At 33.8% G+C, this 144,179-nt stretch overlaps 1 protein-coding gene across 1 annotated transcript; it reads left to right on the top strand.

Annotated features, from left to right (window-relative positions):
* Window positions 1-17,229: 17,229 nt before the first annotated feature.
* LOC149567489 (syntaxin-124-like) lies at window positions 17,230-18,299 on the top strand. Its single transcript, XM_089817491.1, has one exon. It carries the CDS (start codon window positions 17,397-17,399, stop codon window positions 18,072-18,074), a length of 678 nt encoding a protein of 225 aa, XP_089673617.1. The 5' UTR covers window positions 17,230-17,396; the 3' UTR covers window positions 18,075-18,299.
* The last annotated feature ends 125,880 nt before the right edge of the window (window positions 18,300-144,179 follow it).

Raw genomic sequence — 144,179 nt, 5'->3', positions numbered from 1 at the left:
GTTCAGAAATCTCTCCCTCTTTCATTATGCATCTCTTCCGCTTGTATATCTCATCCTCTTACATAATTCTCTCCCTCTGAGGTTTGTCTCTCCACTTATCTAATGTATCTTCTCCCTCTTTGTTAATCCTCTCCCTCTTTGACAACAATTCCAAAGGCACTAGGTTTCTTGACCTCATTCACTTCATACATCTTGATCATGTAGATATTTTCATAGGTAATTAAATTGTGTCATATGTTTATGATTGATCTATTATGGTGTTCTTCTTATTGATCTTGACTACCTTAGGCATCTCCTAAAGTAGAACTATCTGTATCCATGTGTATGATATTCTGATTAGCACATTTGATGCAATGCACCATTTCTCCTTAAGTTTCTTTGCTTAGGGACATCACCCCTAATTTACCTCTAAGATACTCATGAGAATCTTTAGGTATGGAATATGTCAGAAATTTGTTCTTTGGTGTGTACATATTCTAACTTCACTTCTTTGTCTTTAACTAGTTCTCTCAAGTAGTGATGCTTGATAGAAATGTGCTTAATTTTAGTGTGCATCACTAGTTTCTTTGATATGTTAATAGCACTTATACTATCACAACAAATAACCGCTTGATCTATAATTTCTTCTTTCATTCCCTTTAGTAATTGCTTGATCCACATAATGTTTGAAAAATTCACTACAATAGCCACATGCTTAACTTCAGCTATTTATTGGGAAATATAGTTTTGTTTCTTGCTTGTCCATGACACCAATCTCTTTCTTAGAAAGAATGCACCACCACTAGTTCTTTTTCTATCATCAATATTTCATGCCCAATCAAAGTCAATGAATGCCTTCAATTTAAACCTATCACACTTTTTGTAATACAATCCATAATCTTATATACCTTTTAGATATATCAATATCCTTTTCACTTCCATCATGTGATTCTCCTTAGGATTTTTTGAAAATCTAGCAACTATCCCAACTGCTAATGCAATATTAGGTCTACTATGAACAACATATTGTAGTTTCCCAATCATTGATATGTATAGTGTTTGGTTCACATCACCAGATTCATCATTTTTAGATAGCTTATGTCTTGTGGACATAGGTGTGTTCACTAGTATTGACTCTTCTATTCCAAAAGTTTTTAGTATTGACTATTAAATGTGATCAAGTTAGAGGATTTAATCACCCTTTTAGGAGTGGCCTTGTCAAAGAACTTTAGACAACATTCCAATAGAATGTCACCTTGCTAAAGGATTTACATAGATTGTCAAGTCCTTCAATGACTATTAGGTCAACCTTTGATTAAAAAGATTTCAATGCAAACTATTTACAATGATTAGAAAGAAAATAGTAGGGTTTGATTTGTATGATTTACAACTCACTTTGTAGTTTCAGATCTCTATTTAGCTCATGTGTTGATTCTCTGATAAGCCTTCCTTGTCACCTCTATCCTTGATTTTCTTGGCAACCCTTTAAGCAATAATCCTTCTCTTTACATCAAGCTTAAGCCTTTTGTTTAGATTCACTAATCCACCTCAACATCTTTGTTCCATCTCACTAAAAACATGTATATAGTTTTTGTTTAGTCTCCTTGCATCTTACACTTCATGCTTACATCACCTTCTTCATGTTCTTTTCTACACACTCTATTCTTGTGCATTCACCCTCGTACACTTCAGCTCTCTCCACACTCTAAATTTTGGCTCTACACCTCCTTAAATAGGTAATTCTAGTCCTTTATCATTTTCCATGATCATCGTAGATCTTAGGGTTTGTGATCTGATTTATCAAGTTCATTGTATCTTCCATCTTCCTTCTTTTCTAAAAACATCTGATGCAAGAGCATCCTAGGTGTAAGAGCAATTTTGCATCACCCAAAAATATTTTATTTTTAGTCTTTTCTATTTAATAAGGACTAGTAGATAGGGTGGTTACTATTTATGGGAACTTGCTATTTTTAGTAAGTTTTTCATATGAGCTCAGAATGTTCTCATTTTCTATAGGAAGGTTCATTTTAGAGTTGTAAGCCTACCATAAAAATCTCATTGCTCAAGCATAAGTATCAGAGAAGTTATTGCAGATTTTTGGTGGAAAATTTTGTAGAAAAACCTTTAGGCTCACCATTGGAGGCCTTAGAGTGCCTAGATGACGTCTGAAAATTGACAGAAGGGCACTTGTGCAGCTCCAAGCCTATAGATCACAAGCTAGCATTTCTGAATAGTGGTTATAATAGCCAATTGGAGCAACGGTTCATGAGTTATGGCCTTTCAATGCTGGGCTACTCAAAATATCTAAAATGATTGTCAAAGATGTATTTAGCCGACTTTATATGTATTGTTAGGGTCTGTCAGCCCTAGGTATTAAGTTTCAATGTCTAAAACCTTCTTAGGAGGCATAAAATTGTCTATTTAAGAAAGGCCTAAACATTGTCTAGGGCAACTCTAGGTAATAGTTCACAATTTGTCTTGTATATTATTGTAATGAAGGTGCCCGTGTGGGTTAGCATATTGTACTTGTGAATTTTGTACTTCCACATTTGTGGCAAAAATAAGAAGTCCATATTTGTCCTCACATTTGTTGTTGTTTCTTTGTTTCTATTAGTATACTTAATTAATTATTATTACACTTTACTCAAGTTTACTTAGGTTAATGCATTATTTTATTATTTATTAGTTAGACACCTAGGAGTATGTGTACTCATATGAGTTGTCTTGTTGACAATACAATTTTTTGCACTCTAATTAAGCACATGGTGTCTAAAACATCTTTTTATGTGACACACCTATGTAAGATTATCCTCTCATCATCACACCAACTTCTGTGCTCAATGGAGGATAATCCACTATTGGTGGACATGTGCTTAGTTGTGAGGCTTATCATTTCGTTAACTCCTAGTCATTCTAGAGGCCTTTATATTCAGGCATTCCTAATGTGTATGTACACAATGATATTCTAATTATTGTTATTCTGATCATACTTTATTGGTTGATATTGTGTTAGTGCTTGAGCTTCTTGATCTTGGTGTGATTTTTACCTAAGGAAAATTCTTACATGGTACCAGAGCTATACCAAATTCTTACATGGTATCAAAGCCATAGGAGTGTCATTTCATAGCCATTGGAGACCATTTTTGCTTCACCTCTCAGAGGGCCACCGATTCAAATCTAGCGAATCTATAGTGATTGGGAGCATCTAGAGCCAAAGAGAATCTCACCATTGCATCTAAAGCGTCAATTCATGAATTTTAACTATAAATTTGCCTATGTTGGGCAATAGTCAAAATTGAGGCAAATTTTTTTTGTAAACCAGAACCTAAAGGCCTGATTTGCAAAATTAGTATGATCATTTTTAGATATGTGTAATTCATTTTCAGATCTGCATTTTTTGGATGTGCATTTTGTTCAAATTTTTTTTGGCCTACTAGGCCTATAGAGAGCATATTTTTTGTAGGACACTAAGTGGTCAATTCCTGGTGCCCACATTAGGTAGATTTCTCTACAATTCTGGCATATTACATTTACATATTCTGGCGGATACATCCTTTAACAAATGATCATAATTATTCTGGCGATGACACAACATAAAACAACATTTCACATTTGACAACCTCTAAGCCATTGAACATATTGTGGCTTCATGTTTTTATAAACTAAATACTCCCATAGTAGGGTGAATGTGGGACTAAAGTCCCACACCCACCTATCGGAGACATAATCTCCCCAACGCTAAATGTTTTACGGTGCCCCTTTCAACTTCTGCCATCACCATCTAGCTTGACCACATCTATTGCTATGTCTACTTCATCTATCTACCACAAGTACAATTAGCACTGACATGAGCAATGACTCACCCTATGGACACGTCACACCCTGCCACGATGTTAATGACTCATCATGACACGTCGATAGTTGTACAACCTATTGACTCAACTTGCCATGCATGTGTCCACATTAGCACTTCTATACAAGCCACATCATCATCCATACCACTGGCATCACCTATTGATGTCATCATTTGTACTACAATGTGACCTAGGGGCCCTTTTTCACTAACTTCAACTTTTCACGAACCTAAATTTGGCAATCATTTGACCATCATTAGTAGGCAAAATTGCACTGCCATGATGACCATTTGGGTGCCAATTTTAACATAGTATTTTGCTAAGAAAACCCCTCTTCATATGTAGTTTTGATTTGGTAATCCAAATTCGGGAGGCCATATCCCAGTCACCCAAACTCTAAATTAGGTGCAATTTTTTAAATTTTGGCTAGAATTTCCTAAATTTTTTAGTGGTGTAATTACTTTATGGTTTTGGTGCACAAATTTGTAAAAAAATTTAATTTTTGGCAACTGTACCTATCTAATCCTACATTTTGCAACTTCAAATGCTCTGTACGGGCTCATCTAGACACATTTTTAGGTTTCATTTTTTTTTTAAATGAATAATTTTTTGTCTACTTTCCAAATTTGCAATCAAATTATAGGCTTGTGTGGACAAAAATACCACTTTCAGATATAGGTCCTTTTTTGCATTGTATTGCTTTGATTAAACTTCAAATTGTTGAATATCTGAGCTACATTACTTAGTTTCAAATTTGAACTCCAAAAGGAGGATGTAAATAGCAAAATTAGAAGCCCACTTTTGTCCATTTTTGACAAGTGGCCCATTGTAAACACACTACATATAAAGTACCAAAAGCATCATTTTTGGGGGGTTTCTTTGATTGAGTGAATAGGGAGTGTGTGTCTTGTGTTCTTATGTCTCTCTTTCTCTCTTGTGCTCTTTTAATTGTTTTCATCATGGGTTCACCTAAAACTCCACTTTTAACTTCACACAATTATACTACATGGAAAGATATTGTATGGAGTAGACCAATGGAAAAAGGTTTAAATCTATATGTTGATGGAACGATTGTAAAACCCACTAATGCTAATGCACAAGTTGATTGGCAAGTTAAAGACAACCAAGCTTTAGGAATTATTAGGAGTTATGCTCATAGAGATCTCTTCTTCCACATTTTAGCTTTAAGGATGCCAAGGGTGCTTGAGAGAAACTTGAAAGTTTGTATGGTAGGGTGGATGAGGAAAAGGGATTCCAAATTGAGGATGATCTACTTCTATTGGATCCTAAGAATTTTGACACAATTCAAGACTATGTCAACAAATCCAATGAATTAAGAGCACTACTTAAGGATTGTGGTAATCCCATGAAGGATGATAGATTGATTCGTAACATCTTGAAGAGGCTACCTTCAGAGTATGCATCTTTTGTTTTGTGTTACAACACTCATAGGTTGGCCATGGGAAGTGCCTTCACTAAGCCTTCATTTGATGCATTTGCAAAAATGTTGATGTTGGAACAATCCAAGCTGACAGACATGGGAATTCTCAAGTCATCCAAGTCTACAACTTTGGTGACTAGTAATGAGAACCAAACAAATCAAGGTGGAAAAAGTTTTACCAACAACAACCAAAAAAAGTGGAAGCAAAAATCACAATAAGAGACACAACAATCTTCCTCCTCACAACAAGGCAAATTTTCTTCCAACAAGAAGGGAAACAACAAGAAAAAGGATAAACTATTTTGTGCATATTGCAAGAAACTAAATCATGATGAGTATCATTGCAAGACTAAGATAATAGATGAGTTAGAAAAATTACTTAGGAAGAATAAAGTCAATGTGCCAAATGCTTCCAAGGATTCAAATCCATCCACTTCAAAGGGAAAAGGGCAAGCACTTATGGCAAGTTTGATTTCTTCAAGGGAATGGATTCTTGATTTACATCACATGGGTTCTTCAAAAGGACACTTTTCTTCATTGAAGTAGTCTAAGGTACCTCACATCTTTGTAGGGAATGATACACAAGTGGAAGTTGAAGGGGAAGGACAAGTTAAGATGGAAAATGGAGAGTTCAAAGATGGTCTCTACGTTCCTAACCTTAGCACTAATCTCCTTTCAATTTACCAAATCACTCACTATGGAGGTGGCAATAAAGTTGAGTTCCTATTTTAGTAATGGTGCAAAATCTTAAGGATGATTAATTGGTTGCAGTGGGTAAAGTTAATCATGACACAAGGCTTTATTATTTGTCCCACTTAGTTCCTAAGTCTTCTTTGCATGCCTTGTTGATGCATTCACAATCACAAACTAAATTATGGCATGAGCGGTATGGACATCTTGCCTTCAACTATGTTCATCAACTTAGCTCAAGAAATATGGTCAAAGGTCTACCTATAATCAAATTTTCTAAGGGTGAATGTTCAACTTGTTCAATGGATATGCATCTTGAAGAGAAGTTTGACAAAGGGAAATCTTAGAGAGCATCAATTATTCTTGAGTTGGTTCACATAGTTCTAGCAGACCCTTTTTTAGTGACATTAGTTAGCAAGGGTCTCTATGTCCTCACTTTCATTGATGACTTTTCATGCTACACATGGGTCTACTTTCTTGATCACAAGAATGAAGTGTTTGTTAAGTTTCTAGCCTTCAAGTGTCATGTTGAGAAGCAATCAAGTAAAGCCATCAAGGTTCTTCATATGGACAATGGAAGTAGTTATGTGAACTCAAGACTTAGAGACTTTAGTGAACTTGAGGGCATTGATCTTCAGAATCCTATAGCATTTAGTCCACAAAAAGACAAGTGTTGCAACAATGAGGATTGGAACTCTTAAATCAATGGCAAGTTGTATGATTCAAGCTAAGTGTCTTGATCCATCACTTGAGATAGAAGCTATAAGTAGTGCCAATCAGATCCTTAATAGGTCTTCTCATAATTTCTTAGATGGAATGACTCCTTTTGAGGCATGGTGCAGAAGAAAACCAATTCTGAAACACTTCAAAGTTTTTGGTTTTCTAGCATAGGCACACATATCTTCAAGGGAATGCAAGACACAACCACCATGACCTTGTACTTTCATTGGATATGAAGAAAGTGTTAAGGCATATAGACTTATGGATCCTGTGACTCATGTGATATTCATAAAGAAGAATGTTAACTTTGAGGAAAGTTCACCAAGCTTATCTTCTAATCCTCTCCATACTTCATACATTGTGGAAACTGATAGTTACAATAGTGATAGTGATTCAATAGGTTCACTTGTGGGGGATCCTATTAACAGATGTAGGACGAGGTCGCAACATCAAAAAATTCCATATGCATACATTTCTACAGTGATAGGTCCATGTAATTCAGTATAGTTGGGTATACCTTGTCTTTGAGTTCCAACATTAGGGGATGACTACATAACAACTATTTTAGGTTTGTTTGTGGAGTCCTACATAGCAGATCTGAGAGACATTATTGATGATATACATCTTCTCTTTGATAGTCATTTTTGCATTTACTTTATTGTACTAATACTGATAAAGATGCAAATGTTTCCAAGATATGGATTTGAAATTAGGTTCGCAGTCTCTAGCCTCTAAGAGTATTATGAGCTTTGATATAAATAGTTTCTTAAATGTTCTTCTAGAGGGGTGTATTTATAAGTGCATTGTTAGTAGTATTGTGTAATCATTTATGTGTTCCATTTATTTGATGAGCTAGTTTTTTTGGTACTAAAAGACTTGTCATAATTTATGTGGTCTTATGTTTATGTTGAAATATAATCCTATTGTAAACTCATCAAAATTCCCACCACAAGCCTACAATCTACAAGAGAACCAATAACACATTTGGAGCTCTAAATAAAGTGCATGATCTTTAAACAAATAATAACTTCATACTCATGATAAGCTTGACTTCATTGTCCTTCAATCCCTTAAAACCTTGTAGATAATAGTGTTTTCTCTTGATATTATATGTATTAATTAGGTTCCTCTATGTGTTCGCTAAACTTTGGGATGGTGCTTGGTATCGAGGCAACCTTTTATATAAAATTTTTCTTACATCATCAAGTCACAATTTCTTTTTACAAATTCATAATCTTCTTGTGTGAATGCTTCATGCCTTGCATGCATCCTTTTTTATTTTTGTGTTTTACTTCATTACTTTTAATTTGTGTTTATGCTCCATACATGCTTTGTGCATTAGCTTCATGTCATGTATAATATAAGATTATAGATTGCTGGGACATCATGGCCAAGGCTCATTCTATTCCATTTATTCAAACTCCTTAACCTTGATTGGGATCTTTACTTTACCATGGGTATGAGAATAAGATTATACCCCTACTAAAGTTGGGGTTAAATATAGCATTGCATATTATTGTCACTCACATTTTCATGATAGGTTTAACACTCATCTTGGTCTGTGCCTAATAATGACTAAATATCCATGTTTTGGATCTTTTTGAAAAACAAAATTGGACAAATTCCTAAATTTTAGACTCTTTGAAGTGAGAATTTATTAGGACATGACTTATTGATGCTAGTATCCCCAACAAAAGGCACCGAAGTCAATATTCAAATGTGGACCTTATGATATGGTTGAACACAACCTTCTTGTTGGCTTGGCCCCAAAAGGTTATTTTAGAAAGATGTCTATTGAATATGAATATGAATCCCTTTTCCATTACAAAGTTTAAATAAGAAACATTGGGGAGTGGAATTATCATCTAGAGAAATTATCAAGCACATTATGATCAATAATTAAAGTGAAGTTATAATGACATATTATTTCTTATTTATTGTTGTTATCATGTTATGTACTAATTCCTATAGAATTTCAAAGAATATTATATCCCCACCTTATGTTGGATTCAAGCAAGGACTTCACATGAAGGTAACTTTGTAATTACAATATTTATCTGATTTATTTTGAATTTTCATCATTTTTGTGGAGATAAAAACACTAACATGAGGGTTTACTAAGGCAAGCCCTTGTACAAAAAAAATTTTTCCCCTCTTTCATGGGTATATGAATAAGTTCAAAATACTTTGAACTTATTGTTGTTGTCCTACCACTTTTGCCTCAAATTTCAACGATATATGTTCAAAACTTTTTTGATTTTTTAATCAATCTTATATGTTATTTGTCACAAATTAGTAACACTAGTGCCTTGTTTTAGTGTCTTCTCTACCTAGCCCCAATTTAAGGCTCTAGGTCTATCCCTGCATCCCTTTCTCATATATACTCTTTATTATCTATATTACATGAAAGTTTTCCATATTTATTATTATTTTCATAGTTCATCAAAAACACAAATGAAAATTCCCCAACTACTAATGGAAAAGGGAAATTGCATCCAAGAAATTTGATTATTTTGTGTGGAAGTAGCCAAGCTTGTTCACACTCTCCAAAGTTGTATGGAAGAAGGATTGACATAGGTTAACACTTTGACTAGTGCAAGATTTTTTCAATCCAAATAACAAGAATTTATGAGAAGAAGCATATGTTGTACATAAGACTTTCTTTTTTTGAAAAATATAACCATAAAAATATGTTTAAAATAGTTCTAAATATGGTAGAAAATTCATTCATCAATCTTCCAAAAACTCAATTTTGAATTTACTAATGTAGATTACGATGTAAACATAGTCATTTCAACTAGGAGAGAAGGAAATCCTTATTATTTGAGTTGCTTTGAATATTTTAGAGATTGTTTCTCAATAAAATAATTTTTCAAAGGAGTAGGTCGAGGATAATGATAGCTTGAACTCTTCTTATGGGCAATTTTGTGTTACATTGATGGGAAGTTCATTGTATTTTATGAAAAATTGAAGGTTAATATATTTCAATTAGCTAGTGAACTGGAACCCTTAACAAGAAGAAAGAGTATAATAATTCCCTTGATAAAACCAAAGAGCCACATCCTAAAATTGGTGAAATTTACAATAAGACTTCTCAAGTTGATAAAACAATAGAGGTGAAAGTGGTGAATACTAAGTATGGTATCCATTGCACTATTCAAGTACTACATTGTTGATAAGAAACCATTTTTTACAAGAAACAATTATTTTCATGAAAAGGAAATTTAGTGTTCTAGAGGTATATGTAAACACCATGATAAATTTGAACAAATAATGCAAAAAGAAAGAAATAAATGCCAATCCAAGAAAGTTAATCTAGTGGAGTACAAGAAACACCATTTAAGATTGAAACTATTGGGAAACCCAAATATATTTGATATTTTAGGAGCATAAAATAGTTTATTAAATTTTGTTTTTTATATGTTTATTTTTCCTTTACTATTTTTCACTACTTTTGAAGTTATTTTTGAGGATTCCCTTGACAACATCCTATTTTTTCTATGCCTCTTGGATTTTCTAAAATTAGGGTCCCTTTTTAATCCTCTTAAAACAAAATTAAAATTAAACTAAGCAAATAAAAATGGCAAAAGGAGTCATATGTTTAAGGCTTAGATGTATCACTACTCAATATCGTCTATAATAGTGAAAAGAAAACAAATAAGTAAATGAGATCAATATTAAATTATAAAATAATTGATTTAAATTTTGAGCAATTAGGACTATGATCCAAACTTTTTGCTATGATTTCAAGGAGATTATAGTATCCATTTACATATAGAGTACTAATCGAAGTGTGTAGACTGAACGCTTTCTCTTTTTCTTCTATGATTTGAATGTATGCATTGAATTTCTTTTAAGATGATAAAATCGATATTACATAAGTTTTTTTTTGGTGAGCCCTAGACAAGATAAATAAAGGTGGTAGAAAGTCAATCAAGTTATTTTGAAATTTAAATCAAAGCAAGATCTGTTTACAACTATGAGGATGATCTTCAATTACAACTAGTTTCAACACAAAAAAGAGTGTAAATCTTATTAGACATATACCATGTGCATTAAAATAAGTGTATATGTAAGAGTAAAAAAAATGAATGATGGAAAATATATAAGTATGTGTAAATATTATTAGAAAACAAGTAATAGGTATATATAAGGGTGCATAATGAATAAATCTTTGATAATATAATCCCAACTCTAAATTGAACATAAAAACATTATCCAATTAGATGAATGACATATCCCAACTTGTTAAAATATATATTTACACTTTCACTTATATTAATATATAGATAGATAAAAACCTATATAGTAGACTAGTGCTTCCACCGAAACAAGGTGTAAGTGTATGGTCAATAGGTGTGGTGGTTTGGACTTGATTTTTGAGAGTGTCTAGAGAAGCTCACAAAGAACTTTTCTATTGTAGAAAATTGCGCTTCTCAATACAAAAAATTGAGTATCTTGCCATTGTAGACTAGATTTACTCTTTTTTTCATTATGAATTATTCCAATTGTTTTGACAAGATATTCCACTGTAGACTAGAGAATTTTGCAACAGCCACTCAAGAATACACTAAATCTATATTTTTTTTGTCTTTGTCATGGTCAAATCATATAGAGAACTAAAGATAGAGAAATATATAGAGATAACGTTGAAAAAAATGAGGCATGTTAAAGCTAAATTTGAAGAGCTAAAGAGGGTTAATTTGGAGAACCACATTGTGGGGGGCTCTAAGGAATGGAGTTTCATAGATAGAAGTCAAATGGCCACAACCAATAGACTTAGAAAATCTTTAGAGAAATTGATATCAAAACTTGAGATTCCAAGAAATGTTATGAGCACTGGGTTTTTCTTTGATGTAGTTCATAAGATGTATGATGGAGTTCATAAGAGGTTTTGGTATAGTACAATCTTCTCTGATGTTTGAAATTACCAAGTCTAAATCCTTGATGTAAGCTTCTTTAAAAACTCTTCTATAGAGAAGTTTGATGGAAAATTTATCTAGGTCTACCTAAGGAGTTGATGCTATAAACATGGCCAAACTGAGTTTGCCCTATATTTTTCATAGTTATGAATAAACTCAACCAAAGTCATATAGACAACTCTAACCACCAAAAAATGAGTATAAATCATGATATTACTAAGCCTACAATCATAAATAGGGACATCAAAAGAAATTGTGAGGATCATGGCCCCTTAGATTAGTAGGGGTCATCATGATAAAAAAGAAGAAGTAAGTGACAGCCACACACAGATTGCAAAAGGGTCATGTTTAGCTTTAAAAAGCATAATCTTGAGAATACAAGAAGACAAAAGATGGTGTGGAAAGAAAAAGGCAAAGATGATTCATCTAACAAAGAAGAAAGATAGATCTAATTAGAAAAGGCTCATACTAAAAAGGAAAAGCTAAAGGAAAACAACATAAGGAGCCAAAAGGTAAGAGACAAACCTATGAAAAAACTAACCTATACTAATCCTCTCTCCTTCTACCCCTCGATTGGGTAATTGATCAATAACTCAATTACCTTATCTATAAATTTGATTAGGTACATAACTCTTCATTTATTTTTATAAATAAATTTTTATATTGTAGGAGATTTTCCAATTTCCAATTTAGAGTAGATCCCTTCCTTGTGGCATTAATAATAAGTGACAAGTCCCCTTCAATCTCAAATTTTTCAATACCAAGTCATTCGTATTCTTTCAAGCCTTCAATGAGGGCTCAGAATTCAACAAGATTGTTGGTCATAACTCCTATAGGCTTAGTGATGGATGTAATAATAGAACCTTCCCAATTGTGAATACAACATCCTATACCTGTTTGGCCCAAATTTCTTCTAGAAGCCCCATAAAAATTTAGCTTATACCATCCTACCTCTAGGGCTTTCCATACACATTCCTTTCTCTCATTCATCGATACTGATTTAGCTGGTTCCTTTATATTAGAAATCACTAAACCTTCCCATTCATTGCACATTTTGTCATGCCAAGGGGTAAATCAAAATGACCCATTCTACATTTGAGGAATCTATTTACAACTTCCACATTGCCTACTTCCAATTTGATCAAGAAATGTGGCAACTCTTTTGATTTGTCTTTAAAAATACATCAATTCCTTTCCTTCCAAATTTTCCAAATGAGGAGAGATGGAAAAGAAGACCAAAGACTACCATGAGATTCTTTGAGGTGGAGTTTGGGCCAACTTGAGAAGAGATCTACTAACTGTTGGGGAGGGTAGAATGTCAACCTACTTATTCACAAACTAGATCCAACATTGATTGGAGTATTTATAATTTAACCAAATATTATCAAGGGTCTCAGAATATTTTTAAAAAGGAACACATCTTGAAGGACCTTTGTTGTCCAACCTCACAAATTTTCCTATTAAGGATTTTGTGATGGAAAACCAAGAAAAAACCCCATCATTAAGAAGACAATTTTTATCCCCACATAAATCTAAGGGGATATTATAGCAGGGGAAGGTGTTGAGTTTATATAAAATCTCATATCCTAATTCAGTAGAGTATTTCCCTAAAGGGGAGATACTCCAAATAATTTTGTCAGGCCTATTATTAAGAACTACCATCCTAGATGTCTGAATCTCCCTTAGTCTAGAACTGAACTCTGTTGGAATGTCCAAAATCAAATCTAATTTCCACTAGAAGACCATAAGGTTAGAAGAGGGAAATGTAATCATATAATCTACTAAATACACTCCAATTTTATCTTTCATAATATGGATAGGCCTTTTATCCTAAAAATAGTTGGTGAGAATTGGGAGGCCTTCCTACAAGTCATACCAAAATAAAGCTCTTTGCCCATTCCCCATAATCCATAATAGATTGGCGGTAATTAGTGGCCTACATTTTAAGAAAAATTTCCAAAGGGGGTATCCCTTAGGAGGGTTAGCATGCCTAAAGAGAATATTTGAGCATCTCCCCTCTAGGTATTTACTTCTTAGAATTCAGACCCATTTTAGATAATGTTCAAAAATTGTCCCCTAGATAAGCTTAGCATGGAGAGCCTTGTTTTTTTCCTCGAATCTCTTTAGACTGACCCCTCCATGTTCCTTGGGTTTGCAGATCTTATCCCAAGCTAGAAAGGAGATTTTTCTTTTATCATTGGACCCACACTAAAAGAATGATCTCAATTTCTTTGTTAATTGATTCAAGGCTTCCCCTTGAGGTTCTAAATAGGCCATCTGGTAAATAGGAATAACCACCAATACTAATATAAGCATAGTAGTTATGCCACCTAAGGATATCCTTTTTCATTTCTAGGAGGTAATATTAAGATCCACCTTCTTAATTGTATCATTTCAAACACCACCCTCTTTGGATCTAGGATTAACGGAGATGCCTAGATATTTATTTACAAGGTGACATTTACTACATCCCAAGACATCAAGGATCTCCTATTCTAAGGTAGCAGGAGTGTTGAAGAAGAAAACCTCTATTTTTTCTTATGAATAAGTTGACCCAAAACTTAAGTATAACCTGATAGAACTCTATCAAACCCTCTAGCTTCCACAACCAAAGCTTCCCCATATAACATGGTCTAATCAAAAAGAAAATTGGCAAGTGGTGGGGTCCTCTTAAGAAGTGATCCTAATGCCTTTAATGTTATTGTCAATCCTATCTTGATGGATAGATCTACCTAGTGCTTCTTCCATGATGATAAAAAGAAAGGGTGAAAGGGGATCTCTCTAACCAAGTCCTCTTAAAATTTCAAAGCATCCTTCTAGCATATTATGTATAAGGATCAAAATTTAAGGTGTCGAGATGCACTCAAAAACTAGATTTAATCATTTCTTTGCAAAGCCAAAGGCATAAAGACACTTACATAAGAAGGACTAAGCAACCTTGTCATAAGATTTTTTAATGTCTAGTTTAATTAGCATAGATTTATCTTTATTATGTTGGACTGAGTGAATGGATTATTTATCTGTAATAACTCCATCTAAAATAGATCTACCTAGAAAAAAGCATGTCTTCTCTTCTAAAATAAAATTGACAAATTTGGATTTCAATCAATTTTATAATACTTTGATAGATAATTTGTATATAGTATTACAAAGTACTATTATTCTAAAATCATTTAAAGCTGAGGCATTCTTCTTTTTTGGGATAATTGCTAGAAAAGTATGGCTTAATTCTATTAATAATTTTCCAAAGTTTTGAATATTATCCAAAACTTCTATTATTTCATCTCATAGGAAATGCTAGCATTTTTGGTAGAAGAGGGAAAGAAACCCATCAAGGCCTAGTGCTTTATTGGGGTTAAATTGGTTTAAACCCTCAACAACCTCTTCCTTTGATATTTTGTTCAATAAAACTTTGTTTTGATTGGCAAATATAAGTTTTGGGATGTTGTTTAAAATCCTATTATTCAGAAGATAGATATCTCTATCATTGTTCAATAAGTTCTTAAAAATGGTATCGATTTTGAGGCTATTTCCTCTGGCTTATCAATTATTATTCTGTTGAAACATGTTAGAGATCTAATTATGTTGATTGTCTTCTAATTCTTGTGTTGTTATGAAATTTATTGGTAGCTCTCAAGGTTTCTACCTCTAGAAAATTTGTTCTTTTTCTAGTGGCATTGAATACTTGTTCAAAAGCTCCTTGGTTCATACCATTAGCAATAAACTCTTTATTCAAATAAGCCAAACCTTCCTCTATTTCTATTTTCTTATTAAAAAAAATCCTAGGGAAATTAACATTCCCCTTTTAAAGTCTCATTTTAATGACTTTGAATTTAGTCATAAATATAAAAGCCTTGGATCCTTCGAAGGATACTTCTTCCTACCTAATTTCTATAAGATCAACTAGGGTTGGATCCATGAGCGATATTTTTTCAAAATGGAAGAGAGTTATATTAGGATTAGCATTGCCCACATTTTCCAAAATGATCAGATAATGATTTGAACCAAAGAATGACATGATTTGGAAATTTAGCTCAAATTGAAATTTTGGAAGTTACCTCTAAAGAAGAACCTATATAATTTTTCTTTAATATTATTAAAACCCATCCTTTGACTAGTCCATGTAAAGGTTTTGTTAGAAGTGGGAATTTCTTCTAAATTACTTCTTCAAACCCATTCATTGAAAGCAAACTTTGTTTGGGAGGCTCTACCTAGGCCTCCTTCCTTTTCCTCACTTAGAAGAATTGCATTGAAATCCCCCCCCGCCTCCCACAATTATGAAGTTTTGCCTTGGGAGGGAGGCCAAGAAGGCATCAATTTTTGCTCAAACTTTCATCTTATCATGTGGAAAGGAGGGACCATAGATGTTGATAGCACCTATGTTTAGGTTGTTGTTGAAGTTATAAAGTCTACCTCATAACTAGAATCTACCTTTATCAAGAACTTCCTAGTAAACTTTGTGTGTGTTCTATATAAACTGTAATCTTGTCGAGGTCCCCCTGGCAGGTTCTCCTACAATATCCCAACCCCCTACTTTTTTTTCCCTCCAACCTTCTAAACTTTCCTAATCTAATTTAGTTTCCTAAATGGAAAAAAAAATGTTAGCCACATTTTTCTTTAGAGAATGCTTTATAAGGCGTACTTTGCTAGGGGCATTTATATGCCTAACATTCCATGATAAGAACTTCATGTCTCCTTGGGAAGGCTCTTCCCCTTTCCAACATATAGAGACAAATTTTGACATGTCTTGAGGCTTCAACATCCTTTTGCCTTAATTTTGACAAGGGTTTCCTCCCTCTTTTCTTAGCTCTTTTTTAATAATGAAAAGAAAACAAACAAATAAACAAGATCATCTTAAATTATAAAGTAATTAATATAAATGTTGGGTGATTGGGACTATGATCCAAACTTTTTGTTGTGATTTTAAGATGATTATGGTTTGCATTTATATATAGAGTGTTAATTGAAGCGTGTAGATTGAATGCTTTCTCTTTTTCTTCTATGATTTGAATGTATGCATTGCATTTATTTTAAGATAATAACATCCATATTCCATAAGTTTTTGCTTAGTGAGCACTGGACAAGATAAACATGGGAGAAAGTCAATCAAGTTTGATTTAGAAATTTAAATCAAAGCAAGATGAGTTTACAATTGTGGGGATGATCTTCAACTACAAACTAGTTCCAAGACAAAAAAAAAAGGTGTAAATATCATTAAACAGATACCGTGTGCATAAAAATGAGTGTGTAGATAATACTAACAAATATACAGATGAAGGTAAATATATAAGAATGTGTAAGAAAATAAGTAGTAGATCTACAAAAAGATGCATAATGTAAGAACTCTTAGATAATATAATCTCAACTCTAAATTGAATTTTTTTTTATCCAATTAAATGAATAACATATCCCAACTTGTTAAATTATATATTTACACTTTCACTCATATCTATTTATTAATAGATAAAGCCTACATAGATTAGAATCTGCTCAACTACTCCAAAATGCTACTTTTACCAAAACAAAGAACAAAAAAACAAAAAATTAAAGTCATGAAGTAGACCAAACCAAACATATTTCGCTCTATTAGTTGGCCAATTCACCAACGAGCACATGTTCTACATTTGGTTTTAGCTAACTCTCAATATCTCTTGCATCCATTCCCTTCATCGACTTCTGTAAATTTCCTCTCTGGGTTGTCTTTCAAGTCCTGAAGCAATGAATGACTTGTTATAGAGATTCTTCTCATATGATGAGGAAGATGAGAAGCTTGAATCCCCAGAGATAGAGATGGGCTCAGCTGAGACAGAAAAAAACCTTGCACAATATTTCTCAGAGGTGGCCCTCATCAAAGCAGAGGTGAAGCAGATTGAACTGCTTTTACTCAAACTTAAAGGCAGGAGCGAAGAGGGGAAAATAATGCACAGAGAACAAGAGATGGAGAAAGATATAGAGCAAATGCTGAACAATACGAGGCGTGTTAAAGCTAAATTTGAAGAGCTGAAGAGGGCAAATTTGGAGAACCGCATTGTGGGGGGGTTCGAGGAAGGGAGTTCCAGTGATAGAAGTCGAATGGCCACCACCAACGGACTCAGAAAATCTTTGGAGACATTGATATCGGAATTTGAGATGCTGAGAAATGTTATGGGCACTGGGTATTTCTCTGAAGTAGTTCATGAGAGCTGTGATGGAGCTCAGCAGTTTGGTAAAAAGCTTACAGAATTGCATGGATTGTTCGTTGAAATGTATGTTTTGATGCTCTCTCATGGAGACCACTTGGATGACCTTGAGGCCCATTTCATGGCTGCCACTTCCTTTGTTAAAAGAGACGCGGAAGATCTTCCACGGGCTACAAGTATTCGGGCAAACACTAGCAACTGGACATGCATAGCCATGATCGTACTTGTTCTCTTACTTGTTATACTTGTTGCAGTGATGATCAGCAGATTCCTACACTCTTTCACCTGATGCTCAATTGGGTTTTTTCTGGTTGTAAAGACCATTTTGGGATTTAAGAAGAGAACATGGGAGGAAAGGTACGAGTTTTTGGGTGGGAGGAATAGAATATTCCCTAATAATTTAGTTAATTAAACTAATTAGTTTCATGTTTAGAAATGTATATGATTTGAAATTAAAATAGGAATAAGATGAATAAAACTAATAGCATTTTAATGTTGGAGATTAGTTGGTTTATTTGAGTGTGTTAGAAGATTAATTTGGCGCATTTGAAATTAATTCTAAAATGAATAGATTCAAATGGATCGCACTTTCTTTTATTCTAATGATAGATCACAGAGTGTGATATGAAATGTTGATGCTAAAAACTCTAAAACAATCAAACCGAGAAACTTACATATACATTCTAAAGCATTATGGAAATCATTACATCAATAGATTCAAATAGTTGTGTTAAATAACATTTAAGGTTGTGAGTAATTCTATGTCAATAATATGTGTTCATCTTTGAATTAAAATAGACATTAAATCATTTGAACTAAATAAAAAAATTTATTAGAGAGGAGATTAATTTGAGTGTCATAGATAACAATTTCTTAATCTTAATTTGAAATTGAATCTAAAATGAAAAGATTAATGTGTTTGTGTTCTATGAATTTTGTGATTATTTAGATCACTTATGCCTCTTCATCTTTGATCCTTTTATTTATAAATTTGATCCAATTGGTACAACCTTCTATAACACTTCTTTGTGGCCCTAACTTTGGGATGTATAAAACTTTAATACCTTAAAAAAATGGCACTAAACTTGGAGTCTATAAAAATTTGATACATTTAATAAATTTTGCATTGTGTACATTACAAAGGGAGATTAGGTGGTGCTAAGAATATTGATGAGCTTATTAAGCTAAGGTATGGTAGTGTACTAGCTTCTCATTTGTGCCTTTGTCAAAGCTCATTAGTTGATTCAAACTTTTTGATAAAAGTAAAGTTTGAAGACATATCAAGTGACAAATATGTAAATAGTTAGCAATAATGTGATTTTGATGCTAGCAACTCGAGTGTAGGTGCAAGAGTAAAGTGTAATAATTACAAGAATGATTTAGAGAAAGAAATAAAATTTTATATTATTGATGCAAAAGTTAATATTGAAATTCCTAATGTAAAAAGGGCTATGAAGAATATATCAGTGGCTCTTAGTATCTTAATGCATAAGATAGAGGGGTGATCCCTAGTTGTTGATGATTAAAATGACCTGGAGGTAGTATCATTTTATTTATATGTCCCAAACACACCATTTGACATTTTGGTATGGGATGAAAAAAAACTATACTCTACATGGAATTTAGTCAAACTAGATCCATTATTAATTTTGGAATTTTTTTAAAAATGAACCAAAGCTACACCTAGAGTCCAAACTTGGGTCAAATGTTCACACATATGCCTTGAATTTATTCAATTGCCAATTCAGTATTCTTCTACATTGAATAGTATTTAGAATGATTTGTAAATCACCTTCAATTTGGATTCTCCTAAAATAAAGTTGTTTGTTTGTTTAGTTTTAACAGGCATCCATGCTACCTAATTTTTGTTGCAATGTTTATTTTGTTTGCAACCATCTTGCCACCAAACCTAGAATATTCTTATTTTGGTCTCTCAAAACACACTTATATTCAAGGACCTTGGGTTACTCTAAAAAACCCCTCAAAATTCACCTTCACACATCCCTCACCTAACAAGCACTATTTCACACCTTATTTAGGATTAACCCACACATTAGCTTGCCTTATCCATGAAGAAGAAAACTTAATGATTGTTATATACTTTATATATAAATCATACTTCTTTAATAATTAATAATCTACTAAATCATTAGATTGTTAATTGCTCATTAAGAGTATTCTGAATATGTAATACTTCTTTAAATATTGTGTCACCCCTTTTCTAATATTTGAGCAACTTCTCCCTTATAGAAAGGTAACTAAATTTGAAAATCAATAATGAGCTATATTATTAAGCATCATAGGCATAATTGGTCATGTAGAATTGAGAATTGCTACACTTAGAATCTATCTATATTATGATAGATGATTATATAAATATCTTGTAATGGGATGGTACTTTGCAAATTTTTAATTTGAGTTACAAATTCATGTTACATATAGTCTCGAACATGGTGTTAAACTATATAATCAAATAAGATATTCTTTACTTTGCAACTCTCGTTTGATTTATTTGAGTTACATTTTTTATTTGTAGATTTTTTATTTGAGCTAATCATACTCATAGAAGATATATTTCTTGGATAAATTAATTGTGACTTATATAACATATCTATGAGAATACATCTTGTTTTCCTTTTGTATTATTTTAAATCAATTTATTGTTTTATTTTTTAACTTTTAAAATAAGCTTACTTAATAATTTATTACATATTAAATAAGCCCATAATGGTTATCTCTAAAAGTTAATTTTTTTCATAATAATTCATGTTACATATAATCTAGATGATGTTGTTAAACTATATAATGTTGATGCTCTAAATCTACTTAAATTCATAACAAAGACAAAAATGATAGCTCACTAAATATTATTGGCTTATGAAGATCACTCAAGATTGCCAACACCATTATAAACAACTATGTGTTTAAATTTGTCAAAATCACATAAGGAGACATGGTGTGATTTCAATATATTAAATTCTTTTTGTTAGGCAAAAACACTAGACATTAACTTTAGCTCATTTGAAACCAAATTTGTATTAACATCACTTAGAATTTTTCATAGTTTTTTATTCAAAATCCCTTTACACCTCCTAAATATTAGGATGGTATCATCTTCATTAAGTGAAAACTATTCGTAGTGGTTTCCATGATCCACACAAATAGATATTTATTAAAAATTCTAATTGCTATGTGAAGTTTTTAAAAAAATTACTATAAAGAATTTATGATTTTTCTTTAAGAAAAAGTCAATAATCTGTCCTTAAAAAATACATGTATACCATTTTTATGTATTTTTAATTTTAAAAATAGAATAAAATTGTCTTCCATCAAGAGAGTTCTATTGATCAATGTGTAAATATTATTTTTCAGTTTCAAATAATCTATTTTGTTGATGTCCAAAGAAATAGAATGCATTCTCTATAATTTGGTGGAGGGACTCCCTAATAATGTGAAACATGTATGCACACACATACACTTATTTCTCTTATATTACTTATATGTGAAAAAATGTGACTAATCATATTGAAAGTGTTGTATGGTTGTAGATGATGTTCAAACATTTATATGTAGATCAAATGCATCATATCAAGTCACAAGTGACCTTCCAAATAGCTTCTTGAAATTATACTTTCTAAAGTTACATTATTTAGTTACAATAAATGTTTGTTAAAAATTATATCATTGAGTTATTTAACAATTAGACACCCTCATTTCAATTTGAGTATCACAATTATAACTATATATTTTAATTCCCCACTTTCCAGGCTAAAGTCAATTAGAAGAAAAATAAAAAGCAAAAATATGTTACACAAGTGTTATTTTTGTCAATTTTGATTATTGATATTTTAATTGTTATTCACACTTTAAGACATCGATGAGAATTACATTTCCTTAATAATCTAAGATTTCAAAATTGATTCTTAATAAGAAAATAGTGACACCTTTCAACCACATCCATCTAAAACAAAACTCACCAACAAAAACTAAAAACTAGATAGTTAACATAATTATAAATTGTATTTTTTGTTTTTTAATCATGGCTTGCAACCTAGTCTTGTTTTATGAATTGATTTAATATTTTTATTTACTTCGTCAAGATTTTTTATATAAGTGGACCAACATGTTTTCACTTTACATTTTTTGTCAAAGTGAAGGTGTGAATGTTCTAGATTACGGTAAAAACAGGTTTTGAAGGGACCCCGAAACCCTTTCACATCCTCAAAAAAGGAAAAAACAAGCCATCCAACAGGAAAGAGCCCATAAACCTACTAAAAAGTAGCATCAAAATTAGGTTTTACAGGGACCTGAAACCACTAAAAAAGTCTAGATAAAAAACCTAGGTTTTACAAGGACCTGGAACTGACAGTACAAGTTAAAAACTAAAATCCAGAAAACAAGACCAAACACAAGAACCAGAAGAACCAGCCAGCAAACAAGACCTGCACAAGAACCCAACCAGAGAAGAAGACCTAGGAAACTATTACAATTCTGTAATCATCTTCACAACCTCCTTACCAATCTTAGCCATGTCTTGGATGGAGTTAGCAATCAAAGAAGCAACAATAATAAAAGCCTTTTTCCTTGAACTCTATCTTGTCCTCTTGCTTGGGCCCTCCAAAGATATGGTTCCTTCATTAACTCTTTTACCCAAAGTCATCGCAGCTGCACAGATGCTAGAGGTAACTTGCTCCATTTTTGTTCCACTTTCCCTAATGAGCAGTCTAAGATTCTGTTCATAATCCTTTAGTTTTTTTGGGATACCTCCCATTTGCACCTCCATGCGTTGAATAATAGCCTGGTTAGCCTCTTGGTTATATTGCAAGGTATCCATTTTCTTCTTCAACCCCATTTTTTCATTATATAACCAGAAATCGACCTGAAGGAAGGAGTCAGCCTTTTGTTTAGCAAAGTGAAGGAAGGAGAGTTTGGTTTCCCTCATTGGGGAGTCACCCGCATCATCAGCAGTGGTGTGTGGAACAGGGCCATCTTTATCAATATGAATCCCCCCATCCAACAGCTCCACCTCACCAAGCTCCACATGAATATGGTGGCTCTAGCCCTCCTTAGCATGTCCCTTAGGAGCTAAATCGTCATTTTCTTTCTCTTTATCACCTCCCCCAGACATAATATGAGTGTCCTCATTTTCAGACTTGCTTTATTCCGAATTCACCTCCGTAGTATGTTCCTCTCTCCCATCCTCATTATAGTCTTTCAAATCTGGGTAACTATCCAGGTTAGAGCTAAAATCCCCAGCATTCGTCCCCTCCTCTTCCTCAGGGGCATCCTTATCTAAGCCATCAGTGCTCTCCACCTTAGTTTCCTCTTCCTCAATTTGTCTTTGAGAACTGGAGGGATTCAGTTTAGCCTTTATTTTCTTTTTAACACTCTCATCCATTTTTCCTTTAATAGGATTAGGACTCTTATGCTTGCCAGTGGACGGGGACGAAGCAATGGACTTATTTTTACAAAAACCCTCAATGAGTAAAATCAGACCTTCATGTAATATGGGTCGAGACTATTTCTTTTTATGGGCATTCAAACTTTGGAGCAAAGAAAACTGCAAATAAAAAGGGAAGGAAAATTTGTCCTTGTACCTAAAATGGTTAAGGAAGACAAATTAGAATTTGTGCACCCTTTTATTTCTTCCATCAAGGATGAAATATTTGTGAATACAACCAAGCACATCATGCCAATTAATACCTTTTATCTGTTGCACATCAAAGAAGTCACCATTCTTTTCCAATTGCAGCTCCTCTTCTTCCGTCTTCAAGAATTTTTTGTAGGTCACATTGGAAATACTGGTCTACTTCGAAAAATTGATACCTTTCATGGGTAGACCAGTGATTTCAACAATGAATTCCTCAGTCAGCTTAACAGACACACCATGTAGAGTAACTTTGTTATCCACCCAATTTTTGAAGAAGGCAGTGGTGACATGGGGTTTGAATCCATGCAACCGCTCCAGGTAGCTAACCACCTTCCCTTTCTAGAGAATCTTCCAAACATCCTGCCTAGCCTTCCAATCATCACATTTTTTGGGTTCCTGCTTCCTCTGTTCACCTCCCATATTGCAGAGCGAACAAAAAACCGGAGACACCTAGATATCAATAGCAGAGAGGTAGAAGTGAGACCAATTTTTTGTGACAAGATATCAAGGATGCCTTTTTGAGGATATGTGCAGAGAGCACATAGCCTTCACATGAATGTACCTCCTTGGGAATGCTAAACTGACAATCATAAGGCCACTCTCGCAAATCATTAAATTTCTAATTTGAGAAAATCTTTCCCACTATGGAATGAATAACATCATAATTAATAATTTCTTTAAGATCCACATGATTGTGTAAGTCATCGAGCCACCTCATCTTTTGCCCCATTTGTACTGCGTGATTAGCAATCCAATCAGCAACCCCGTTGGCTTCTCTATAAGTATGGGAAATGACCACTTTCTCAAAATTTTGAAATAGGGTTTTGATTTTCATAACCGTTGCCTCTATAGACCAAGAGGTAGTATTTTTATTATTAAGAATATTTATAATATTCAGATAATCACCTTCCAACCATAATTTGGAGTACCCCAAATCAACAACTAAAATAGTAGTGTAAAGGGCAGCAGTAGCTTCAGCAATATGACTATTCGAGTGACCAATAAGGATAGAAACAACATCAAGTGAAGGTGTGAATGTTACTGTAGGGGTAAAATACTTTTATTGAATCATAACTAAAGATTTTATAGATTTTTAATTGTAGTGAAGGCACATTTTTTTGTCATAGAGATATATTGTCTAGTGAACATCATAAAGAATAAAGCTTAGATAATTGTTATGATCACACTCTAAAACCTGAAAATTGAGAAAGGGAAGAGTCATTCAAGAAAAAAAGATATCCAAAGTGTTGAACTAAGAGATATGTTGTCATTGAGGTCAACATAGTTCTCTATTTAGACAATGTTGTAGAGATAGTTTACAAATAATTATAGTGAAAATAATGGATCGCTATGGCTACTATATTTATAGTTATCTGGTGTAAAGGTACAAATATGTTGAGAGTTATGTGTAGTTGATATATGTCAAATCACAAAGGATTGATTGAAGGTCTAAGAGAGTTATAATGGATTTATTAGAGGCCAGTATTTTATGTTTAGGAAGAGCTTAGGAAAAATTAGAGTGTGATGAAGGAGCATCTTGCATCATAAAAACACAAAAAGAAAATGTTGAGGAGAGAGAAAGTGACAAAAATGCAAGAGGAAAAAAGTAAAAAATAAATATTAAAAAGGGTCATTTAATTTGTCAAGGTGCATTGATGACATTTTAGACATTTTCGGATAGTTTCTTAAAACTATTAAGGCATTTATTAAATTACATCATGCATTTAATAATTGTAGCATGGTAGCTACATCTACATTTTATCCCACTTTGGTTTTAGTTGTAATATATTGGGTGGTAAGTATATAAGAAAGGCATATGATAATTTGTAAGCAAGATATTAGTTTGTAATCTCTCACATTTTAAGCTCTCATATTGGGAGCTCTCTCGTGTTATAATAAGTTGAAGTTATTTTCACCATGAAGAGTTTGTAATATCTCTTCTTGAAGAAGTTATAGAACTGATATCATCTTGTTGATGTTGTAATGAATTTCAAGAATTATGAATGTATATTTTGTGAAGCATTTTTTCTTGTCTTTATCTCCATTTTGCTATGTCTTGGTTATGAGTTAGTAAGGGTGGTGTAGCCTTTCATTAGTGATATCAAAGAAGGAGTTCTTGAGTGTTTAGATAGCTCACTAACTGTGAGGTAGTTTGCACTAGGTGTTTGGGTTGGGTGAAGTTTTCCTTATGAGGACTTGAGTATTAAAAAGAGAAAGATGAATATGACCTTTGTGATTGGTTGGTTTCCTAGGATATATAGACTTGAAAAAATCAGAGAGAGAGAAAGAAAGAATAAACAAGAGTTGGAATGCTAGATTTGTGGAAACAAGTGAATGGAATAGAAGAAGAGTTACAATAGAGAAGATCCCTTCATCATAAAAGAGATTAAAGAAATCCTTTGAATGAATGAAAGAAAGAAGATATAGTGGAGTGTCATGAATGTGGTATAAAAGAAGAGGAATATGATGAATACAATGATATTTGTGAACCTTTGGTTTGTTAATGAAGATTGTAGAAGTAGAGGAAGAGGAAGAGTGAAATGCTTTGGTTGGAGGTCAAAGAATTGAAGTAGTTACATGTCTTTTTGAAGAAATGAAAGAAGTGGACAAAGTGATGTAATAACCCAAAAATGGTCATCTAGACTATGAGCCCCCTTTCTACCATTTTTGCTTAATTTATCCATTTCTTATTCTTTTTTGGATTATCATAAAAGGATGTTTTGAGAGGACCTGAAACCTCATACAAAAAGCCAAAATTAGTTCATAACCAGCAAAATAAAAGTCCAACTAGGTTTTACGGGGACCTAGAACCTACATTTATGACAATAAACCAAAAAGTTCTAGGTTTTATAAGGACCTATAACCTAAGTACAAACAAGAAAAGAACTATAGGGTGGGATATAAAACTAATAAAAGAACAACAACAAAATCCAAAACCAAAACCACGACCAACAAGTAGGACCAGTAAAAAAAGGAGACACCCTACCAGCTCCTTTATTACATTGGAAATATCTTTTCCAATGTTAGATGCCTCCTGAATAAGATCTTTCACAGTCGACCCATGAGCGGCTTCAATGGCCCTTTTTGTATCCATTACTTACTCTTGATCATATCATCACTTTTCTATTTATTTGATAATAATGTATGGTCTGACCACCTTATCCTAAGTCCTTTATTTAATTGAAATAACTTGCTCCCTTTTAATTAAATAAAGTCCCCAAAATCTCACTTATCCTAAGTGTGCACATGAAAAGCATTATTCCTATTTTAAAAATAAAATAGAAGGTATTTTTATCTCACATGAGGCATACACTTTCTAAGGTTGGTGGAATATTTAGTCTCCTCCAGACATATTTTTCCTCTTTAACCCCACCATTGATCTTTATTAGGTAATATTATTATGCACTTGGATCACTCAAGGCTCATTCTCCACCCTTGATTTTGCCTCTTAATCTATATTGTCCAATTCTCTTTAAAAGGAGGCTCTCTCCTCACTCTCTCATCTCTTACACACTTATACTATTGTTATGTTGTAGGTTTTCTTATAGATTTTGGAGTACTTAGATCACTTGGAGAACTCAATTTTCACTTATCTTGCACCATCATTCTCTTATTTTAATTTGGCTTAGTTTTCCTTTATGCATAGCTTATCTCACATAGTTTAAATAGGTGGTCTTGTAACTCTTTTCTAGATTACTCTTTCATTTCATTTATCTTTACTTCCATTTGTGTTGCACTCATCTTGATTCTTAGATGCTGGCATTCTTGCCTATACTCTTTGAATCTTCCATTCTATGGTTCATCTTGTAAGGGTTGGTTAATCCGGGTTCATTTGAGAACCAAAATCTCAAAGCTCTTTCAAATCATAGATAAGAAGCTCTAAGTTATCATTCAAGGATCCTAATCTATTGGATCCCTTGGATTGAATTTCTTAGAGAAGTGTGACACATTTTTATACACATTTTTGGTACCCACGGGGCTTGACATTCATTTTTAGCTTCATTTTGTTTATTTTTGTCACTTTTTGCACTTTATAGGTTTGGGTTTTATTTTTGTAGCTGGATAAAAGCATAGATATGTGTCACCGTTTAGGATACCAAAACATGTTTTGGCCAAATCTCATTTCTCTATCAAAACTCATTTTTTTTCAAAAACTAAAGATACCCTTTAATAGATCTCAGATTCAATATCATCATTATATCATTTTTTGAGTGTTTTGATTAGTTATAATATGTTGTAATTTTGAAATATTATAAGTCGATATTTCAACATTTCAGAAGATGCTCCCTCAAAAATGAGGAAAAAGTAGTAAATCATAACAAAACAATTAAAAAATAATATTTATCTCTAGAGGAGAGATTACTCTTCATGAATATGTAATTTTTTTTCAAAAAGGTGTAGATTTGATAGGGAAGTTTTGACAGGAGGAAAAAAATTTTGGATTCTAATAAGGTCAAGCTTGAGTACTTATAACAAAGACAATATACATAAAAAATAATTATTTCTTTATTTTTTCCCTAGCTATACATGTCATATGTAAGATATTTTCAAATCAGAACAAAAAAAGATGATTTTCATATACTTGTTTGATGGAAACTACACCCTATATTTTTTACAGTTAAAAAGGGGACTTCAAAATAAAAGAAAATGAATAAATTCTTAATTAAAAAAATTATAAAATTTATAGGCATAAAATCCATCCAATTTTACACATTTCATTAGTTTACATCATCTTCAAATTCTAAATACAAATACCATTTTTTGACATTAATGTTGAATTGTTGCATTTTGATATCCCATTTCTTTATAAAAGGTGACATAGGTTTTTTCTTTTACTCAACTAGAACTATAGTACAATACTTTCTATAGTAGTGTATGATACTTTATACACCAGGATATGATACATGGGCAATTTTTCTATTATACTGGTGTTCTATAGTCTATCATATTGTCTTCTGAGAAGTATCGTACTATAGTGATATACAGTGTTGTACTGGGTTAAAGTATCACCCTGCTACATTGGGAAGTATCATATGATACTAAATATGCCAAAAGTGTCATTTTGTCTATTTTATTTGATAACCTAGCTTTCTAATTTTATTTTTCACTTCCAAGTTTTCCTTTTGGGTTTTATAATTATCTAATAGGTTTCCAATAGTGGTTTTGCATGGTTGTTTTCAGCTCTCATTTCTTATTTTGATGCCCTTACCTTTTTTTTTAAGGAACCTATCACTATCTTGTTTTTCAAGGGAAATTTGCAAAAAAAAAGGGCTACTAACATTTGTTGCAGGGCTGCCCCAACAAACAAAAAAAAAAACTTTATATGTATCTTTCATCTCAAGTGTTTTCATCTACTAGTTGCTTTCATTTTCATAGTCACATTAAAACCCATTAGTAAGGTTCCATTTTTCATAGGAGAGTATTTTCTTCACCTTTTTGATGAATGAGAAATCTTGACTCATCATTGGTTCAAGAAAATGGGTGGCATATTCCACTCTTTAGTGGTCTTAATTAATCTACTTGGCATGTTTGGGGGAGGCATTGGGGAATAGCAGAGTATCCTCTTCACCTCTTGGTGAATTACAAATCTTGACCTCCTTAGTGTGGATTCATTTTGTTCAATCTCCTAGTAATATTTTACCTTTAGAGGTCTTCGTTTTAGTGGAAAGATACCAATAGGAATGACCCAAAGTGGGAACAAGAAAAACCCAACTAATCCAACCTACTATGATCAAAACGTTTTGATAAAGCTGAAATTCTTTTAGGCATAACACTTGACTTCACTTAGTGAGATTACTTGTAGGATTGTGAGTATGAGGAAATCACTAGGTGGGTATGCTCAAGGTAGTCTTGTGGTCATAAGGCTTTTGTCTTGTATTGGGGGGTGTTATGAACATAACCCTTACTAGAAACCTTAGAATTTAGAGGCCACTCTATTTTTCTCCTTGATATCTTGGTGCAAGGATCACTCCTTTTGGACTACTTGGATCACACCAAGATTTGAATCACCATTTTTGTTCCTTTAGATGTGAGTAACCACTCTTTGACAAAGCCAATATCTATTGTAGGCAACCATTTTGTGTGAGGCAAGGGAGCATTAAGTTTTGGACCAAGGTATTGAGTAATGAATCATGTCCTTTAGGTAGATATTTCTTCAATGTGTCTTTGAATGTGCTAGACCCATGGAAATCATTTGGACATACACAAATTAGTAATCTCATAGGGTTATTATTTTTTAAACTTCTCAAGTGTTTATATTGGAAATTTTGATTTGTCCCTTGTATAATTTCTTAAAGACGTGTTTGTATCACTATTGCTTTCAAATTTTGCCAATTTTCTATCAAAACTAAAACTAAAATCTGCTCTCACAGTCACATTGTCAAATTTGGCCAAAATTTTTAGTCAAACTTAAGTCTTTTAGGCACAAAATTGTCTCTATTGGTCAACTATCATACTAAGTCTATGATAAATATCATATGATACTTTTGGTCTCTACATGTTATTGTAATTCTTTTCAAAGTGTGTATTGCTATATGTATTGGTGTTTTACTACCATTAAGAAATTGTCATACCACCTTAAATTATTGTATTGCTTCCTGGGAACTATTGTACAAAACTCCTAGTTGTCATGCTATCATTATCCTTGCCAAATTTTGTTGTTGTGTCTTCGCACCTACTAAATTTCACTTTTATTTCATTCTTGGCTAATTTAGGGGTGTCTATCCTTGATCATTGTGCATCTCTGGACTAAAATCTACATGTTTAGGTCTATTTTAGGCTGAAAATGATTGCCTTGGCTCCTTGGTTACATACTTGATTTGAAAGGTTGTTCACTTGTCATCTCGCTTTCTCCATCTACTTGGTTATTTGGCTTCTTTGCTAGCTCTTGAATTGGGTTTTGTTTGTTATAAGTTTCTTGGACATGTTTCTTGACAAGTCAATATCTCATTGCCATCTCTCTTTAACAAGTGAATATCTTTCTTTTCTAAGTTGGACTCCAAGTGCTTTGTGGTATCCTATTGAGCTTAAAACTATCTCTTACATGCTAGTTACAACTAGGTTCCAACTTGGTCAAGGAACTCATCCTTCTTTATCTTTGAAGAAATACCCTCTCCAACTAGGTTTCTACATAAGAAACATTATGAGGTTGAACCTATTTTTGACAAAGTAGAGAAAAAAAAAATCCACCACTTGTTAGTCACTTTGGAAGTTCCTATGATACTCCACTTGATACCTCTAGGGCTGAAAATGGTGTGTCTTTCACCATGAATTGGGAAGAGAGAAAATAACACTTAGAATTTTTTTTTTGTATATAGATAAGAAAAAATAGAAAGAGAGAAGAAATCTTACCAAGAAGAAAAAGAAAGACTCAAACAAGAAATACTTGAACAAAAAAGACAAGTGGCTACTAGGATGAATTATCATGTATTTGGGGATGACAATTGTCACAATTGTAATGCTCATGGCTTTAGAAATCATCACACTAATATCTTTGGAGACTAACATAATAATGATAATTAGAGCAATTCATTCATGAACTTTGGAAACAATGGCAACAACACCCCTCCTAGGACTCCAAGGTCTCATCTTGAGGATTATGTGTGTCCACCTAGACATTCCCACCATGGAAAACCTTCACATAGGTCACACCATGGGAGTGAGGTAGATAATGAAGTTACTATCAAGGACCTCATGAAATTCAAGCAAGATGGATACCTTCAAAGGATTATGCTTAAGGCTTTGGCACAAAATGGGGATCAATGTTTCACATATTTAACTTCTAGAGGATGGAAAATACACCATTACTTTGATGTTTAGGGTCATTCAAAAGAAAGAACCTAATGAAACTAATATCTTGAGGAAACAAGTCCAAGGCTTACAAAACAAGTTTGTATGCATGGAAAAGGAAAAGGAAAAGGAAAAGCCTAAATCAAACAAAAGCAATGCAAACCTTTTGTTGATTTCTACACCTAAGTTGCTTATTAGCGTCCAAACACTTAGTCATTTACAAGGTAAGGTTGACTAATCATCACTGTGACCAAGTCATCTATTAAAGTTTGAGTACATAAGGACTTGTTTATCTTGTGTCATATGCCAAGAAATTCAAAGGAAGTTGAGTGATCCAATTTAGACCAAGTGCACATATAAGTTGAGCAAACATAGTTGAGATCAAGAAAATTGAAAGACAATTTTTGCCAAGTAAACAAAATAGATCGAGTGTGTAGAAATTGAGAGACAACATGAATGTTAGTTATGCCCAAGTGTATGACCATTCGAATATCGAGTAAACTAGTTTTGTCATATGAGTTTGTAATTGTACAAACACCTATGTAAATTGTTTTAGCAAAATTCTATAGAACATTTAATGATTGTAGAGATAGTTAAGATGGATTTTATGCATCTTTATAGAAGGAATTGATCCTAAGTAAAGAAGATAAACCAATCATAAAATCATAAGGGAAATCAAAAAATGGATGAATTGTGAACCATTGATTATGATCCAAAACTTTCAAAGATTATTTATTTAAAAGAGGGTTCTAACCCTAGGATCATGTTATGGTTTCACAATGTATGCCCCATTTCTCTAAGAAATGGGGACCCCCTAGTAATTTTTTTGCTTTCCCAAACCCCTAGTCTGGGTTCTAAGTCATTTTTGGGACTCTACCTAGAGCCTGGGTCTTGCCTAGTACCCTGCTTCAAAAACCCAATTGTCAGATTTGAGAAATTTAGACTAGAAAGGTGATTAAGAGGTTAAGGTGTGCACTAATGCACCTAGCCCACATGTGCACCTATCATGGGTGCACAAGTGTGCTAGATGTGCAAGTGCACATGGGCACCATTTGGAGTTGTACACCTGTGCAGGTGCACACATCCCAAAAGTGTGCATGGTCCCAGGTCTATAAATACCCAGGACCACCCCTCCCCTAATTCATTATTTTTCTTCAAGCATCCACAAGTGTACCTGTACACATACATAGGTGTACCAAATACCATGCACACACCAAAAAACCAAGTTAACAAAAAGAAAGGTGCATAAGTGCACACCTTTATTTGCATCTTTAAAAAACTTTTAAAATGCTAACACTCCTAAGGGAAAGGTGCACACATGTGCACCTATCCAAGGTGTGGATGTGTGCACCTTTCATCAAAACCTAACTAAAGAACCTAAGTAATGGTGTGCATATGTGCACCTTGTTAAGGCATGAATGTGCATATGCGCACCATTTCTGACCCTTCAAACAAGAAAATAAGGGTGTGCACATGTGTAACCCATTAAGATGTGTAGGTACGCACCCTTAACACTAAAAACCTTTTACTTATCTCAAAGCACATATTGTAAAATGTGTAGTAGTGCACATGTGTATGTGTGCACTCCACAAGGGTGATCACCTACATAGGTGTTCCATTGTGCACTTAATAGCCTCCAAAGGTTAAATTAGCACACCTAGCACACCCATCAAGGTGTGCAAGGTGAACTAAATTGCATAAATAGAGCTCAAGAGGGATTTAACTAGTTTTGTGAGGGTTTTGGGGTTCTAGGTCTAGTTTTTTAGCAATTAGGGTTTTGTTAGGGTTTTAATTTTCACCCCTCTAGACTAATGTGTTTATGTTTTGTGTAGATAAAATAGCTTCCTCATCATCCTCACTTATAGAGAAGATGGCTCCAAAACTAGTTATTTTCAAGTTTCAAGAGGCACCTAAGAAATCATGTTTTCAGGATGCACATTCAAAGGTTAGATATATTGAGTTGGGACACAGAGATTGGAGCATGTTCCTAGTACTTTTCAACAAGCCTAAGGAGAGGTTCCCAATGGTCTCAAACACTTTTGATATTAGGCTTGGTTAATAAGGAAGGGTCGACCTAGAATCTAGATGGGACATTCAACAATGGAATAGTAAACCAAAAAAAAAAAAAAACATAAAAGAATGCTGCCTCAATGACATTGAGCGCTCATACCTAGTCTAAATGTAGGAAAGGCTTATGGGAAAGAGGTAGGAAAAGGACCCACCTACCCATATTTTCCTTCACGCCTCCCAAGCTCATAAAGGAGTTGAAGCGCTGCCCAAGAAGCTTAAGTCAGCGCATCTAATTTTACAATTTGGTCAGCAAAGGTAATGATGCCCATAGAGATAGTTAAGTCTTAGAAAATTGAGACATGGAATTAAGTGCTAAGGGAAGCAAAAAGACCTTTAAAAAAAAAAAGAGGTAAACAAAAGTAGGCGCTAATGGATGAAAATGCAGATTTTGTTTGTTTAGAGATGACTAAGTGATATGTTGCTAGGGTGGCCAGTTAGTGGGTTAGGAAAGTTTGTGTATTTAAGTTGTTTTGTTTGATTAAAAACATAAACAATCCTATCTCTTTCACTTGCTAGCATACCTTTTTCCTTGGTTCACATGCAATTTGGGGCGGGGGGGGAGAAAGTAATGGCGGCAGACATTTTTAATGTTGTTTGAAATAAAGGAGGGGGGAGGTGACTTGTTTAAATTTTGAGTGGACAAGGGTCTTTAACCCTCCTATCCCCCTCCATGTGTTTTTGTTTTGTTTTTTGAAAACACTTTTGTTTACTTTGGGACCATGTACAGCCCCACTTGGACATGCACTTGGAATTGTGCCCAAGTCTAGGGAAGGTGGGAGTGGGGAAAGGGGTTAAGGGATGTAGGGAGTAGTTAGGAGTTATGTTGATGTTTTATTATAATAATAATAATAATAATAATTATTATTTTTTTTGTTAGTTTAGTAAGTTTTGTTTTATTTGTTGTAGTTTTAAAAATATTAGTTAGTTTTATTTTGGGTTAAAATATTTTATAAAGTAGCATTAGTAAGGATTATTTGGGGTTTTGTGTTAGAAGTAAAGAAAGTTAGATTTTTAAATAATTTTGGCAAGTAAAATTAGTCGTTAATTGTTGATGTTAGAATTTAGTAAAGGATAATTATTGGTTGATGTTAGTACTTTAGCATGTTTTAGTTACAATATCTTAGTGATTAGATTTATAATTAATTCTTAATTATAGAAGTATAACTTCAGGTGGCTAGTTACACATAATACGATGGGTCAAATTATGATAGAAGATGAGTTAGACATTGCAAAGAGTTTAATAATAAATGTATTTTGGAACTTGATTTTGTATCTTTATGATTTGAACAAGTGAGTTAGTTAGGAACACTCAAGAAATCTTAGTTAACCTATGAGTAGTAGAACCCTAATCGTAGGGCAGTGTCAATAAAGTTAACTACATAGTTAGTACATGGGATTAATCAGAGTTTAAGCGGCATGGTCGTTAGACCTCCCTCTCATTTCTATTCTAATGCTTGCAATGTATCTAGAAGACTTGAGCTTCCTCATTTTTCTCAGTGACCCTGGTACGACCACATTATGTCAGTAATGTAAATTTTGTGAGTAATTAGATTTATTTCCTTATTTGTTTGATTTTAGATTTTGGTATTTTAATGTTCTTCCTTTTTGGCAATAATATGATGTGGGGCTGTTTAGCCAACCATATTATTGATTATTCTATTTTGCCTCTTGGTTATGTCTTTATTCCTTGAGTGAAATTTTACTTTTGTGGCCACTCTTTATTTCTTTACTTCTTTTGTTTCATACTTTTGCGTTGGATGTTTCATCCTTGATGTTGAATTTAAATTTTGAGGCACTTTCTTCTAAATGTTGTTGGCAAAAGTGACATATAATGGGCCTACCAGAGGGATTTATGAAAATTAAGTGGATGTGTAACACTAGGGTATGGGGTTATCAGTAAGAGTAGTCATGCCCCACCCTTTCCCAAGACTTCGAGATTAAGTGCTATGAATTTTTGTTAACTATTATGAGTGATAGATTGCACCTCAACATTAATATGGTTAAAGGTTATAAGTGAACTAAATGAACTTCTAGATGAAAAGGTGCAGGTGTAGTGATGGGTTGTTTAGTATCCTATCGAGAAATCAGTATGTTGTGGAAACTCTAAAGTAACAATGTTTAACCTTGAATAAAGGGACAAGTTGCTTATTATGAAACCTCGTTTGAGGGAATCTCATACAACTGTTACTCTATGAGTGGGTATGTGGAATTCAAAATACCTTGTTTTTGTTATTATTATTAGAGACTTCATAAGTATTTTATAAGATATTAAAATGTTGTTTATATATGATCGATATGTTTTAAGGAATAATTGACCCTAGAAAATGTAACCACATCAAAATTTTGGATTGAACTTCTCTTTTAACATGGTAATCAGACAAATATGTTACCTCCCTGTATATGTATGTTAATTAGTAATCATTCTTTTAATAAGAGTAAATCTTGGAATAAGTCTAGATAAGGGCTAGCATAGAATGAACATTTTAGTTGTGCGACTTTCGGAAGGAAGTCAAAGGCTAGTGGGGGAGGATGTAAGGTCCCTCTTCGAATGTACTTATTAAATATGAAATTCTCTATCAAATCTATTGTAGGAGATTTGAATGGATATGAAGTGATGTTGTAGGCTTTTAGATGTCCTATGAAAATTGAGAACAATAGATACATCCATGCTTCAATACTGAAAGATTAGAGAATGACTATGTTGTCTCGACTGTTTAAACATTAATTTGCACTAACAATAATACAAGGTGTTTCACTTAATGATGATGTTTTTGTTTTTGTTACCTCAATGATTAGGATTCTATGCATTTAGATAGTTCAATATTCACTATTGGTGATGTTATGATGTTTAGGTATATGCATGCCTAACAATGATTATTCTTGTACTTAATTTGAATTAATGAATAAGTTATATGTCATATTGATTATGTAATTACTAATGAGTAAATGTGAGTAGAAATGAATTAAATAGTTAAGTAATTGAAGCATTATGTTTTGAGTTATGTGATTTCCCTGATAAGTTATATATATATGCACGAGATTTTCTTGAGCTACTGATGTGTGCAATGAGTGTGTAGGATATTTATTAGTTGAGGAATCTAACGGAGAAATAGAATTGATCCCTATGTGCTAATTGTGGAAACCTCATTGTTCATAACTAAATTAATTGTGAGATGTATGTATGTATTTTTCTATGATCAGTAAATGTTAATGTTCGTAACTATGTTCTTATAGTGTCACTTGACACTCGTGAATTTTCTTAAGCATTTTGGCAAGCTAGTTAGGGTGAGCTGTGTAACCTTTGGACCTACTTTAGATTAAGTTAGTGTCTTTTGGCTAATTTGGTTCTTAATCGAGTTTAGTCACCCTTAATTTGGATTAGTGCTTAATCTGCATTTTTAGAGTTGTTAGGTGGTCCTAAATATTTCCTAGCTTTTGTTTGATTCCAAATCTATTCCTAAGGCTTTAAAACATGAAATATTTATACCCAAGGGGCATGGGTATGGGTTGGGGGCATTTTCCAACCCTTGAGCCCCTTTTATTGACTTTTGAGGTCACTCAAAAAGTCTATTTTTGCTTTTGTGCGAAAATTGAATATGGCTACCATGAGTTACATCACCTCAACTCCACTTAGTGGTTAACCTTAATATGGGTTAAGTTAGGAACTTCTAGATTTGTAGGTGGGTGGGAGAAGTCATTTCCTTTTTTGGTGGTTGAGTTTGAGACTTTTTAGAGGTCCTTCTTAGAGTAGTTTAGGTTGTTACCCAATCTCTACTTTTAGAGAGGAGTCTTGGAAGATTGAAGGCAAGGAAGGAAAAGCTCTTCTCAAATTGTTCATTTACCATAACCTCTTTGTGAAGGTAGGAGTTCTTCATCTTTTTTGCTCATATTTTCATGCTTGTTTCATGCTTATGCTATGGTGTTGTTATTGGTATGCTCATATGTATGTTGGGTATGTTTTGGGAAGGATTGAAACCATGTTTTCTTGAATGCTTTCCTTTCATGTTTTGGTTTGAATTTTGAAGTTTTCTTCTATGGGTGTTTTGGCATTACTCACCCTTGGAGAGGGCAGAAGTGGCCAATTTTGGGAAATGTCTTTTTAGTTGGACTCCAATAGTGTAGAGTCTCTTCTCAGGATGAGAAGAGGGAGAGAAGGTAGGGTGTAATGAGCCCCTACCTATCAACACAAACCACGTATGAGTTTTGGCATGTAAGAATGGAAGAACAGAAGTTCTTGAGTTATAGCCTTGATTGGGCACTTGTTTTGGTGTTGTGTCTAACATCTCCTGTTGGAAAAATCCACCTTTCCCTAGTTTTGATTCAATATTGAATCCAGTTGTGAAAACCCAGTATGGAAATGAATGTTTGATTTTGTTCCTTGTTATGTTTGTTTGTCACTTGGCTAGTTTTTGTTTCCTCCATAATCTCAACGATGCATTGTAGAAAATGAAAGGGATACCTTGGTAAGGGCCATGATGGAAATGTATATTTATTGTTGAAATTCAATTACGTTCGAGATTAGAATCCTGTGTAGAAATGTATTTTAAACTTTTGTTGAAGTGGCAACGAAGCCAAGTTTTCTTACTGGTTCTTTCTCGGCAAAGCCTTTGAACTAGGTAGTTTAATAGAAAAAAAAGAGATTGAGTAAATATGCTTGCATTGAGTCTTATAGCTTTGTCTTCAATTTTGCTTATTTAATTTGAAAATTAGATGTGATGGTGTTACCTTACTACATGTTTTTATGATTGGTAATCGCATTCGTTTAAATTAGAGTAATCAGATAACATGTTGATATATACTTAGCTATGCAATTTTAAGTTTAAAATATGTTAAGAAAATTTTGCATTTGAGTTGTGCTTAAATTTTATAATTATACATGTACATGAGGAAGTTAAGTGAATTTATTTGAATACTTGTTTATTAGATTTAATCCTATTATCACTTTTAAATATTAAAACAAAACTTGTTGGTGTTTTTGGGCATGACAAGGTCCCCAATGGTCTCAACACTTTTGATATTAGGCTTGGTTAATATGGCCTCACATCCCACATCAGTGCAATCCTCAAAGCTATTCATGGCCTTGGCATAGAATTATGTGTCAGAAGAAAGAGTTGTGAAAAGTATAACAGGGAGGATAGTCTTAGACTTAAGACTGAGCAACATTGAGAAAGTCTTCCATCTCCCAAGAGTGGATCAATATGTTAATATTACCTATCATCAAGCATAAATATGGTATAGGGAAAATGAAAATGAAGCTAAAGAGATCATAAAATTGTCATTCTTGATTGATAGAACACTAGTGGGACAAAGACCAAGCAAGGTAGATATGACTAGAGCATACATAAAGGATGATATTAGATACTCCATTGTGCTTCTTAGTAGGATTATGGGTTAACTGAAAACTAGGCACATGAATATCTAGATAGTATATTTCATTGAGACCATCAAAACAACTAAAATACTAATTGATTGGGCCACAATACTAACTAAAAACTTACATGAGTAGTTGGTAGGAGTTAAAGTCAACCCCAAGTTTTACATGACATCATATTTAGTGTATTTACTAGCAACAAGGACAACTAACTATCTAGAAGGAGACATTAAGGTTGGAGGGAACAACAAAGCCAGGAAAGAAGACAACATCAAAAGAAGACAGGAGGCTATTTGGTCTTTTCCCCCTGAGAACTGGCATAAAGCCAATTTCGATGGGGCAGCCAAGGGGAATCCAGGGCCAGTTGGATGTAGGGGAATCATAAGAAATAGCTCAAGAGATGGCATTGCTGCTATCTCTTCCCCTATTGGCCACCAAACCAATCATCTAGCTGAAGCCAGTACTGCTAGGTTTATTGTTAAGTTGGCCCTGGCCTCAAGGATTGAGCAGCTGTGGCTTGAAGGTGACTCCTTAAATATAATAAATTGCATTCTAGGAACCACTAAACCCTCTTGGACCATTGAAAGCATTATTGAGGACCTAAAATTGGACCTAAGGAAATTAAAAAACTTCCACGTCAGCCACGTTTATCTTGAAGCAAACACGGTCGCTGACTGGTTCGCCAATGAAGCAGTTGTAAGTAACTCGGTGATGACGTGGGGAAGCAATAATGTTTTTCTGGCGGTGGTGACTGAGCTAATTTAAAAGGAGAAAATCCATGGCACCAACATAACATCTCTTTAATGATGATAGGATTTGCTAAATCGTACTTTAAAAAGGGAATTATTTGGAGTTATACGGAACCCCCTCCATTTCATAATCATGTGTATAGAAGACACGAGCGTAAGGAAGCCAGAAATAAACCCATTAACTAGTGTAAAATCATTTCCACTCTCAGCACCTTCTGCTACTCTGAATTTGGCAAAACTGCTAGTGGATTAGGGTTAGTTGAGCTGAAATTAGCAATGGTGGGAGAAAGGATTAGAAGAGAGCCATGGGGCGAAGTGGAGAGGTGGAAAGAGAAGAGGAAGGTTTGGAGAAAGCTCTAGAAGGGTGGTATAACTAAATATATGGAGAAGCTTCATGGTTTTGATGTGGGGGTCACTAAAGCTATGGTTGATTCTTGGCAAAATGGCAGGGTCAAAATTGATGGAGTTTCCCACCAAATCACTAAAGGTCTTATTGCAGAGGTTACTGGCCTTTCTTAGGATGGCTTGAACTTCTATAGTGACAAGAAGATGTCTGCCAACACTGTCAACAACTTTGTCAAGGATGATAAGGAGAAAAGCAAACTGGTCAAGATTGACACCTTCTACAACATTGAGTCCATCAAAAAGTTCTAGAGGTATGTTCTCAAGATTATCATTGAATATGTCACTCTTGACCCCAGGTTTGATAGAATTAGGACTCGTTATTTTGTTTTGTTAAATCATTTTAGACACAAAGTGAAAATTTCTCTTCTATTTTACATTTTCACCTCCATGGCCAAGAATATAGAGGGGTTCAAGAAATGCCCTATTGAAAACCTTGCCCTCCATGAGGGTCTCCTGCTTCTGGTTTATGAGTTCTTGAAAACCCTCACTATTGGTAAAACCATTGGAGTTTTGGGCAATGCTTCAGAGGACACTACCAGTTCTAATTTTGGGGATGAGCTTGAAGTGAAATCAGAGAAAATTGACATCCCATGCAAAGTTACCCCTGCTACCCATGATACCCGCATCCCTAGCAGGAAGAGCCCCAGATGTCTTCCCCCTATCCCCCCTCTCCTCATCTCAAGGAGGTGAAAGAGGCCAGTGATGATGAAGTGGAGTCTGATATGGAGTCTGAGGAGGAGGATTTAGAGATGAGGAAGGATATTGAGATGGAAGAAGATAAGGGGAGAGAAAATGACAACAAGGCAGTGACCCCTATGGACCCCAAGGATAACCCCAATAAAAGACAAGTAAACTAGGTCCTGCTCCAGAAACATCCCAGCGACCTTGTTGATGTGCCCCCTAGCCCCACCTAGCCTAATTCACCTCTAGAGGTTCCAATTTCACCCCTGGAGGAGATGATTGAAATCATGGTTGAAAAAGGGGGTCAAGTTATCAGAAAGAATAAGAGGAGGGCCTAGAGGAACTTCTATGAGGACAAAGTCAGTTTGGGTATTGTTAGAGAACCTGCCAAAATCCAAGTGCTGGAGGACCTTGACAAAAGCACCCATTACGATGAGCTCATTGACCCTGCTCTTTTGGTTCTCTCTGACAATGTGCGTGAAACTGGCTTCAATTTCTTGAACAATGCAAAGAACAGTCTGACTGACAACTTTTGGTCCATCAAGTGGCTTTTTTAGGAAATTGAGGCTCTAAAGGATAGGAGCAACCAACCCAACAACCAGGGAACTAACAAGGACCAGGATACCATAAGAAGAAATGACCAAGTGGGTAGCCAAGAGAAAGACAGAGATCAGGTCTCTAGAGACCATCACGATGACAGGCTCACCCAGCTTGAGCAGAAGGTCCAAAGGCTGGATTCTATCCACCAAATAATCACCAAATAGATAGTGGACACCCTTCACACCTTGAATGAGAACATTGTTAATCTGGGGGACTATCTGACTACCACTAGCCTTAAAAGGGATGTGGAGTAGAACACAGAGCAAGGATTCAACTGGGATGTTCTTCAGAAAGAGGCCAGCGACCAGGTGAATTAGGGGAACTAGATGAACACTCCTACCAAGATTCAAGAGGGCATGGCTAGTCAGAAGGACAATGATGCTACGAAAATCTTGCAGGCCATGGACACAGATGACCGCTAGCCTGCTTGCCTATCCTTTCCTCTCTAGCCTTTGGTCACTGGCTTTGGGCATTATTTTGTCTTTGGCCTTTTAAGGTAGTTTTTTGTTTTTAGACTATTTTTTTAAGCTCTTTTCGCTATAAAACTTTGGGTTTCAGGATCCCTGTAAAACTTGTTTTACCTAATCAAAAACTATCTAGGATCATATAAGAAGGGAAGCATACAAGATGCTAACTCCTAGCCTTATGTGGTATATCCCTAACTGGTAAAGAAGAAGCTCTCAAATCAGGGCAAAGAATGTAAAGCAGTGAATGATGCTTTCTTTTTTGCAATCATCTGATTCATTGAGGGTGATTATGCTAAGAGGATGTCAGTAGAGGCAATAGAAAGGATTGCAGAGTTGGGTGCCTATTACATCCAATTTAAGACATCTACCTACCTAAGGGTAGCAAGTACAAATGTGAGTCTAAAAAAACTCCCGAGATACCCATCAGATCAATTTATTTTACTGGAGATTGCAAGACAACTCACATTTGCATATGACAAAGTGAGGAAGCAACATAAGAAGACCTAGGTATGGCCCATCATTATACGTCCATTTGAAGTTGAGAAAAAATAGGATATCATGACCTTTGATGTATAATGGGATGAACATCTCTTGGAAGATTACAACTCCCCTTGTTCGTTATTTGACAATATTGGCAGAGTTCAATTTTTGGCAAGAAAACAATTTGTTCATGAAGATGCAGTAGAAGATCATTCGATGAATACAATAGATAACTATGATACCTAGATTAGGGATTATTGCAATATGACTCTATATCTAATAAAGTGCCTTGAAGATAAAGATCACACTAAAGGTTGCCCAACATGAACTCAAGAGGCCTTAGATCCCTTGTACAATCATGACAAGATATTTGATAGACCAATTATGAATGTAGAGGTTGACAAGGAAGAGAATTTTGATATCAATAATAGCGTGAGACATGTAATTTAATTGATAAGGGATTTGATCAAGAAGCCTTTTAAGCTGGACCTAGTTCCTCAAACCATCAACTTCTAGGCCATAGCATGCCTAGTTAAGGGTAAAGGTGCAAAAGTAACAGTACCAACTTTCCCAGCACAATCTCCAATCAAGCCAAAAATGGTATATGATCATGATAGGAAAATTGGATATTTCAGAGATGACAAAGGGAAGAATACGAGGAAAAGAGCTTCTCCAAAGCAAGTTGAATCTATAGCTGAAGTACCTCAATAAGAAGAGGTGACTCAACCTCAAGAGGTAGCTCAAGCACCCAAGAACCAAGAGCCTCAAAATGAATAAACCACTTAAGGTTAGGATATTCCACAAGTGCCACCACCAAAACAAGAACATGAATGAGCACAAGAACAAGAACATGAAGTATAGGAGGTGTCACCACTTGTGTAAGAGGAAGAAGCCTCTCCCTAAGTTACTAAGAAAGATAGGGTCAAACCTATGGCCAGGAGGTGTAGGAGGTAGTAGATAATAAGAAGGGTGATACCTATTCCTCTAGTCCCAAAAACCATCCCTAAAGAAGTTTAAGAAGATAAAGAAGAGAATCTCCCATTGAATCAAAGGACATTCTTAGCAAGGGTTTCCTAGGAAGAGAGAACAAGAAGCTCCACCATTATGCCACCATCTATTCCCAGACAACATATTGAGGTTACAAATTCAAAGGATGAGAAAAAGTAGTGGATGGATGAGCAAGAGGGGAAGTGAACAAATGTTTTCAAGATGTTTGATTTTGAATTTATGCCAATATGGACTGAAATGGTGAGTGATAAAATACATGGTACAATGACAAACCAACCTTTAGGAGAGGATTAGAATCAAATGTTGCCTCTACCACAAGGATCTTTGGGTACCTCACCACCATCATATCAAGATCTTTCATTTTTGGACAAAGGGGAAGCCACTCCCCTCTCTCCTATCACTAAATAAGAGAGAGGTGTATCAAGAGGAGACAAAAAAAAGGCTAGTCAACAAAGTATTAGAGGAAAGATAGATGTATAAAGAACCTCAGCAAACTTCTTAGGATATAGAGGTTAGGAATTTTGATACTACAGATGCAGTAACACCAAATTTAGATATATCTCTAAAGGAAAAGATTCTAGAAAGGAGGGATAAGGGAAAAGGGCCTACAAGGTAGTCCTCCTTTTTAGCCAAATATATGTCTCCTATGGGCACTATACTAGGTTGGTTGAAATAATAAGTGATGGTTTGACAAAAGTCACAGCTAAACCTAAATGAATAGGAGAGTATTGATGCGCTAGTAGAAGCTATCAAGAGGCCTAAGCCACTTATAGGTGATACACAATGATTGACCTTCATAATGAAGAATAGAAATCAGTACCTACTTGCTTACACAACCATTCCTCCTCCACATGTTGAGACCAAATATTTGACTCCTAAGGAGTTTTAGATTACAAAATTCCTATTAGGAAAGCCCATAGTTGATGCAACTAAAGTAATGATCACTATGGGTGTCAGGGAGGTGTTCATGCATTTTGATGATAATGGGAATGAATTGATAAGGTTGCACAAAGCAAATGAGCTACTAAGAGGATATCTACATGGAATTGTAGGTCGATTAGATCAAGAACACCCAGAGATTACTCTCGTTGTGGCACTGGAAAGGAGAGATAAGGGGAGTATCCAAGTTGGTTCATTTTTGGTAGCATGTCAGCAATGATGTGAGAATTTTGAGCAGAAAGGTGTAGATATAATACAAGCTAATTTGAACCTATTGCATAATGTTCATTCTAAAGTAGAGAAACCGGTATCTATAGTAGACTAAGATTTTGGGCTTATGGATGAGGCACATACTTGGGGAAAAGACCTTCAAGCACTCCAAATAATAAAAGGTCAACGGTATTGTACACTCATGGAAGTGTATACAATAGATGAGATTGATAAACTTGAGGATTGGATTGAGAAGATAGCTACCAAAAATAAGGTCATGGAAGGACTTCATGGAAATATTCAGAAGTTAAAAGGCTAGTCTCAAGAACAAATTTTGGATGCAGATAGGTATTATGATGCTATTTCCTTTGAAATTTTTAAAGATGAGACAAAGAAAAAGCTCAATTTAGTACAAGTAATGGTTGAACAATTTCGAAGAACTTTTGAGGATGTTTTGTCTGATGAAGATATTAGGCAAGCATTCAAGACTGGAGAGGTTCTATTGAAACTTGATAGTAGACTTGACGATTTTGTGGATACTTGAATGGATATCAGTAATTATTAACAAAAAGTCAAGCATAAATGTGAGGCTTTAGATTTTTTTGAAGCTTCCTAAGTGATGGAGATTATAAATAAATTCAAGATAAAACATCCAGACATCACTCTACTATAAAGGGGAAGAAAATCCAGAAGCTAGAAATTTAGTGTTGACACTTGGGAAAATTTTGGATTTTTTGAACCTGCTGCCCAGGTGCATAGGTATGCTACTTTAGAGGTGCACTATTCCAAAGGTGCATTGGAAATTTTGAAGAAGTCAGAGGTGCACTGACAGTTAACTACCAATTACAAATTTAAGTTGTCCATGCATCAAAAATGCATTCTGGTGGCAGTTTACCTCTAAGAAACATTTAACAAAGGCTAAGCTTCTATTTTTAGAGCTTCTAGTGACTCCTAGATCCTCTTACAACTTCCTTCTTCTTATCTACTCCTTCTTTCTTTATTTCAAGACATGTAAAGGCTCATGCACCCGTTAATTGATATATACAAGGGTGGAGTCCTACTTAGCTTAGAGAGTCAATTTCTACACAAATAGATTTATTTATTTATTTTACTAGCATATGTTTTGATGGGGACACAACCCAAGCACAGAATGGACACAACAGGAAAAGGGGAAATTGTATTAACTGTGAAAATAAGCTAGCACATTCAATACAGAGAAAATAGACTTCAAAACATGGCCTAAGGGCTTACAATAACATAAATCTAGAGATAATTTCTCTTTTCAGTACCTCCTCTCAAACTTCACTCCGAACTGCCTTTTACAATGCCAAAAATGTCCTTAAATAGACCTCGGAGGGTTAAGGACTAGGAATACATTCTAGAAAGTGCTAGTAGGAATCCACCAACCAAGTAGAAGGCTCCAGAAGCCGTGTTAGAAGTTGGTGCAAATCTAGAAGAATCCAAAAATGGTAACCGAACTTTTGGGAGGCATAACTTTTGAACTGTAGCTTTGATTGATGAACTATTTACATTTCTGGAAAGCTCTCAAAGCGCTCTATAGCCCTATGGACTAGCTTCACTTGTCCTCCATTTTTCAGCCCTTTTTGAGGCCATTTAATGCCCCTAACCTAACTTTGAAGCATTCTTAGGTGGTCTCCAAAACCCAAAAAACTGCGATAACTTTCAAACCGTAGGGCCTTTTGACCTGATTCTTTTCTGGAATGCTCTAAATTACAATTACATTCATCTAGCCAATTTACACCTCATAGTTCACCAAAATGATGGCTCAATTACATACTTCTATTTTTTTGGCATTTACATGTATCCCAAGGTGTTCAAATACTCTATCCTAGAACACTGATAGTGGAACTGTGAGAGTTGGAACCTTTATTTGACCCAAATGGGTATCCAGAAATGAAAACACATAAAACAGAAACTAAGTCTAAGTACATTTTTTTTGGGTGACACATGATTGCCCTTATACCTCTGGATGCTCCTACATCATGTTTGCAGAAAGTGATCTCTCACTCTCAACACAAATTGAGGAGATGGTTTCTTATAAATTCAAGAATGTAATATGTATTTCAGGCCATTATTTTGATGCAATAACATATGCTTTTGGTTCTATCATTCTAAGTGTAGTTATTCTTGTTGGAGTGTGTTATTTTTGTGGATTCTTATTCATGATAATAATGGATCCAATCATTTTTTTGTATATTTGATTGTGTTATATTTTAGTTCTGGTGTTTTCCACATGTTGACAAATTCCATTTACATACAAAGTTGGAGAAGAGATCACCCTTTTGTTTCTACATAGCTTCTCCTCTCACATGAGTGGAATTTTTGTGGCCTTGTGATTTGATAAGAAGTGAAACATCTTTCAATTTTACTAGATTCCCATCGATGATTGCATCAGTGGATTTGAGGAAGCGTTGTTCCTACTTTCATTGGTTTCCTAGTTGATTTTTTTAATGATTTAACTCACAAACATGTTGTTACCATTGTTTATGTCCATTAGGAATTTCCCTTTCATGTTATTTACTTTTATCTCTTGTTACCTTATCTTTGTTATTTGCTTTGCTAACCCTTGGTTAAATTAAGAATTCATATAGTTGCATTATTAGATTGCATTCATTTATAAAATGAAAATATCAAAAACATATCTCTTTTTGTGGTTAATTTTGAAATAGAAAGTAGATTGATCATCTTATCCAAAATTGGTATGAACCAACAAAGGCCTCTTTGTGAACAAATACATATATCTTCAATTGAGCATATTTTAGTAGGTTGCAAGATTGCCTAGAACCTTGGAGTTGATCCTAGATTAGATTTTCAAGAGTGGTATTCAAAAGGATTCCTATAATTAAGCATCATGAAAAACAACACCTCAACAAAAGTGGTGCTAGAAGGAGGGCCTGTTATGATTTGGAATAGAAAAAATAATTGAAAATTGAAAATTCTACATTTTTTACAACCTCAGAAAAATTTTCGTCTATCACAGTTCATAGGTGTGTTGGTGTGCCATATTTTTGACAAAGTGTACTTCTACAAAGGTGCACTTTTTATAGAATTGGAGAAAATTGGAAGATCTTGATCCAGTGTCCCTATTTTAGTGAGCTTTAATATCTTTAGATAGTGAGCTAGAGTTCTTAGAACTCACTCATTTATGTAAGCCTCATAGTAACAAAGAATTTCCAAGAATTACAAAGGATTTCCATTCAACATTTTGTCATCTTCCTTAGTTCCACCTCCAAACCAACCACCTATCATTCCACAAAATCCTCCACCAATGGCCTTTTTTGCAAATTTTGGAGACTCACCAATCAACTTGATAGGAGTACTTAACAACCTTCCTAAGAATCTTGAGAAATTTTGCCCAAGGTTCATCTATGGAGAGATAAGAATAGTTGAAGATCACATCAAGGTATTCAAAGAAATTTGCAACCAAAAGTAGATTACTAATTAGAATGTGATTCTTCATTTAATTCCATACTCATTGGGAGAAGTTTCCTTTAATTGGTACATCAATTTACCACTAGGATGTGTCAGAGACTAGACACTTTCAAAAAATTGTTCTTGGAATAGTTCAAAACTTTCATCAACCCATCTGTATACCTCAACAATTCATATCAATCAAAAGGGAGCTAGCTAAAATGGTTTCACGCTTCAATCATTGCTTTCATATGGCATAATTTAAGCTAAAAAAACCATATACTATACCAATTGAAGCCACAATTCATATTTACTTGAATTCTATGGACCATCTTATGGCTATTTTCCTAAGAAGACTTCTTGCTACAAATATCAGCACATTGGACAAAGTCTTCTCAAAAGCAATTACTTTCACTAAATAAGCCAATCCTGATGGATGAGGATTGATGCCCCCAACTCAAGCTATTATCAATATACCAACATATCTTGTTGGAGCACCAGTGACACCTAGCCAATTCATACCATTGAATCTGACTCCACTACAGTAGGATCCCACTCCACAAGTTCCATTTTTAATATACTCAGGATATGAACCTCCAAAAGATTCTTTCTTTGAGTAAAAGGTAGCAACACCTACTAAAATAAAGAACAATGTTGCATCTGAGCTTGTCCAAATGAAGAAGACCATGTCTCAAATTACCAATGAGATGACCCATTTGAGGTTGTCACAAGGATAGAATAACAACTTTCAGAGAAAAACCCTAGTCCCTACAACAACAATAATTACGGTAAGAACTACAATAGGAATTTTAGGGAAAACAACAATGCAAGAAACAAAAATATAGGAAAAAATACTAGAGGAAATAACTCCAATCCCCCTAATTGCAAAAATGGTTTCCAAATACAAAACTAACAATGGAATACTCATCCAAACAATGGAATCATTCCTATAGATAATAACAACAACAATGCCTAGTATGTGGACATCAATCAATATGACAATAATCAAAATGTACTAAATGATGATGGCTCATATTACAATGGAAATCAGCAAGTAAATCAAAATCCAATGGGAAATAGTAATGAGTGTCCTATGCAATTCAATTCCATGATGCTTGAAACCAATGATTCTTCACAGAACGTGGGAATGGAACAACCAACCAATGAAGATTCTCTTTTCTATTCAATTAGGAACTAGATACTCAGCCTAAAGAAATGTTTTCCTTCTGGAATGATAATTGAAATACCTACAGTTTGCAAAATCAAAAGGAACCCATGACCAATGGTATTCCTCCCGCATTACAGCCAATTCCTCTAGATTAGAGAGCAACTGACAATCTAGTACCTATCAGACCCCTGTATGGAGGACAACAAAATTAGAATCAAGGAAATGTGCCTACAATCTTGAAAAATACTGCATGGTCTACTAAAAAGTACAGTGCATTAGAATATTTGAAATGAAAAAAGGTCAACATGTCCATGTTCAACATGCTACAAAACTATCTTCATTAGCGAGAAGCACTGATGAAAACTCTTGATCATACAAAGGGACCCCATAATATGAATATTGTTCCTCAAAAAATAGTATCTCAATAGGTCAATGCTTTAGAGGCCATGCCAACTATGTTTAAAGACAAGGTTGAGGTGCGTCCCTTTTTTTTAACATCAAAATATATGAAAAGAATCTTGACAATTCCTAGTTGATTCAAAAGCTTCTTGTAATGTTATGCCACTTTTGATAGCACAAAGGTTGGGAGTCACTCCTTAGCCATCTAATCGAATAGTGATACAACTCAACAAAATGGAAGTAAAGGTTATTGGTGTGTTGAAAGATGCTTGGATACAATTGATAGTTGATCCCTAAATTTAAGACATCCTAGATATACATGTGGTTGAAATTCTTGAAACATATGGATTATTACTAAGTAGAGAGTAGACAAAATGCTTAAGAGGATGGTTTTCAATGGATTTTACTCAACAATGGTTACCTTGGAAAGGGTTGAATAATTAGATCAAGATTGATGTAGAGCCAAAATTAAAAATTATGATTACAAAATACAATGCACCAAATGAGGTGGAATTTATACAATCTGATTTAGGTGCTTACAATGTTTGATAAAACTTCACTTAAAGCATTAGATGATCAAAATGGAAGATCCATGATTCCAATCCCAAAAGAAGAGATTTTAATATAGTTCATAGCTAGCATGGTGGCCAATTTACAATGTTTAGGCGAAGAAGTGAACCCAAATGTGTTGCTCCTTCCTTGATTTTATAGATTGCATAAAGTTAGTCATTTAGAGTTTGAATGTTCACATTTGGGTATTAACTTAGATAATGGAAATAAAGAGCGGCCACATTCTAAAAGAAGTACCTATAGAAAAACCAATCCACATATGTATTTGAAGTCATAGGGAAGGATGAAGAACACGTAGAAGATATCAATGCATCATACAATGATACCTCTTGAAATGGTGGAAGTTTGTCTTCTCCTCCACTAGGAATGATTAAGATCCAAAAATGGAGACATTTTATAAAAGGCCAAGGTTGGACTTCAACAATCATTCATCCTATGCCTAAAGTTGACAAAATTATAGAATTGATTGGGGAAATTCAAGATCAGCAAGAGAAACATGCATTCCCCATACCAAGGATAAACAATGAAAATCCATCAAGCCTATTGTAGGAGAGATTACAATGGATCCCAAAGAAGCAATCCTTTATGGTTCAAGTAAAAGAAAAGAAATGGATAAACAAGCATAAGTCCAAGATGCCCAAAGAAGATCCAAATATGGACACTTTGGTTGACAACTCTAAGTGCAAATTAGGAGTCAGTGTCGATATTGAATTAATCAAACCAAAAGGTAGGTCTTTCTATGTAGCATATTGAAGGAGACTCCCAGTTGGTGACTCGACAAGTGAAATCAATTTATTCTTTCAATGATAGGATATTACTTGCTTATCAAAAGAGAGTATGGGATATAATGGATGACTTTTAAGCTTTGAACATAAGGTCCATCCTTGGAAGGAGAAACATGGTAGAAAATGCCTTAGCATTTTTAGCTAGTGCATTACAACCTATCAAGAGAGAAAAATTGAAAAGATTTTCAGTAGAATTGGTTGTTTCCCCCTCCATCTTAGACAAAATTATGAACTTCTAAGTATTCCAAGATAACCAACACATACTTTAGTTTATCATGTACAACAACCATTTTAAGGGGCAAGAGATTGATGACACTCTGGATGACAAACTTGAGGAGGAAGAACTTGAAGATGAAGATAGGATTCTCAATTTGAAAACCAACACTATTCCTAAGGTAATGGTTGAGTTGGAGTGTATTTTTTATCATGATGAATCAACACTTAGTAGAAGAATGGTCAAAGAAATAGGGAATGAAGAATGTGATTCATATAATCTTGGTACTAATGAAGATCCTAGAATGGTAAGGGTTGGAAAAGCATGCAATTCTTAGGAAAGGGTAGATATAGTCCAATTACTTAATGACTACAAAGATGTCATTGCTTGGGGCTATGAAGTGCTCAAAACATATGATCTTGATATCATCACACATGACATTCCACTAAAACCAAATGCCAAACCTTTTTGACAAAGGCAAAGACCTATCAATCCCATCATTGAACCATTGATAATGAAGGAAGTTAAGAAGTTTTTCAATGCCAAGATTATCTTCCCCATACACCATTCCATATGGGTGGCTAAATTGGTTCTGGTGAGGAAAAAGACTGGAAAGATTCACCTCTACATCAATTTTCACAATTTAAACCTAGCATCCCAGAAGGATAACTAACCTTTTCCTTCACTTATTGAAGTATTACAAATTGTTAATGGAGGAAGCTTTCAAGGGACTAACAAAAAAATATATAGTTATCTACATCAATGAATTAACTATCTTTTCAAAGGATCAAAGCACTCACATTGCTAATTTAAGACAAGTGTTCAAAATATGTTAGAAATATGGCATATCACTTAATCCCAAGAAGTGTTCATTTGGGGTTAGTAAAGGAAATCTCCTAGGTCATATTATCTTTGAATCCAAAATCTTCATTGATCTTGAGAGAATTGAAGCCATTTTAAATTTGTCACCTCCACACAGTCGTAAAGAACTCAAATCATTCTTTGGGAAGATCAATTTTGTGTAGAAGTTTATAAGTGGATTTGTTGAGATAGTGCACCCTCTTAATGACCTACTCAAGAAAGGAGTGAAAATAGACTAGGTTCTAGAAATCAAGAAATAATTTGAAGACATCAAAGTGGCTATTTCCATAGCTCTGTACTTGTTAGTCTAGATTATGAGCTACCATTTAAAATATAATCGTTTGCTTCAGAACACTCATGTGTTGTAATTCTTACACAAAAGAAAGATAAAGAGGATGAAAGGCCTATTCCTTTCATGAGTTGTCCTCTAAATAATACTGTGTTGAACTATTATAATCTTGATAAATAGTCCTTTTCTCTAATAAATGGAATCAAGAAATTATGCCATTATATACTAAGAAGTAAGGTGTATGCAATTGTGCTTGATCCTACAGTTAAGACATTACTAATGTAAAAAGAATTGGGTAAAAGACAAGGAAAATGGATGGCGATATTGCAAGAGTTTGATCTAGAGATTCAACCAATGATGTTAGAGAGAGGATAGGGATTGAAAAATATGATAACAAATAATGAGATGAAAAATGAGAATCAATTTAGGTTTGACAATGAAATCAACACAGAAGATCAACAAAAAAAGATTATAATATCTCAAGTTGATATTGATCAAGGTATAATAACAGATGTTTGGTATCAGGATATTGTTTACTATCTTTTACAAAATCAATACCCCAATTGGATGAATGGTTCCCAACATAGAGGTCTCAAGATGAAGTGTGAATCTTACATGCTACAAAATAGGAAACAATATAAAAGGAATTACAAAGGGATTTACCTAAAGTATTTGGGATGAGAAGAAGTAAAAGAGGTTTTGGAGTAGTTTCATGATAAGTATGGTAGAGGCCATGGATCAACAGAAGCTATGACCCATATGATTTTAAGATCTGGCTATTTTTGGCCTACAATCTTCAAGGATACTTTTGAACATGTGCATACTTGCGGCATTTGTCAAACTAGTGCAAAAAGAGAAAGACATCTATCAATGCCATTACAACTAGTGTTCAAGGTACACCCTTTTTCAAAGTGGAGGTTGGACTTTATTGGTCTAGTAAACCTATCATCATTGACATGACATACATTTGTTCTCATAGCTATAGATTATTGCACACATTGGACAAAAGCCGAGACTTTAAGAAATTGCATGGCAAAGGTGGTTATAGACTTCTTGGAAGACTATATTGTTACTAGATGTGGGATGCCATTCTTTCTAGTTTGTGATAACAGATCAACCTTTGCATTAATATTCCTTACCTAGTGGGCAATAGATAATCAGGTTATAATCAAGTTCTCTTCAAATTACTATCTCCAGGGAAATGGTGTGTCTGAATCTACAAATAAGAACTTGATCATAGTGATAAGAAATTTGTTGAAGGAAAATCCCAATGATTGGCATACTCAACTCAAATATGTGTTATGGATAGACCGACTGAAGGTCAAGAATGCCTTGGGAACATTTCCATACCTACTCGTCAATGGACAATAGCTAGTGTTCCCACTTAACCTCAGAATTCCTATTTTGAAATTCATGAGTGGCTACATTGAAGATGCTGACAGGGTTTAGATTATACTAATGAATCTCTTGGAGATGGATGAGAAACAGATAGTTTCTTTAGAGCATATGGAAAAACATTAGGTTTTTGTTAAAAGATTTGACAAGCAGGCCACAATAAAATCTTTCAAAATATCTAACCTTATTCTTCTATGGGATAAGGAAAAAGAAAATTTGGGCAGCCACACTAAGTTTCAATGCTTGTCGATTGGGCCTTATCAAATTGCAGAAATTTTGGGAGAATATACTTTTAGGTTGAGTTCCTTACAAGGGGAATTGGTTCCATTTCCAGTCAATGGGAAGAAACATTAGTTTGAGGCCTAAAAGAGGAAAACAAAACAAAAAACATAAAAACAAATTAATTTTTTGCATGTGTGTTTATTTATGCAAGCGTGTTTACTTTCAGTTGTGTATTTTCTTTCAAAGTTGTGTCAATCTAGGGATAAGGTGCAATCAAGATTTTTATCTTGACACATTTCATAAACCATTTTCTTTAGGTTTTGACTTTTGGGAAGAGGTATTTCTTTGTCAAAACATTTAGATGATTTTTTTCTTGTACCAACTGAAGAACAAATGTTACTTATAGTAATAGAGGACTTCAATCTTGAATTCAAAATTGTACATCAATAGTTATAAACACTTTGCAAATTTAAGATTCTACTACCTTAGTGTTTTCAAAACAAGGTCTATGGTAGAAAGGGATAGTCCAAACCCTACTAGTTCAAATAAAAGGTCTTTTCAAAGGAATTTCATAGGTCATTATTTGGCATGAGAGTTTTCATAAAGTTCTTAAAAGAGGCCCACACAAGGGATATCAACTAAAGAATGAATCTAAGAAAGGGCACCAATGCCTTGGCTAAATAGTCTAAGTGTGGTCAGGGTACAGAAAGAAAATAAAAAAGGGAAAGGTGGTGTTAAGAATGAAAGCTTCCAAATAAGTCTAATTTTGATAATAGGAATATGCACTCCAAAATGGCTATCCAGTATCTAAAATAGTTGCTTCATGGAAGAATCAAATGGTGACATGTGAGCTACATGAAGAAAAATTTAGAAGATTACCCAAAACCTCAAATGAAAAATGATAGTCCATTAAGAGCCCTTAGAATAGATTCTCTCATCTAGTTAGATAAGTAATTGATAAACATATTTTGCACGAATGACTAGTAGGATGGAAGATTGTCTCCAAGTTATTAGAAGCTCATAATATATTTCATTCTAAGATGTCAAAGAAAATGAATGCACTAAACACACGTTGAACTTGGAGATTTGATATTCTAAGTTTTGACTATGAAGCAACTTGAAATATGCTTGGAGTATTTAGGATTCAATTTGTATTTGACACATGTTAAAAGAATGTTTGTAGATGAAGTAATGCCTTTGTCATTTCTTTCATTTTTGGTTGGGGCTATTTATTGTGCTTTCACAATGCATGCCTAATTTCTCCTAGAAATGGGGACCCCATAGTAAATTTTATGCTTTCCTTGACCCCTAGTCTAGGGTCTAAGTCATTTTTGGGACTGTACATAGAGTCTAGGTCTTGTTAGATTTGAGAAATTTAGACTAGAAAGGTGATTACGAGGTTAATGTGTGCACTAGTGTACCTAGTACACATGTGCACCTATCATGGGTGTGCAAGTGCACATACACACACTTTGGAGGTGCGCACTTGTGCACCTACATAAGTGCACACATCCCAAAGGTGTGCATGGTCTTGCATCTATAAATACCTGGCATTGCCCCTTCCCTCATTCACTATTTTTCTTCAAGCATCTGTGAGCACACATCCACGCCTACAGAGCTGTACCAAATATCCTGCACACACCAAAACACTAAGTTAGCAAAAAGAAAGGTGCACACTTGCACCCCTATCCCAGGTGCATAAGTGTGCACCTTTATTTGCATCTTTAAAAAAAAATTAAAATTCTAACACTCCTAAGGTAAAGGTGAACACATGTGCACCTATCCAAGGTGTGCATGTGCATACCTTTCATCAAGAACTAACTAAAGAACCTAAGTAATGGTGTACATATGTGTACCATTTCTAACCCTTCAAACTAGAACACAAGTAATGGTGTGCACATGTGCACTCCATTAAGGTGTGTAGGTGCTCACCCTTAACACCACAAACCATTCACTTACCTCAAAGTATATATTGCAATATGTGTAGTAGTGCATATGTGCATGTGCGCACTCCACAAGGGTTTGCACTTGTGCAAGTGCAACACTACGTACTTAATAGCATTTAAAGGTTAAATTAGTGCACCTAGCACACCCATCAAGGTGTGCAAGGTGTGCTAAACTACATAAATCAAGCTCAAGAGGGATTTAACTAGTTTTGCAAGGGCTTTGGGGTTCTGGGTCTAGTTTTTTAGCAATTAGGGTTTTGTTAGAAATTAATGTGTTTATGTTTTGTGTAGATAAAATGGCTTTCTCATCATCCTCACTTGCAAAGAAGATGGCTCCAAAACTAGTTGTTTTCAAGTTTCAAGGGGCACCTAAGAAATCATGCTTTTAGGATGGACATTTAGAGGTTAGAGATATTGAGTTGGGACACATAAACTAGAGCATGTTCTTGGTACTTTGAAATAAGCCTAAGGAGAGGTCCCCAATGGTCTCAACACTTTTGAGATCATGCTTGGTTAATGGGGCCTCACATCGCACATCAGTGCAATCTTCAAAGCTAGTCATGGCCTTGGTAGAGAATTATTTATCAGAAGAAAGAGTTGTGAAAAGTATAAGAGGAGAGATAGTCCTAAACTTAAGACCAAGGAACATTGAGAAAGTCTTCCATCTCCCAAGAGTAGATCAATATGTTAAGATTATGTATCATCAAGAAAAAATTTGGTATAGGGAAAATGAAAAGGAAGCTAAAGAGATCATACAGTCATCATTCTTGATTGATAGAACATCAATGGGAAGAAGACTAGGCAAGGTAGATATGACCAGTGGATACATGAAGGATGATATTGAATACTCAATTGTACTTCTTAGTAGGATTATGGGTTTATCAGCAACCAAGAACCTAAATATCTGGATGGTACATTTCATTGAGACCATCCAAACAACTAAAATGCCAATTGATTTGGCCACAATACTAAGTGAAAACTTAGATGGGCAGTTGGTAGGAGTCAAAGTTGACCCCAAGTTTTACATGACATCATATTTAGTGTATTTACTAGTGGCAAGGACAATTGACTATCCAATATTGCATAAGAAGGAAAGCATGCAAGATTATAATGCTTGGCCTTATGTGGTATATCCCCAACTAGTAAAGAAGCACTCAAATCAGAGCAAAGAATATAGAATAGTGGATGATGCTTTCATTTTTGAAATCATCTAGATCATTGAGGGTGATTATGCTAAGAGGATGTTAGTAGAGGCAGTAGCAATGATTGCAGAGTTGGGTGCCTATTACATCCAATTCAAGAAATTCACCAACTTAAGGGTAGCAGGTACAATTGTGAATCTAAAGAAACTCTAGAGATACCCATCAGATAGGCTCATTTTATTGGAGATTGGAAGACAACTCACATATGCATATGAAAGAGTGAGGAAGCAACATAAGATGACCTAGGTATGGCCCATCCCTATAGGTCGATTTGAAATTGAGAAAAAATGGGATATCATGACCTTTGATGTAGAATGGGATGAATATCCCTTAGAAGATTACAACTCCCCTTGTACACTCTTTGAAAATATTGGCAAAGTTCAACTTTTGGTAAGAAAATAATTTGTGCATGAAGATGTACTAGAAGATCATTGGATGAACGTGATACATGACTATGATATTTAGATTAGGGTTTATTATAGGATGACTCTATATCTGGCATGAAGTGCCTTAAAGATAAAGATCCCACTAAAGGTTGTCCAACAAGACACTCAAGAGGTCTTAGATCCCTTGTACAATCATGACAAGATATTTGATAGACCAATTATGAATGTAGAGGTTAATAGGGAAGAGAATGCAAATATCAATAATAGGGCAAGACATGTAATTCAATTGAAAATGGATTGGGTCAAGAAGCCCTTTTAAGCTAGACCTAGTTCCTCAGGCCATCACCTTCTAGGCCACAACATACCTAATTAAGGTAAAGGTTCAAAAGTAACAATACCAACTTTCTCTGTGCCATCTCAAATTAGGTCAAAAATGGTATATAAGCATGACTGGGAAGTTGGTTACTTCAAAGCTAACAATGGGAAGAATAAAAGAAAAAGAGATTCTCCAAAGCAAGCTAAACCCAAGTCTAAAGTACCTCAACAAGAAGAGGTGACTCAACCTCAAGAGGCAACTCAAGCACCTAATAACCAAGAGCCTCAAAATGAAGAAGCCACTCAAGCTCATGATATTCTATAAGTGCCCCCACCAAAACAAGAACATAAAGCATAGGAGGTGTCACCACCTATACAGGAGGAAGAAGCCTCTCCCTCGGCTATTAAGAAAGATAGGGATAAGCCTATGGCCAAGAGGACTAGGAGGAAAAAGATACAAAGAAGGGTGATGCATATTCCTCTAGTCTTAGAAATCATCCCTAAAGAGGATGAAGAAGAAAATCTCACATTCAATCAAAGGACATGCTTGGCAAGGGCTACCTAGGAAGAGAGAAGGAGAAGCTCCACAATTAGGCCACCATCTATTCCCAAACAACATATTGAGGTTACAACTTCATAGGATGAGCAACAATAGTGGATGGATGAGCAAGAGGGGTAGGGAAATTTTTTTTTTTAAGATGTTTGATTTTGACTTTATGCCAGTAGGGATTGAAATGGTGGGTGATAAAATACATGATACACCCATGAACCAACCTTTAGGAGAGGATTAGAATCAAATGTCTCCTCTACCAAAGGATCTCTAGGTACCTCATCACCATCATTTTAGGATCTATCATTTTTTGATAAATGGTCAGCCACTCCCTTCCCTCCTATCACTAAAGAAGAGAGAGAGAGAGAGATGTATCAAGAGGAGCCAAAACAAAGGCTAGTTGATGAAGTATCATATGAAGGATAGATACTTGAAGAACCTTACCAAACTTCTTAGGATATAGAGGTGAGGACTTTCGATACTATATATGCAGTAACACCAAATTTAGATATCTCTCTAAAAGAGAAGACTCTAGAAAGTAGGGATAATGAAAAAGGGCCTATAGAGTAGTACTCCTTTTTAGCCAAATCTATGTCTCTTGTGGGCATTATACCAGAATAGTTGAAAAATGAAGTGATGGTTCAAAAAAAGTGATAGCTGAACCTAAATGAAGACAAGAGTATAGATGCACTAGTAGAATCTATCAAGAGGCCTCAGCCACCTATTGGTGATGTAAAACAATTGACCCTCATAATGAAGAATAGAGATTAGGACCTACTTGCTCACATGGTCATTCCTCCTCCACATGCTAAGACTAAAGATTTGACTCCTAAGGACTATCAAATTATAGAATTCCTATTAGGAAAGCCCACAATTGATGCAACTAAAGTAATGATCACTACGAGTGTCAAGGAGGTGTCCAGGCATTTTGATGATAATGAGAGTGAATTGATAAAGTTGCACAAATAAAATGAGTTACTAAGAGGATATTTGCATGGAATTTTAGGTCCATTAGATCAAGACCACGTAGAGGTTACTCTCATTGTGACACTATAAAGGAAATATAAGGGGAGTGTCCAAGTTTATTCATTTTTGAGAGCATGTTAGTAATGACATTATAATTTTGAGTAGAAAGGTGTAGCCTACTTTGAACCTATTGCATAATGTTCATTCTAATGCGAAGAAACTAATATCTATAGTAGACTAGGATTTTGGGCTTATGGATGAGGTACATACCTAGGGAAAAGACCTTCAAGCACTCCAAACAATAAAAGGTCAAAAGTATCTTACACTCATAGAAGTGTATACAATAGATGAGATTGATAAAATTGAGGATTGGATTAAGAAGATAGCTACCAGAAATAAGTTCATGGAAGGACTTCATGGAGATATTCAAAAGTTAAAAGGCCCATCTCAAGAACAAACTTTGGATGTAGATAGGTATTATGATGCTATTTCCCTTGAAATTTTTGTAGATGAGACAAAGATGAAGCTAAAGTTAGTACAAGCAATGGTTTGACAATTCTGAAAAACTTTCAAGGATGTTTCCTCTGATGAAAATATTAGGCAAGCATTCAAGACTGAAGAGGTTTTATTGAAACTTGATAGTAGACTTGATGATTTTTTGGATACTCGAATAGATTTTAGTAATTATTGTCAAACATTCAGGCATATATATGAGGCTTTAGATTTGTTAGAAGCTTCCCAAGTGATGGAGATTATAGATAAATTCAAGAGCAAACATCCAAAAATTGCTCTAGTATGAAGGGGAAGAAAATCAAGAAGCTAGAAATTTAGTTTTAACACTTGGGAAAATTTTGGATTTTTTGAACCTTTTGCACAGGTGTGTTGCTTCAGAGGTGCACTATTCCAAAGGTGCACCAATTTTTTTGAAGAAGTCAGAGGTGCACTGACAGTTAACTACCAGTTCCAAATTTAGAGTTTTTCATGCATGAGAAATGCATTTTGATTGTAGTTTAATTCCTAGAAACATTCAAAGAAGGATAAGCTTCCATTTTTAGAGCTTCCAGTGACTCCCAGATCCTCTTACATCTTCCTTCTTTGTATCTACTACTTATTTCTTGGTTTTAAGATATGTAAATGCTCATGCACCCATTAACTGATATAAACAAGGGTGAAGTCCTACTTAGAACCATTTAGAGATTCAGTTTGTACAAAAATGTATTTGTTTGATTAGTTTAGAAGCATATGTTTGCATAAAGAGATCTCTAACTCTTAACACAAATTGAAGAGATGATTTCTTATAAATTCAAGAATGTAATATGTATTCTAGGCCATTATTTTGATGCAATAATATATGCTTTTGGTGATCTCAATTTGAGTTTTATTATTATTCTTGGAGTGTGTTATTTTTGTGGATTCTTGTTCGTGATAATATTGGAGCCAATAGTTTTGTTATGTTAAATTGATTATGCAATATTTTAGTTTAGATTTTTTCCACATGTTGATAAACTCCACTGACATATAGAGTTGGACAATAGATCACCCTTTTGTTTCTACATAGCTTCTTGTCTCACATGAGTGCATTTTTTGTGGCCTTGCAAATTGATAAGAAGTAAAACATGTTTCAATTTTACAAGATTCCCATCAATGATTGCATTAGTGGATTTGAGGAAGTGTTGCTCCTACTTTCATTGGTTTCCTACCCAATCTTTTCAATGATTTAACTTGCAGACATGTTGTTACCAGGGTTTATGTCTGTTAGGAATTTCCCTTTCATGCTATTTACTTCTCTCTCATTACCTTATCTTTGTTATTTTATTTGCTAGCCCTTGGTTAAATTAGAAATTCATATAGTTGCATTTTTAGATTGTATTCATTTAAAAATAGAAAATACCAAAACATATTTCTTTTTGTGGTTAATTTTGAAACATCAAGAAGATTAATTATGTTATCCAAAATTAGTATGAACTAGAAAAGGCCTCTTTATGAACAAATACATTTATCTTTGACTAGGTGCATCCTAGTAGGTCACAAGATCACTTGGAACCTTTAAGTTGATCCTAGATCATATTTTCAAGAGAGGAGTTCAAAAGGATTCCTACCATTAAGCATCATGCAAAATGGCATCTCAACAAATCATAATGAATCTAGTATGGGCAATCAGTAATGTGTGAATGAATGAGTGAAAACACAAGTGAAGGAAAAAATAAGGATAAAAAAGAGAAAGGAAGGCTAAGTCTGACAAGAAATCAGACAAAGTGACCTAAGTTATGAAGGACATAACAGAGATATCAGATTAAGAGATCATATTGAGACATTGAACAGAGGAGTTCTAAAATCAGCTTTCAAAGAAAACTAAAGGTGGGGTACTAAATATATTTTAATAGATTGATTTAGGGTAAATATCTTAATAGAGTGATCCTAACAAATATATTTAAATCTCCTAATATGGTCCTTACTTAATTGTAAGTGTAAAATCCTTTAATGGGGTAAGACTTAACAATCTTAAACACTTTTATTAGGCCAGACCCTTTACTGGGTAGATCATCTATTATGATCAATAGTGTAACCCTAATAGTTAACTTTATTGTTGTAACAGTGAAAATTTTTGGGTTTCCTCTGCACCCTAGTTTTACCTTCACATTGAAGTGTTTCTGGGTTACCAAATCATTTATTTTATGTGTTGAAACTTTTCATGAATTTTATGTTTTGATTTAATTTTAGAATTATAGTTCTCTTAGTATCTTGTTTCCTATTAAATCCTTCCAAAAATTGGTATTAGAGCCTAGTTCTCTTAGAATAAGTCTAAGAGCTTGAGAGGATCAAATCTTGGACATGGTGTAATGCAAGATGGGAAAAATTATTGAGAACCTGATGATTAAAATCTAGATCATATTGCAACAACTTGAAGGAGAAAAAGAGGAGTTAAAATCCTTGAGAAAAAGGAAAGAGGTGATCATTCAACAAAATGACACAATATACAAGGAAATTGATACATAAGGACTATTTGACAATAGAAAAATTGGTGATAGTAATGTAGCAATAGAAGAACTATCAGAGAAGAAGAACGTTCTGAGAAAAGAGGTAAAAGGACTCAAGAGAGAACATGAAATCCAATTAGTCAGACTACGTGAGTGACTAAGTAGAAGAAGAAAGAAAAAGAAGACAAAATCATAGTTGAAGAACATATAAGAAAAATGACAACCAGACTTGAAGAAAGATCATTTAAAGTAAAAAATCTCACAAAAAATTAATTGGACATGATGAATCAGTTCATAACTGTAACTCAGGAAGAAAACATGAAGGGCATAGAGATCACAAATTTAAGGTCACAGAATGAGCAACTAAGAAATGAGTTGAGGACTGAGAAGGAACTTCTGGAAAGAATGAACAAACCAAGTGAAGTTGTCAAATATTTTTGAAGAACTAATGAGATCACCAATATCACCAAGGGATACTTCTAGACTAGGATACATCAAAACAAATTCATCTATTGAAGAAGGAGAATCATCAAAGAGTAGAGAACAAAAGAATGTAAAATCCAAAGGAAAGCCTACATGTAATCATTGTGGTAAACTTGGACACAAATCTAACATTTACAGAAGCAAGAGTGGTATGAAAAATCCTAAACCTAAGTCTATTGGTATTTATTTAATTGCAAGAAGATAGGACACCAAGAACATGAATGTAGAACAAAGGCTAAAGTGACATCTAGATTTGAATGATATTTCTACAAGTGTCAAAAATATGGACATAGAACTTATGAGTGCATATCTATGACAAAATCTAACTAGACATCTAAAAAGAAAACACATGTACCAAGGAAAGGTAACTCACACAACTAGGATTACAATACATGGTATAATTTCCACTATTGTGGAGACTATCGACACATTCCAAAGAATTTCATTAAGACACATTTTAGATGAAATTACAAGAAATGGTTGAATGGAGAACTAGTTTGTTTTAGCTATCTTAAAGTTGGACATGTTAGTAGAAATTGCAAAACCAAAGTACCACACAAAACAATGGAAATGACAAATGTAAAGGAAAGGTTGAGGTAAGGAAAACATGGAAAGAGATAGTGGAAGTTAAAAGTAGTGGAGCTAGAAAAGTCAAAATCACCCAATCTAATGGATAATGTGACCACACCACAACTAGATAAATGAAGAATTTGTGTAGGAACTATATATTTAATGCTATATCTTACATGAATTCCTAACATAAAATGAGCCAAATTTCATATTTGCATAAGAAAAGATGCATCAAGAACAGATATGTGGAGAGAAAAGTAAAATATAATCATTTATAGCATGGAGTACCAAACATCAGTAATATAATCTCTATTGACTAAGCACTAAAGTATAGACTGAGAACTTATGTTGACTGAGCTGATGTATTGACCAAGCAAATTAGTATTGGTCACACTAGGTACCAATAATTGACTGTTTGTAAAGAAACATAGAGATTGAGATAGTTTTCATACACTTACCAAAGTATGAACACATTTATTACAAACTCAAATGGAAAATTGAAGGTATTTATCAAATTTGGGCATTCATTTCTACTTCACCAAGCAAATTTAGAGTGTATAGGAGATTCAAAGGTGATCAAGTCAAATTTAGCGATGGAACAAGTGAATCACAATGCAGCATTGGACATTTGATTAAATTCAATAAGTAAAACTTTTAGTGTTGAGTTAATTATTTTCAAAAGTTATCATAGAAAAGTTTTTTTTTTTAAACCCTAGTTTGAAATGGCCTACAAGTGAAATGTTGAAGGAGAGAAACACACAAATCATGAGGAATGACTAGTGTCTCCCACCTCATTTTAGGGATTGTTCAAACTTTGAAGTAACTGAAGATAAAATTGGTGCATTGTCATCAATTCCACCAAGGGTCTTGACAATTTAGGATGTGAGATCTTGTTACATGTGCAAAATTGGAGATATCATAGATTTTGATTTGAGAGCAGCTTATGAGAAGTTGTGTGATAATGGAGTACTAAGGGGTGAATACAATATTGTTGCCAAGAAAGGGCTTACATGTACCCTAGTTTTTCCAAAAAAAATCAAAGTGGAATGGATAAATATTGTATTAAGTTATGTTCGTGATATGAAGGTATGGTTAGAAGGTGGACCAATAAATATTAACAAGGACATAATACACTAAGTTACTAGATACCCTACCCTAGGCAGATTGAAGACCATAAGATATACAGTATGAAATGAGATTGAGAAATCAACTAGAGCCAAGTGGAATGGTCAAGGGATGTGTTGAGCTATTGTTATGCATGATGCTAAATGACAAGAATTCTTTCAAACTCCTCTCTTGAAAATTTGATCTTGTGACCTACTGGAATCTGTTCAGTTGAAGATAAATGTGATTGTTCATGAGGAGGCCTTTTCTAGTTTGTTTTGATTTTGGATGAGAAATAGAATCTATTTGCTGCTGCAAAATTAAACACACAAAAAAAGAACTATGTTTTTGTATTTTTTATGTTTTTCAATGAATGCAATCTAACAATGCAACTAATATGATTTCCTAAACTAACAAGGGGTTAGTAAAGTAAATAACAAAACTTTAAAGCAAATAACATGAAAGTAAAATTCTAATGGACATAAGCTACAAAAATAACATGTTTGCAAGTTCAGCTTTCAAAGAAATCAGTGGGTAACCAATGAAAATAGAAGCAACGCTTCCTTGATTCCACTAATGAAATCATTGATGGGAAACTTTAACAATTGTATGATATTTCACTCTTCATCAAATCACAAGGCCATGGGAAGTGCACTCATGCAAGATAAAGAGTTATGCAAGCACAATTTGATGATTTCTTCTCAAGCTAGATATGTCAATGAAATTCATTAAAATAGTAGCAAACACTAGAACTAAAAGAGATCACACAACCAAAAACAAAGCAATAAACTTTTGGATCAATCACAATTCCATGAACATAAATTCACAAAACAATGACACATTTAGGAAAGAATCACTACACTCAAAATGTGAGCACCAAAAGCATAATTTTATTACAAAATAATGGCGGCCCTCATTACATATTAAAATGGAGTATTTATAAGAAATCATCTCCTCAATTTGTATTAAGAGTGAGAGATATCTTCATGAAATAATATGTTGTTAAATTAATAAAACAAACTAATTATATACAAACTAAGAATCTAATTGGTGCTTAGTAGGACTCCATCCATTTTATATTCATTAATTGGATGCATGAGCCTTTACATGTCATAGAGAAAAGAATTTATGAGAGAAAAGAATAAGAAAGTCTTCAGTCAAAGTAGAAGTGTTTGGAAGTGTCAAAAATAGAAGTTGATCCTTCACTGGGTGTCTGTTAAAGTTAAACTATCATCAGAATGTGTTTTCAATGCATGGAAAGCTCTATTTTTGGAACAAGCAGTTAACGATAGGCACACCTCTAGAAAAGTGCACTAGCTCACCTGCGTACCTACACACCTACACACCTACATACCTACATTCCTATATAGCTATGCACCTCAAACAGTCCAAAATCTCAAAATTTTACTGAGTGTCAAAATTGAAATTCTGACTTCTGGGTTTTGTCGCCCTTCATACCAGAGCTATGTCTGGATGTTTTCCATTGAATTTCTCAATAATCTTAGTAATTTTAGCTGCATCTAGAAGATCTAAAGCATAATACTTATCTTTGAACTTTTTTCTATAGTTGTCTACTTCAATTCAGGTATTAGAAAAATCCCCAAGTTTTGTATCCAACTCGAGCAAGGCTTCTTCTATTCTAAATGCCTACTAAATGTCATCATCAGTAGAAGCTTCTTCAAAAATATTTTGAAACTTCTCTACCATTACCTCTATAGGCATTAATTTCTCCCACTCTTCATCCTCAAAAATATCCAAACACGCATCACTATAATGTTTCTCTACCTCCAAAATTCATGTTTGGGTTTAGTCCTTGAGCTGATGGATCTTCATGTGTAATGTTTCCATTACTCTATTACTATCCACTATTTTCTCAATCCAATCATCAATTAAATCTAATTCTTCCACTATATATACACCTATCAAAATCTTGTACCTTTTCCCTTTTATGGCTTAAAAAACCTATAAATCTTTACTCCATGCCTACACTTCATCCATTATGCTGAAATCCTACTTCAAAATTGCTACCATCTTGTTTACATTTTCTTGCGTAGTATGTAGAAACTTTAGATTCCCTTGGATGATTAAGACACCTTTTTCCTCAAAATTTTCTTGCCATTGCTGACATGCTTTCAAAAATGGATCTAGATGTACACCTCCCCCTTCTTTGAGTAGAACATTTAGAGTCTCCTCAGGGTGATCAGGATCCAGGGGACCAACAACTTTGGCTAAATATCCTCGTAGGATTTCATTATGCCTATGAAGTGTTCTAAGTTTGTCCCCCTCTTCCTCTAAGCTTCTAAAGACTTCCTTTATTCCCATTGTAACCATCAATCTGGTGGTACCCAATGTAGGCTTCCCGAGCATGACCTCTCAGATTTATTAGTCCTATGGACCTAAGTCTTCTACATCTATATCCTGAGGAGGGATAGCCACTTGAGCAAATAAATCTTGGTTCTAAGTACTATTGATGGAAGCCAAAGCTCTTGCTTCATCTGATGGGGAATCAAGTTTGTTCAGAACCTCAGCCAACTCGATCATATCCTCTTCATCGGTATGGAATTGTGACTTCCTATTTCTCATCATTTCCCTCCTCAACCACCTTGGAACTCTTTCTACTAAAGGCCTGCCTCTTGAGGATGAAGGAATGTGTTCAGCTATTGCTTTCCCCTTGTCACTCCTCTCTAGGGTTCTTTCTTTCTATGACGGCTTCCCCTCAGTGGTCTCTATTTCTATGGAGCCTGTAGTTTGAACCTCGGTGTCTTAGGAGGCTTGCTAAGGATATTCAACCATTTGTCCCTCTTTAGACACTTCATTGGTTACCATTTTTTGTGGTTCCTCCTCTTGTAAAGGCTCCTTTTGAACCTGTTCTTCTTCAACATTTGGAGGTGGAGGAGTAGCAGAGCCTTTGTCTACAATTGTGACTAGGAGAAGGGGTGGGGGAGAAAGATTAGGACCATATGATTCTAGCAGGATTTGCATCTAGTCCTTCTATTGAGGCTCACTTTTTGGGGTATCCTTGATCTTATCACCGATCAACTCTATTCCCATGGGCATAAAGTCAAAATTTGACATTTTTAATACATCATTGCCCTCTTCACCCTACTTATCAACCCACTATTGTACTTCATCTTTTGAAGTAGTTATTTCCAGAGGCTCTTTTGGGAATCACAATGGAACTTCTCCTCCTTTCTTGTTCTGTGGCTCTTGCTAGCTTTGTTCTTCTTTGTAAGGGTACATCTTCCTTTTCTTTTTCTTCTCCCTTAAGAATAGGTTCCAGGACATATGGGAAAGGAACCATCCTTCTAATCACCCTTTGCCTCTTCTTCATGGGTGTCTTGATCTTTTTCTATTTCTTAAAGGTATAAGGGGATGCTTGTTTAGCCTATGAAGAAGGAGAGACTTCTTAGGTTTCACCCTCTGTCTGGCTAAGTGTAGCTGGTGGAAATAGTGGATCTTCCTATTGTACCCTAGTATCCTCCAGCTCTTGCACATTTTCTTGTTTCTATGGAGGTGCTAGAATTTCACCCTCCTCTAGTTCAGCTCTTTCAGGGGAACTCCTCTTTCTTTTTCCCTTTCCTTTTTTCTTTGGAGGGTGATAGTATCCAACTAGTCTGTCTAGTTGGTATACCATTTCAAGCCTTATGGGTGACTGGGCTACAAAGGTAGGAATAATGACCTCTTTCCCTCTACCTTTGGTTCTATCTCAAGTATTGGATCAAGTTTAAATGGTTTCCAAATCCAATCCTATGTCATCTTGATAACATGCCTCACCTGATGATTAATATCATCATTCTCTTCCCTATCAACTTCTACATTCATAATGGGTTGTTCCCCAATTTTATCCTCATTGAACAAAGGATCGAGCAACTCACCAAAATCCTATTGTAGTATCTCTAGTGGAATCTTTATATTCAAAGCCTTTTCTACTAAATACAAATTCATCCTACAATGATGCCTGATATAGATATCATAGTCATTTGTCGCATTCATCCAATGATCCTCAATGGCTTCTTCATGTTGAAATTCCCTCCCTACCAAACTTTGGGCCTTCCTAATATTATCAAAATAGGGCCTTAGGGAATTGTACTCCTCTAGGGGATATTGATCCCATTCCCATTCAAAAGAAGGAATATCCTACTTCCTCTTAACTTGATACATTCCAATGACTAGGGGCCATGTCAACATGGTCTGTGCTATTTCCTAACTTTGTCATATGTGGACCCTATCTATCGAGCAATCTCTAAAAGGACAAGTCTATCACTAGGATACATTGGGAGCTTGCTTGGATGGATAGTGGCACCAGATGCCCTTAGATATGTAAATGTTTTAAACTAAATGTAATAGGCCCCAAGTGTTGTTATATGCACTACTGCATCATCAGATAATCTTTTGGCATAATCACCCTCTATGAATCAGATGATAGAAAATATGAATGCATCATTCATGCTTTTATATTCCTTACTTTGGCTTGAAAGCTTCTTCCTTACCAATTAGGGATAGACAATATATGGCCCAGCATTCGGATCCTACATACTACCTCTTCTATACAAATTGGGATAATCTATTACCCTTGCAACCAATAGATAGACCAAATATGAAGTCATATAGAACCTCTTTTTTCCTTCACCACCTCCAATTGTTCACATAGGTTTTCACTCAACATTGTGGCCCAACCAAGTGGCATCCTTGGTTTTTCGATAGTCTCGATGAATTTTATCATGAAGACATTCAGGTGTCTAGCTGCTGGTAGACCCATTACTCTACTCAAAAGAATAATGGAGTATCCAATATCTTCTTTCATGTATCCTCTTATCATATCCCCCTTTCTTATTACCTTCCCTACAGGAGTCTTCTCAATAAGATAAGAGGATTAGATGATCTCGGTAGCCTCATTTAGGTGTTCTCTATACCACCTTTCTACTACCTCATGGGTTAATCTAATGAATTGATCCACCCAAGGAGATGGAACACCCTTTCAATGTTATTGGGTTAGAGGTCTAGGACAACTTCTCTAGTCACACTCTTCACCACCCTTTCCTCAAGAACAAAGTGTTGTGTAAGTGTCATTATGAGCTCTGAGGATTGTATTAGTGTTGGGTGTGAAGCTGCATTTACCAACCCCAATTAGATTAATGTAGATACCATAGCTAATCTTTTAGTGGGTTTGCTGCAAATCCTTAGGAACTCTGCCAAATCAGTGTGTCCCAAATCTGTGTCTCTAATTTTTGAGTAGTCATATTGGAATCTTGATTTTTATGGCACACCTTGGAACTTGAACACAATTAGTTTTGGTGCCATTTTCTCGCCTGATGAAGATTCCATTATATCTATATGACCAAAATAAATACGTCCATTAGTCCAAGGTTGGAGAAAAATAAATTGATAAATGAATTATATTGAGTCATACCAAATCTGAAAATCTAGACACTTGAAAACAAATAGGAAAAACTAATTTAACCCCTAAAAACCTTATTTTGAATTAAACTTATAAAAATATGGTGCACACCTACAAACCTTATGAGGTGCACTGGTGCACACCTTTCCCTTTTTAAAATTTTATTTTTATTCAAATGTATTGATGCACACTAGCACACCAAATTAGGTGTGCGAGTGTGCACCCATACTAGGGTTCAAGTTTGTCTTTTTTTATGTTTCTCATATATTTGGGGTGTGCAATAGCACACCAAATTGGGTGCATTAGTATGTGCCCTCTCATTTTTCTTTAAATTATCTTTGGGGGGTGCGCAATAGCACACCAAGTTAGGTGCATAGATACGCACCCCTTACAAGTTTTGTTTTTTTTTTTTTGTTTTTGTCAAAGTTTTTCAGCTTCATGAAGAGGGAGGTGAATAGATGTGCACCTAATTAGGTGCGTAGATATGCACCACACCCCTACATTTTTGTTCTTAGAAGTGAGTGGGTGAGCGCACCTCATTAGGGATGGAAGTGTAGAGCTATGGATCTTTGGAGAGGGGGGTTTTATAGCCAGCTATGCAAGTGCATAGCTGCACATCTGCGCATCACCAAGTGCGATGTCTATTGTCAAAAAACACTTTATTTAGTGCACTAGCACACTAGATTAGGTGCGCTGGTGCACCCTTTAAATTTTGTAAGTTTTAACTAATCTCCTCTGATTGTTTGATTTTCATCAATAGGATCTCTCTATTAGACCTAGAATGTGAAGTAGAGGTAGGTTAGACCTCAAAAATGACTCGAACCCTAGACTAGGACTCTGTAAAATCCATAAAATAAAGTAGGGGGTCCCCATTTTATTATGAAAAATGGGGTGTGCATTATGGAACCACAATAGGATGTCATTTGATGGGTTTGATGATCCTATGATTAAATTTTTAGTACGAGTGATAGCACAAAAATTCTTTCAATCTACCAAATTGAATAGTGTGTCATGCATTGCAATATACCTAGGCTACAAAATTATCAAAAAAGGATCATACTTATGATCTTGTCGAGTTGTAATTGCAATAATTGACAGAGAATCTTAAAGCAATAATAAAATAAAAGAACACATCATGTAAGTTCAGATCATTGATAGTTTGTATATTTTTCTATGTATAGAACTCTTTTCCTATAGTTGATATAGTAGCATGGGATAGGAACAAGCCAGCTATAGAATAGATAAATGACTTGGTAAGTTATTTGGGAGAATTTTTTAAGGCAATTACAAACAATTATTTTGAGGAATTCAAAAATAGGATGAGAAATAGAATGAAGATTCCCAAATCTATTGTAGATAAATATTTTGGTGAGATATGTTTCATGGTAGATACAGATTTTGTTTATGCATAGGTAGTACTACCTATAATTTCATGGGTAAGGCTAATGCCTTATGAGGTTGATGTTGATGAAGTCACAACAATAGTGACTACATTTTTGTCAAAATATATTGATGTGAATGTCAAGCCATTCGATACATATGATACAATTAAGGCTGAGATAATTGCAAAGTCAAGTAAGCCCAAGACAGACAAGAAAAGGAAAAAGACAATCAAAGGTCTTGAGGGAAAAGATGGGAAAGAAGGGGAAGGATATAAATAAATAGATGAAGCCAAGGATGGAAAAGGAAAAGAGATAGTTGTTGCTAAGCCCAAGGCAACCAAACAAAAGAAAGTAATAATTGTCGATCATAAGATCAAAGATGATCTCAAGAAAGGTGTGCAAAAGATGGTTACACACCAAGAGCCAAAACGAAGAATACAAATGAGATCAAAGATAGTTCAGCCCTCGGCTATCAAATCTAAAGGAAGTCCATCAAGGAGGAAATTAATCAACTTGCCTAAGTAGAACCTATCAAAAATGTCAAGGAGAAAGCTAGTCATGACACAAGGGGAAGAAGGAGATGATAAAGAAATCAAGTATGAAGAACAAAGTAAACTGCCAATTGTAACTAGACTACCTCCAATGACTATGGATCACGTATGTACAAAGATTATAGATATAGCTAGTATAGCAGGACTTAGAGATATTCATTATGATTCTTTGAATAAAGAAGATCAAGAGAAGCTTGAAAGAGTTGTGCTTTATATGATGATTAAGATGTACAACTTTAGAACTAGGTAATGGCATCCCAGAGGAATTGTATAACTAGATAGATGCAAAATGGAAGTGGGCATTATCCACTAAGAAGGAAATAAGAGAAACTACATGGGCACAAGCTATGCCAAATTTAGGGAAGACTCGTATGTCTATAGCCCTTAAAGATTTCGTAAAGAAATTCATACCAAAAGAAAGGGCATAATTTTTTTAAAGAATAAAGCTCATGAAGTTGAGTGAGATAGTATATGTATATGGAAGGAATCATTTGGACTTCTTATTCTATCAATATATAGAGAAGATAGAGAAGGGAGAGATGCAACAAAATGTGAAGAGTAGTATAAGGAAGAAGTTTCCAAACTCACTAAAGAAATCAAGAAGTTAGTAGGTGAGTGTGAGCAATGAGATGTCACAATCAAGGATGTTCCTAACTCACTTCCACATAATCAAAATGTATTAACTAAGGAAGACATTATGATGTTAGACACATCATTGTCAAGCATCGATCCAATTTTTCAACAAAATAAAGATTACCTAAGGATTAAAAGTGTTAAAAGTGATAATTTTCAAGTTACATCAGTTACTATTGATACAAGTACCAAGAAACAAGGCAAGGTTATAATTGCATTTCCACAATTTACTTGTATGCCAATATTTAGAAGATTAAATAAGAAAAGAAAATAGAGTTGGAAAAAGAAAGTGAAAACCTAAAGGAGCAAGAAGACATACAAACTCTCATACAATTGTCGAGTGCAAAACTATCAAAATCATTAACTAGTATACTTAAACAAAAAGTATCTAGATCAATTGAAAGGGGAAAAAAATGTAAATATCACTACCTAGCGATACAACCCCACGATCTCTGATAATGAAACAATCAGAAGAGATGATCAATCAGTTGGTAAATCTAAATGAGGTAATCACTTTACCCATGTATGACTTAAACAACTTGACATTGGAGAAAATGCAGGAATTGCAAACTTTCTTGAGGGACAAGGAAAAGAAATAATAGCTAAGGAGAGGGCATAAAAAGAAATAAGTATTACATAATGTTAAAGACATTTTTTTATGAATTTTGGATCATTGACTTGAATAATCCACATTCAATTTTGGTTCAATTAGTATATATAATTGACAAAGTTCTATCAGAGGATATTGAGACCAATGAAAAATTGATTCAATGGTCTAAGAGAAAATTTGAGCATGAAGTTTTGGAGAAAGTCTCTACAGAACTTGTAATAGACAAGTAAAGCTTTCTAATTTAGTCATGCAGTTAGAAGAAATTTTTTACATTATTCATTATTTGTATATGAATCTTTGTGATGTTGAGTTCTTCACATTGGAGAATCAATGATCTATTGATTTATTACACACTAACATGAGGGCATATACTATTTTATTAGGAAATAACACAAGTTCAAGCTTACCCTCATATAATAAGTTGACATTTGGTCAATAGAGGTTAGCCAAGCCCATAGCTAGTGATAGTGAAATGAGGAGAAAATTGATATTAATTCAATTCATGTTGTCACCACATTTGGAAATTATTCAGAAGGAAGTGTCTATAGTGTAAATTATATTGAAGAAAGACACACACTTCTCAAATGTTGAAAGCTTCATTGATCTAGTTGTTGAGCTAGAAATTCATATTCAAGTTTTGGAAAAAGTATTGGGGCAATGGAATAAAAGTTTGGAAGAAATTTTGGCAACTCATAAAATATTTTTTGATAAGTCTAAGATAACCCCAAAAAAACCCAAGCCATAAGTGATAAAAACAAGGGGGAAATATGTCTAGAAATACCAAACCCCAAGTCCTTAAAGATGTGAATACTTCAAAACAAGCTCATACTAAGAAAGTGGTGTCTTCCTCATCTAATAAAACATCTACTACCACTATATCAACTTATGACTTAGTGGATTAATTACAATTTACCCATACAAAAAATTTCATCGTTAAGTTGCTAGAATTATCCCCTTTGCATAAGGAGATCCTAGATAAAGTGCAATGTATAGCTAGTGTTCCCATTGACATTGATGTGGATAAGTTCCAAGCTATGGTCACTCCACTCTACATTACAACATTTTTTGAAGAAGATGACAAAGTACTTGTCCATCCACATAACCTTTCACTCCATATTGAGGTTAAAATCTATCATACCTAAGTTAGATGTGTGCTAATAGATAATGGTGTAGGGTTGAATATTATATCTTTTAACATTTTTCAATAATTTGGTCTCTATGAGTTTTCTATTAACCCTACATGAAATATTACTATCAAGGCTTATGATAAAGTTGAATGTTCTTCCAAAAGTTTGATTGTATTATCCATTCGAGTTGGTCATGTTGAGATAGATGTGGTGTTTTGAGTTCTTGATATCATGCTTGCATATAATATTTTTCTAGGAATTCCTTGGATACATGACATGCAGGTTGTCCCATCTACTTATCACCAATTTATCAAGTTCCATTTCAATAGTATGGAAATTTTTATTCCTGGGGACAATGTTATGTCAATCAACATGCTTATTTTTGTGAAATCCTTGGTTCCAAACAATAGAGCTGCCAATGAGGCTAGAACTATGTTTATTCATTGTGAGAGAAATCTTAAGATGATGATTATTGGTGTGGGGGATTACACTCTTGACTTTATTGATGCACTTATTATTTCTCTACACTCATATTAGAGACTATCTGAACACATAAAACCTTCATTATTAGCTATGCAAGTCTATGTTTATTTTTTCCATTCCTTAGTTCCCCTAGAAGACAAAAAGGAATATCAAGCTATTAGGAATTTAAATTATAGAGAAGAAGAGACATCTGATGAGGTTATGCTTACAACTCCTATTTCTCCTAAGAGATATTGAAAAGGCTATGAGTTTCTTAGAAAGATGAGTTATTCAAGACACAGTCCTTTGAATGGTAGTAAACATGCTCTAAATAAACCCATGAGTTAGACCAATGGACACAGGATTAAGAAAACTACTAGTTTGGGTTTTTTTTTGTGGCATTCCACCTATCTATGATCAAGAACCCTCTACTATTAGTGACTCAGAAGCTAAAATTCAACCTATTTATACCATTGTTCCTAAAGATGGGGAAATTATACCTTCTACCTCCATTCTTTGGGGTCTAAGTTGACCTAGAACATGATCATAGTGTTGAGGCTTCCACTTCTATACAACTAGATTTTGATGAGTGAGATGTAGAGGACACTAGCACAGATGGAATTAGAAGGAACATTTCTCACCTTATAGCACATTATCAAAGCACCAACTCTAATGAATATGAATGGGATTCTCTTTTATTTGTTTCTTATGAGTTTGGGGTAGATTCCATGCATGCCTATGCTAACCAAACCAATGTAGTTGACAACTCATTCATAGGGTTTGACAATTTGAACTCTCAACTTGCTTTAGTGGACCATGCTAATTCTTCAAGAGTTCACCTGGATTTGAGTATCTTTGAGGATTTCCTTATAGATTATAACTCTCTTGTCATTGGAGATGACTTCCTTCACATTAACAATTTAGAATTCTCTAACTTTATATTGCTCATGCACCCCAATCTCATTAATTGGTCTATAAAAATTTGACAACCTAAGTTACTCTCTTTTCAAAATGAATATGACATCGCTTGCTATGTTAACACCATTGACCCTATAGTATCTTCTACCAGTGATTTGACTATCAATATGATAGAAATAGATATCAGGTACCTTAGTCATAAAATAAAATTAAAAAGAGGTGCTCTGATGGTGAAAATCACTTTTTGGTGGTGTCCGAGCTTAAAACTAGTATTAAAAAAAAGACAAATTTGAGGGTGAAAACCTCTTTGAGGCACCAGAGGATGAGATACCTAGTAGTCTTCCCAATTACATTCAAGTAAGATCATTAGTGTTGATTGATCCTACTCAGTCTATTAATCTTGGCACAAAAGAGTCTCCAAAAATTATACACCTAGCTTAATCTTTGTTAGTTGAAGAAAAGGAACAGCTCACTTAGTTCTTTCATAAGAAAAAGATTAACTTCACTTAGACCTATATAGACATGCCCATCCTTGACACCAAAATTAGCATGCATCATCTCTCTATAATGCTTGGTGTTAAGTTCATTAAACAAATATTTAAAAAGATGCATCTTCATGTTGTCCTTCTAGTGATGTTGAACTGGAAAGCTATTAAGTGCCAAATTCATAGAGCTATAGACTACTTAGAATGGATCTCCAATATTGCACCTATTTAAAAGAATAATAAATCTAGCCAAGTGTTTACTAACTTCTAAGACCTAAATAAAGGTTTCCCTAAGGATGATTTTCCACTCCCTAATATGATATGATAGTGGCCATGAATGTGAAATATGATATGTATTCCTTAATGGATGGGCTATCAAGTTATAACCAAATCAAGATAGCCCCTAAAGACCAAGAGAAGAATACTTTCACCTGTGTATGTGGTAACTTTTACTAGAATGTCATGTCATTTGGGATTAAAATTGTTAGTGCTACATATCAGAGGGTTATGGAAACTATTTTCCATGATATGATGCATAAGAACATGGAGGAAAATGTAGATGAGACTTTGGCTAAGTCTAAGAAAAGAAATACTCATATGGATGAATTGAGCTTGATCTTGGACCACATGGAACAATTTTGGATTAGGTTAAATCCTAATAAATGTTCCTTTGGTGTCACTTTTGGTGAACTTTTGGGCTACATTTTATCTGCTAAGGGCATTGAGGTTGATCTTGAAAAACTTCAAGTACTTATGGAGATGTCACCTCCTTGCAATATTAGTGAATGAATAATTCTTCAAGGACCTATTCAATCCATAAGGATGTTTCTTTCTCATCTAGTTGATATATCACAACCCTTCAACAAGACCTTGCATAAGGGGTCTACATGTATTTGGAACAAAGAATGTGATAAGAGCCTTAATCATATAAAAGAGTAGTTGACTAGGCCTCTCATTCTCATGCCTCTTATCTCAGGAAAACCTTTAATTTTGTACATCTCAGCTACAACTACTTCCCTTGGGGCATTATTAGCATAACATAATGAAAATGAAAAGGAGAAATATTTATTATATCAGTAGAAATCTAGTTGTTTATGAGGTTAGTTATGATAATATTTAGAATGATTGCATCACTGTAGTGTTTGCATCCCAAAATCTTTGACACTATATGAGAGATCATACTACACTTTTGGTTTCCAAAATTTATCCTCTCAAGTACCTCCTAAATAAAGTCACACTCATTATTCAACTTGCTAAATGCATGATGATTCTTTCTAAATTTGACATTTAGTACATTGAATGTAAATCTATAAAAGGACAAGCTATTTTTGATCAACTTGTTGACTTCCCGCTTCAAGATAGGGCTCCAATGAAAATAGACTTTCCAAATTCATCTATCATACTAAAGGGTCTTGGAAGATATTCTTTGCTGGATCCCATACTTAGAATGGTGTTGGTATTGGCATCTTATTTATTACACCTCATGGCAACACTATTCCTAAGTCCTACAAGTTATTATTTCCTTGTACAAAATACATAGCAAAATATGAAGCTCTTATGAATGGAATTAAGTTAGAAATTGAATGGAGAATTACTAAGCTACACATCTTTGGAGAATCTGAGCTTTTTATTAATCAAATCAATAATGATTTCCAAAATAAGGATAACAAGTTGTTTCCTATAAGAAAATGATTGATTATTTGATGAATTATTTCACTTTTATTAGTTTTTAAAAAATTCCTTATGCTAAAAATAATGTTGTTGATGTTATGTCTACCTTGGCATCCATCTTGTAATTTCAAGAATGTGAGTCTTAGTTTGAATTCTTGGTAGAAGCATTATGTCACCTTGCCTATGATTCCCCTGATAACTAGGTCATTTGCACTCTTGTTGGTCATGACTCCTCTCACTATGCCATTGTTTATTCTTACTTGGATGACCAAATAATTCCTGATAATCTAACTTGCAATGAAAAGCATCAAATCATTCACAATACTTCCCAGTATACCCTTGTCTTTGGTGACTTCTATAGGAAGGGTCTAGAGATAATGCTACTTAGGTTCTTAGAGAATGATGGTTCTGAATGAACATTAGCCAAAATCCATGATAGCATTTGTGTATCTCACTCTAATGGCCTTATAGTTGCATGAAAAATTTCTTAGGGTTGGATATTAATTGGCCTACTATGCAATCTAATGTCATGAGGTATGCTAATTCATACAATAAGTGGCAACTCCATGGTAATTTTATTTATTCTCCTAGATGCAAGCTCATTCCCTCTACCAAAAACTAGCCTTTTCAATATGAAATGTCCCTTATCTGATTTTATATGATATTTCATGCCTCTAATCAGATTTTCAAAATCAAACAACCAATATCACAAAGATCCACCAAATTTCTCAATAAACCCCAAATCGGGTATGCCAGAAATAGTGTGAAAAGCTTCACAGCTTTACATATTATTAGTAAATCTTAAAGTGGAAATTTTTATAGAAATTTGAGCAGAATAACAGTCTATAAAATGATATTTCTAGATCTATATAACATGCACACAATAGCTTCCAAACGGAGGACAAAAACAATGCTCATCGAGCTCACGAAAATAGCACAAAATAGCCCGGAATCACCAAAAAAACTTAATAATCTATCATAGAAGTATAATCATATCCAAATAAATATATTCAGCTCTATTTTAATATTGAAAAGTCTGATATACAGCAGCAACCCAAACTGATATGAAATACTCAACTGGAAACACCAAACTCTTACAAAATATACACCCACAAATCTGCACTGTCCAACACAAAGGCAAACTCTGCATGAGCATGCACATGGAATGGCTTCAAACTCCCATCCTTAGCCTTCCTAGAAACCTGAAAACTCCCATTCTTGGGTCTCCCTAGATACCTGCAAACTCTTGTTCTTGAGTCTCATTCTCCACAGGTTTGGCAGCCTCTAAAGAATAACAAAGAAAATGAGCAAAAATCAAGTTCTAGAATCAGCCCAAAATGCCTCCAAACCCCTTAAAAGAGGGAATAACCCTAACTCACATCCAAAAGGGGTTAATAAAACATATTTTAATAATAATTTTTATTTATTAGTCCATTCGCTTCCAAAGATTATCCCCTTTTGCTGAAACTTCACCTTTTTGGGCCTGCCTGCCTTAGCAAAGATTATTATTTTTAATTATTTGAAAAGGGGACATGACAAGTCCTCCCCTCCCAAATATTGCTTGTCCTCAAGAAATGGCTGAACAATAAACCAATCAATCCACCTAGATCCAAAATGTAGTCATGAACTATACTACTGCCAATTAACACAGACTCCTACAATATCCTCTGCAATATGACCAAGAGGAATCCATAATCAAACTGACAATTACAGCTCAACCAAACTCCAAAATCACCACTGCCATAGTCAAAAACCCATGAGACACAAACTCTTAGAACATCAAAACCCAAGTAAAGTGGAAAAATCAAACTACCAACACAGTAAATACCATCAACGCATCCCACTGGCCTATACAAAATGTACAATCCAACTCTGCAACAATGGTGAATGCTCTCGAATGAAACTATACCAAGTATGGAGAATCCACACACTGTACAACTCCTGCAGTCAACACAACTCTGCAAATCACTGGCCACTATCCCATAACCATAACTCCCATGCACTACTAATGGTGAAAAGGCATTACAAGATAAAGAGTAAGAAATGGAACCCAAACCAAATTTTCATGAACAAGTGATATAGCCCATTGTGACTGACTACCAGCTAAATTAGGAGATGTCATAGCCAAAGGAGTAGAAGAAGTAACAACAACTGCTGAAGTATCACTCCCAAACTCCTGCTCTAAGTCATGTATTATCAAGCTGTCAACTGCAGAACCTATCACCATGTCATGCCCATCACAACTCTCATCCCGAGGCATCAAACTGTCCCATAACTAATGACAAGCACTAGGAACCAAAGTACATCTTTGGATCATCATCTCATCGACATGGTCATCAAAGGTAAATTGATGAGTGTACCTCACAGTGTAATGCTGATAGAATGCGCCAATCTCAGTTAGTGGCTCAGACTATAATCCAGATGAAACTAACTGCAATTGATCATTAACCATGTTGGAACTGACTACTACCTCCGAAGATATCAACAAGGGAGTAGTATTACTAGCAGGAACCATGCCAACTACTGACTCACCAACATCGCACATGATCTTTGATACATCTCTAGTCTCCATGCCATCAGTACTAGAGGCCACCACCATGTCAGGCATACAACAATCTACTACAACACCCAACTCAATTGAACTTGACTCTAGTGGGAATGAACCTGATATGCCAATGTTAGTATCAAGGATGGATGCATCCCCATCTCCACTGTCTTTGACAATCTCAGCCATGGACATCCTCGGATCACCAAACACCACAACTTGTGACTGTATAGAATCAGGTAAAGACTGTAGTCGCTCTAACTTTATGGTCACCTTAGCCAAATGAAACTATGACTCCTTGAAAGCCCACTGTGTACTCTCAAGAATCTCAGAACTCACCTCAAGTTGCTCAGTAAGCTCACTCACCTCATCTTCCTTGGCCAACAATGCATCATATGTTCTATTACCCCACTCCATAAGATAATCTCTATCGGCTACCAACTGCATATAATCCTATCTCAGAATTTGGATAGCCTCCCATAAAGAGTGGAACTCTGTCAAGGAAAGATAACTGCCTCCCTGCTCATCACTAGTAGGAGAACCCCATCCATAAACTGCTAACAATTGATGAGCAGCATTGAAATGTTGGCAAGCGATAGCAATATCTCACTCACTAACTCTCAACTAATTAGGTACATGATGGCATTGGCTTGACTGTCTCCTACAAACCTCCTCTGATGCACTATCTAAAGGAGTATCCTCAAAGTTACTAGTCTCTAGATTATTACCATCCATATCCTGTGAATCAACTCTAAAGCTCATATCAACAAATGGAGTATCAAAAATTGTAGCACTGCTATCCAACTCCTCTGTACCAAAAGAAACCGCCAAGGAAACTAAGTCTTCAAAACTGCCCACTACATCCTCCTGGATGTCATCAATGCCAATATGACCCTAGGAATCATCTGTACACACTACCAAATATGAAAGATCATCAACACATTCTAGCAAAAATAGTTGATTAGATATATGAACAAAGCCCAACACTAGTGTATAAAAACTAATACCAACATTGGACAAGCTACTATCACAAGAAAAGACAACACCGTGCAATCTGCTAATCAAGTCCATGATAGCACCCAAACAATCACTGCTACTAAAAAGTGTTAAATATTTCCAGTCAACTGAATCCCAAATGCCAATATAACAATCTCAAGTCCATATCCGTAAACTAGAATCAGCTAGTAACTCAAGCAAACTCCTTACCTGAGTAATATGACCAATACCAACTAACTCCACATACATGTCATGATGAGATAATGTCATCACAATACTGTCTTCACTCACCTTCAGTTGGCGGGATAAATCATGTGAAGTCCTACTAGCCTCAACATCATGTGACAAAGCATCTAACTGTGCCTAGTACTCTCTCATAGAAAAGTCATGAATGCTCAATATCTGCTCATCTCTACCAGGTATCTCACCATCATGCACAACAACATCCTCATAATCATCATCCTTGAGGTCAAATCTATCTATCACTCTTTGACTAAAATCATCAAATGTAGTTACCTGATCATGACCTTGAGTAGTCATTCCATGATACCACCAATCATAGGCTGCATCTTCCAAGTGTAGACTTGCAATTTGAACAGCATCACTCTCCTTCATGGGGTTAAGTGTGAAGAAGGTCTATAATTTTTGTAGCCATGCTCTAGCTGAAATTTTATTTGTTCCATCAAAAGTAGGTGCTATAAACTTGCTTATTTTATTTTTGAGCTCTCTTACACTTATGTCATGCTCCCTTCTATGCTCTTTCTTGGGTATCAAAGTGTTCATCATATCCACATATTCTCTAAAAGGAACCGAACTATGAAAGTCATCATCTAAGCCATTGTAAGTAGCTCTTAATGTAATCAAGTTACTTGTAACCTCTTCCATAGGATTAATGGTTGGATTTGGTACTGGTGGCTCATCTGTAGGCAAGAAAATAGTTTTGGTTGATTTAGATGGTGTGGATTTCAGATTTCTTGGCTCCTCTGAAGTGCTCCCTTTCTCATTAATAGATGCAACTCCTTGTAGTTTTTCTGTCAATATTCGCAAAGCCTCTCTAGTTTCTACCAAACTATCCACTATTTGCTTCTTAGTATTTTGGATGTCTTGGAAGAATTTCTTTGCCATCTCATCTGGATCAGCCATACTTTTCCCTTCCTTGGATTTTGTACTTTTACTTTCAACTGGAGGTTTGATCAAAATTTCTTTATTCTTTTCTCGCTGCAAATATCTTTTTTCTCTTTCACTTAGTTGCATGCGACCATAAATTTTGACATGCAACTGATTAGAAGCAACATGAAACCATAAATTATGACATGCAAGATCTAGGTAGTTGTCAATATTGACATGCAAGATCTGGGTAGTTGTCAAAACTGACATGCAAGATCTGGGTAGTTGTCAAAATTGACATGCAAGATCTGGGTAGTTGTCAAAACTGACATGCAAGATCTGGGTAGTTGTCAAAATTGACATGCAAGATCTGGGTAGTTGTCAAAACTGACATGCAAACTTCTACAAACCCTCAGGCTGGCAAGATCATGGCTCTGATACCACTAAAATTTCCCTTTTCTGATTTTATATGATATTTCATGCCTCTAATCAGATTTTCAAAATCAAACAACCAATATCACAAAGATCCACCAAATTTCTCAATAAACCCCAAATCGGGTATGCCAGAAATAGTGCGAAAAGCTTCACAGCTTCACATATTATTAGTAAATCTGAAAGTGGACATTTTTAAAGAAATTTGAGCAGAATAACAGCCTATAAAATGATATTCCTAGATCTGTATAACATGCACACAATAGCTTCCAAACGGAGGACAAAAACAATGCTCATCGGGCTCACAAAAATAGCACAAAATAGCCTGAAATCACCACAAAAACTTAATAATCTATCATAGAAGTATAATCATATCCAAATACATATATTCAGCTCTATTTTAATATTGAAAAGTCTGATATACAGCAGCAACCCAAACTGATATGAAATACTCAACTGGAAACACCAAACTCTTACAAAATATACACCCGAAAACCCACAAATCTGCACTGTTCAGCACAAAGGTAAACTTTGCATGAGAATGCACATGGAATGGCTTCAAAATACCATCCTTAGCCTTCTTGGAAACCTAAAAACTACCATTCTTGGGTCTCCCTGGAAACCTGCAAACTCCCATTCTTGGGTCTCCTTCTCCACAGGTTTGGCAGCCTCTAAAGAATAACAAAGAAAATGAGCAAAAATCATGTTCTGGAATCAGCCCAAAATGCCTCCAAACCCCTTAAAAGAGGGCATAACCCTAACTCACGTCCAAGATGGGTTAATAAAACATATTTTAATAATAATTTTCATTTATTAGTCCATTCACTTCCAAATATTATCCCCTTTTGCTGAAACTTCACCTTTTTGGGTCTGCCTGCCTTAGCAAAGATTATTATTTTTAATTATTTGAAAAGGGGACATGACACAATAGTGGGCCTTTGACTTGGTTGGCAATATGCATCCTAGCTCTTCTAGCAAACCTAAGTTCATCATTACAGATACTGAGTATTTCACTAAAAGGGTTGAAGGTGTCCCTCTTTATGTTGCTATAAGAAAGCATGTGGCTCTCTTCATATTGAATCACATTATTTATTGCTATGGCATTCCCTCCTCTATAGTCACTCATAATGGACAATTCAATAGTAATGATCTCAGAAAAATTTGCAAGAAATTCAAGATTAAAAAACATTGGTCCTCTATTTACTATCCCTAAGGAAATGGTCAAGCTAAAGCTTCTAATTAAACTTTTTTAAGATCATATATAGAACTATACATAAATCTAGAGGACATTGGCACCTACAGATTAATCCATGCATTATGGGCTTATAGGACTAGCATACACATGCCTACTAGTGCTACACACTTTTCTCTACTCTATGGTTTTGAGGTTGTTCTTCCATTAAAGGTTGAGATTCCTTCCTTGTGAGTCTCCTTGAAGGGGTTGATTATTTATGGGGACTATAAATCTATGAGAATACAAGAACTTGAACTCCTATATGAACATCGTAAGGTTTCTTTTCACCACATGAGAGCATATTAGAAACATGTGTTTACTAGCTACAACAAGTAAATTTCATCCTAAAGAGTTCCAATTTGGTCACCTTGTCCTTAGAGAGAATTCAAAGAATCATCAAAATAGAGAACATAAGGGCAAGTTTCAACCTAACTATGTAGATCCCTATATTGTTAATACTAATTTTGGCTCTGGTTCCTATCATTTGAATAAGTTCTATACTTAGTACTATGGCTTCTTAAAGCTTGTACATACTTTATGGTCCTGAAAAAATATTAAAAATATATATATGATGCTCTAAAAAGCTTGAAGACTAGAAAATGTCTTGAAAAAATGACCATCTTAGTTAAAACCTAGTAATAGGCATTATTAGATAACTAAGAGGGGAGGAGGGTTGAATTAGTTATGTTTAGTTATCCTATAATCCCTTCACACTACATCATCAGATCTTCCTTGTATTTTCCCAATCATTGATCTTGCAAAAAAATTCAACTCATGCCTTTGAACATCTCAAATATTCCATATTTTCACAAAAAGTTGGCCTCAAATTTCATCTTTGTAATCTTGTTCTTTTAGTTGTTACTTGATGAACATAAAATTCCACTTGGCTAATATAGCACTTGGTTAATACTAAACTCACTCTGGCACTACTAAGTACCTTGCAACATAGTTTTGCCAACTACTTGGTGAACAATGTAGTCAATCGGTGAATATTATCTTCCTTTAACCTTGTCACTCAATTTAGCTTGTGTATCTCAATACAATACAATATTACATGATTGTAAAATAATAAAACCAATATTACATTATCACTATCCAACTGATTCAAGTGTACATTGAATACTATACTTATCAACTTAGTCTTCAACATACTTTCTTCAAATCATCTTCATCAATCAAATTGATATAGCACTCTGTTGAGTTATCATAATGTCTATCCAACTAAGACTTGACATTAATAATAGCATAAAAACTTATATGAATATTGTATATACATTATAGAATCCCCAATTACATTATCATGTAAGGCTAACAATATCACCCTTTGGCATTGATGGAAACACATAACATATGATTTTACATTACAAAACATTATGTTTGATAATCAAATGTGTGTATTGATAATAGTACAACTATGTAGTTCTTATACTTCATCAACTAGTTTTTTGTAACTCGATATGTATCCTTAGTAGCAAAAATCTTCATCAAAATTTTCTCCCCCTTAGGATGTGATCTCTATTTCATTTTAGCTTCATCTTCATGTGTACTCTCCTTTTGCATAGAATAATTTGGATTCATAGTTTTCCTTACTAGATTTCTTCTTTGATATTATTGAATCTCTCCCCCTTTGTACTTAACCAACTTCTCTGATGTTCTCCTTCTATTAAAGTTTTTCTTCCTTTTTTAATTTACTTATATTCTCCCCCTTTGATAGAAATGCCAAAATTCATTATAAATTTCAATATGAAACTCATAAACCTTGTAGTTATCCTTACACCTTGCATGTACAAATTACATCAATTTTATCACAGTCACCTTGACAGCTTCGGGTAACTCCTAAGGAGTGAACTCTTGCATCAACTCCAAAAATATATTCTTGTTCATCCATGAATATATGCAGCATGCATCTTCACCTAGTGAATTTTAGATAGGGGCAAGACCCCCAATTTACCTCATATATAGTCAAAATAATCCTTAGGCAATGGCTTAGTCAATATGTCTATAATTTTCTCTTTGGATGTCACATATTCAAGCCTCACTTGTTTCTCTTGAAATTTTTCTCTCAAATAATGATACTTTATTGATATGTGATTTTTTAACATGCATCACCAGATTCTTGAAAATATTTATTGTACTAGTGTTATCACAATAAATAGTAACAAGATCAATTACCTCTTCTTGCAAATATTCTTATCTCTAGGACTTAGTACTAATTTCCATGTATTTTTCTTCTCAATCTAATCAATCTCCTCATTCATAGCATTACACAATCCTTATTATCCAAAGTACCCTTAATTGTTCTTGGCTCACAATCAATAATCAAACAAGTATTGTCTCTTAACTTACTTCTTGTGTGTACTCCAACATTTCAATCACCAATCATTTATTTAGGGGAATGATTATTTCTCACATATTTTTCCAATATGGCTTCATTTATTTGATTTTCAACAATTTCTCCACTTAGTAGGGGTTTATCTTCTTACTAAGGTTGTGCAGTCTGGTGCTCTAGTGAAGGAATCTATGACTTGAGTGATATTGTCTAATACTCAATGAATCTCTATTGTATCTCAGGTAGTGTATCACATGCTTCTTCATATACATACACAAACTTTTTATAATTTTTAGGTTCTTTCATTCTTTCCACATCATTCTTCTCTCTAAACTCATCAATCCTTACATTTACACTTTCAATAATCTTGTTCGTAACTTTGTTCAAACATTTATACTCTTTGCTCTTAGATGAATGACAAAGGAATATACCTTCATCTCCTCTAAAATAAAATTTACCAATCCTTTCCTCCTTGTGAATATAACACCTACTTCCAAATATTTTAAAATAACTTACATTTCATGTATGACCATGCTAGATTGCATAGGGTGTCTTATTTGTTCCTTTCTTCAATTAAACTCAGTTGAGAGTATAAATAGTAGTACTAATTGTCTCTCCATATAATATCTAAGAAACCTCTTTTTCAATCATCAATATCCTTGCACAATCCACAATTCACCTATTTCTTCTCTCAAGAATCCTATTTTTCTATGTTCTCCTTGGTGTAGATATTTGTCTCTTAATACCTTTTTCAACACAAAATTTAGTCAATTCAACAAAAAAACGCACCACCTTTATCACACCTTAAGAATTTCAAATATTTTCTAGTTTATTTTTCAACTCTAATTTTATACCATTTTAACATATCAAAAGCATGTGATTTCACTTTCATGAATATAACAATCATCATTCTAGAATAGTCATCAATAAACAATATGAAATGTTTATCTCCATAGTAATTGTCAAACAACTATTGGTCCATATAGATTAGTATGCACCAGTTCCAAGATGTTGTAGACACTCAAAAATGGTTTTTGTCTATGGTTTAATCAAATTTTTTTACTAACTCATCCTATTTTCTTATTTCACTTATTGTGATCATTTGGCCAACGTGATTATATATCAACAATATTGTTGGCTATTTTTGCCCTCCTGCCAAAATGGAAATATTTGAATTTAAACAGTATAATGGTCACATGTATTTGAATATTCAATTAGGGCATGCAAAATAAATATTTTAAACCTTAAGTTATATCTTTTCCTAAGTAAACTACATGATTTAATATTATTATGGGCCGATGTTTTATCCACTATCAGATCTAAGATTTGCAACCCTCACTTTGTCTCTTTCCAAAAGTGTATGGATGATATTCTATGTGACAAAGCAAAGAGAAAACATGTGTCCATGGTGGGCCTTCCTCCTTTACAGCTGGTGAAGTCTTCTAATATGGGTCCATTTTGTGGTTGTTGGTTTTTTCTTCCTTTGTGGGCCAGTGTTTCTTCAGTGTTTTTGTCTATCGTCAGATCAAGAGCATCTGAGGGTTGTCACTTTCTCAATTTCTCAAGATGCAAGGACTTTAAATTTTTCAAGAAAGTGAATGTGTGACATGTGGTAGGTGGGTCTTTTTTTTGTGGGTCATAGCCAAGGTGGAAAAGGTGATAGATGAACTTGCAATAGGCAATGTTCTCATTAGTCTAAATGGACAAAGTTGATGCATTTTTGGGACCATCAAATGAAATAAGATCCATGGTTGTTGCTTTGTCACTTTAAAGAATAGCAAGGTAGTTAATTTATGTGACAAAGTGAGGTCTCAACATGTGGAATTCATGATGTCACCTCCCTTATGGGCCGCAAAGTTGAGGTTTTCATAACAACTAGGTAGTTGTCAGAACATAGTGGAAATTAAGTGTTGTTTCATTGGATGAAGTTGATGAATAGACCAAGTCATATTATAGATCTTGCACGACCATCAAATGAAGGTAGATCCATGGCCATCACTTTGTCACTATGTGGAGTTACTTAATCTTTAATTCATGTGAGAAATCAATGGGCCAACACGTGGCCATGTGGGGTTAGTTGTTCCAAGGGGGTCAACTAGTGATGATGAGGTGGAATATGTGTCAATTAGTTCACGTTGATTCACCAAGAAGATTATGTGTTCAATGAGGTGGATGTTGAGTGTTTTGTGGGTCCATTATGTGTTCAATGAGGTGGATGTTGAGTATTTTGTGGGCCCCAAAATATCTAAAGCAAATGTTGTAATTTTACAAACTCTCATGATCACTAATCATTTGGTGATTGACAATCATCACTTTCACACATTTTAAAGCTATGAGGATTTTAAATAATGTGGGGAAGTGATGTGAGGGCATGTGTCCTTGTAGGCCTAGGTTGTAAGTAGTCACAACTACATCAAGGTGGAAAAAGTGTCAATAAGTTCATGCTAATTCACCAAGAAGTTTATGTGTTCAATGAGGTGGATGTTGAGTGTTTTGTGGGCCCAGAAATATCTAAAGAAAATGTAGTAATTTTACAGACTCTCATGATCATCAATCATTTGGTGATTGACGATCGTTGCTTTCCCACATTTTGAAGCTGCAAGGATTTTAAACAATGTGGTGAGGTGACATGAGGACACATGTCCTTGTAGGCCCAAGTGGTAAGTAGTAATAGCTAAATCAAGGTTTCATAAAGAAATTGTGGTTAAGTTTAAGAGGCAAGTGGTTAGTAAAGTCAGCAGGATGGCCAACACTTGAAGACTTTGCGAGCTAGAGGAAAGAAATAAGACTATTGGTCCATGTGGCCCATTATGATTGCATGACCTTGTTTGATTGCTGATTTTGTTGATTTGTCAAGCCAACCATGAGATAAGAATGGTTTTCTTATGCGATCTAATCTTCTTGATCAATCCCAACCACTCTTGAATAAATTTTGTGCTAAAAATATGTAAAGAACACTTCACCCACTCTAATTTTATCCATCTACTTGGTCAGAGTGTTAATGGTTGCCACTTCCCAGGGCTCTGTTGGTGAAATATATGATTTTATTGCCTCTAATGATGTACCAAAGATCAAATCTTTCCTAGATTTGTAGTGATTGTTCTCTATCGATGTTGATGGTAGTGGTTGAATCGTAACTTTCAGTTGAAGCTATCTTAATTATGCTTGCACTATAAAAGCAATTTTTGTAACCCTTCTTAGGGTTGGCCTTTTTTTGATCCTCTAACACTGCATTTTTTATTCTATTCCTATGATTTCCCTTTGCCTTTGAATTGATGTAATCTTTACTATATCTCTTTCTAACATTAGTATACTATGCAAACTTTCCTTGCCTCTTGTTAATGAATTGTCCCTTTCTTTCCACTACATGATTGTATCTACTTTTGGCTTCAAAGTGTTATAGTGTAAAGGCTCTTCCTTGTAACATTTTCTAGTTCTTCCTGATCTACATGTGTTGCTAAGATAAACAAGATTAGAATTTTTATATTTTGAGATTATGTTAGTAAACTATGCATTCTTGGGCAAAAAAAAGATTGAACACTCTATTTCAGTGCATCGCCCCTTAGGTTAGATTAGGTAAATTTTCTTTTCATGTACTCCTTCTCCCTTTTTTCTTCCAACTATAGTTAGGTGCCCTTGATAGTAAATGAAGTTGGCCTTCTCCAGAGACTTAACCTCATAGTTTACTAGTACAAACACAACAGTATATTACTAAATAAACTACTAAAAATTATAGATATGTGACTAATTTTGATCATGTGACCAATGGTAGTTTATTGCCAAACATTTATCCCCCAACCAAATTTATGACTAAATTATTTTACTCATTGATTAGGTCATTGATTTAGTCATTTATTGTTGTTATTGTTAAATCTATTACCTTTGTGAAAATTGAATTTAAAACATCTTGTTAATAAATCAAATTATGTATAATTTTATCATTATTTTATTCATTGTCATATAGATATCATATACATATATATAATATTATATATATATATTATATATATATACACATATATATATATACATATATAATATTATATTACAATTAAGGAGCATTTAATCTTTGGCTTAAATACCTTATATATCTTCATTTATCCCATTTATGTCATCGAAATTTCATACTATTTAAGTTTGTTGACAACAACAATATAAAAACAAGTATTACATCCTTAACAAACCAACAAAATGGTCGGTGTTTTAATTACCGATGGGACATGACTTTTAGCATTGCCCCTTGCTATGATATATAAGCATTTTCAGTAAGATCGAGATCAATAACAAAGGAAATCATTGGTCCTCTCATAACACTTCATTAATATTTATTTAATTTCACTTACAAGTGTATTATCATTACATATAACTTTATCTTATATTAATAAATTGAAATTTCAATTATTAATATATAGATATTATATAAAATATTTAAAGATCTACTTCATTACTCAAAGTCTTGAAATCTATTATTTTGAAATTGAGATTTACACCAAGAAGAAGAATATCCATTAAAACTTTACATGGTATCAGAGCCAAATTGGTAGAGAAATCTCAAATTTTAGTTAAGTTAAGGAAGACATCATGACAAACAATTTCAGAGTGGAAGATAGACTTGAAGGTGCATCAAACTATTTTTCTCAGAAAACTTGTATCATTACGATCCTTGAAGAACTAGAATTAGAAAAATTCATTGAAGAAGATACTCCAGTACCTCAAAATAAATTAGAACAACTCACTTGGAAAAGGTGAAATAATTTAAAGCAAGGAAAATTATTGTTGACTCAGTAAAAGATCACATTCTTCCTTCTATATCAGATATCAAAAATGCATTTGAAGTATTTAACACCATAAAAAATACATTTGAGATAAATAATTCAAGTAGATTGATCACCTTAAAAACTCAACTACTAAATACTAAAATGGATAATGGAGATTCTGTCCAATCTTATTTTGAGAAATTTTTTGAGACAAAGAAACAATTGTCATCCATTGGGAACAAAATTAAAGATCAAGAGCTTTTATTAATAGCTCTCAGAGGACTTCCAACATCCTAGGATAGTTTCATTCAAGTGGCAAGTAGACCTTCAATTCTAAAATTTGACTAGCTAAAGACTAAATGCATTTCAAAAGAGTCAAGGTTGATCTCCAGAGGAATAAATTCAAATCAAGAAGGAGAAAATTAAGCTCTTCACACTGTCTCAAATGAAAGGAAGAGGAAATTCAATAGAAGGAAATTTAATAATAAGAAAAGGAATTTTTAGAATAATTATTATTCCAAAGTCAAGTGCTATAAGTGTGAAAAGATAGGACATACCTTGAGGAATTGCCTAGAAAGAGAGAGAGAGAGAGAGAGAATTATAGCCTCTTTAGCTGAGACAAAAGAACATGAAAATCAACTATACTATTCTGCACTTTCAAGTGAAGTAAATGCAAATAAGGAAGCATGGATTATAGATAGTGGTGCATCTTAGCACATCTCTGGATTCAGAGATATGTTTGATACATTTGGAACATATATTACTGAAGGAGTCACAATCGGAGACAACTCCACCTATCCCATCAAAGGAATTGGGACATGGTCCATCAAATTAAAAGATGGAGCTACACTAAATCTAACAGATGTCTTATATATACCTGGCACAAAGAGAAATCTAGTTTCAATTTCAAGTCTAACTAAGGATGGATATCAAGTCACCTTCAACAAAGACAAAGTGTTATACTAGCCCAACAAGTCAAATATGAAAAGAGTTATTACCATAGGGTTCAAATTTGGAACATTATATAGATTGAGCAATATTCAAAAGCAAGCCCTTAGTCTTTAAACATTAAATGTTAATGAATTATGGTATAGAAGACTTGGGTATATTGGGTTCAGCTCTCTTTTAAATTTAGAAAAGATCACTTCAGGAACCCCTAAACTAGACTCGGCCCATCTAGGAACTTGAAAAGGGTGTGCCCTAGGGAAAATCATAAAAAAGTCTTTTCCTACTAGTCAACACAAGCCCAAGTCAATATTGGAACTAGTTCACTCAAACTTATGTGGACCCATGCCCACACCATCTCTAGGGGGATTCCTTTACTATATTTCTTTCACTAATGATTTTTCTAGGAAGACCTCGATCTATTTTTGAAAATTAAAGATTCTAATGAAATACTATCTAAATTCAAAACCTTCAGAGCCTTAGTGGAAAATTAGATCGATAAAAGAATCAAAACATTAAGATCTAACAATGGAGGTGAACATACATCTAAAATCTTTAAAAAAAATTGTAATTCTATTGGGATTAAGAGGGAGTATATAGCACCTTATAATCATAAAAAAAATGGAGTTCTAGAAAGGAAAAATAGAAAAATCATTGAAGCCACAAAAGCTATGTTACATGATCAAAATATGCATGCTTCATTTTGGGAAAAAGCCTCTAAAACTATAGTATACATTCAAAAATAGATGTCCACATTCAATCCTTTAAAATACGACACCAAAAGAAGTTTTCTTAGGGACTAAACCTAACTTAAAACATCTTCAAATATTTGGATGTCCAGCCTACATTCACATACCCAAAGAAAAAAGGAAAAAACTTGAACCTTCTAGAAAAAGAGGTATATTTATAGGATTTAGTTAAAATTCCAAAGGCTATAGAATCTACATCCCTGGACAAAGATCAGTTGAAATCTATAGAGATGTAATTTTTGAAGAACACTCTGTACTAAAACTCTCTATTGGTATAGAAGATGAACCAAACTCAAATGTTGAAGAATCTAGACAAGTTGAGACTCAAAGGGAGAACATATCTGAAGGAAGAGAATCAGATATAGGAAATGAGGAAATTGCTAATGAGAAGAAAAGACCATTGTGGGAAAGAAAGATGATTGAAGAAAACTATGTAGAACTAGATGAGATCTCTAAAGAAAGTATGAGAACTTAAAATCAATCATGTTACACTACCTTGATAACTAAGCTAAATAAACCTAAACCATCAACAACTGAAGAAGCTCTAAGTTTGCAAGACCGGGAAGATGCTATGGTGGAAGAATACAATTCCATACTTGAAAATGATGTTTGGGATATTGTACCTAGACCTAAAGAAAAATCAATTGTATAATCAAATTGGTTATATAAAATAAAATACACCATAGATGGAAGTATTGAGAAACACAAAGCTAGATTTGTTGCTTGAGGTTTTTCTCAAAAGGGTAGCATTGACTATGAAGAAACCTTTGCACCAATAGCTTGTTACACATCTATAAGAACAATCATTGCCATTACAGCATCCAAATGATGGAAGATTCATTAGATGGATGTAAAAACTACATTTCTAAATGGCATCATTAATGAAGAAGTATACATAGAACAACCTAAAGGATTCATTGTAAAGGATAAAAGGTTTTACATATGTAAATTCAAAAAAGCACTCTATGGTCTTAAACAAGCCTATCGAGCCTGGTATGAAAGGATAGATAGCTATCTACCCAAAACTTGGATACTCAAAGAATGAAGTTGATTCAAACATATACTTCAAAACCTCAAAATATGAGATGTTAATACTTTTCTTATATGTTGATGACTTAGTAATAACTGGAGATGATCATTTGATTAAAAAATGCAAGCAAGACCTCATAGTTGAATTTGAGATGAAAGATCTAGGGTTACTACACTATTTTTTGGGACTAGAAGTTATTCAGAAAAAGGACCATCTCTTCTTACATCAAGGGAAGTAAACTCAAGATATTCTAACTAAGTTTGAAATGATGGATAGTAAACCTTTATCCACTCTGATGGAATCAAACTTGCACAAATTAAAAGAAGCTATAAACTTTGAAGACATCAATCCTACTCACTTCAGATAGATCATTGGATCACTTACATATCTTATAAATACTAGACTAGACATATGCTATGCTACCAATGTCCAAAGCCATTTCATATGTAAACCTAAGAAGATTCACTTAATGACTACACAACATGTCCTGAGATACTTACGAGGAACAATTGGTTTTGGTTTAAAATATAAAAATGTTGAGATAAATCTTGAAGGATATACTAACTTAGATTGGGTAGGTTGCTCCACAAATTGGAAAAGTACTATAGGTTGTTGCTTCATTATTGGGTTAGTAATGATATCTTGGTTCAGTAGAAAAAAACCAATTGTTGCCTTAAGTTCTACTGAAGCTGAGTATGTAGCTACCTCCATGGGTGCATGTGAAGTAGTTTGGCTCATAAAAATATTATTTGGATTTTTTGGAAAACCCCTAAAACCTACAATGATTCATTGTGATAATCAAAGTTGTATCAAACTTTCTGCAAATCCAGTTTTTCACAACTGATGAAAACATATCGAGACCCCTTATCACTATATAAGAGATATGGTTGGTAGAGATGTTATTAAATTAAGTTACATTAGTACAAATGAGCAGAATGCTGATATTTTTACCAAACCTCTTGTGAAGTTGAAAATTATGTACTTCAAAGGAAAACTTGGTATGATATTGTTGTAAATGCATTTATTAATTAATATATTCATGAATATAAAAAAATTTCTTGCAAGCTTGTGTTGTGAAAAGTGATGACTTTTCTTGTGAAAGGTGACGACCTTTCTTGTGTTTAGATCCTATTTAAAGTGACAACTTTATTATAGTTGATCTATCTTCAAATAGAAATCTTTGAAGTTAGGGTTACCCTTATTCTTTGGGTCAGATTATTCTAGACACATTGATAAGCTTCATGATTCTTTGGGCCGGATTTTGCCGAACACCATGAAAATCCATTGTGTTTTGTTTTTTGGATTACACCTTGCCAAACTCTATGAAAATTTCTTAATTCAGAAGATGCTTTAAGTTACTTTAAATTTTCCCTCTTGCTAAAGAGGCAGTGTTAAATATATTAGCTTTGTGAAAATTGAATTTAAAACATCTTGTTAATAAATCAAATTTTGTATAATTTTATCATAATTTTATTCATTGTCATATAGATATCATATACATATATATAATATTATATTACAATAAAGGAGCATTTAATCTTTGGCTTAAATACCTTATCTATCTTCATTTATCCCATTTATGTCATCAACATTTCATACTATTTAAGTCTATCAACAATGATAGTATAAAATGAGTATTACATCCTTAACAAACCAATGGGATGGTCGATGTTTTAATTGCCGATGGCACATGCCTTTCAGCATTGCCCCTTGCTATGATATATGTGTGTTTTGAGTAAGACCAAGATCAATAACCAAAGCAATCATCAGTCCTCTCATAACACTTCATTAATATTTATTTAATTTCACTTTCAAGTGTATTATCATTACATATAACATTATCTTATATTAATAAATTGAAATTTCAATTATTAATATATAGATATTATATAAAATATTCAAAGATCCACTTCATTACTCAAAGTCTTGAAATATATTATTTTGAAATTGAGATTTACACCAAGAAGAGGAATATCCATTAAAACTTTGCAATTACTTGGTAGTATATTTGGTAGTTTTTGGGTAGTATATATAGTAGTTGATTTGGTAGTATATTTTATAGTTGATTTGGTAGCTGATTTGGTAGTATGTTTGGTATTTTTTTGGTAGTATATTTGTTAGTTTATTTGGTAGTATATTTGGTAGTATATTTGGTAATATATTTGGTAGTTCATTAATCATTAATTTAGTCATATTAGGGCATGATGGAATTGAACCATCGCCCCCCTACTTATTAAGAAGGTGCTCTTCCATTGAGCTAGTACCCTTTACAAAATAATGCAAAAAATTGATAAAGTTGTCATTCCAACATTAGATCTACCATGATCATGGTCACTGTAACATAATATACTCTTCTCAAAGAACACAAATTTTAGTTATTATCAAAACAGAAATCTAAATCTTTATCAATAACAATTCAAAAAAAATTAATTCTTTTGTTCAAGCATTTTAAAATTATATTTCATGTCAATTACACTTCTCTAAATTGTTGTACTAATAGACTCTTATAAAATATAATTTGGATCACTTTGGCCACACCCAAGTATTGTTTCATATGCTAACTTCTCAGAAAAAGATACAAATGGTAATGCAATTTATGTCAAGAAAATAGACCTTTTCATTAAATAAAAACATCAAAACCCATTAAAAAATCATATATATTAAAAACTATGAAACACAATCAATTGAAATACTCACTTTTTAACATATGGAGGTGCCAAATGATCAAATATTTCCTCTTCCTTATGCTCGGGTGGGTGCTAAAAGTGTTTATTACGCGTAATGTTGACATTTATTGAATCTTAGTGTACAAACAACATAAAAATAGGAATTTGATGAAAATGTGGCACATGAAAAGAAATTTTTTTATCGATGATCAATAATTAAGTTATTCCTAGTAATAGGGAAAGTGGTTCCAATTCATAAATATAACAGAGAACTAAATAATATGTTTATGATAAATTGCTTTAAAACACCTATAAAAAAAGGAAATAATGGACTAGTAAAGTCTGGTAGGCAATGGCTATGCTTCACCTATTGATAAACCCAATTATAGGATCAAGTTGGAGATAGAGGAATTATTCTAGAAGTTTGCACCATAAAATTGTTTATCCTCAAATCATATATTGAATAGCTCTATATGCTCTCTAGCATGGACATGTATAGAAAATAAGATATATTCTTTAGATACAGGGCTTAGTAACTTTACATAACTAAAATATTATCCAAATAAAAACTTGGCAACTAATCATACAATTAGCTCTAGATACCCAACCACATAGGCAGCTCTTTAAACACAAAAACAATAGTGCACAAAAGGAACTCAATAGACACTTTTGGACAATAATCAAGATCGACTATATTACCATCACCAAGAGAAATCATAATTTCTTCTTCTCAAAAGGAAACATGAGAGATGCTTGCAAAAGCTCATTTGTCTGTCATTATGGTTGCCAACCATTAATGTTAAACAATACATTCAACCAATCTAAACCAACATCATACATAATGAGCAAAGGAATCAAAGTAGTATATGATGACATGACATAGTAAATGCAATAGGTACAAAACAATAAGCTAGAATGAATGAGGGAATCAAAGTATGATTCATGATGCTAGCATGGACCAACACATTTCCTAGACAACTCATGATAATAAAGTGAGTAATATAAATAACTCCTGAATATAGAGTCTTTTGAATGAAACAAGTGGAGAAGATAAAAACATGATCATAGAAGAAGCACCTTCTGAACAATATAGAGAGCAAGAAAAATAGAGAAGATTTCATATTATATGAACAAATATATTTCCAAGAACCTTATGGTAGCACATAACAGGTAATTCGTCACTCTTGCAACTACATAACTTCAACACCATTTCTTAAAATTTTATCCAATTTAACTATACAGAACTTCAACAATATGTCATTTCTAATAATTTTATCCAATTTAACTTTCCTCCAAAAGTCTTCCAAAGTTCCAAGCTTGTCAAACAACAATTTACAAATTTAAGCATCATAAAATTTAATGGGTTTTTTCATGGTTTTCATAGAAATTCAAATGACTATTTTCACCAAGTGGGACCTACTAATCTTGGCATTTCTAGTGGACTTGATTATAATAAAAAATTCAAAATAGAAAAGAACTAATAGCCCTACAAAGCTCATATAATTAATTTACAACCATGTAACAAACACGCCAAGACATTGCTTATTTGTAGCATAATTTTATTACTCATGGTTCGATAACATCCCCTATGTAAAATGCACTAGGAGTATTTAGAAATAAATGACCTTGTAGAATCAAATAAATCCAAAAAAAAGAAAAAAGATAATTTGTAGATAATACAACATGGTATTTTAGCACTTGAATTAGACATAAATATAAGGGTATCTTAATGTAGATGCTACAAAGATAGCATAGAAGCAAGATAAGACATTTTGAGCAAGATTCTAACTCGACCAACTAGCTTAGTATTTATAGAATCATTCCTAATGGTATTTTTTCTAGTAAATAAAATCTTACAAAGAAGCTCGCTGAATTTTTTGTTCATGGCAACAGCAATAACTTACATATTTATCTAAAATAATTCATTGAGAATTTATGACAAAGCACAAAACTTGAAAAATATCATACCAACCATATTGGTAGTCATTATGCAATATGTTAAAATCAAAGTACACATATGTGCCATGTTCATATTCATTTGTTGTGACTTTCAATTCCTCGTGTCTCTGGAACCACGTATTATATTTCCTATGGTACCTCTATGATTGTTTCTTCAATTCTCTTACAATACTAGTGATATGTACTTTGTCATGTTTTCAAGCCATGTCTTTACTAGATAAATAACATTCAATATAAAGAGCTTGTGATGATTTAGAAGCATTGAGTATTAATCTTGTAGAATTGTACCCTACCTGTTGGTACTAAAAAGCAAAAAATATAGTATATGTGTCCAAATGCTCCCAAAATGTAGGATTTTCAAATATAGGCAATTGAACTTGAGGAAGCTTGTAGGTGTTATAGCAACCTATCTCTATACATTTCATAGATGATGAAAAAACATAATTAAATAAAAGACCTAAAATATAATCATGTCCACCTTCAATATCATGCATATGAATAATACATTTAAGTATTTTTTTGACTATAGAGGAAATCTTACATAAAGGTACATAACTCCTTGAGCACTCTGAATCTTTGGATTGAGGAAGCTTGTGGTATGCTACATCAAGCATCTAGAGATTGTGAATGTGATTGCATGCTCCTCCAAAATTGCCAATTGAACCAGCCAAATTATCACCAACAACACCAAGGTTATAATTGCTTCTCCATCCTATAACACCATGACCAGAAGAAGGTTGTATAGGCTACACTGGAGTCAGAGACGCATCTCTTGAAATTTGACTAAATTCTACCAAAGAACCTAGCCCCATAACCTATATAAAAAATTTGATTACTATAAAACACCTTTGAAACATATATTGAGTCTAATAACACACATTACTCTAAAAATTTGGAAGCATTATATCTTATTATGATTTACTTTCCAATATTTTTACTCTCAACTCAAACAATGAACAGGAATTGCATGCAAGGAGTTTATATACCATTTAAATTTGGATGCCATTTGAAAATAGAACATAGATAAGTAGTAGAATTAATAGGATCATGACACAATATCAAGGTATATTTAAGTAGGCTATAAATATTAGACAACATTTTTGTTGTGAAACAAGCTATTTATAGTCATCTCAAAGATCAAAAGTATTACTATGGTATCTAGCAACATTGGGCTTAACTCTAGCTCCCAGAAGTATTAAATTCATATATACATGGTTGCTATCTTAAAAAGTTGTTCTTTTCCTCAAGCTTGTTCAACTTATCCTAAACCTCCAAAATAGTTCTACTACCACTTATATTGCAAGAATTTCATATATCATATTGAGCTCTCTTTTGCATAGCTTAAAAAACCCTGACAATATGGAAAAAGGATTTTTATGTGCAATAATTCATAAATATTATTGAGTTGGACTCACAAAAAAAAATTTAAAATGGAAAAAACTACCTATAACAAACTCATATTGGCTAGGTATTGAACTCATAGGTTTTAGTTCCTGCTAAAGTTCAAGCTAATTTCTAACATATGCATTCTATTGATTAGTTTTCCACATGCTAGCTCTAACCTGATCCTAGATTCAAACTAATGCCACTTGTACATATAAATGTGATTTTTTAAATCCAATATTGCAATACAATATACTCTTGGTCTACTTTTCTCATCTTTTGTATGTGCCATAACATGTTGGTGTCTTAATCTAATTGTCCACTGTCTTTGAGATCTGGAACCTAATTAAAAAATATCCTTCAAAACTCCCCTTCTATTGCCCCCTACACTAATTAGAAGTCTCTTAATCCTAAAAAATCATGATATCAAGTATATTCCATGTAGTTGGTTAAACTTGGCCTTATTTAGCTACTGCCCATGATACCAATATGCCAATGCTCTTACTCTAAATTTATTTTATTCTTAACCATTTGTAGCACCACATTTATTCCAACACATTATGAGTATCTGATGCAAAGTCTTCAATTGAAGGTAATACTTGTTCTACCACATCTTCCTCCAATGTGATCAGCCAATAGATCCACAACTTCTCCATACTGACAACCAAATACATTTTAACCTAGGAAGGCCAATTTAATTTTTTATTTGCTTGCTCCAATATCTCCAAAGGACTAATGTAAACAACTTAAACTATCTTACTTGGTCTTGGAGTTAGTTTTTAAACCAATTTGATATAATAAGAAACTTCTATATACAATTAATTATAGCCACAGGCTATGATGAATTAGACAACAATTGTATTTCTCACTCCATATCTCTCTTAGATGTTAAACATTTTGGTCTTTGGAACACTTCTTGGAGGAATTGAGACAACTTCAATAAGAAATGAATTTTCCCTTTAATGCAACATACTAATGATTATAGGTGTAGGCAATATCTTTAGTACTTATGTTTGCAATTATATCTTGTGGTTGTTTTGAATTGATGCCTCATTTATGTTGAAGGTGTAACATCATCGTTATATAATCGTCACCATCTAGATTTAATGGAATTAGTGTAACATGAATTAAATGATATATCTTTTTTCATTTTTCTTTATGTTGGATGGTTTGAGTGGCTAAAGTCTCTATTGTGGGCATGACATGTCATGATATATATATTTTCCATCATGTGCCTCTCTTCCTAGCTTCTACATAACCTTTCTTTGTAGGGTCAAACATTGGTAGAAGTCAAATATCTATGTTTATTCAAGTAAAAAGAGGAGGGAACAATTTCATGGCAACAAATAGAGATATTATCAAGACTACTAATTTTTTTGACAATCGATGGTGGTATAGCAGACATCTCCCTTATATTCCTCAAGAAAAGTATGATAGAAGTTTGATTATATAAATGACATGTAAATGTTATGGTTTTTTGTCTTTCCATTATAAAAGATTGAAGAAGATTGGTGTATGTCTTAAAGATTTTCATATTCTCAGAATTGAGTTCAATTCATGCAATAGGATCTTTTGATCAAATTTTGTATAAAACTGATTGTTTAAAAGGTTTAACATATTTAACAAAAAATGTTTCTTGTAAGAGTTAAAAGATAGAGAAAATCATCAAAATATTTTCTAGTCATGATATCCAATATTTAAGCCATGAAAAAATTAGTATTTCCCTTCTAATTCAGTTCATTGAACAAGAATCACTATAAACCAAGAGTTAAACTAGGTTTATGTTAGAAGGATGGTCAACTAAATTGAGCTAGGATTATATTAATAGGAAGTCTTGAACAACATCATTACTTGTCCAAACATAAGTGTAAAGCTTCAAGCTACAATTGAGTTGGGATTTCTATGTGGCTTCCAAGTTGGAGCTATGTTTACACTAATCTAAGGCTATGATTGCTTGCTTTTGAAATCTCTAAATTGTGCTTTTATTAGTTCAAAGAAAAAGAACAAGTAGGAAAAAAGTTAGAAGGGGTGTCTAACATTTTAATTCTAATCTAGGTATGAAATTTTGGATTAAGTGTATAAGTTATAGCCACTATTTTTACCCTTATCTCTCAAGTTTTTACCTATCTCAAGTTGTGGGTTAGAGAAATAATAAGTTTACCTTTCTTACTTCCATCTTTTATTTCCACTCTAAGAGTAGAAATAATAAGAAAATATAAGTTTTGGCCTCTCTCAAGTTTTTCTTGCAATATCTCATGTCTAAGTGCACAAAAAAAGATACCCAAGCTATCCCTTTGAACACTTGAAAATATCAGATTGAGGATCAATAGTAAGATAGTATACTTGTGAATCAAAATTAGAGTTGAATGGAGATAGATCTAATCTAGAAGAAGCTATTACTTGAGGTCAAGTGTTTTCTCTAGCCAAGCATGGTGAGGAATAGATATCTTTTTTGAATGACCAAGATGTTAAAAAGTATAAAATCAACTTCCTCAATCCATCAAGAAAGACTTGTTCTCTCTACTTGTAGTTGTTGAGTCTCAAACTTCAAGCCACCAATCCATTTGCCTTGCTCAAGAATGTGGTATTTCTTAGTTTTTTCCAAAAAGACTTGACTAATATCACACTCAAACTCCATTAAAAATTATATCTAGGTTGCACCTAGTTAGATTAGTAAACCAAATTTATGAGACATGATAGCATATGTTTCTTATTGGCTTCAAATGTCAAATGCTGACAATTTGAGCATTTGGATAGTTCAGAAATCACCATGATTCTTCTAAAATGTTTTTCCAAAGCCAACACTATTATAATCATGTATGTTTTACCTTTTGCAAACCTCCCCTCTTGAGAAAATTGATGCCACAAAAATTTGAAGGAAATGATGATTTTGTGACCAGTTTGTTTTGGTAATACCTCGACTTGGGATGAAGATCACGATTCTTGCAATTGAAAGATTTTCTTAAAGTGGTAATATAATGTTTCTAAAAGATTATTATGAAGGCTTCTCAACACTTAATGGAATGTGACACCCATATTTTCTTCAAAATAATTATGTTTTCTTATTATAATTGCCCCCTCATGTATTTTCCAAACAATATAATAAGGTAGCCTCTAAATAATATAACAAGGTAGTCTGGAAATTGTGAAACCCAATGCTATCCAACATGTTTAGGACTCCCTATAAGAATGTTGTACTATTTGGACTATTTGGACAATATATCTAAGGTGATGTGCTTGCCCAATTTCTATTGTTTAGGTATTAAGGGTGGTGCTAGCATGTTGAGACACATTGTGAATGCATTGTATGAACTTGACAAAGCTGTGAAACTACTATACCAGTTGTAAGGGCACTATAGTAATGAATATAAGACCATACCAGTGTAGAGGACTACCATACAAGGTGTAGGAAGGATGTTGGGGAAATTTTCATGCTGTTGTAGTAAACAAAGAGCTATGTTGAGCTTCGACAATAATTTGGTATGCAAGCTTTGTCATTGTGTAAGTACAGTAGATGTAATAGAAATTTGTGGCTTCTAAAGTCCATATCCTTGGATAATGCAGTATATGCACAGTGTGTTGTAGCAATATATACATTGGCAAGAGATCCTTCTCCACATGTTGCAATTCTAGGGTTTTAAATACTGAGGATAATTGGTGTCAAACCAACTATGGTGAAGCCAGTGAGGCGTATTAGTAGTGTTGGACACCCTCAAGATGTTTCTCTTCCATTTATTTCTTCTACTTTTCTTGTATTAACATGTTCATCTTCTTGGCTAGATTTAAATCCAAGCTAGATTCTTAAACTATTTCAGGCATATACAGAAAGATTCATATAATTTTAGTTTAGTTATATAACAAATTGTAGATGTCATGCTTAGAGTAAAATAGAGTAATTAACAATTGGTGCCACCAGGCTCTAACTTTACCACAACAAGAATTTTGTTGATTATTTTATTAGTTATTATCAGAATTTATTTTCCCTTAGGTGATCACTTATATAATGGCAGGCAACTAATTTATAACATCTTGATTCCCACATAAATTTATTACAAAAGTATACCAGAGATGGTTAGCCAAGGATTAGACTTCTCTTCCTGACCATGCAAATTTTATTTAAAGAGCTGATAGTTGCCAAGTGAAATCTGACCATCTCTAATGCTACGAACTATAGCTATGCTCTACTCCTATTTGATGTTGCAATAATCTTCAATATTCCCATGTGAAATTGGGGTTTTTTTATTGGTTTTTCTATCTAATGTAATGAGCCTTTATTGTTCTTGTTCACTCCTCTCTTTCTTATGTTATCTTGTAGTAGTGGACTTTTTCATGTATGTGTGGGAAGAGACTATTTAGAAAGGTAGCTTAAGATTTGATATCATCACTTTAGTTAGTGCAAATGTATGATCTTAAAGGCATAGCATTTGAAATACATTTTAGGTCATACGATTGTGACTTCTAATTTAGTCAATTTCCTAATTAGCTTGATGTTTTTGGAGTTTTAGTTGTGGGTCAATAAAATCAAATGTAGGGTTCTAGTTGATGATTTCTAGACTATTAGGCTCGCTATCATGTTCTCTTAATAATAGATCTGAATTATTTTGACATCAAATTCTATAGGGTTCATGGGATATCTATGTCTAGATTGCTAATGGAGGATCATTCACTAGTTAATATATAATATCCTAATGCACTAGTTATTTGGTTCAAATGGATAATCCTTGGGGAATCTTGATTTAACTTGTTTGAAGGTTCCTAAAACTTATCAACAAAATCATTTCGTAAATATCCAGCAATGGTTAAATTCTATAAGATTGTAATTTTTTTAGGAATTTTGGAAAACAATTTGTACCTTCCACCTGTAATTCTTGCAATCATCAAATTCCATGAAACATTTTCTGACTTGGTGTGTAAAACCATTTATGTACCCAATTATTATCTCTCATCGAGCCCTCTGTTAAACAATTATGTGCTTTATCTATGGTTATCATATTTTGCATAATTGTTCACCACAACATATCAAGCTAAAACTTAGCCATGTGCATTTTTGAGTATTTAAAAATTTCAACATACCTATTTTATGCATATCATGCAATCTTCCATCATTTGAAGCCATACTTTAGTGAGGCATGTTGTCAAACTATCCAGGTTACTGTATGTGATTCCCCAATTCGCAAATGTGTTTGCTAGAATGTTGAAAGTTTCTAAATACTTTTCAACAAATCCATGCCAAGAAAATTCTACAATCATAACATATGGTGGTACACATGTCATAATACCATATTCCTTATGAGGCATTTTGTCAAATAGTTCATGTTGTTCCTCTATATGTATAGTTTTTGCTCACATCTATACTAGGGAAAATACAACTACAATATCTAATAAAAAAACACTTTTGTAATGTTTTAAAGAATGTTAAATCTTCTCTATATAAGGTAAAAACAATACTAATTACAATTTGGAATCATTCAAGACTGACCTTGTCCATTTGTGTGCGTTGTGGTGATCATAAATGGAATTGTGACTGCATCATCATATCTACTTTGATGGAGGAGCATATCATCTTCCAAATATTTAATTTGAGCAAAGGTAAGGAAGATGGAAGTGAAGGTTAAAATTTGAGCATCTGGGTTGTGCCGCCCTTCCTCATCCAAAATTGCCGCACTTGGCCCACTAGACATGTTGAATTCTTTGACTTCCTTCACTCCTTTGAGTCCACATATTTTGACGAAAACTTGAAATTAGATTTTCCTATACTTTAGATGATTTGAAAATATATTATTTATTAATTTTTAAATTTTTTAATATATATATAGACTAATTTAAATTAAAGACTCTATATTGTATTATTAAATTATTTATTTTTCTTATACTTTAAATATTGTTTATAATGTAAACATTAAAAAAATTGGGTATGTTTAATTTTGTAAGGAAATGCATTGATTATTTATAATAATTAAACTAAATAATTATGTAATAATTGAATAATATAATTATATTATCATATAGTTATATATTTTAAGTAATTTAATATGATAGATGTATTAAGAGAAAGATAATTTCCTATAATTTTTAAATTTAAATATATAGCAATTGAATAATTATCTTGATGAATATGATTTCACTATTATTCAAAACAAAAAGCTTCAAATAAGAGATCAATCTTTGAAAACAATTGACCCACTACTTAGAGCGTCTAGTCTATTTCATATCTTTCTAGATAGCAATAATGTTCTGGTGAATGAATTCAGAAGCCATATAGTAAAATTAATATTTATATATAATGTATTGACTGTAGCTAGTCAATTTTTCTTACCAATTTTTTATTTAAATTTATTAATTTTTATCCAATAAGAGTTGGCATATTATATATTGAAACATATTTTCACTCAATCTCCCACCATAAGATAACTTTGCCTAATAGATCATTTTAGGTTTTATTTGATTTATGGTTTGACATATCTTCTTTTAGTTTCCAACATCCTTACATTTTTTGCATTCACATGACACATTTAGAGTTGGAGTATATCTTCTATGGAGGTTCTACACTATAATATAATATATTACTCTTATGAAATTGATTAGTGCTCAAATGTGTAAGGAAACTTGCCAACAAAATCAAATAACCATTTCCACATAACCCATAATAGATCTGAAATAAACACAGAATTAAAATCCACATGCAAGAGAATAGACAACATACCCACAAAATTGTGACACAAGATATACCCTAGGAAACCTTCATTGAGGGAAAAAATCCACCCTCCAAAAGCATCCATCACCATGTATTATTCAGCAAAAATACCATTGCCATACAACCATGGAAGCCTTCATGGCCATAGCCACAATTGAGCAAACTATGTGAACAATCATGAATCCACACATCCCATGCCATGCTTTCAACCTTCACAAATGCTCCCTTGGCTAACCTATCAAGCCTTGTCCCGCTCGACTCTTGTCTTTCTTACTCTTACTCTCTACAACAACTACCCTTGCGGCTGCTTATATAGTAGCAAGTCCCACAAAACCACTAAGTGGTATTACATAAACCATGTGCTACCTAACCCACTAACCCCACATTTAATATTGGGCATTTAATTCTTTTCCCCAATATTAAATAATTACATGAAATATTATCACAATGTTACAATACAACTCATCAAAAATATTCCATGGGAATCTTTACATGTTGCATGTCCATCTAGGCACAACATTACATAATAAAATATAACAATATTATGCAATGTATACAACACCCATTATCTCAACAAAATGCCTATTAGATATGCATATCATTTATCTATGAATCTCATGATGATCATATTATGATAGTGATGATTTCATATCATATATATGTGTGTTGATACATTAATATAAATATTAAATGTATTATATATGCAATATGTCAACTCTTATTGAATACTTTATATTTAAATTTATTATAAATAGAAAATTCTATCTCATTATACATCAATCATATTATAAAAATTGAAATAGATAATGCAAATAATTTAATTAAAATTATTACTATATAAAATTTATATTTTAATAATTAAAAAGTCATTAACATTTCCTAACAAATATAAATAGACATAAATAACTAATTTTTCTAATGTTTAACATAATGTAAATGATATTTGAATTAAATTATAGAAAAAATTAATTAATTAATAATAAAATATAATATTTTTTACTTAAATTAGAATAAAATATTAATTCCTATCATAAAATATATGATTATATTATATTATAAAATGAATATATTAAACACTTAACATGAATAAAAAATTGATCATAAAAGACAAAAGCCTACAACGCAATGGTAATTTGCAAGCCTCTCATGTGGGAGGTCTTGGGTTTGAATCTACCTTCACTTAACATGTAATAATAATTAATTCCAATAAATAATAATAATTAATCCAGGCTTCGACTGTTTACCGGTTGAAATAATGATGGTATGGGATGGGCATGTAATGGCTTTCAGTGCAAATATGTTGCACCATGGCTAGTGTCAATAAGGATTAGGAGGTCATATGGCATATGTATGAGAAAAGAGAAAGGGGTTCATTAGGTGGACCATATGAGAGTTAGTGTCAAGAATGAGTTGAAATATTTACTTTAAAGGTGACCAAAACTCTAACTATAGTATAGAGCTTTCCAAACAAGTGAAGTGCAAAATGAAAACGATGTCTCTTCTTTTGGGGTTTGGTGAACCTTATATATCCAATGTTCATGGACATTTTCTTCTTTGGAAATTTTGATATTTTTTTCTAAATGAATCCCAGTTGGTCCTATGTGTAATATGAACATTATTTATAAATTAATTTACAATTAAATTATGTTTATTAATTATTTTCCTTATATTAGTAATAAATATAATATAGATCATAAATATTTATTAAATAATGATTCTCAGTATTTACTAAATACTAAAATATTTAAATGTAATAATAATTTAAAATAATGTTATATTTTAAGATGGTTAGTACATGACATTAATTTGAATAATAGTAATTATATGTTGAGATCTTATAATATACTTAATTAATAATTAATCTATTTGATATGCAGAGATAGACTTGGAGTTTTCTTTTGAGTTCATGGATGGTTTTTATTTTCTTCAATAGCATATAGGTAAATTTTGGGGAGTTTGAACACTTACTGGGATGATTTAAGTTCATTTCTAGTTCAATATCAGTTGAGAGGACATTAAATGAAGTTAACTAGTATTGAAGTATTGATAGGACACAAATTTTATCCATGAGTAATAGGATTTATAAAGATGTTAAAGAATGTATTAATATAATAAAAATTCCGTCGATCATTCATTTGGTCATTTGTTTAGGTGACTAATTATTAGTGATCAATTTTTTGATCATTTATTTAGTCACTTATCTTTGAATAACCTTGTGATTTTAGCCAATGACCAAATTATCATTTATTTAGCTACTTATAAATTATAAAAAATTACTAGAATCTGATCAATTTTAGTCACGTGACGAATAGTTTTAGCTTTGTGACTAAACATTTTAGTCACATAGTCATTTATTTTCCAAAATTCTATTAGTGGTTCAAGTCCCACAACTTGGAGGTTGTTTGCATGTTTCACAAGGTTGTCCTTAGGTAAAAACTTTAGACAACGGTGCAAACTTTTGTGACAACAAATATTCTTCATCATTTGTATCCATTTTCACATCAGTTGTAGATCATTTCTAAGTCATATCTAATCAACCCAAAACCATTTCAACATCATCAAAATCACATCAAATCAACCTAAAATCACCTCAAATCTACCTGGAATCAGCCTTATTCATCCCAAAACATGTCAAATATCGCAAATCGATTGTCATTTGTCCAATCTTATGCATTGTTGTGACTCTTAGTGCCTTGGAAACCTATCAAATCTAACTTTAGTACTATCATGCCTCTCAGTACTAGGTCAAATTTTCATTCACATCATCCAATTTTTGACATTGTCAAGTCCCTTAGTGTCAAATTATGGCATCATAAAATCAATTTAATAACATTGACAGTGTCTATCAATGTTTTTGATAAGGTAAACAGGTTTTAAGGGGTCCTGAAACCCATAAGTTTAACAACAAAAATGCCCAACCAAAACATAAGCCTTACGGCTGAAAATAAGCCCAAAGGCCCAGCCCGAAATAACTGCCCACTAAAAAGGCCAGAGAACCAACCAGAAAAATAGAGACTAGACAAAAAGCCAAAGCTAGGAGAAACAAAAACCAAAGGACAAAGACCCAACCTAGCAGACTACTTCTCCATCTCGAGCATGGTCTGGGCAATCTTTATTATCCATAATTGCATTGGATTTGAGCCGCCCTTCCCAAGATTTTATCGTGGTCGATAAGCAACTTTGCCTCTGTTGAAAAATCTTTTCCGGCATACCAGGTCAGATTATTGGTGGCATTAACTCCTTTATTAGCAAACCAATCAGCGACTGGGTTTGCCTCTCTGTAAACATGAGTGACGTGGACCTTATTGAACTTTGTTAGAGTGGCGCAAGTCTCAGCAATTATGTTCGCAATCATCCACAAGGGAGGGGAAATACCATTAATGATATTAATAATGTTTTTGGAGTCCCCCTCAAGCCAGAGTTTAGTAATCCCGGCTTCAAAAGCCAACTTGACCACCTTACTCGCAGCTCTTGCTTCAGCCAGATGAATAGTCTGGATTCCCAGTGGGGAAGCAAAGGCAGCTATTCCCTCCCCATAGCTATTTCTTATGATTCCACTGCAACCTGAAGGGCCTGGGTTACCCTTAGAAGCCCCATCAAAGTTGGCTTTTGACCAACCATCTGGGGGGAGAAGCCAGCTAGCATCCTGCCTTTTGAGGTTCCTGTCTTTTTCTTTAGCTATCTTTCTGTCCCCTTCTTCTTCTTCTTCCTCCTTCAATACTTGGAGATTTTCCTTTATATTCTTCGAGACCTTCCTGCCAAGGATTATAGCTGGCTCCTCTCTGTCTCTAAATATTCTATTATTCCTTTCCTTCCAAATTCCCTAGCAAAAATGGGGTAAAATCCAGTCCGAGTGATCCTACCGACCAGCAATCTTACAAAGACCTTTCCATTGATGGAAAAAATCCATGAGATTATCCGGTTTGCACCAGAGGGTTTCATTATCATGTGTGATGACATTCCACACCTCCCTGGCATAGTCACATAAGATGAAAATGTGATTTTCGGTCTCAGCCTGATTCTTACACAAGGGACATCTACTGGGCATAACATGTCCTCGCTTCATGAGATTGTCATGAGTAAGGATTTTGTTCTAAAGAGCCAGCCAGTAAAAAATGTTGATCTTTGGAGTGAGACCCGGAATCCAAGCCTCCGCCCAAGGGGCCTTCTCTTTTAAGCTCCAAAGGGAATTATAGCCTGAGGCAACAAAGTATCTTCCATTGGGATTATCCCTCCAGACCAGCTCATCCCCCAAATTGATAGGAATCATGGAATTGAGCATAAGCATTATAGGAGTCAAGTCCTCAGAGATGAGGGATAGGTCACTCCATTCCTGGCCATTCCAATAATCAAAAACTTTGGACCCAATTTGATTAGTACAAGCTTGCATCCATCTCTCAAAAATAGGGTTATTGATAAGTGGATCTTGGGAAAGCCATCTATCCGACCAGAACTGGATGTCCTTCCCATTTCCCAATTTCCATGATATCCTGGCCTTAGCCAGGTCCCTGGCTTTCATGATCCCATTCCAAATGTTCGATCCTTTTGGGATATCTTCATTAAAAAGGGTGAAAAGAAGAGTGGGTCTTCTAAGGTACTTGTTTACCAGGGTGTCCCTCCATTCATCGGTGCTACTGAAGATCCGCCATATTTGTTTAGCTAGGAGAGCCTTATTGAGGTGGGTGATCTTTCTAATGCCCAGACCTCCGTACCTCTTAGGGAGGAAAACCTTCTCCCAAGCAACAAGAGGGTATCTTTTCTTCCCTTCATTACCATTCCAAAGGAAGTCTCTCTGGATTTTCTCCATTCTTTCAGCTATTTTCCCCGAAATTCCAAAGAGGCTCAGGGCGTAGATTGGCAGATTTTGAAGAGAAGATTTGACTAAGAGGCATTTCCCCGCTTGACTAAGAGAGATCCCTTTCCAACCAGCCATCTTCCTATTGAATCTGTCCAAAATACCATTCCAAAAAGACTCCGGGGGTGAGGATCCCAAAAGGAGACCAAGATAGGTAGAGGGGAAAGAGCCTACCCCACAACCCAGAATCCTGGCAATTTTTCTTTGTCTAACCTCAGAAGTGTTGATGAAAAAGAGCGAGCTTTTGTTCCAATTAATTAGCTGACCCATCCCACTGGAGTAAGTATCAAGAATCTTCTTCAGGGCTCTGGCCTCTTTGACAGAAGCTTCCCCCCCAAGATAGTATCGTCAACAAATTGCTGATGAGTGAAGGGAACGCAATTAGAGGAGGGAAGGATCCCTTTGATACAAGCCTCACGCTTTCTACAGTCTATAATCCTTCCTAAGCATTCAGCTAAAATGATGAACAAAATGGGCGAAAGGGGGTCTCCTTGTCTGATTCCTCTGGAAGGTTTGAAAAAATTAGAAGGGACTCCATTAATTAGAAGATTAGAAGGGACTCTATCAATTTTATTATGATCAACTCTATCAATTAATCTTGATCCTGTAGAATTTACAATGTTTGTTAAAGATTATGTGTTCTTAATCCATGTCATGTGTCCTTGGCATGTTATCAATTTTAATCAATCAATCAATTTGATCATGGCTTTGATCTATCCACCGTCATCTTAGTCAATCTGCATAATCATCACATTTCATCAAAGGATATTGTTGCATTTATCAAATCAAATTAGGCAATCACCTATTAATTTTCTCTTATAGGATTAAATAACCCATAATTTAATCCTATGTCATTTCACTAATCATTCTTCCTAATTAACATCCTTAATTGATTAATATTATTAATTAATTGATTCATCATTCAAAAACTATGGAAATTCTCAATTTCCTAACTCATATTTTCCACCTCTAATTTCCAAATTTCTAATTTATATTTGTGTGGAATAATGAATTTTAATTCAAATATTCCACATAATCTTGACATCATTTTTCATGTCCCCTTTTCAAAAAATTAAAAATAATAATCTTTGCTAAGGCAAGTAGGCCCAAAAAGGCAAAGTTTTAGCAAAAGGGGATAATCTTTGGAAGCGAATGGACTAATAAATAAAAATTATTATTAAAATATGTTTTATTAACCCCTCTTGTACATGAGTTAGGGTTATGTCCTCTTTTAAGGGGTGTGGAGGCATTCTGGGCTCATTCCAGAACTTGATTTTTGCTCATTCTTTGTTATTCTTCAGAGGCTGCCAAACCTGTGGAGAAGGAGACCCAAGAACGGGAGTTTGCAGGTTTATAGGGAGTCCAAAGAATGGGAGTTTTTAGGTTTCCAAGAAGGCTAAGGATGGGATTTTAAAGCCATTCCATGTGCATGCTCATAAAGAGTTTCCCTTTGTGCTGAACAGTGCAGATTTGTGGGTTTTCGAGTGTGTTTTTTGTATGAGTTTGGTGTTTTCAGTTGAGTATTTCATATCAGTTTGGGTTTCTGCTGTATTTCAAACTTAAAGATGTTAAAATAGAGCTGAATATATGTATTGGTACATGATTAAACTTTTGAGATAGATTATTAGTGTTTTTGTGGTGTTTTCGGGCATTTTTGTGTTAATTTCGAGAGCCTGATGAGCATAGTTTTTGTCCTACATTTGTGAACTATTGTGTAAAGGCTATACAGATCTAGAAATGTCATTTTTTAGGATTTTATTCTGCTAAAATTTCTTTAAAAATGTCCATTTTCAGATTTATTAATAATTTGTGAAGTTGTGAAGCTTTTGGCACTATTTCTGGCATACCCGATTTGGGGTTTCTTGAGAAATTTGGTGGATCTTTGTGATATTAGTTGTTTGATCTTGAAAATCTGATTAGAGGCATGAAATATCATATAAAATCAGTAAAGGGACATTTCATCATTGTGACACATGGACATCTTACATCATAGATTCTCCATTTACACTTGGCTAATACTTTTCATAATCCATATATTCTTATTCCTTACGCATATCTATATTTAGTCTTCATCGTCATAGATCCTTTTCTTTAAGTGGCTTTGAGGTGTCACATGACATGTCATAGATCCTCTTCCATTTATAGGTGTGTTGACTTCCATGTGTCATACAATCTTACATTTGGCATCTTGTGTCATATGTTTTATGGATTTCCTCAAGGAATCTCTTGCCAAGTTGCATATCTGAGGTGACAAGTTCAATGCTCTCCTCTTGCATGTTGGCTATAAAATGAGCCACATTTCTCCCATTTCTAGTCCCTTGATCCTTAATCTTTCAAATCCTAAATTATTAGTCTCTTCATGCTTCAAATCACTTCGTCTATTATTCTCAATACCATTATCTCATCATAGACTTTTGCTTTTTAACTATGTGCATTATAGGAAATTGGAGCTACATCAAATGGAGAAGAAAGAAGGACATGGGAGCTACAACTAAAGAGGGAATTTTTACTTTATGTTTCTTTCTTTTTTTCGGTTGGATTTCATGGTAGACTAGAGGGTATTAGCATATGTTGATTGAGTTTAGTGATTGCTCATAGTATGTTAGATATTAGCCCATTTTTTGGTCCTACAAATGTCATTTGAAGTCTATGTTTTTATTGAAAAACTAGATTTTATCATCTTACTAAGCTGGCATTCTTTATGCATAGCATTCTCTTCATTTCGTAGATTTGGTAAGCTTCTTACTCTTTTCTTTATACTAACTTTCACCATGTTCTCAAAATTTACATAACACAACCTTTAATGCCATAATCATACATCCTCAACTTTAGCAAGTAAATAGGTCTCAACAATAGGATGAAGATAAAATAAGTTACCTCTGGTTTCCATTTTAATTCTAATCAGACTTCCTTCATCATCAAAGATCTTGACTTTTCTATTTTAAAATTCTAGCTTATGACCTGAATTATTCAACTGAGCAACACTCAAATGATTATGTTTAGTCCTTTTACCTAGTATGCACCATCACATCTAATCTTATCATTTAATATTAGTAATCCTCTACCTTTCACTAGACATGGAAGGTCATTACTTAGCTTACCAATTCTACCATCAATAATTTCTTCAAATTTATCAAACTTACTTAGATCATCAATCATGTGATGTGAGCATCCACTATCTATGATCCATGAATCATTCTTGCTAACATGTGAAATAAGGGTAGTTTCAATTTCATGTCTTTCACAATTAGGATCTTCCTTGATTGTAACATGTATAACCTCAACTACTTCCTTTTCTTTATCAATACTAGACTCGGTGTGCTCTTCTTTAGCAATTTATTATAGTTTGTTTCCTTTATCTTTGTAATCCATATTCTTCATGTACTTGTTATCTTTCTTTTCATTTTTTCACTCTTGCTTTTGTTAGGACATTTAGCAATAAAATGACCAACTTCATTACACTTTAAACAAATCAGCGTTGGTTTTTACCTTTACTTCTTGACAACCTTCATACAAGCAATGCTTCAAGTTCATCCAAATCATCCTCAAATTCTAATTCATTTTCTTCTTTACTTTTCTTTTCTTTCTTGTAACTTCCAATGATTAGTGAAGATTTAAAAGCATTTCCATTTGTAACCATACTATTGTAATATTTTATCAATTCAAATGTAGTCAATTAACCATCTAAATTGTCAAGTTTCGATACATTACCAGACAATTTTGGAGTCATTGATAACTCCTCCAATAGCTTTAATTGCACTTACAACTTCTTTGACTATGTTTATGTACTATTCAACATTCTCACCTTATTTTGTTCTCATGTCATCATACTTTCCTCTAAGACTTTCATATTTAGCTCTCCTTATATTATCATCTCTTGTGTATACAAGTGTCAATTTATCCCACATTTTTTGACATAGTTAAATTCTTGATATCATCAAACTTGACATCAGAAGAAATACCAATCATCAAGCTATTTTTTGTTGACATTATAGTTGTGTTTCTTATTAGTGACATACATTTATTCAAATTAAGCATCAATGAAGCACATCATATAGTGAACAATGTTAACCGAGTATTTTAGTATCTATTGAGTTCTACAGTTGATACTAAGTCCAAGGGATAGTTTTCAGTTTGCACCAAGTAGTTACTACAAAGGTGATGATCAATGGCATAAACTAAGCATCTTAGTGTATGTCTTGTTTATCAATGCAAACTGAGTTGTGTAGTGCTTACCAAGTTTATAGTTGATGTGATGTGAGTCTAGTGTTAATCAAGCCACTCAGTGTTAATCAAGTGACTTAGTTTACACTGAGCTTGTAGTGATAGCATTGACTGAGCTATGTAGTATGAATTGAGTGATTTAGTTTATATGTTGAGTTTCACAGTATTTGCAAACTCACTAGTGCAGACCGAGTTCAAGACTACTTGGAAGTGATCAGTATGGACCGAGCTTCTACATCTACCAAGTGCATGATGATTTTGAGAATTGACAGTGGATGTCAAGTATCAGAACCTCACCGAGCTAGTCTTCAGAACTTGAGTTCCTATAGTTGGATTGACTTTGTGGTTTTTGTTAAACTTGTACTATGGTTGACTTTGTAATTCATAAATTAGATTGGCATGTATGTGATGTATTGTATCACATCCAATGTATGATATGGAAGTAATGTAATAAACAAAAAAGAGTACAAGAGAAAATTACAAAGGCTACAGTAGTATAAGGAACTAGAAAAGATTTATCTATCACAACAAGGTGATTACTATACTCAAAGGAATCTCATTTAGCAAACCAATTTGTAGATCAAAGATCAGCTATTGTTTCATCCTAATAGGTGGATCAATCAAATCCTTTCACAAGGTAGACTTAACAATCTTATGTAAAGCTCTTTACTGAATGCATACTTCATTGTATGTTTGTAAATCCTTTTGCAAGGTGGACCTAGCAATCCTTATTGCTCCTAATAGGGAAAATCATCAGAAGTGATCATTGTAAGCCTTAATAGGCCAACTTTATATTATAGTACTAAAGCTTGTGGGTATCATTCCCACCTGATTTTTACTTTCTATTTGGAAGGTTTCTGGGTCACCAAATCTTGTCTCAAAGTGTTACGTATGCTTTAATGTTTTTAGTTTCTCATGCATGCAATTAGATTAGAATACTCATAAAGGACTAATTGCTAATTAAGGATTAAGTTTTATTGGTTACTGATTCACCCCTCCCCTCTTAGTAACTTAGCCTATCATAATATTTCCAACAATTGGTATTAGAGCTTTGTGCTTCTCAGGAAAGAAGTTTAACAACTTGAGCAAAGATCAAAGGCTATGGAGGTATTTAGACTTGATAAGGCTATTGACAATGAGAAGATAGAATTGGAATTAGCTATTGGACAACTCAAGAAAGCAAAAGAGAAACTCTCTGAATCCCTGAAAAGAATAAAAAATCTTGCAATCTAGATGAATGACCAACTCTACATTGAAGAAAGAATTGAAGATATCCATTCAAGCAATTTAGATGTAGCTAATGAAACAATCAAAGAAATATTTTAAAATAATAGTACTCTTCAAGAAGAAGTAAGAAAACTAAGAAGAGAAAAATAAATTCTATCAGTGAGATTGTGTGAAGTCATGGAATAGAAAAACAAGATAAAAGAAGAGATAGAAGGAAAGAACGATGAAATTCAGTATCTATCCCTTCAAAAGATAGACTTCATTGATCAGCTCACCAATGAAAATGAAGAAATCATAAATCTAAGATTAGACAATGAAAGATTGTAGAATGATCTAAAACTAAAAGGCAAACCAATGAGAGGATGATGAAATCTCAAGTAGACATAAATCAATTGAATGAGCAAAGCCATTACAGACAAAAGGGAAAAGCAAGAATTGGATATACAGAAGAAGGTGAATCACCCAAGCAAGGAGCTCAAAAGAATAAAAGACCTACTTGAAGTCACTATGGTAAGATAGGCCATACATCAAACTTGGAGCAATGGGAAAGGTAAATTTAATGGATAGTGTTACAATTGTAATCAACATGGTCATAGGGAAAATGAATGCAAAGAGAAACTTAAGTTTGAAGGAAAATGTCATAAATGTAAGAACTATGGGCACAAATCCTCATAATGCAAAACTAAGATATTGAACCCAACAGAATAGATTGTAAAAGCTATATTTGGTTGGGACTATAACACTTGATGCAAATGTCACTACTGTGGAGAATTTGGACACATTAGAATAATTTGTGTAAAACATTAAATGAGGATAAGAGACACTATAAGAAGATGTTTCAATTGTACAAAACTTGGTCATCTTGCCAAAACCTATATGAATACTAGAAAAATTTAAGATGAAAGGAAGGCAAAATATGATAACATCATAAAGCAAATGAGATAGAATGGGTTCTAAAATCTTCTAAGAATACAAGTTTGAGCAATGATGATAATGCCACTCAATAATTGGGTAACTCCACCATTTCCACTTGATCTCTCATAGGAGAACTAGAACTAGGATTGTAAAGATATCTTGAACATTAGTTCAAGTTAGTAGAATCAAAGATCCAAATCAGCATTTAAGATGCAAAGGGATCACTGAGTAAAAGATAAAAATAGTTATTACGTATGGTTAGGTTACAGACCTTACCGAGCCTGGTCAGGTTGTAAGACCCTACTGAGCAAGGTCAGGAGCTACTATATTTGTTGTGTGGTTATGGAGTCATGGAAGATTGTATCAAGCATTCAATGCAACTGAAGTGGATGACAATCTGTCATTTGAGGAACAATCATACCAAACATTTATGGAAAAATTTGATGAAAAAGGAAGATATTGAAGTCATTTCTCACCATGAATTTTTGAGAGCTATTTGTGCAAGGTGATCCTTAGAGAATTCAAGCAATTTGAGTGAATTATCATTAAAGATTTTTGTATTCTCTCAAACCCTATCAAGTGAAGATGGCATCCACCCACAGCAAATCTAAGAAAGGTTCAAACATGTTAGTTCAAGGCATGGAGTGGAAGGTGCCAGATTTTAAGCTAAGTCTAGCAGTTGTGGAAACCCTAGATCTGATCAGAGTATAGTTGCAAATTCCACCAAAGGTACTATTGATCAATGATATCCATTCACATTTTAAATGTGCTATTCAAGATATTGGAACATTTGAGATGGATGAATTTTTGAAGGAATTATGTGTTAATGGTGTGTTGAAACTAGAACATCAACATCTTGAAACTAAAGGTATAACTCTTATTTCACATATGCCATTGGATTGTCAAATAAAATAGATAAGATATATTCTTAGTCATGTTCACAATGGTCAGATGTGGTTGAAATAACCAATTTTGATAACCAAGAAGATGATCCACAAGATCATTGGTCTTCCTATGTTGACAAAAGTGAAAATGACCAAAACCATAAGTCAGGTCAAACTAGAAAATAAAACCCTTGTCAAGTGGGGTGGAAGGGGAATGAAGATTAGATGTGTCATATACATGGAACTTAAGTTCAAGATACATGTCATCACTCACAAGATTTACAACTTGAGTAGACTGAACAGTGTGTCATGCAAAGCAGTGGATTTAGCATACAAAGTGGTCAAGAATAACCTGTCACTTGACCTTGCCGAGTTGATGCTAAACTAGTTCAACAAGAACATGGAGAGTATAAGAAATTCCAAGAAAAATCCTTGTAAGTTTGATTCACTTTTGACTTGTCTATTTTTCTATGTACAAAGTTCTTCCTATCTAAAGGTACAAGAGTATGGAGGAAGGATGTACTTGTTCTTTATCAGATTAATGAGTATATAGCTAAAATGGGAGAGAACAATGTAAGTATTATGGACAACTACTTTGATGCATTCAGAGAGAAGATGAATAACAGATTCAAGATTCTCAAGAAACTAGTTGATGATTACAAAGATGATGTTTGTTTTATGGTTGATAGTGACAAAGTATATATTCAAGCAGTTAGACCAAGGACAGTGTGGGTAAAACCTCTTGGTTATGAGGTAAACATAGATGAAATCAAGGACATTATTGAGGCATTGATTTATGAGCTTGTTGACCCTAAAGCTACATACTTTGGCACTTATGATGAGGCAAAGGCTAGAATTAAACTTGAAATCAAACTCCCTCAAGTAGTCAACAAAGGGAAGAAGAGAATTTCCAAATTGAAAACCAATTCCACTCGTCTATTGACTGAAGGCAAAGGAGATGATATTGAGGATGAAGAAGCAAAATATGAAGAGAAATTAGGTGATGAAGAGCCACTGAAGAAGAAAGGTAAGGTAATTATTACCAAGCCTGCCAAGATATCTATTGCTATGTTTACAAGAAGATCATCTAGGAAGAAAGCAGATAAATAAGGAGGAGATGTAATCTTCAAGAGGCCTCCACCCACTTTTGAGGAAAGGATGAAAGATTTAGCATCAAGATATGGCATAAAAAATTTCAAGGCACTGAAGTATGAGACTAGGACTATAGAGGAGTAGAAGCAAATAGAGGACTTGATAATATCTAAAATGGTTAAATGGAAGTATTCACAAAATCAGCTTTCTCAGTAGATTCCTAATATTCTAATGGAGAAGATCAAGCCAATATGGGAGAATGCCATGAAAATTGCAATAGACACATATGAGCAGACCCTCAGGCAACTCATTTTGACTTTGGATAATAAGGAGGTAAAGGAATATCTGAAGAAAAATGAAGGACTTTGAGATTCAACACTTGTCTTGTACTATTGAAAGACTTTGAACATGTAGTGAAGAATGCTACAGACACATGGAAGAACATTTATCTTCTTCACAAGCTGAGTGATTTTCTTGTTAGTGTTAGTGACAAAGATTAAGATGATGATGAACAAGAAAAATTTGAGGAAATGTAATGAAGAAGTTACACATTTTGATAATATAGATGATGAGGAAGAAGAACAGGGACAAGAAGCTATTGAGGAAGATTTACTAGATGTTCAAGATACTAAGGATACTGACCCAGAGAAAATTGTTGCAACGGTCATAGTCTCACTTCCTCATTCTCCAAGAAAAGCACTAAAAACATCAAGCTCAAAGAAAGCTTCAATGGGATTGATTATTACTAACACTAAAAATGCAAGCACTCAATCAATCCTTGCACCTATCTAGCTCAGCACCACATTGACTGAAGTGACAACCACTTCATCTACTAAGCATCTAGCACTTCCCTCTACATTAGTTTTGGTAAATCCAAATATTTCTACTATAGGTATTTTGGCAATAAGTGCAGTATCTATAGGTAGTCCTACTATTTCTACAATTGTTTCCATTCCTAGCATGCAATTATTAAGCACAAAGACAGTTGAGACCAAGTCTCAACCAAGTACAAAATTTTTGGGTAAAGGAAAAGAGAAGGAAGAAGTCATAGATCTTGATGAGGAGATTGTAATTCCAAATTGGGACATCTTAAATCTCAATCCTGATTAGATGCATATTTTTGGAGAAATTCTTTAGAAGAAATCCAAGCAGCAGAGGCTTAGAGAAGAAAGGAACAAGGAATTCCAAATAATAGAAGATGCAAAGAATATCATTACAGAGGCATTAAATATAAAGGTTAATACTTCTCAACCAATTTTGAACTAGTTAGTAGATTAGTCCAAAAATTCAATGATGATTTGAATGGAGAAGAGAAATTGTTGCAGAAAGATGACAAGAATTTTGATAAAAAAGTTTTGGAATTTATTGCTCAACGAATTGCTATCCATCAAGTAGAATTATCTACTACTCTAGGCTCACTAGAGACCTCTTGCAACAATGTCTCTTCACTATTTGGTAAACTCTATGATATCTGAAATTTCACTAAGGAAATAAAAGATAAACTATCAAAGATTGATGAAGATCTAAAGGCAAGTGCATAGCAGTTGCAACTTGACCTAAGCTACAGCTCTACCCATTACAACAAGATCAGATTCCTAATTGATATGTAGGTAGAATTGCTGAGAGAAGAGGCAAGAATAAGAACTACATTGATAGATATATAGGGCATGATTCTCCCAAACATGCATGCATTTTAGAAATACATTGCACATGCTAAAATACTCATCCATGATAATAACTTCTCCATTACAGACCACATGATAGAACTATCAATAGAATTACAATTGCATTGCGCACATGGAAGGTGTTGCAAGAGAATTGGGACAAGAAATTGGTGTTAATTTTGAATGTACATTCATATTTCTTGTCACATTTTGGCATTATTATATAATATATATAGCATACATCTTTGACATTAATGTCAAAAAGGGGGAGAAGATTCATATTATACAGAAAATGTATATTGTGTAAAGGGGAGAAGATGTACAAAAAAGATGAGAAAATGAATATATTAGATGTGAAAAATGTATAGTATATTGTCTATTATGTATGGGGGAGCATTATCGTATTATTCATGTATAGATACTTAGAGGTACATCTCTTATCAACCAATTTTGAAAAATCTCAAAAATAGTATACTCTATCAAGTCAAAGACATGAGGTGATGATAAAAGATGTTCTTGAACATTTTGAATTTAGTTTTGACTAATAAGTGTTTTTGTCACTAATGCCAAAGGGAGAGATTTTTTACATTACATTCATATTTATTATTAGTGACATACACTTATTTATATTGTAAGCATCTACCAACCACATTGTATAGTTAATAATGTTAACCAATCATTTCAGTATCTATCGAGGTCTATAGTTGCTACTAAGTCCAAGTGATAGTATTTAGTTTGTGTCGAGTAGTTACTACAAAGGTGATGATCAGTAGTATAAATCAAGCATCTTAGTATATGCCATGTTTATCAGTGTAAACTAAGTTGTGCAGTGCTTATTAATTTTGTAGTTGATCTGATGTGAGTCTAGTGTTAATCAAGCCACTCGATGTTAACCAAGTGACTCAATTTATACTAAGCTCATAGTGATAGCATTGACCAAGCTATGTAGTATGAATCGAGTGATTTAGTTTATATGCCAAGTTTCACAGTATTCACCAAGTTACTAGAGTAGACCAAGTTCAAGACTACTTGGAAGTGATCAGTATGGACTAAGCTTCTACATCTACAGATTCCATGATGATGCTGAGAATTGACAGTGGATGCAAAGTATCAAAATCTCACCGAGCTAGTCTTCAGAACTTGAGTTCTTTTAGTTGGGTCATCTTTTTGGTTTTTTGTTAACTTGCATTGTGGCTAACTTTGTAATTTGTAAATTGGATTTTTATATATGTGACATATTGTATCACATCCAATGTATGATATGGAAGTAATGTAATAAGCAGAAAAGAGTAGAAGAGAAAATTACAAAGGCTACAATGTTATAAGGAACATAAAAGATTTATTTATCATAGCAAGGTGATTACTATACTAAAAGGAATCTCATTTAGCAAACCAAGTTGCAGATCAAAGATCAACTACTATTTTATCCTAATAGGTGGATCAATCAAATCCTTTCACAAGGTAGACTTAACAGTCTTACATATATCTGTTTACTGAGTGTATACTTCATTGTATGTTTATAAATCCTTTTGCAAGGTGGACCTAGTAGTCCTTATTGCTCCTAATAGGGTAGATCATCAAAAGTGATCATTGTAATCCTTAACAAGCCAACTTTATACTACAATACTAAAGCTTGTGGGTATCATCCCCACCCTAGTTTTACTTTCTATTTGGAAGGTTTCTAGGTCACTATTTCCCCACTTTTTATCATATACCAATTTTGCAAAATGGAAAATAACTTGTATTGTGTTTAGTTTTTTCAAATTAGGTGGTCCTTTCTTCCTCAAGTGATAAGTATCTCCATTGGGCTTTCATCTTTTCCCTTCTCTCACATTGTATGGTCGGGTGGGTTTTATTTATCATCATGAGTCTTTGGGGTAGTTTAGGGCCTTTCTCAATGGAGATACTTAAATTATGTCACTTTAGATGAACTAACTTTTAGCTCATTTTTTTTTAACATATAGAAAGTTGAAACTGGTGAAAAATCTAGTTTTGTCTTCTCCTTGGTGGGTTTTCACACCTCGAAGGTGAAACTTCACCAAGATTCACAAATGCAATTTGTGAGCTTAAATGAAGAGAAGTGAATTATGTTATGGGTAGATCATTCAATTATTTCCATGTTTTCATTGTGGGAACCCTTCAAAACTCACTAAGATGATAAAAAAAGGGCATCGACGAAAAACTCAAAAATAGGTTCTCCTTGGCGGGCTTCGAACCAAGAAGGCAGTTTTCTGAAAGAGCATTTGTGAAAGAATAAAGTGAGTCAGTGGGTCCCATATTTCACTTGCAAAGCCAATTTTATATTTTCTAAAGGCTTAAAGTAAATTGGTTAGGGCAGAGAAGGTAAAACAAGGGCAAAAGCGAAAAAGTGGAAATCATCTTCTCCTCTGCGAGGTTTCTACCCTTGAAGGCAGTTTTTAGCAGCATGGTTATTTGACAAATCAATTACAGGAGGCTAAAAAAGATAAGGGAAGCATGTTGATCACATTAAGGAAGGTATTCTATTCAAAATCTGGCTAAGCATATTTTTACTCACGGAGTACTCCGTTCTTAATTCTCCGTAGCTTGGTGAAAAATGGGAAAGTAAAATTGTAATAAAGGAAAGTAGCCATTGGGCCAATAGAAATAGTGAAAAGAAAAGAAAGAATCTATTGTAATCTCCACATTTACTAATCTAAGAGATTTATCATTTAATTTTTTTGTGTGGCATGGATCTTAAATATTAACGGGTGGATTGGAGTTTCTATATAGAGATTAACATAACGGATTTTCAAACTACTAGTTACTTATTTGAACTATTATGTTGTTGAGTTGACTATTGATTCCAAAATTCCCATAGTTACAAAGTTCTACTCTCTATCCTATTTTGAGTTTTAAGATTTCCAATTTATCTCTACCTCAGTCGAGATGGTAATAAGATTCGTTGGATTTGATGGATTGGGTGGAATCAAGTCTATATGGCAGAATATCATAGACACTTCACTCTATTTCTTTGACATGCAAGATTTCCAAAGAAGATTGAGGACGGAACCAATCCATCCCATAATGGAGAAACTCCAAGGAAGTGGGCTAGTAGAAGCAACAGGATTTCCTATAGCAGTACAAGCCCTAGAGCTAATTACTGAATGTATCAATCACTATAACCCAGATACGAAGCAAATCTTACTATCTGATCAAACGGTGTTAATCTCAATTGATAGGCAAGTGGTAGTGAACTACCTACGGATTCCAGAATGAGAGGAGTTCTTTGAATTAACAATTAGAGGATCCTTGTCTAAATTCTCTCTGAAGAAGATGGTGTGGTGAAAGGAGATCATGAGTTCTTGGTTCCAAAAGCCAAGGCGAGCTAAGATTAAGGTCCCTAAAACCCTTTTTGGCATTGATCTCAAGCTCGAGATTGTGGACATTCTAGTCCTCTTGCATCAACTTAAAGGTGAGGTAGAAGCCTTTAATTTTGTAGAACAATACTTCTTTTTGGTGCAAATTATTTTCTCAGATACATAATATATTGACTAGGCATATGAGGTAAGTGAACATCTATCTAGGGCTCTCAATGCGGCTAAGTTCTACATTTCATTTTATATGTCTTCTTTCTTGATATATATGTTGGCTTCCCTAAAATTGTGGTTGAGACTCCCTAGATTAGAGAATTTCCCTAATGATGTGAAAATCTATGAATTGTATCCGTGCCTGCAACAGTAGAATAGTTATGCAAAGTATATTCGAGTAAATGATGCATTCACAATGAGAATATGTAGGGAGCTCCTAGGATGTCCAGAGTGGAGATTCAGCCCAGAGGCAATGGCAGTCATCAGTCAATTTGGTAGTTATTTCATCCAATTCTCATCCTTTTCATATTTATGTCTTGTAGCTTTTAATGGATTTCCCCTGAAGCTACCTAGATATCCAGATGACATGATCATGCTCATTGAGATTGTGAGACAAGCACTCCAAGTGAATGTGTTGAGTTCTAGTTTGAGGAAAAAGGGATACAAATTTCCCATAAAAGTTGGGGCCTACAGTTGTGAGTCTCGATCAGATGCCAAAAACATGTTGAAGGCATTTGAGAACAAGTTCAAATTAGAAGAATATGAAGTGGTGAGGCCTATGTCTGACCCAAATGGGTATGCCAAAGATGTGCTTCAAATTGGAAGCGTGATCAAGCATGTTACTACTATATAAGATTATTGGGCAAATTGTAAAGATGAGTTGGAGAGCCATGATCATGCATTTTCCAGACTCACAGTGGAATGGATAAAGGCATATTGCATTGATCTCAATGTAGAAGGACTAGAAGATGATGGGCAAAATATGTATAGTAATACATATTTGAACAAATTAAAGAATACTCCTATCAGTTCTGAGCCTTATGTGGATATAGAAGAATATTTTGATATTATGATGGCTTGAATCTTTAAGAGAACTGGAAAATGGGTTGAGTGGATAGCAAAAAAGAGCCAGAGTAGGGGCAGGACTACTCAAGATTCTCCAGCTGCTGCTACTCCCACTTCTTCTCAGAGTGCCACACCAAGTGTTACAACTACAATCACTCAAGGGCCTATTCAATCTACAGAGAAAAACATTTCAGTAGCTCCAGCTTGCCAAGGCGGTCCTCTACTAGTTATTGGAGCCCAAGCTAGCATAGAAGAAAAGAGGACTGAAGAGCTGAAAGATGGTGTTACTGCTCTAGTCTCACCTCCTCATGTTACTGCTCTAGTCTCACCTCCTCACATTACTCCAACTCCATCTCCTCATCATAGCACTGGTCCATCTATAAGCACTCCCCTTTTGAAACCAACTAGTTCCCCCATTCATATAGTAGAGATTAGGGATGAACAGTGCAGTAGTAGTGAGTCTACTAAATCTAACAAAGCTACAGGGAAAACTCAAGAGGAAGAGAAAGCCCCAAGTTCATCTAGGATTCTATTTCAAGATCCTAAGAATCCTTTTTCTACAACTACAGTGGTAGTGAATCTGGTGAAGAAGAAAATATTCAGTATAGAGTCACTTGGGGCTGCTTCTAAAGTGATTAGTATAGAGTCTTGGCTAGAAGACAACTTAGAAAGGAAGAGAAAGAGGAAAGAGGAGAGTATCCCTACAAAGGATACTATGTCTCAAGTAGTTCGCTTTGGATCTACAATAGTGAAAGCTAAGAAGCTAGAAAAATTTATCAATACTTGGGCAAGATCCAAAAATAGGACACTTAACAATGGAGGTAGCAAAGCCAAAAAAAGTAGGGAGAATTGAGGACATGACACCCAATGATTTCACTCTACATCCAATTGATTTTGGAGAGGCTAGACATGATACAAAGGTGGGCCTATGGAGATCAAGTAATGAGGTGATAGAAGAACAATTGGAGAGCCTCAAATTGTCAAAAATCAAGATGAAAGTCGAGATTGAAGAATTGAAAAGATTTATCAGGTAGTTAGTTGTTCCATTGGCAACCATTACTAGTGTTCCTACTACTAAGAACCCCACAGCAGAAGAAGTGCAAGCTTTAATCTCACAACTTTGGAAAGATGGCATTTTGGTCAAGTTGGAAGAGAATGGATTAAGAAACTCAATGCAGATGGAATTGCTCTGATCGATCAAATTGGAAATGTTATCCTTTGATTAGAAACTAAGAAGGATAATATCATATCTAATCACAACACTTTGGCCATAGAGAGAGGAAATATTTGATGAATGTATTTCTCTCTTGAAAATGATCATCCAAATGAAGGAAAAAGAGGCAGTTGAAGCAAAGATTTTGAAGAAAGGGACTGAGCCTCTGTTCAAATGGCTTCAAAGTATGTAATTTAAGCTGGAGATGATTCAAGAGGCTGAAGAGGGACTCAAAGAAATAGGGGAAAAAGTGAGGAAGACCCAAGACAGAGAATTCAAACTCATGCAAGGATTACACACTGACCCACAAACCAATGGGCAAGGGAAAGCTCTCATTGGGGTAGAAGTAATGAAAAACAACTTCTTCACATACTTGAGTAATCTATCTAGAATGACTTCAAGCAGTCAAAATAGAGTGGTAGAGTTGCAGATGCTTGGCGGATACGTACATGTGGTTGCTAGAGAATTGACAAGTCAGCTAAATGCAGTGAAGGAGTTGGCTCGAGAGTATTCAAAGTGGCTATTAAGATTCACTAATGTACATGTGCCTAGTCATGAAGAAATGATTCCAATTATAGTTGTTGCTAAGGCATATAGAGCAAAAACTGAAAAGAGAAAGAAGTTCAAGTGATTGAATTGACACTCCCTTTTCATTTTATGATATAAATTTTGTAATATGAAAAACTAGCATCTTGCCATTTGTCATCCTTAGAGATGAAATAATTAAAATTCCTATTGTAATGGTCATCTCTCAACTCTATATGTATGAAGTTGAATGATTAATGAAAGGTTGACAAATTTTGGTGTAGGATACTTGATGTTGTAGAGTCAATTGAAGAGTATTTTATGTCAATTATTTCTGGTTCCAGTAAGTTGATAGTTGTTAATTAGTTGGTTCTTTCTCTTAAACTAAGTTACAGTGGGAAGGAAAGGATTGTTTCATTCCTTTGTTTTGAGGTTGTGAATAAACCCAGTAGGATGTACTATGAAACATTCAGAGAAGGACTCATTAGACCTTCTTCTTTTTCATTCCATTTACATATCTATTAATAGTTGTCATAGATTAGTTGAATGCTAAGTGTATGAATTCATAGGATGTGTGAGTTCTATCATTTGGTTCATAGACTAGAAAGTTTACCCTGCCTAAATTAAGTTCTGCTTAGGCTTAATTCGATTTACCTCTTTTGCTCTCAGGTTAAGAGCATACCCCACATTAGTTTTAGGAACAAAACATAATTCCTTGAACATCATTCATCTAAGGAGTTGTACCTAACAATTCAGAGAGAAGCCGGTAATCAGAGAATGGCTTTTCAACTGTTGTAAACAAATATTGTTCATCATTTGGGCATTAAGAGTCATATTTTCACAAGAAACAAGAAAGGACAAATCTGTTTACCAACAGTCACCAAATTGTGTGTCAAAGTGTTATGAATGCTTTAATGTTTTCAGTTTCTCATTCATGCAATTAGATTAGAATATTCATAAAGGATTAATTGCTAATTAAGGATTAAGTTTTATTTGTTACTGATTCACCCCTCCCCTCTCAGTAACTTAGCCTATCATAATATTTCCAACAATTTTTATTCCTCTTCTCATTCATTTTCTCCACAGTAAGAGGGCTAGCAGGGTTAGCATATTCATTTTCCAACCAATACATGATATGTCTCTAATTCTAGATAGATGCAACTCCATTATGTCTTTCCATGATGAGAAGTTTTCCTTATTAAACCTTGGTACCTCTCTCTTATACATCATGTGACCTTTGGCTCAAGTTCCTTTAAACTTCTTTCTCCAAGCACTCTACTCTAATACCAATTGTTAGATAACTAAGAAGGGGGTGAATCAGTTATGTTTAGTTGTACTACAACCCCTTCAAAATCCATCACCAAATATTTATTTCATTTTTATAGTCATTGATCTTGCAACAAACTTTGACTTTTTCCTTTGAACATATCCAACATTCCATATTTTCACCAAATGTTGGCCTTAGATTCTATCTTTGTAATCATGTTCTTCCATTTGGTACTCAATGAACATAATAATACACTCAAATAATATATCACTTGTTTAATACTAAACTCATTTAGGTAATACTAACCTTCCAAATTAGCTTTTCCAACTGCTTAGTGAACATTGTAGTCACTTGGCAAATATTGTCTTCCTTCTTTAACCTTGTCACTCAATTTAGCTTTTGTAGCTCAACAGAATACAATATTACATGATTGTAAAATATTGAAACCAACATTACATTATCATTATCTAACGCATTCAAGTTCCCATTGAATATTATACTTATCAACTCTATCTTCAACATACTTTCTTCAAATTCTCTTCATCAATCAAATTGGTAGCACTCTACTGAGTTAGCATAATGTCCAACCAACCAAGACTTGACATCAATGACAATATAAAAATTGATATGAATATTTTACATACATTCATAGATTCCTTAAGTATATTATCAATTGGGGCTAACATGTGCTTTGATGTATCACAAAAAAAACTCAAATATCTCAAAAATTCAAAAAAAATCTTTAGAAATCCTTTTTTTTTTAAGAAATAGAAAAACAAACAAATCCTGTGATGTGGTGTAAACCTTGAAATAGATGCTACTTGAGACCCTCACACTTATGTCTATTAGCATGCCTCTTTTCACACTGAACTAATCCACCTTGTATCCATTTTCCTTACCTAGTTTGGAATCTATCTTTTTTAGGTCTAGGGAGGCAAAAATTGTATATCTTATTAGGGTCTCTTGATTGCATTTATGTTTCTTTGGCAGCTCTCTAAACAATGTTTTTCAACACTTCCCCTTGACATGGAGTGTTTCTCAACATTTTTTGGATACTTTGACTATAGACTAAGATGCTGTGATATTTCTCACCAGTAGACTTAAGTCCTAGGAAGATGGTTGCATAGCTCTCACACGCACACTTAAACAAAAATGAGTGAGACTTGTTAGATTATTTTCTTTTTGTGTTATCTATGGTGATTTATTTGTTGATTTTTCTATGTCTAATAGTCTCTTGAGGATTTCATGAACTAGAGGACTGAGATATGGGACATGCTTTCCTTTGATTTATGTCTATAGGTGTACTTTCTAGATCTTGGGTGTCTTGAGCATCTTGCTTGACTCACTTGACACTTAGGATCTCCAAGGTTATGTCCTTGTCTATTTTTTGCAACACCATGCTTATGGCCATCTTTACATTTTATGTCTTGATGCAAGCATAATATTTCTATACTAAAATTAGGCAATCTAGTTGTACTGTCATCTTGACCTTTATGTCTTTGATGCATAGGCTAGGTTCTAACACTCCTATCTAATATAGATCATATTCATATCCATATAATTTATATTACTGATGATTATATGATTTTATGATGTCCCTAATAAGGCTTGATGATAAAATCTATGACCTACTTATATAAACCTTGCAATAACACTTTGCATACTAGCTTGTGTTTTAAGGTTCATTCTAGCTTAGTTTTGTACTTTAGTGTCAAGCGAATCTTCTTTATCTTTTGTGGACACGTCAGTCAACTACATTTATCTCCTTGATTTTTCTCAACCATGTCTTCATCTCTTCTGACCTTGTCATCTCATCACTTTTCCCTATGTTCTTGTCATCACAAGGGGTTAATCTTATCATCATATCTAATCTACCCAAGTGCTAAAATTTCAAATCCCAAGTCCATATCATAACATAGACCTAGACACATGAGAGAGATTTTAATAAATCTACAAGCATATCAACATAAGATAAGCATACATATCAAGATCACATTAAAATATAAACACAAGTGTTGAAACATAAAGATACATCCATTACTTGAAAAGAGATAAGTACACAATGATAAATATGAAATCTAGAATCTCATACATATATGGTGAAATATCAAGTATACATCCAACATGACTACAAAATTTGGATCAATGTCTCAAAATACATCAAAATGTCTATGACTAGCTTCCTCCCTCTTGGGTCAAATGTGGCTAAGGAGCATGAGCCTAGGTCCTATTCGATGGATGCTTTTCTCCCTCTAATTTGCTTTGTCTCTCTAAGTAGTGAGGGACTTATCACTCTAGGGTCACTACTAATATATACACTAAAATAGTATATTTTATAGCCCCATGTCTCTCCACATAATTTCATGCTCTAGCTAGATCCTCCCACAACACTCTCTCCCTCGCCTAAGCCTCAACCCTTACATCCAGTAGTTGTTGGTCGCTAACTGCAATGTTAGTCCTGGCCTACTAGAGCTTTGCCTTTAGTGCCTAGATCCTCTAATCTAGCTCATCCTCCCCTCCTAAAAGAAGGGGCTACTACTACCACTGATCCCTAACTCTCTCCTACTCTACTTAAGTCTACATGATTAGCATCTCCTCCTTTTTTGGCTCCTCCTCCTCCTCTTCTTTGAGATCTAGTGTCGACATGATTTCTAGATGGACCCCTAGACCCTCTATGCCTACCTCATCCTCCCCTTCCATCATCTCCATCATCCCCCTCTAGTCCACTATATGCCTATACTATGTCTAGGACTATAGACCTAGGGAAGGGATGCTTCCTCATCTCCCTTATGTATTCAGGTGAGGCTCCTACCTTTATCACTATTGGGAGGAGATCCCATACTACCTATTATAATTGATGTGTCTCCTGCAACCACACCACATAGATAAGCATTAGAAACCACCTCATATCCTCCTCCTTTCTAACCTAGAATATGTGGTTATCTTTTTACTCACTCTCTTCCTCCTCCCAATCTGTCACCATACTCTATTGATGGAAAATCTCTTCACAATATTGGGGTGTCTTTTGAACTGTCACCAAAGTTCAAAATAGTTCAAAGCGGTTCAACAGTTCAAATGCTTTTGGAAATGCAGATTGGTTAATTTGAAAAAGTTCAGAATTCAGTCCCTGTTCATGATTCAGTTTCGGATGTTGAACCACTTCGAACTGAAGTTGAAAGTAGTTCAAAGTAGTTCAGAATGGTTTAATGGATCAAATAACCCATCCTACAGGTTCAATATAAATGAAGTTCAGATTTTGGGTTCAAAATAAAGATTCATTAATTTAGAAAAGTTCAAAGGTAGGCCCACAAACCCAAGGCATATATGTAGGTAGAGAGACATGTTCAAAATAGCATTCAATGATCAGCAACTGGGAAGTGTAATTCAGCAAGTCGGATTTTCTGACAGTCATATAGACCCTCAAACAGCGACCTGTAACTTTTGACTGAAACATTATTTTTAAAATCGCCTTGGTGAGAATGTGGAAAACTAGGATTGTGACAACATATCAAAAACTCAGAAAGATCCAACGGTGCGATAATTAGTTATGCCCCCTTAAAACAGGCCTATTTTTACTATCAGAATTACGTCAAATCCGCCCAACATCTTGAATAGTCTGTTTAAAATTAGATCTTTCACATGATAGGTGGCATATGCAAACTCTCTCACACAATGTTGGTATATGATAGGTGTCAATTAAGAGGAATGGACAATGTTTAAACATTGTAAACTTTTATATCAACCTTTAACATCTATCACAGGAAAGGTGGTATTGGAAAATAATAACACATGGAGATTATTATTATTATTTGAGCACAATGAAACATAAGCTACGGGGCACTTACCTTTTATGAAATTTATTTTCTTTTTCAAACTGGAAAAGTGACACCTGTTCTTGCATGTATTATAATGCTTCCCAAGAATCAGTTATAAAAATAGAATAGTCTCCGACAGCAGGGAGGAGATAAAAAAAGGCAACAGCAAGAAAAAGGGGTTCCAATTTTTCTGAGTTTTGCTGCGAGACTTTGAGCAGCAGTAGGATTGGGAGAACTGTGAATACAGTTAAAGAGGGTTCCAATTCTTTTTCCTCTTCTTCTAGATTGGAGACTGTGTGTTTCAGGCAGGAGGAGAGGAAGTTTTTGACAGGATGGTTTCATCTTCTTGAGGGGCCAAACGAGTGCAAAGCACAAGCATAGTTCTTTTCTTCTCAAAACTGTGTGTCTGAGATTGGGTAAAAGTATTTGATGCTTGATGTAATATGATAGGAAGAATTTCTATTTTCATTGAATATTAGTTGGATTGTAACCTGTGAAAGAAGCTTTGTGGTCTACACAGTCAAAGAAGGGAGGCTGGAGGTGAAATGCATTTAACTTTGGCTATAATGTGTTTTTCCTTCCACTAAATTTGTACTTTGAGGCATTTTCAGTTTTCTCTGAACATTACAGTTCAATGTCATTGTTCTCTTGTCATGTTAAAGGCTCTGATTTCAATCCTTTCAGGAAGATGAAATAGTCAGTTTTATTCTTATTACATGATGCAACATTCAGCAAATAAACTTTGTGTCATTTGTTTTTCTTTAGTTTCTTTTCGTGCTTTAGTATAGATTTTCACATCTACGCTATACTTACGAGTGGATGTTTGATATCCTTTTATGCTTTCTGGTAAAAGCATTTACATTTGATTCATTGAATACCTTGTACAGGGAGCTGTACCCGATAAAAATTCAGAGGAAGGTTATTAACCCATGATAACCTATCCAACTGTTGGTGTTAGCTTGTTATGTCATTTGGGCATCCAGGGTCATATTTGCATGTTTCTTTAAAGTGACACAATCTGTTCACTAACAATCCCCTTTTTTATAAAACAAGAGCTTTGCAAGCTAGAGTCCCACCTAAGTCAATATATAGATAAAAGTGGAAGTGGAATATAGAAAGAAATATAAATATAAAGTGAAAATAATTAAAAAGATATAGAGACAGATATTTTTTTTAAATGATCAAAGATTAAAAAATGTGTATGCATTTATGTAAAATCTTAAAATAGAGAATTGTATTTAATAGTTAGTACTTATTATTTAGAATGTAATTTTTTTTTAAATAAAAAATTATTGAATCTTCAATTATTTTATAATCAATTTTTTATAAAGATAAAATTTATTGAAACTTAAATAATAATCTAAAAAAAAGTTAAAAACTAGTATTTACTATTAGAACATGGTACTTATTATGATTACCAAACATATTAATTTCAAAAAATTAAAAGCACAACTTGTTCAAAATTGATGTAGAGAAAATTAAAAATGACATGTTGTTTCCTTTGCCAAATGTCACAACTTTAAATTTATTTGAAAGAAAATGAAAAGACTACCAACAAAAGTGGATATGGCCAATATAATAACTAAAAATTAAATTAAAAATTAAAAAATTACTTTTAATAAGAAATTTTAGTTTCACTATAGTATAAGGACAAATTTTGAAAATTGTACAACCACCCAAAACACAAATTAATACAAAATAGATGGTCAAAAAATATAGTTATTAATAGACGAGACTAACAAAAAGATTCCTTAGAGAAAACTCATCATCTATTTTCTATAAGTATTATTTCCCAACTATAACAAGAAAGATTCCCTTAAAAAAAACTTATTATCTATTTGCTCTAAGCTTATCCAATGGAATGATATGTAAAGAACAACACTTGAAGGGCTCATGCTCTCTGCTTGGCACATCTACAAATTTAAGCTCTACACTAATTGGTCCCTATCATTTATTGTCAAATATTGATAGCATAAATATTAAAAAAGAATTCTAGTCCTCATAACATGGGATATTGGGAGAATAATGCATATTCTTGGTAGGTGGAAATGACATAGTTGACGAATTACTTTATTTTAGTTTTTGTTGGTAGCTTTATCTACAACGAGCAAGAGGAAGATAATTGTGCATTACAATAATGAAGTCTCACGTGTACCAAATCGTATTACAGGCATACAACTATTAAATAATATGCTCGTTGTTCATATTTTTTTAGAATTTTTAAAGCAAAAAAAACAAAAAAACCACTAGCAAAAATATCAGTGACCAATCAAAAAAAGAATAAATATTCAAATAAAATTAGAAATAATAGATTAGTCCGCTGGAGTCTATACGAACATTGGAAATCAGTTTTAATGTTTCTGCATGGCACAATTTTCACTGCAAAGAAATAGTTAAAAGGCATGCGAAAACAATAGTCTCTACCTATAGATAGGCGGGACTAATAATAGTCATAATAATATATGGTTCATATTGACCACATATTATATTTAGGAGTATACTTTAGTTTAAAACTTTTTTTATTATTAAGAGCATAAAATGAGGATGATTATATCATGATGACATCATCAAAACTTTTATTTTTCCTCCAATTTCAAATGACTATAACTTTCACATATGAACTCCATTTTTTATGAAACAAATGCCATTGGAAATCTCTTGACGAGCTCTTTAATTTAAGACCCATTGTTGACCACTTTTGATATGGTCCAATTTCACCTTTTTGGTCAAACCCTAGTTCACTAGTTTGACCCAAACTTTGACCAAGCATATCTTGAGCAAACGGACTTCTTTTGAGACACTTCAAGTTGTGCCAGGAACATTTTGCCATGCTTTGTCCATTGTAACCAATCTTGGGGGATTTTGAGTGGGTTGATTTTTAAATGTCTTCAAGACCCACCTAGATCATATATACTCTAGACTCTAAAAACTAAATAAGATAAATGATTTCAAAATGACCCATTGGGCCCCTTATATACCCTTTTTACCTATTTGTGTACTCCTTAGATTTGCATGAAAAAATCACCTTTACCTAATTTTCATGTCTTGGATCCATTTTGGGATTGAAATCAAAATCCAAGTTCATATTAATGGTCAAAATTGCATTTTAAAATTCTTCCTTCTTCTAAGTAGTTGGTTGATCTTTTGAGGCTTAATCTTTCAATGTTTCTAAGGCAATCTTCATCTTCTTCATTTCTTCATCATTTCTACTTCCTTCCACTCTTTATTTTAATTTAATTTCATTATGTTTCATCTTTCTTCATATTTTGACCTAATTCTAATGTTTTACCCTTCTTGGTCAAACTTATCAAAGTAGGGAATATATTCATTGCTTAGTGGTCATTGTTTGGTTTTAACCTCTTATCAAATCTATCTCATTTCTACATCTCCTTTACCTCATTTGGATTTTAATCCCAAGAGGAGGGGACTTCTTTATCATTACTTTTTTGCCACTACAAATTGATTCTGCTATAGCTATTTCTTAGGAGCATATGCTTGACCTTTCCTTTTTCTCTTGACCTACCTATCTCTCTAGGGCATAGCCTTGACTTTCCCATTTTCTCTAGATCTATCTCTCCTAATGTTTAGTCCCAATGCTTATTGACTATGCATTCAAGATCAACTATCTCTCTATACTTCATCCTTAGAGTTAGATTTCTCTATCAACTTGGCATCTTCATTCTTTGACATAATATGTTCCCAAATCTATCACACATTAGTCAAAGAGGGACAAATTTAATCACCCAAAAATGGTCATCTAGACTAAGAGATTCCTTTCTAGAATTTTCACTTAATTTATCCATTACATATTCTTTATCAAACTATCATTTTTCTATTTATTTGATTATAACATATCGTTTGACCAACCTATCCTAAGTATTTTATTTTATTTTATTGAAATAACTTGCTCCTTTTAACCAAAGTCCCACTTTTCCTAAGTGTGCACATGAAAATCATTATTCTTATTTTAAAAATAAAATAAAAGGCATTTTGTTTCACATGAGACACACTTTCCAAGGTTGGTGGAGTTTCTATTCTCCTCCACACATAGTTTGCCTCTTAAACCCACCATTGATCTTTCTTAGGTGATATTCGTACACATGGATCACTCAAGATGCATTCTCCACCCTTGATTTTTCCTCTTAATCTCTACCATCCATTTCTTTTTAAAATGAGACTCTCTCCTCACTCTCCTATCTCTTATGCACTTATGATTTGTTATGTTGCATGTTTTCTTATAGGTTTTTGAGTACTTGAAGCACTTGAGGCACTCACGTTGGACTCATCTCTCACCATCATTCTCTTATTTTCATTTGTATTAGTCTTCTTTTATGCATATCTTTTCTCACATAGCTTAACTAGGTGGTCTTGTAACTTTAATCACCTAAAAATACTCACTTAGACTCTTAGCCCCCTTCTCAGCATTTTGGCTAAATTATTTAAATATTTGCCTAGACCAAATCTCTAAAAATAAATTTATTTGATTTTAACCTATAGTTTAACTATAATATCCTAAATCCATATTTGATTAAAAGAACATGTCCCCTTCTAATTAAATAAAAGACCCATTCTTCCAACCCACTCTAATGTGTACACATAAAGAATTTTTTCTATTTACAAATTAAAAGAAAATACTATCTCACATGAAAATTCAACTCATTTCTATTGGAGGAGATGAATGTGCACATGGATCATGCTAAAATTAAAATCCCACCCTTGATCATCCACTTCTTGATCTTTTCTCTCATCATCTAAGGATCCTAATTTTGAGCTATTGTTATGTTTTAGGTTTACTTACAGGTTTCTTTGGAGCATTTTGTGGAGAACCTCTATTCTCTTGTCTCATTCTTGCATCCTTATTCTAGCTTTGCCTCATTTGCATTAATTTAGTTTCTTTGCAATAGCATAGTTCACCTAGTTTAATTAGAACGGCTTGAAAATACTTTCATTTTATTAGCATAGTTGCATTGTGCATCTCATTCTAGCATAGTTTCATCTTTGCATTGTATATTTTAGAGTTTTTTGATGCTAGTACTCTTTCTCTTGTCTAAAAAATCTCCCATTTTATGGTTTACTAGAAAGGGTTTCATTCCTAAGGCTCAACTGAGAGCTATTTTCATGTTTATACAAATCCCTTTGCACTCCATGACTAGCGAGCTCTAAGCTACAATTCATGGAATACCTCATTCCAATTCATGGAATACCTTGGATAGAATGGTTTAGAGGAGTGCACTTTATTAGTGTATATTTTTGGCACCCACCATGGGGTAGAAAAGTCTTGGTTTTTCCTCTCTTTCTACATTTTTATCTTCTATTTTTCCTTGTTGTTTCTATACTTTTTTCTTTACAAATGAAATTATCATGTGATACTTTATCACTACCTTACGATTTTCCAGTACTATAGTGTGATAGTTTACAAGTTAAAGTATTGCATGACTATTTAGGAATTGTCACACCAATATTATAAATTCTATCATACAGGTTTTGTGCAAAGTATCACATAGAGGAAAAATATTGCCTCTGTATACTAAGAAGTATCGTACGATACTCTGTTAGCAAAAAATATTTCCCTATCTAGAACCGATTGTTATTTAGGTTATTTGATCAATTTTTATGTCTATAGAATTATGTTTTCAAATTTCTTGGGTTTATTCACTATCTAACAAAGGTCTTTTGCGAGTTTTATCTCATTTTTGGACTAACCCTTTGATGTACTAATGCATTTTTTTTGTAGGGTTGCCTATAAATTTTGTGCAATTTTCTAAAAAATAATGCATTGTTAGAATGTAAAGTCCACCAATATAACTAAGAGGGGAATGAATTGGTTATGCAACTATTATAGTAATTATCAACCTTATTATTCCTTAATCATATGAGTAATATAATCGACAACCATAACAAGATAAACATACACAATAACACTATATATATTAACTAGGAAAACCCTTGATTAGAGGAAAGACATCGATGGAGATGGTACCCACAAAATGATGTACTAATATAAATATTCCTTGTAAGAGGATGGACCCTATTATGAGTCAATAAAATCATTGAATACATATTAGTTCCTGTTAGGAGACTTTGAATCCTTATTAGGATATTTCAACCCTATTAGGAGTTGTGCCAACCCTATTAGGAGTTGTGCCAACCCTATTAGGAGTTGTGCCAACCCTATTAGGAGTTGTAGAAGGTAGATGGACCCACTATCCAAACAACTTTAGGGGAAAGACCAATGAACCCATTATCCAAACGATCTTTGTATTATTCCTTGTTGAATAATAGAAATGAACTATGCTTGTACTTCCTCTTCCTCTGTCCTATCAATCAAACTTCTTTTTTTCTTTTGATCTCGATACTAGATCACCAACTTCACATCTAATAATCACTTGGATCTCTTACACGAATTTACCAAATACTCTTCTCTTGTTCACACTTGATGCACTTCCACAAACTTCTCAAAAAAGGAAAATATATTTCCTTTATACCATGTCCACAAAAAAAATTCCTTGAGTCATCCTTGAGGCTTTCCCATTTAATTATAATAGGACCATATCAAGATAATTAATTATTTTACAACTACATAACATTGATAGCTCACATTATTTACAACTTTTTAGATGCAACTCCAAACTTTGTGCACTCACTAAACTCGCCATTAGGTTGTCTTCTACCACTGTATAACTTCACATAACATGATTCTATCTCTATTAGGAGATACAACCCATTCATCATAAACTTCTTCTTAGATACTTTGTATGTATATTGCTCTATGTAAATCACACATATCATCTACATATCTTTGATTTACTTTATGTACACTTAACCTCACCATTAGGACATGGTGTTGAATACATCCTTAACCACTCATCACTTGAAAATCAAACCTATGTTCATACAACCATGATCTGTATCTTCTACTCTGCTAGTCTTCATAGAAACCATACTATGTTGTCATCAATGACAAACACAATCATAAATGCAACACATCAATAATGCTACCAATCTCCACATTCTCTAGTATTTCTTAGGATATTACCCCAAAGGAATACCATCAGCATTCACACTAATAATATCCCCCTTTAGTATTGATGGAAACATAGATGAAAAACATCTAAGTTATAGGAATACCAAAAAAATACTTTATTGTTGCTACTAATGTTCTCTTTCTTTCAAATCCTCTTCATTGATCAAATCTAAAATCCTTTGAAACATTGCAATGTTCTACATCTTTTAGGATTGGTATCAATTGTTCACACACTAAACAAATCTCAACTTCTCCCCCATTCAATGTCACTTCCCACTGATATCAACAATACTTCCTCTTATACATAGGAGATCTCAATATCTCCCTCATACATTAATCCTCCCTCATTAGAGGATCTTCTCCCCCATACATGGTGCTTCTCTATGCAATCTCTCCCCATAGTACTAAGGAGATTTTTTTCATGCACACTTCTCTCACCCATTGAAATCAATGAAAAAGGCTTCATTATGTCAATCATCTACTCCAAGTCTTCAATCATCTCAAGTGTCCAAAGACACTATGCAAGACCAATTACTAAGAGTCCTTGATGACTTTGCTCATCTCAAATACTCCCCCATATAGGAAGCATCATCATTCAATCCTATCAAAAAATAGTGCAATGTACCACTAGCCTGATGCAATCTCTACATCATCTACTCAAAAGTAGGTAGGGGCATAACCCCAAGCATATCTCTCAAGTACTCAAATGTATCTTTAGGTAAGGGCTTTATAAATATATCTACAATATGTTATTTTATACTAACATATTCAAACATGATTTCTTTCTCTGTAACTAAATCTCTCTCAAAACATGATACTTAATAGATATATGCTTACACTTAGAATATAATACATGATTCTTAGACATACTCACTGTAATTGTATTATCATGATGTATGATAATAAGATCTAAAAATTCTATCCCAATATCCTTCAACATTTACTTTATCCACATGATCTAATTATAATTATTTCTTGTTGCTATGTACTCTTCTTAAGCTGTACTCTATCAAATACAGTCTTGTTTCTTTCTCAACCAAGAAACTAATCTTCCTCCAAGAAAAAATGCTCCACCACTAGTGCTTTTTTTTCATCCATATTTCTTGCCCAATCCACATTAGTATAAGCACACAAAGTGAAATCACTTAATTTTTCATACCATAATCCATAATCAGGTGTACCCTTCAAATATCTGAATATTCTTTTAACTACTACATAATGATACTCCTTAGGATTAGCTTGAAATATTTCTACTATCCAACTGCATTTTCTATATCTGGTTTGGTGTGAGTTAGATATTACAAACCACTAATCATTGATTTTTACTTCTTCTGCTCAACTTTAGGTGTCTCATCTTTGCTAGATAACTTGTGACTGGTTACCATTGGTGTACCAACAAGCTTACAACTTTCCAATCCAAACCTTTTCAAAAAGTCTTTCAAATACTTAGCTTGTGATATGAAAATACCATCTCTATTTTGCACAATTTGTAAACCTAGGAAAAACTTCATCTCACCAAACATGTTCATCTCAAATTAACTCTTCATCTCTTCAACAAACTTATCACTTTCTTCATCATTGCCTCCAAAGATTGTGTCATCAACAAATATCACTATTATGAGCAAACCATTCTGAATTTATTTCAAATATAAGTTACTATCTATCATACATTTAGCAAATCTTAATTTTTCCAATTACTTGTCTAACCTTGCATATCAAGTTCTAGGTGTTTTCTTTAGACCATATAGTGCTTTATTCAATCTTTATGCCATGTATTTTTCTTCTATCAAATGAAATCCTTTAGGTTGCTCAATGTAGACTTCTTCTTCAAGTTCTTCATTCAGAAAGGCTAATTTGACATCCATCTAATACATTTTGAACTTCTTAATTATTGCATAAGCCAAAAACATTCTCATTGCTTCCATTTTGGCTATAGGAGCATATGTTTCCTCATAATCTATTCCTTCTTATTGTAAATAACCTTTCCATACCAATCTAGATTTGTTTCTCTCAACTTTACCTTGTTCATCCATCTTATTTTTGAATACCCATTTAGTTCCTATAACATTCTTGTCTTTAGGCCTAGGAACCAATTCCCATGTTTCATTATTCTCAATCTTATCTAGTTCTTCTTTCATTGCTTGAATCCGATAACCATCCTTGCATGCCTCATCTGCACTCTTAGGTACAACTTGAGAAATTAAACATAATTCCTCAAGTAATATGTTTCCTAATAACATCATATTTCCACAATCCATTACTAATGATGATTTTTCCTCTCAATTTGATTGTGTATGTTTTCTTTTTCTTTTTCTTTTTTTTTTTCTTTTAAAAAAAAAAAAAATTATCATCAATGTTTTGGATCATACTCTATGATCCATCATCAAGATGAGAGAAGGATGTAAGATGTATCATAGAGTGTGATTTGAAATGATGATGATAAAAAATTTAAAATAAAATAAAAAAACATACACAATCAAATCTAGAAGCAAAATCATCACTATGTTTCTTGTTATTAGTCCTTTGTCTTTACCTCCAATTATCTTCTCCACTAGGTGATTCTTTGTCAAGTTCCTATAAGGTGTAGGAATTTCTATCTCAACTCTTATCTCTTCTCTTTGTTTTGTTCTTTGTTCTCCTCTTTGCTCAATAGTTTGTACATCATTCTACAAGTTATTGTTAGACTCAAAGAAAACTTCCACATTTTCTCAAAAAAATCAAGGATTATATTCTTCCTCATCAGAATTCTAATTCATTACTTTTTTAACTCCAAAACTTTTCTTCAACTTTCACATTTGTACACTCCACAATTGTCTTAGTTCTATGGTTAAAACATCTATAAGATTTTATTTTTAATGAATAACCAAGGTACATACCTTCATCACTTCTTGGATCAAACTTAGCAATATCATCATCTCTCTTTATATAACACTTACTTCCAAAAATCCTGAAATACTATACTAAGGGTGTATGACCAAACCATAATTCATAAGGTGTCATATTTGTGACTTTTCTGATGTGCACTCTATTCATGGTGTATACTATTTTAGAGGCTTGAAAATGGTTCATGTCTATGGTTTAATTACATTTTCATACTAAATCATCCCAATTTCTCATTTCACTAATTTTGATCTTTTGGCCAAACTTGAATATCACTCAAGCAGGTTTTGATAATATCCTTCATCATTCGTATCCCCTTTTCATATCATTTGCAAATCATTTTGGAAAAATAAAAAATCAACTTGGAATCATATCAAATCACCTACAATAAACCCTAATCAACTTGGAATGTGCCAAACATCCCAAATCTACCATCATCTATCCAACACTAGCCATTGTCATGTCTCTCAGTGCCTTGGAAACCTATCAAAACCTATCAAAGTTACCAAATTGGACCTTAGCATTATCATGTCTCTCAGTGCTAGGTCAAACTATTAGCCACATCATCTGATCTTTCAAATTTTGGAGTCTCTCAATACCAAATCGTAGCATTATCAAATAATTTAATAACATTGACTATTTATGTCAATGTTATTATGATCAACCCTATCAATAAATCTCGATCTTGTAGCATTTATAATGTAAGTTAAAATGTTACATGTCCTTAATCCATCTCATGTGTCCTTGGCATGTTATCAATTTTAATCAATCAATCAATTTGATCATGGCTTTCATCTATCCACCATCATCCTAGTCAACCTGCATAATCGTTGCATTTCATCTTGCACTTATCTAATCAAATTGGCTAATCATCTACTAATTTTCTCTATAGGATTAAATAACCCATGATTTAATCCTATGTCATTCCAATAATTTTCATCATGCATTACTAATTTTTCCCACTAACCAAGCATCCTCAATTCATTGATATTCATTAATCAATTAATTCTTCTTTACATACTATGGGAATTCACAATTTTCAAAGTTCTATTTTTCCACCTCTAATTTCCATTTGTGTGGATATATGGATTTTTAATTCAAATATTCTACATAATCATGACACATGGGCATGATATGTCATGCATTCTATCCTTACAGTTGGCTAAAATATGTAATCATCCATATATTCTTATTCCTTACACATATCTATATTTAGCCTTCATTGTCATAGATTCTTGGCTAGAAGTGGCTTTGAGGTGTCACATGATGTCTCATAGATCCTCCTCCATTTTTATCCATGTTGACTTCCATGCATCATAGAATCCTACAAGTGGCTTGGAGATGTCATATGCATGTCATAGACTCTCCTCCATTTATAGGCATGTTGACTTTTGAGCATCCTAGAATCTTATATTTATCATCTCGTATCATATGTGTCATGAAAATCTTAAGGAATATCATGCCAAGTTGCACATTTCCATTGACAAGTGCCTATCCCCTCATTCAATCCTCTCCTCTTTCACATTGACTATAAATTGAACCTTTTTTCTCCCTTTTCTAGTCCTAACTCCTTAAGTCCTAAGTCAATTGGTCCTTAAGTCTTGAAAGTCCTAAGTCCTAAGTCTTGAATCTCTTTAGTCCTTAATCTCTTAGCATCCATAGGCTTCAAATCGCATTTCTATTATTCTCAATAATATCATCCCATCATAGGCTTCTACTTCTCAATTATTTGTATTATAAGAAATTGGAGCTACAACTAAAGAGGGAGTTTTACATTGTGTTCCTTTCTTTGTTTTAGTTGGATTTCATGGTAAGCTAGAGGGTATTAGCATATGTTTTTTGTTTTTTGTGATTTACTCATAGTATGTTAGATATTATCTTATTTTTTGGTATTACAATTGGTGAACCTGACATGAAGATCATGCTTAAATAACTTGGGTTTCTTGTTTTTGTACTTGTAGGTACAAGGAATGAGCTCACTTGGAAGGGTATAATGGCTATCTACTCTTTCTTATCACACTTAGTTTGATTAGGGGGGCTAGTAACATGATATTAGGTTCTCATTCATGCATTTTTGTAGCTTATTGTCCAAGGATGCA

Source organism: Cupressus sempervirens, chromosome 3, assembly GCF_028749045.1.
Source record: "Cupressus sempervirens isolate cs-2001-9-10 chromosome 3, ASM2874904v1, whole genome shotgun sequence".
In the NCBI taxonomy this organism is placed as follows: domain Eukaryota; kingdom Viridiplantae; phylum Streptophyta; class Pinopsida; order Cupressales; family Cupressaceae; genus Cupressus; species Cupressus sempervirens.
This window is presented reverse-complemented; position numbering and strand designations above follow the sequence as displayed.

Excerpts from the sequence above, each read along its gene's own strand:
- LOC149567489 (XM_089817491.1), top strand. The coding sequence starts at position 17,397 with ATGGGCTCAGCTGAGACAGAAAAAAACCTTGCACAATATTTCTCAGAG.